Genomic DNA, 115,912 nt, shown 5'->3' on the forward strand with positions numbered 1-115,912 from the left:
TGGGAGGGAAGGGGGGCTAAGAGCATTGGTCGGTGAGCGGAAGTGACTTTTAAATGCTGTGCTCCCTCCCTTCACTTTGGAAAAGCAAATGTGCTTTTCTGTGCCCACAGACCAAGGTATAAGCAGTATAATGAGGATTTAGGATGGAATTATTTGAATGTTTTTTTTTATTAGAATCCAAATTATTTTAAATTGATCCTAATGCAGAGTTAATTTATAGTTTTAGCTTGGTGGTGTTCTTTTTAAATGACTGTGCTATATATAATGTCAAATAAAGCATATAATTGACACCTAAAACATTGCAGTCTTTGACAATTGTATTTGAATATCATCTTTACTGTTCATCAATGTTAAGTAAACCCAAGATGTCCGTGACAACCCCATCCCCAAAATGACCAGGGTAAAGAACTGACAATCCCATCCCTTTACTACAGTCCACAAATTCCCAGAATATCCTTGAGAATATTCAACAGTTCATTAGGATCCCCATGGACATCCATCTGTGATCTCCACAGTAGCTGCATCTGGGTGGGAGGGCAGAAGGGTCCACCAGTCCATGGAACCTCTGTCTCTGGCTGCATTATGAGCCCGGAGCAGATGAGGTTAACAGGCAAGAGTGGAGGTCCGAGGTGCTGATTTCTACGTTTACAAGTTTCTATTGGCGGCCATTTTAAGCCCCAGTTTCAAGGCACGTCTACAGGTAAACAGGGATGACAGACCAGGACAGATGCCAGGCCAGACCAGCCCAGGTCACTTAACCTCATTTCAACACCTTAATACTACACTGTAACACATTGAGAACAGGCTTCCTGTGGTGGTAGGATAACATCCATACACTGTAAAAAGTAACTACCTAAATCATAAAATCTCCAACAGTTAGCAGAACACAAATCATAATAAAAGTGGTACTAACTCAGATATCAATAAGATTTCTTTTGACTTAATGTTTTTGAATACTGTTAACAAATATTAGGTTATTGAGTAAGTATAACTTATCTATTTATGTTCTGCTAATCTAAAGGTGAGTTCTTACAAATTATGATTATTTAATATTTTAAAGTCATTATTTTAAAGTTAATATTTTAAAGTCAATTAAATAAGTTGTTTTTACTTATTTCTATTACGTTTTAAGTTGAAAATAATAACAGTAGCAGTCAGACATTGAATTTTGAGTAAAAAACACTTAATTTATCTGTCTTGTGCTGATATAGAATTATTAGGTTTTTGCAATTTGTGAATACTTAATAGTGCCACGTTGTTAAAGGATTGTGGGTAATTCAAAATGCTTAGACTTTAAGAGTCTTTTAAATGTTGTATGCATGTTTGAAGAAAGAAATGTTCATTTCTAAAATAGTTTTAAGCAGTTTGTTGTGCTATGAGATGTAATGACGTTAAATAATGAGACCAGCCATTCCCACCATCAACAAGATGGGGACCACTCTTAATGACAGAGGCAAATGCAGAATCCTGTCATGTTTACAGCTCTACTTCCAGTTACTGCTAGAGGAATGAGCACTGTGCTCAACAAAGCCTGATAAGGTGGGTTAAAATGACAAATGGTCAAATACACAAAACACGTTAGACACGGCCACTGAAAATGACTAATCAGAACTACTTACTACTTACACTTTAATATTTAAGTAGAAGGGACCCTAAATGTTCATGTTCAATACAACAAATATTCATGTTCAAGTAACTTTAATTGTTATAGCTCAGAATACATCATGCAATTTAGTGTCAAAAAGTTCATAAAACACAGTAATACAGTAAAGTATTTACAACTTAAAAACCATATGGGTGATGATGTCACTGTTTTACTCTAAGTATTGAACACGGCCTACTTTGAGTTGGGTTACTCGAATGGTTCTAGGCAACGGTTTTCCACCCCAAAAATCTTGTTAGCAGATCTAATTACTTTTTACCGTGCAGGTTGTTTGAAGCAAAGCAGAGCAAAGCTACTGATTGGAAATGCTAACACATCCATTTACTTCTTTCCATTCATTTTGAGTGGGTTGTGGATTTAGATGGTCTCAACACAGCGGAATCCACTGATAAGACACAGAGGAAGCACCGTACGCTGCATTCATCTCACTGGCACTGTGAGGTTCAGGGGAAGCACCTTTCACAAGCAGCTACTCTGAGAGGTTGAGCAGGAAGCAGACCTGGGCTGAGATGAGTGGCAACTGGCAGACCCATAATTAATCAGCTTCCAGTGTAATTAAGGTGTCCATCAACAAGCAAGGATACTGTGTCACAGTGCCTGTCCTGCAGCCCTTCTGCCCTGGAGCTGTAGCATCGTTTCAAACAGACCTGCCGGAATAATTAATTAACCTGTAACTGGCATGGTATTAAATTAACAGCCTATGCATGTTAACAACATGTAGTTAATTAATCCCTTTATCACAAATGACCAAGGCAGGTAGGTATGATTCGTTTTTTTAAATGGCATAGGTTTTAACTTCACTGTACAGCCCACTACTCTAATATTGTGAATCTCTGGGTTTTCCCCAAGAACAGCCTCAATTTGTTTGGGTATAGACTCTACAAGGTGTTGAAAGCATTCCACAGGGATGCTGGCCCATGCTGACTCCAATGCTTCCCACAGTTGTGTGAAGTTGGCTGGATGTCCTTCGGGTGGTGGACCATTCTTTTTTTTGCTTCTTTTTTTGTTGTTGAATTTTACCCCTTTTTCTTCCCAATTTTTGTGGTATCCAATTGTTAGTAGCTACTATCTTGTCTCATCGCTACAACTCCCGTACGGGCTCGAGGGGAGACGAAGGTTGAAAGTCATGCGTCCTCCGATACACAACCCAACCAAGCCGCACTGCTTCTTAACACAGTGCGCATCCAACCCGGAAGCCAGCCGCACCAATGTGTCGGAGGAAACACCGTGCACCTGGCAACCTTGTTTGGCGTGCACTGCGCCCGGCCCGCCACAGGAGTCGCTGGTGTGCGATGAGACAAGGAAATTCCTACCGGCCAAGCCCTCCCTAACCCGGACGACGCTAGGCCAATTGTGCGTCGCCCCACAGACCTCCCGGTCGCGGCCGGTGGACCATTCTTGATACACACGGGAAATTGTTAAGTGTGAAAAAACTCAGCAGAGTTGCAGTTCTTGTCACAAACCGGTGCGCCTGGCACCTACTACCATATCCCATTCAAAGGCACTTAAATATTTTGTCTTGCCCATTCACCCTCTGAATGGAGCACACACACAATACATGTCTCAATTGTCTCAAGGCTTCAAAATCCTCCTTTAACATGTCTTCTCCCCTTCATCTACACTGATTTTAGTGGATTTAACAGGTGACATCAATAAGGGATCATATCTTTCACCTGGATTCAACTGATCAGTTTATGTCATGGAAAAAGAAGGTGTTCTTAATGTTTTGTACACTCAGTGTATGTTGCAAGCAATACTTTTATCATTGAATGTGTCTTAGTATTTTGGAGAAAAGATCTCCGCACACACAGTCTCACTTGACGACACACGCAGAAGTAAATCTATTATTTCCTACTTTCTCCATAACGTTCAGCAATCTCATCACACAAACACAAACTCTCTCTCTCTCTCTCTCTCTCTCTCTCTCTCTCTCTCTCTCTCTCTCTCTCTCTCTCTCTCTCTCTCTCTCTCTCTCTCTCTCTCTCTCTGCGGACATTCCCTGGCAAGGATGCATGGTTCCCATAGCGGTGGATCAATGGTAAAAAGTGGAATTAGTCATTCTAAATCATGCAGCTGTGGTCGAAGAGAGCTCCTCCAAAAATCATTAAACAATCATGTATTCCCATTGATTTATTCTAAATACCTGAGCATGGACAAGATTAAAGCAGAGGAAGAGCAAGCTAATGCAGATGAAACTGCTGAAGGATGGGAGGTCCTCTGGGACCGCTTTTGTCCTAATCAGGGGGAAACAATACTGCTGCAATTACCAGCCTACGCAGGTCTATTAAGGCGCCTTTACTTGGCATATTTATGTATTTCAGATACAGCCGGGCACATTAAATGGAGTTTACTCAGGCACTTCTACATCTCTGTTGTAAACATCAGATAAGCACAGGGACAAGGTGAACAACCCTGCTGGCCTGGCTGAGATCAACATAAACCACAATGGATGAAAGTGATGTGTGTGGATCCTTTATAGGTAGACTACCAATGGAAGACGAATCAGTACGGTTTGAGAATTATTATTGTCCTAATTTGACATATGTCTTTATTGTGATTCACTTTTTCACCATACAGCCTATTGGAGACAAAGTCATATGAATTCACCATCAAACATTGCAATTCATCTACAATCTCTACAAATAATAGGGTTATTCATGAAGCTCTACTACCATGTTGGATTCAGCTTGGTCTTCCTGTTATATCAGAATTGTAATAGTTTCATATCAGAAAATGACCTAATAAAACATATATATTAATACAATTAATACAATTATCTGTTCCATCCAAACCAAGGCATGTACATGTACATGATGGGAAACCAGAAAAAATGGCAAAAGACTTAAATAAGTCCTCCAACATTTCTTATAACTGTGCCTGGGGTATAATAGCAGGGACTTTAAAGCCCTGTAACTCATTCCCTGGGAGGAAATATTCATCAAGACAGATTCCTCTTTTTGCACATTTGCTTAATGTCTCGAGGGAGCCGGAGGGGAGGGGGAACATATCTTGAGCTAGCACATCTATAACAAAGCTTTTACATCTTATAAACCGGAGCTGAAGTCATAAGGAGATGTTGCCATCTCAAAGGCTAAGCTACTCAAATCCTCCTGCAGCAGACAGACACTGATCACTCTTAGGATGTTGCGGAGGAAAATGCCATGGCAAAGGAGATGGTCTTTATCTCTTGTGGTTTAAGTAGAGATTAAAGTGAAGTTGCTTTTAAAAGTGAAGTTGTCTTTCTGGGAATAAAGAAATACATCCTCCGTTGTTGACTACGATTATTGAAAGTGGACATTTCTTTCAGCTCAGAAAAATTGCTTTGAAAAAGGAACAACTCTTCTTCTTTCTCTGTTATCTGGGTGTTTTTCATTTAGCTGCAGCTGTGGTCAAAGTTTATTGAGTTGTAACTTGACAGTTGTGCACAGCACTTGGAGACAGTGCGGGGCCTTTTCTCTTGAAACTAAGCAAAGAGTCATTGTAACACTCAGTGAGTCGAGGTGGCGTGGCCCTATCCAAACAGCTGTGGGTCAACACAGACTCTCCAGTATTTAACTATTGCCTGAAACACCAGCCAGCCTTTTCTTGACTTGGAAAAAGCATGTAAAACGCTCAATTCACTCTCTTTTGTCTGAGCAGGGTTGTTTTTTTAGAGCCCCTCCATTGGTCCATGTTTTAAAGGGCCCTGGGTTGAATGACGCGTATGGACCCTTCAGATGTACAGCTGGAGAATGTAATGTTGCTCTGCCTGCCGTCGGTCAGGAAAAACTAGCTCTGCCTGTGACTGCTGGCCATTCTACAGAATTGATTAACCCGAAGCTGTATTTTTTATCAAAGGCAGGGGCACTTATAGTAATAAGTATTTCAGATCAAATGAAATAGTTCATGTTCTCAAGAAAGTAAACAAGCATATTTCATTGTCAGTGGTAGATAATGTGATGTGGGGATATACTACGATGTCATAAGGTGCTGATGCTTACACATTCATGCAGAAATGCTTGTGTACAGCCAATCAGCTCCAGGGGATGCAAATGGGATTCTGTGATTGTGAGAAGAAAGATTCTTAGATGGTCGACAGCGTATGCCTCGGGATAGGGTTTCAGCCATGGGAATCTAGTTCATCATCGGGTCTCAGTTAAAACTTGTGTGTCCTGCCTCGCCATTTTTCAAGACCACATCACAAACAGGTCTCAACGGACAGCTGAAGCCTCACAAGCAGCGAGAAAAGAAAAAGTCAATTAAACTTTGATGAAAACTCAATTCACATAGGAATGTGTGGGTGTGCGTGTGCGTGTGTGTGCATTCATGTGTTGGAAAGAATGGCGATGCGGGTGCTAAAACAGTATTTGATATAGCACGGTTACACTGAAGACCGACTCGGCACAAACGTCTTGAGTCGAACCAATGGGCGGATCGATACTTCTTAAGCACAACCACACAAAATGAAAGCACTTTTAAGGGCTGAGGCGACTGCTCTGCCACTGCAATCTGCATCGAAGGCAAGATTGACTGTTCAAGAGGCTTCACTATGTGGGTAATCAATGGGGGTAGGGGTTGGGATGCAATGATTAACTCTATGCGGGGGTTCCTTAGGCTGCCCTGAGGATGTCTGGGACTCTGGTAATGCTATAGGAAGACACACAATCCTTAAACAAAAGGCGATGTGTAAGGGATTAGTACATACTATTGATATGTCTCCTCATTATATCTCTATAGCTCATTTATGGGCATAGGTACTGTAGCCCACACCTTGTGTACTTACCACAACATGATTAGTACACACATACACAGTGGTGCTGAAGCATGCTAAGTATAGTATGTACTAGGCTACATGGCAGTATTATGATGTTAATGGCCGGCCAGTTTCTAACCATGTAAATTGATGTTATGCATACGTAAGGCAATAGCTAAGAGTGTCTCTGAATCAGCTAATCCGACAATCAACAGGTATTCCTGGGTTTGTTTGTTCTCGGCCGCTCGGCAGATCATCTGCAGCATTCATTTGCTGCTGGCCTTCTGTTGACAAAAGCCAACGGATGACATTCAAAGAGACACAGCGCGCAGCCATGTTGGGAGAAACCCACTGTTGACCTTGGCCAGATGGGATTTGCCGCAACACTGGCTACCGGTAGTGGTAGACATGATGGATTATTGTAATGATCACCTCAACGGCCTCTTTGTCATGTTTAAATGGCAATACATTTTACCAGGAAGAGGGCAATTTAACAACTTGAGGCTGAAAAGGAAAAAGGATCCTGTTTGCGGTGCACATCAAACATGTGTCATTAAAGATGCACAGGTTAGAGTTCTGCTGACACGCAGCGAAGGGAAGGCGGATTCAAACAGACTCAGCTCCCTTTCAGGTAGCCCCTGTTCAGCTAGAGGTTTGTGGTAAACGCTAAGATACACCTTCTCAGACAACTGAACCGAATAAAGAGCTTCCTTCAGAGTTGCACCTATAACAATCGAAGGACTAGGGCTATGTTTAACCGTGTGTTTCTGGCCCTGTATATCTGTCTGTTGTAAAACGTTTAAACGGCATGTCAAACAATACACCCACCACGCCGACAAATGTTACTGAGAGAATTCCACTAGTCTACGGCCAGTTGCCCCTGTAGTTAGTGAGATATTCAGCCTTGTCCTAAGACTCTGATAAGGCTATCGTAATGGTGAGAAACACTGCAGTTGGTGTCAGTGGTAGTCAATATATCCAGCGTTCAACGCCACAGGTCGCCCATCTGCCTTATCTACTACCCTCCTAGTCTCTCTCTCACACACAAGTGATTCAGTGTCCAAATCTAATCCTGCCAGCCAGAGCAATCGTCATCGTCACATCTATCACATCTATCATGAGAAACTTTGCCAATGATGTCTGGTTCCCACGCAATCGGAACTGAAACGAGTGAAACATCTTTGGATTCCCATGATTCATCAGTTGAAGTACTCCGACACATTGCTATTCATATTCTTGAGAGAGAACTATTTGTGCATTAGTTAATTGCCTGATTTTCAAACCTATTGTGATGATCTAATATGATTACGGCAGAATACTTTCACCTTGGCGTCTCAACCCCATTACTGAGAACAACAACCAGGCGACAGATGCAAGAGGGTGGAGGGACAAGGAGTTTTGAAGACATTCTCTTTCCCCAGCAGGAAGACAGGATGACAAGGAAAGGGAGTGAGCAAGACAGGTTCATCTATTTGGAGACAGAGTCTATAACAACATGTAAATGAAGTAGCCTGTGCCAACACTCCACTACTTTCTCTCTATCATGAATAAATATTAGTGGTTCTCACTCTCCCTCCAGCTTGTGGGTGCTTGTTCTCCTCACAAAGCCATTTCTGGCATCACATTCCATGTTGCTACACTGAGCGTCTTTATTAAAACAGTGGAAAAGTAGAAACGGGAGGGCTGTCCTGTTATCAAAGAGCGGGTCGGATGGTAAACACAAAGTCATTAACCTCCGACCTCGCTCGATCACAGGCTGGGGGATGGTGATCTCCTCATCCCGCTGTTTGAAAAGGAGATTCCCAGGAGCTTTGGGAGGTTTCAGAAAGAAATGGGCTCATCAAATTGGCTTTACCTTCACAGTGATAATGACAGTTGTTAACCTGTATAAATCTCCATTCATGTTTGTAATGTGCTCGGGAGAGTCCACTCACCGCAAATACAATGTATTACCTATATCCACAGGGAAAAGAGCAGGAAATTAAATAAATTAAAAGGAAAACAATATATTTGGTTAATCATCATGACAGTTTCCCAATGACTATTGAGATAAAATGGAGAGAGAAGCCATGGGAGTCATGGTAATGTATCCCTCACATATGGTAAGACAAGGAAAATGAGGCGGGGGGCGACAACCTAATGAAACTCTGAGCACCGTGCGGTGCCATGGCTAAACAGGCTAGCAGCGTTTGAGGAGTTGATTTGAGCGGCGTCTCTGGTGACAGACTGCTGTCTCCTTGGCGGTGAGCTTTAAATGGTTTCTCTGTCAGGGGGAATGGAGGGGATAAACTGCACTCTCCAATCCCCAGACCCATTTAGGGAGCAGATGAAAAGACAGACGGACAGGCAATACATGTTCCTCCTCTTTTATTCAGCGCCAGCCAGCTGATAAACAAAACAGCAAATATCCAGTGCATTTCTGACAGCCACTTTTCACCTGCCACTCCACATAAAGAGACAAGCGGCCCCCAAATTCTCATGTCTTTTTTCTCTATCACTGTCACTCACACGTTAGCCTTCCAAACTCTCTTTCTCTCCCACTCTCTCTCTCTGCCTCTGCCTCTCCCTCTCTCTCTCCCTCTTTCTCTGCCTCTCCCTCTTCCTCTGCCTCTTCTTCTTTCTCTGCATCTCTCGCTCTCAACCTCTCTCTCTGTATTTGATGGCACAGTGACAGAGGATTAATTCAAGTCAACTGCTGAAAATAATGATTGTATTATGGGAACCGTAATCATTATTTGGAACATGATTAAATATGTCTGCGTCTATAGACTCAGGCCTGTGTGATTTATGTATTTGTTTAGTCAATAGTCTAATGGAAATGATGCCATTAATTATGGATGGTGGTGTCAGAGTGCTGCTGGGATAGAACGACAGAACAAGACCCTCTGGTTGACATGGCAGATAGATGTAAAACGACCAATCAGCGGTTTGGGGAATTCCTCAGTCCCAGAATCCAGCTCTCTCTCTCTATCTACTGTTCTTTATCACCCTTTTATTCTCTCACACACATACTCTCTCTCATTCTCTCTCTATCTTTTTCTCTCTCATCTCTGTACTGTACAATGTCTCTGGTCCCTGGTTCCTGGCTCTTGTTCCTCATTCATCCTATGTGACTGAAAGGTCTTGTTAAGCTGATAGAAACATGATACTCTGCTCTTGTTAAAATAATTAAATAAGTAATCTCTTGTTGAGCTGGTGAGCTTGGTGAAATATAACCGTTGTGGTGGCAAGGGAGAGCCCTTAGCATGAGAGAACTAAAAATAACTTGCGTCGGGTTTCATTGATTGATTGGTCTTAATCTCACCGATCTCAAACATGATTTACACTCTCTCACCTATCTTACCCCATCTCCATTCTCTCTCTCTCTCTCTCTCTGTCTCTCTGTCACTATTTCTCTGAGGGATGCACGGTCAGCCTGTGGTCTCACTGGGAGGTCAGGGGTGGTCCACAGTCCCTGGTCAAGCTTCCCAGAAGTAATTTCCATTTTAATGTCACACTTCTAATCTATCAAAGATGTGATGTACACGACACAAAGGGTTTAAGTGCTCTTCATAAATCACAGGGCCCCCTGCGCTTTCACCTGGTTAGTCATCAGAATTACCCCTCATATCTCACTATCTGTTGCCCCTTGTGTAGTAACACTATTGGCCAGGCCACAACTGACTGCCTCCGAGGCATTGGAAGTGTGTGAGGATACCTCACTGTCAAAACGCCATTCATTTACACCCCTGTGATAGAGGATACAGTATAAGACACACCCTCGTCCAGTTCCCCTCGCCTTATGCCCTTGTGGGAATCCCAGTCCCCATCTTGGACAAAAGGTCCAAACGATTAGCCAAACAAGGGAAGTTCGCAACGTAAGCCCATCGGCCCTCAGTTTTGATCGAGTTTGCGAGTGAACAATTATGTTCACTTCGGGAGCCTGAAACGCACTATTAATTCAATTTGCGATGATCGCTAAGAAAAATCTGCCGAAATGTAAAACCTCAACGTCAATATGTGTAACGGATGTGAAACGGCTAGCTTAGTTAGCGGTGTGCGCTAAATAGCATTTCAATCGGTTACGTCACTTGCTCTGAGATCTTGAAGTAGTAGTTCCCCTTGCCGGCTTTTGTGGAGCGATGGGTAACGATGCTTCGTGGGTGACTGTTGTTGATGTGTGCAGAAGGTCCCTGGTTCACGCCCGGGTATGGGCGAGGGGACGGTTTAAAATTATACTGTTACATATGGATAAGTCAACATACAAAGTAAAAACGAATGTAAAAAGGTTCTAAAGTGTGCTACTACTGCACAAATACATCTCGTAAAAGTAATTATGTTTTGCTTGGTTATCTTTTGGAAATTGTAGAAATAAAACACTTTCCTTCTTCAGAAGTTCCAGCTAGGCAGGCTAACGTTAGTTAGCTAATTCATTTGCTAGCGATCTTACAGTAGGCGTGTATTAATAATTATATAGTTAATATAAGTAGACATGCAATCCTAATTGACTGTAGCGCATATAAAGCACCCACAAGCTACCGATGGCTGAAAACACATTAATCGCGGGATGAACTAGTGACGAATTTCCGGGCAAGGACGGTACTTTTAAAAATCATTCCTTCCTCCCTCCCTCGCCCTTTTCCCTGAAAGTGTATACTGGTCAGACGTCATGTCATCAGAAGTGAAAGTGTATACTGGTCAGACGTCATGTCATCAGAAGTGAAAGTGTATACTGGTCAGACGTCATGTCATCAGAAGTGTCCACTTAATTTGAGCCCTGGGGATAGGGTGTGTCTTTTAAGTGTTTGGAATGCAACCAATGTCTATCTCTGGATTTACAGCCACGATGATTATTCATATGTTCCATAATGATGACAAACACATAATATTCTTGGGTTGGTGATGTCGATCTTAATATTATTTATACTATTTCTTTCAAGTTGAGATCTGTCACATGCGAAAGCAGCTTCACTGGCTGCCCCAGGAGCATTTGTTATTATTTTCATTTTTGAGGAAATTAGAATCCAGCATAGTGGTTAAAAAAATTATTCTGCTGCACTATTGCGTGAAAGGATTTTCGATGACGGCAGATGGGAAAAACAGTGCTTATTGTTTGAAGTAACATATCACAAACGACATGGCAGTTTGACCGCTATGGATTCCAGCTTTAAGCAAATAATTATTAGCTATTTTCTAGGGCAAATAATGATGATCTATTTAATGACTTTACATTGGGATTAAGACATCCCCAATCATGGGGATTCCATCCAGAGGTTGTTATGTGGGCTGAGTTTGTGTTCAGCTACGAGCCCATATGGACCGCTGTCTGGTTTAGGCTGCTGCGCACACCACACGCTGCACATGCAGCCAGTGTCTGGTGACCGGGTAAGTGGATGTCTGGTGCTCCACGTACCGTCATTTTTCCCTGTCATAGCGCCGCGAGAGAGCGAGAGAGGGGGCAGCAACCTTGGCGTGAAATGTTGATATTTCACAAACAAAATGATGTTTTCAACATTGTGAGAGATGGGTGGTGGTTCCAGTGGCTGCCCTTCCCTCATGCCTGACGCGGGTTATTAATGCGCTCCAGTAACTGTTAATTTCACTTTGGAGAAGTGATTTATGGCTAGACGGAGAGGAGAGGCATAATCTAATTGAGATCAGAATGGCTGTTTCTCACACAGTCACGCCTGCACCCTCCAGATGGGGCACCATGATTAATGCATAATGAGCAAATAATCCATGAAATTAATAAAAAAAACGATTATTCAATCACTCGCCTTTCTTCATGGTAGAAAATAATAAATACAAATAGAAATGAGTGTTTTTGTCATTTTTTTCTGAATAATACTTTCTCTCTTGTTTTTTTACACACTTCAAAGGAGATCTGCGGGACAATCAATGGAGAGGAACAGCATAATCAATCTGAGATTGGCTTGTCTGTCTCTACACTTGGTTTATATCACAATAAGGAGGTGCTGGACCATTAATGTCTTCATCTACATGTCTGCATCTCTCGAACCACAAGACAGAGAGAACTGTGTCAACGTGTGGAAATGCCAAGCACTATCACAAAGCACCCAAACAAGAACTCAACGTCAAATCAAATTCACAGGTGCTGAAACAACTTCATCCTCCGTGGCTTTGGTGGATGTTTTTCTCCTTGGCAGTGTGAAACAGGATGTCAAATACACACAGCAAAATCACTGATTCTCAAAGAATCGGACCAAAAAAGTGTTTTATGAGGCTGTGCGATCGATAAAATGGAATGAAGGAAGCAGAGAAGTGGATATGGACCAGACGACCTGACCCTCTGGATAGGGACTAGACCACCTGACCCTCTCCTCTCCCCTTAGTTCTTGCTCTCTCTCGATCCTTCCAGGGTAATGCCCTGGACAAAAGATTAGATGAAAGCAGAACGAGTGTTAACCTATGGGTTGAGGGGTTGAGGGGACAAAATGCAAAACGAAGCATAAAGCATATTACATTTACACAGATATCCTCAATTAGCCTTAAATGGACAGAGAATTCTGCCTCGGAAATCACCATTAGTCTATCCAGAGAATCGGACGTGACCTGTTTAAGTATACTTAAAAAGATGAATGCTCTGTGAAAAGGGACCATGCTAAAAGGAGTGGACCCTTCATCGATTGACAAAACCATAACGTTTTCATTTTAAAATAGCCACAGCTTATCTGTCAAAATGATCCATAATACTAAATGCTGACACCATTCTACAGAATATCCTGTATTGATTTTAGGATCCATCTTTCTGCATTATAACCCACCATAGACACACTAAAGTGCACCTTTTGAGCAGCATATTTACCATTATTTGATTGATGCCTCGTCATTGAAAGGGGCCATAGGGACATAAGAGTTCTTGTATGGGGTTAAACTTGTTTCATTGGTAATGAAGTGTGGGTTGAACCTGGAAGGGCTGAGAAAGTCTCTTTGTGTTATTACATCACACTGTTTATTTGCCTAGCAGGACTCTTTCCCATTCTGACCTGCATAGCTTACATTTCACACATAACCCATTTATACAGCTGCAGCAGAGTGCCTTGGAGGGCCACAGAGCTGGACACTCACTCCCAACAGCTGAGGGAGTTTGTGTACAGCTTTATATGGTTCAAACCCACACTTTACATCATGTGAGAAGTGGCTCATATACATCAAGTTGCGTTTTCTTGTATGGTCTAAATGCATGTTTAACAACAGAACTTGTGTCACATTAGCTATTGAGTATTATCTCAATTGTTCAATTGTGTTTTTTTTTTCACGAAAGACGATCAAACACAGCTCCTAAAATGACAATATTCACTTTTTTAATAATATAGAATAATTCAAATATTGGTAGAAATATACACATATTTAGATTTCCAGGCACTGAAGTGCATGATCTCAAGTCCTGGGGCTATTTTCAAGTCATTGGATTCAGTTGAAAAGATATCCCAAGGGGGAGGAAAGATTTCAATTTACTTAGAGAGCAGCTCTGTGCTTCCCTCTCAATAAATACCTAAGGATTGGATTGGACACACTTAAAGTCATTGGCTGTAAATGAGAGAGACTGTGAGGTCACCAGACTTTATAGACCCATTATAATCTGCCTGAGAGTGACCCGGTGAAGAAATTGCTTAGAACGTGTGAAGTATTGCTTTGTGGGTACTGTGGATGGCTTTGCTTTAACACTCCGGTCGTCGTTCCCCGCAAACATATACAGCAAACTGAATTATTTAAGGCCATTGTCACATTAATTATCACACTGTGGGTCCAATGTATTGAACCAGCCTAAACACCTCCTCTCTGGTCTGGGTAGCTCTGAATGACCAATTGATAGATTGATTGCTCCATCTATACAGCTCCTAACTATGCTGATGTTCTGCCGTGTTCTACATGTTGCTGATTGGCAGCTTTGAGTATTTCTGTGGTACAAAAACCAATGAAATGTCTCTGATTCTCATGAGTCAGCGTGTCACAGTTGCAGATCATTCCAGGAGATCCATGCTGTTTGCAACACGGTTTGAAGTTTTGGTCTGTCTATTGATCAATAAGTCAACAGCACCACTCCAATAACTCTGGAAAGCTCATTCTGCATTTCATTATTTAGTACTAATTGCTTTGTGTCCCACTGTGCCTTTATTATGGACCTACTGTATTTTAATAGAGAATAGAGGTAACTTAAAGTTAGATTGTGTGTGTGTGTGTGTGTGTGTGTGTGTGTGTGTGTGTGTGTGTGTGTGTGTGTGTGTGTGTGTGTGTGTGTGTGTGTGTGTGTGTGTGTGTGTGTGTGTGTGTGTGTGTGTGTGTGTGTGTGTGTGTGTGTGTGTGTGTGTGTGTGTGTGTGTGCGTGTGCGTGTGTGCGTGCGTGCGTGCGTTTTCCCTGAGTCTTGGGTCTTCTGGAAGGAATATGGATTGATCCTTAAGTATGTAATTCTATAATGGTTTACTTTAAGAATGTCTGGCTGGCCTGCTTCTGCTTCTCCCTATGCCATTATCATTATAATTTGTTTATCATTATATTATAAATTCCTTATCTGTCCTTAAGTTGGTATGGAAATCAAATGACCAATTCTATAAATAGAGCCCCTGCCTCATATACTTTCATTGCACTCCTTATTCCATGTGACGTATACTCTATTTCTTACTAAATTCAGGAATGAAGTAGAAAGCTATGAAGCAGCCCTCCATTAAACATAAATACATATAAAATGACCTGTCCATTGAAAGACGACACGGGCTGTAATTAAATACAGAAACATTCCACAGAGACCTCTTTCACTCGCAAGACCAACAGACCAATGTGCTGTGTTGTTTATTTATTTTTTCGCATTCTATATTTAGCTTATTTTGTAAAGATCTTAAGTTTATAAGACAATGTAACATTCATATTAAACTTACTTCGCCAGTACTCAACAAAAGTTGTGCCATACATAACCCTTCAGTGGGCTCCTCAGAGGAGGAAGGGGAGGACCATCTAACTCAGTGAATTTCATAAACATTTGAGTAGTGAAACATTTACAAAGCTATACTTTTTAGATAAAACCATACTAACTTATATTCACATCAAGAAATAACTGAATAAAACACACTGTTTTACAATGAAGGTCAACAGTAGCCTCACACCAGGGAGGCTCCTCAGAGGAGGAATGGTAGAATGTATGCACACGTGACTGTAAGTCGCTTTGGATAAAAGCGTCTGCTAAATGGCATATATTATAATGGTAGGATCATCATCCATTGTGAATTTTCAAAAAATACAAATAGTGAAACATTCCAAAAGTTAGCCTTTTTAGATGAAACGATAATAAATATATTCACGTCACCAAATAATTGATTAAAACACACTGTTTTTGAATGAAGGTCTACAGTAGCCTTAACAGCACTCTGTAGGGTAGCACCATGGTGTAGCCGGAGGACAGTTAGCTTCTGTCCTCCTCTGGGTACATTGACTTCAATACAAAACCTAGGAGGCTCATGGTTCTCACCCCCTTCCATAGACTTCCATAGTAATTATGACCATTCCTGGAGGACATCCTCCAACCTATTAGAGCTCTTGCAGCATGACGTTGTCCACCCAATCAAAGGATCATAAAATGTATCTAGTACTGAAAGCATAAGCTACAGCTAGCTAGCTAGAGAGCAGAGAGAGATAGGGAGAGCTATATTTCATCATATTTTATTCTTCTTAGTTTACCTTTCACTTACTTAGCTAGGTAATGCAGCTAATTTAGCCTACTCAACAACCTGACTCAAACAGTGAAGAATACAATTTATGTTAGCTAGCTGGCTAAGGCTATCCAACACTGAAACTCTTTCAAGTCAAAGTAAGCTTTCAGTTTTATTAAGGCATTGCCACCGGGGCCTGCTTGTGTAACTGTTAAACTGCTTACTGTACACTGTCCTGCGTGATTGTACACGGTTGCTATGACAATGAACTGTGTGTGCGAGTGATCAGATGCACGCAAGAGTGTTCAAGGCGATATTGAATGTGTCACTCTCTGTCACCTTGACTTCTCCAATTTGTCTCTTGACCTGTGGCTTGGTTGTAGCAACCTCATGATGGGGATAGAGCAAATTCTAGTTTAATATATAGTAGCCTAAACATATCAATGTTACATTGAGCTGGGTCAATGGAATATGAATGACAGTCATCCAATATGCTGTAATAGAAATAAGGCCATGCTCATAAAAAATGTTTTTTTGTCATCCCTAATCTTGAACGGCACCAACCGCCACTTTAACCCTTCCAATGACTTTCCCAGTATATATCTGTAGTAGGTGACAGTCAGCTAGGATCCCATGTTGAGTTTGTGAGATGGGGGCTGGTGATGGGCAGAGAGAGGAGTTATCAACCCCCTCTTTAACATCCTACAAAGCTGTGAGACAAATTGTGACAAATTGGTATTTTTCCTCTTTATAGGATTACAAAAGGGCCCCTAACGGGCGTCTCCATGGGCCAGAACCAGCAGACAGCAGCAGCAGCAGGGAGGGAGACACGGGCTGTTAATGAACAAAGAGGCTCAGGGAATTAGCTGCCAACTGCTGTCAGGGTCAGTCCCCTCCTTACCCTGCAGCCAGACCAGGCCATACGGCGACACCTCAGGACAACTGACAACCTCTGATCCTTGACAACCTGACGTGCAATGGTACATAAATGCTGGTAATGCTGTTACTGAGGTATACTCTTATGATATTGACTTGAGGAGTAAAAGTATTGCAGTGATGCCATAAAGATTTAGAGGACGTTGTTAAGTGATCATTTACATTTTTCACATGTTTTGACCTTTGGATATTTTGAGAATAAATAAATTTGATAAATGAACAGGCACCTGTGAATTTATATCTAGACATTGAGTCAAAAGTAGCAATTAAATCTATCCTCAGTAAGTCAGTAAGTGAGTAGGTCAACAGAGCAGGATTGAGATGGTGGCCTAGTTTCTGCCACAAGCTTGAGAGACCTGCAGGGCTGTGCATCCCTGAGAATAGACAGGAGCTATGTCTGTTTGCTTGTTCTTTGTGCTGGGAGAGAGGTGAGAGAGAGGCAAGATCCCGCAAGCCTGATGCATCACCTCACACACAGGAACAGGGCCTTACAGTATATGGACCTGATTCTGCCTGGGAAAGTTACTATATATGATAGACACGTGTCACTATTTCCCTATTTCTCTCTCAAACAGAGAACATCCTTCTGTAATGAAATCATACAGCATCCTGGAGGCTTATTTCTAGTTACAGCACAGAACATGTGACCACATCTAGCTGCAGATCATTTGTTAAGGTTTGCTGGTCAATGATACCGGAGATAGTGTAAAGACTAGTGAATGAATGTGATCATATGCCCCTATCCTCATTCCTCTCATACACGAGAAGGGAAAAGCTGCAGGGCCCATTAGCCTAGATACCTCAGAGAGTATACTAAAGACCACAGCCAAGCCCAGTGTTTTTTTCTCTTTCTGTATGTACAGAGGAACAATTGCTATTGGTCTTTATCAACAAAGTAATTTGGGCTTGCAGTTGATTTTCGAAAATGCAAAGCCGAATCAACTTCACGGATCTCTCTAGTGTCCTTCCCGCCCACACGTTGACACACAAACACAACACACCGTACGCCAAAAGGATATGCGTCAATGTTTCTGTAACTGCAAGAGAAGCACGACTTTCCCAACTTTCTCTCGCCTCTACCCTGGCACACGACTAGGGCCGCACATATCCATATTAGAATCGGATTGTTCTTTGTTGTCTGTTGAACCTTTCACTACAACCTCTTCTCTGACCTTGCCATCTCCACCAGAGGCCTGCGCAGCCCGGTCCAACCTGCACTCCGCCTTGTTTGGTTTATTGACTGACCACAGCACCTCCACTGGGTTAAATGGGTTTTCATTTTTTATTGGCAGGCCAATGACTGAGGAGTTTTGTTGAAGCTCTTACGAGTTTAACAGCTCGGGGCATCAATGTGTGTTTTATTGGCTCTCGTAAAAATAAAACGAAATGAAATAAAAATGTAAAGAACAACAGTCAGGAGCGGGACATGCCATGACGTCCACTGAGAACAAACAGACAGAGAGGACATGGGGCTTACACTAGGTGATGATTTACAACAGGAATACACAGCTGCTGTTGATATACTGTATATGCTGATGTATCTACAATTCATACCTTAATTAAACGACATGCGTAACAACTGAATATGCACTTTGTGTGAAAACATTGTGTTACAATGCCACCATTACCATCTTACGAAACCTATCATATTCTACACATTCTTCCGTTTTTACAAAAGGTACACTATACTGAGCACTTCAAGTGCCTAACAGAGGAGTGGCTTTACCTGGGCACCATTAACCATCTGACAACAAACCCCTTTCCATTACTGCTACTTGGTCTGAGAAAACTGTCCCCACCAAAATGACCACTCTGACCAGAGTGAGGGGTCATAGAAGCACAGTGTCAGATGAGGTCATCCCAAGTCCTCACAGAAAGAGCCTTTACTACGTCAGGTCAGGCCTGAACCAAGGTCCACAGCACCAGTGATCTCACTCTGACCTCTGAGTGAGAGGGCCACACAGAGAGAGTGAGAGTGGTTGGTTACCCAGGCAACTGGCACAGCTGAGAGTCCTCTGAGATACCTCCAGGGCTCCTGTAGTGTTTTCCCTATCAATCTGACAGGCAGCCTGACAATAAATAAGTATATGAAAGATGAGGAAGGAGGGAGAGCACAATAACCTGCTGAACTTGAGAGCCTCTTATCATTGATTATGGAAATGTCTCTCCCGATGAACTGGGGTATTATGAGTCTTAAGTATTGATTAAACACAACAGAGAAAATACTTTGGCAGTTAAATCAGAGTTTTATTCAATTAGCCTCTCCCCCTCAACGCACGAAATCACTACTGTTAAAAAGGATTTCATTTTTTGTGTATACACTATGTTGTCTTGAAAATGAAATGAAATGCCCAGCAATGTTAATGTCGGGTGACCTTGGGGCGGGTTGTTTGACCTTTGCCCTTTGACACTGGGGAGTGTCTGGAGCAGTAGTCATGAGGGTCGCAGGAAGGAGAGCCAGGTCAGGACCATGCACTTAAGTACCCCTCTCTCCTTGGTCCGGCCTGATTTGGCATAGACAGACATCCTATGATTTGGCATTCAGATCAATAGATTCTCCCAGATTGACTTCAAGTACGTCATAAGAAGCATTTTAGATATTAGCGCTTTACAAAGTGAGGCTGTCTGGAGTTCATGCTCCTGCCTCTCACTTAAGCTTTCACCAGAGCAATAAACTCTGAGAACATATGGGTGAATCGTCCACATTTACAATGAGTCGCCAAAAAATATAACATTACAACAATCGTCTCCACCCCAGGTTCAATGTTCAATAACATAGTGGAGGTGTTTAGAGGCAATGGTTTCAATTCCATTTTCATCCTGAAAATTCCATTACTTGCTGCAATGACTTGTTCACAGTAAAGGGATTTTAAAGACATTAGCCCAATAATACTTTTGGGACAGAGTGAATTTCAGGGGGAAAGTTTTAAAATCACTATTTTCAAATGCAGTTATTCATGCAGACGCGACAACCTTGGGACCACAGACAAATTACTAATCTGAGCAATCCTCTAAAACCAACCAAATGCATCTTGAATGAGACGTGAACCCCTTATTACCCCCAAAACATCACTGGTCACAGTAAAGCAACATCAGATGTGATCATAATATTACTGTGGCTACAGAGGATGTTCACCTTTTCATCATTTATCATACAGACCTAATATTTAATGCTGTTTCTCCCAAACGCACCAATAGTCAAAATGAAAACGCTGTCAATGGCCACATGTGTCACAGCGACACCGCGGTTGCTATTGAATGAGCCGTCTACAGCAATGGAGTGATGGGCATGAGCAGAGACACCCCTCGAAACACATTTGGGTAAAATGGGGGGGGGGGTCACTTCCCTGTTTATCACGTGATGCATTTGCCGGATGGGAAGGGGGGCCTACGACGACGGCCGTGGGAGGGACATTATGTACATATTTCCTATTTCCCAGGCTGCATTTGTCAAAACACAGGATGTGTATAGAAGCTAATGATCCACATGAAATTAATGACTCCATAAAAAAGAGAAATCCACCATTCACACAGCCATGACAGGATCTTGGGACTTTGATAAACCGTTAAATGACAGATAATCAGGGGGTGGGGCGTCTCATCATCAGGCCATATAAGTCAGAGAACACATGCTGTGAAGCTATTCTGGGGTTACATACAACGATCTTCTTAGAACACATGCTAAATCACTGAAACTCCATCACCAATTAGAGTACAGTTGGGCTGGGTCATGTCATTTGATAGGTTAACTGAGCCTCAATCATTATGAATATGAAACAGGAAAATAGCAGTCTTATGACAGCATGGTGTGAGCATTACAACAGACAGACAGAAGGTAAACGTTCCCGACCTGGACTCCTCCAACACGACTTAGCAACTACTGCTATAAAATAACACCTCCCATTAACAACACCAAACTGGGAACTCTACACGTAAGCTTTTGCCCATTATTCAACCAACACCAACCAGTGGACACTTTCCGTCCCTTCCTACCTTCTCTATACCTAGAGCCTATACACTCCATATCCCACAACACACTGCTGCTTTCATTTCATTAGGGGCATAAACACATTCTGAATGCACTTCATCACCTTTTTACTGCCTCCTTAATTCATTACCCTCAATATACTTTGTGCTGGCAATAACTCCACCTTGGTGAGTGAGGGCTATGCATCCTACGTCGGGGATCCAGACCCAAATGAATGTATAATCAGTCTTTGATTTCCAAGGCAGGCTAAGGCCTCCTCAGACAGCCAGGGCGCAATCTATTACTTCACCGCCATTTTCCTAAGTGTCTGCACCCCACCATGACCCTGCCACTTCGTCTGTTGGTTTTTATTTTCAGAGTGCATGCTGTCCATGTGTTACTGTAATAGTTGCTATAATTCTTGAGCAACAGGGCTCGTGTTTTATTGTTCCTGAGCAAAAAAAGAAGGGAGTATGCATTTTATTAAAACCCCTTTGCAATACATTAATGGGCTGACACTGATGTATTTGCATAGAGATGAATTATACTGGGCCGGCTTGACGTGACTTTTAAAATATGATTGAGGAGGTTATTATTGCTGCACTATGATACGTATTAACAGGTTATTTTAGCACGGCTAGTGCTAATAAAATTCAGAACAAAATACTTGGGTGATGAGGGCAGGTTTTTCCACAGCCAGAGTCTACTGAAGGTGCTCATTGTGTCATTACTTAGCCCAGTCTTACCCTTGCCCTCCTTCCCCTATTCCAAAGCAGGAGAAATGACACAGTCTTTCACCAAGCAGCGAGCATCTGCGCAGAGCCCTTTGAATAAGGCCATAACAAACTTTAGCCTCCTCATCAATCACAGCAGTTTGTGTCCCTTTTTTAATAAGAAACAACATTACAGCAATGGGAAGCTGTGCACAGACAGAACAAAGTGAGAATTTGTTATTACTAGTACACGTACACAATATCCCCTTAAGATAACCTTTTTGAGTTCCATATAGAACCCCCTGTGGAAAGGGTTCTACATGGAACCCGAAGGGGTTCTACCTGGAACCAAAAAGGGTTCTTCAGAGGGTTCTCCTATAGCACCTTTTTTTCTAAGTTTGAACAGTCACTGTGCTGGTGTCTCTGTGTAAGGATTAGGTTGAAGTGTGGTTATAATCATGTTTACACAAAACTCTATATTTGAGCATCTGTTCATAAGCCTGTGAAGGAGCGGTGGCATTGACCGAAGCACAGAGGAGAGACATCATTAGAGGAGATTATCTCAGAATAAATACTTGAGAGAACCTCCCACCCAGGGTGTCTTCCCCAAAAACAGAGTCAGGGGACAGTCGGGGAACATGGTGACAACACCACAAAGCCTAAAGACTGTAGATTTTATCTGACTGACCAAATACACACACACACACACACACTCACAACACCAGGTAAATTCTTCTAGATTCCAGAAGCACCTGACACCTGCATAAACCCTCATCCACTGTAGGATCAAGTTAATCATCAACATAAGTTGTCATTTATTTGCTCAAGCAGACAGAGCAATTAACATTGACTTTATTTCCAGGCCCTATGGACCACTGATTACTACGCTCACTGAGCAGTGTAACACTGCAAGAATGAATTAGTTACATTCTTATGGAATGAGGTGCAATCAGAGCTCTAGACCACACAACGTTTTTTATTCAAGCATAAATGGGAAGAAACAGGGGAGAAGTTACAACATAAAGAAGGGAATCAGTCTCTAATGTGAACACTGTGAAAAGCCCCTGTTCTGTTCCTCTCTGACAGTCAATTACTGTGTGGCCGGATAGGTTTTCATAATGGGGGCTCCCAAGGCGCTCCTTATCACAAGCCTCCAAACGGGAGAGGGGAGAGATAAGGCTGCAGGCAAATGTGAGCCACAATTCACAGTGTGGGATCTACAGTTCCCTTTGACACATGTCGTTGTGCGTAATCTCTTGTAGTACATGGTCAACTGAGAGCCCCATCAATGGGCTCTTTATAAAGATAGCCGGGTAAGGCTAACACATTAGTTGCACCACTAAATAGCTAATTATTTTGGCCGATTGGGAATTCAACAGGCAGGGATATGAAGACAGAGTTAAAACCTTCAACTGTATTGTATTTTTGAGGTATTAGGATGAATCCATTTGGGGGTTTTGTTGAACCTCAGCAACACTTTCCCAAAAACATGTTCATTTCAACACCATGCAGTTAGTCATCCTGCCATTACATTGCTCCAGGCTAAATGTTTTTGAAGACAAAATACCACAAATTCACTATGTGGCATAAGATTAACACTCTTGTATATAACAGTGTACATGAAGGGATGAGGCATAGCGAGACTGTGCAGGTGAGACAGTGCAAATGCCTTCTTTAGAAGCAGGGTGTTTATTTCTCTACTAATTAACCTCTCCTCCAGGATGTGTTTCATGTGGGAAGCTGGAGACTCCGTAGCATCTGGGTAGATGTAGCATAATAGCTGTGGTTGGCAGAATGGTGTAGGTGAGCGTTGTCAGCAAGCATGCTGGCTGGCAGTCTGGCAGAGCAGTTGGTCAACAGATGCTGCTGCCAGTCCCCGAGGAACACCACCCACATTCTCCACACCTAGAACTCACAGAACTAGTCTTCTCTGCACCTGGAACCCACAGAATCAAAGTACTCCGCACCTGGAAACCATCGAACCAGTGTTCTCCAGACCTGGGTTCAAAATGTTTTTGATTATTTGTTATTTACATACTTACTTTCTATGTATTTGAGTATCTTCAAATATGTCCCGAATCAACTACTTCTATTGAAGTATTTTCAAATAATTCCCTATAAATAACCAACCATTTGAAAGTATTTTCAAATACTTATTTCAAATACTATTTTCAAATACCTGGGTTAAATGCATGTGAGTGTACTTGCGTATATAAGTATTATTTTAAAGATTACATTCCAATATTCAACTAGGCCAACTTGTCTCTTCAAATAAAACATATCGAAATACTTTGAAAGTAATTGAAATACCCTAAATAATATAGGTCAAACAAATGAACCAGTGTTCACTAGGCCTACACCTGGAATCCACAGAACCAGTGTTATCTGGTGCATCAACAAATAGTATTTTCCCCCAAATAAAACAATCTGTGCTAAAAAAAAATCACATCTTATCAAAATCTCACAAGAATAAAATCACTAGTGTTAGAATAGTGTGACCTCATCCGTGACAACATGAAAACCATGTCCAGTGATAACCACTGTTGTTGTTGCTTTTCAGCATAACTCCATTTCTGTCGTCAAACATGCACTCTTTAGATCTCACCCAGAGTGAGTCTGTATTTAATTCCTCATTCAAAATCCATTTGAAGAGGTGGACGGGACAAAGCCCATGTTGAGTGCTTTTGGTGCTGACTGATATTATAGCACAGGCAGCAAATTGAAAAGCAGCCGCTAAGAATGACAAGTAGCACACAATGCAGTGGCTGCACTGACCCCTGTGGCAGTGTGAGATGCCAGTTATATGGAGAAGCTATCCCCAAACGCCATGACTTGACATCGCCATACCGCCCCCAATCTGAAATACTTCCATTGAGTGTGGCCACTGAAAAGGACCTAGCTACTCAATGTAATAATAATGGAGTAGGTAAACATCATATGGCCGTGTGGGAACACTAACTCTAACCCTATAAAGGTGTGAGATAATTGAACATTTTTTTATTTTTTTTAATTATTTATAGCTGGTATAAAATATACTGTCCTTATGTTTCCAAACCCTTATTGCATGCCATGCGTTTTAATGTATCGAACGAGTATCGGGGCTCTTAAACAAAACAACAAAACACCCCCGACCAGAAGATACTATGGTCATTAGGCGCTAAAGGTAGTGAGCGTCCATGAATGGATTAGGTTGGAGTTAGTTTCCCTTATTGGGATGGATGCCTTTAAGGAACTAATCCCAGTTTTGTGCTAGAGAGATTCATGTTCACTGCAAGTGTGAACAAAAGCAGCATGGGAGCAATAGGAGGAACCGAGTAAAAAGGCTACAAGTTAAATATAGCCTTTTTCATCAAACAAAAAAGTATAATATGGTAAGCATTTTACTCCAGTACACATAGAAAATGCATTCCAGTCATATTGGCATAGCCTACAAACATGATGCTCTGTATAGGACTATAGGATCGACAATAGCCTACAGTGGGCCTATTGCCCAAATATCTAACTTGAGCGGGCCCGATGTGTCATGTGTTCATGATCTTGTCATTTGACGATCACATAATTTCTGTGAAAATATAAAAACATGCTTACCTGTGCAGTTTTCATTCGACTTTTCCGCCACTGCGACCGGACAGCTATAAAAAAAAGTTTAAACCCTGAAGAGGCGCATGCGTTACGCTGTGCACTGTGCAACATGAAGGTCGGAACTATTACGTTCATGTTATGCCCTAGTGCGGTCTATAAAATGGCATCAAATATATCGCCTATAGGCTGAATTAGTAGGCTAAAAAATGCTAATGACGTTCGAAAATATGCCACAATAATATTTATAATGTGAGACATACAAATCCTCATTGTCAGCTGTTGTTCTACATCATTGCATACGTTCAACAATTAACTTCATGTTAAAAAATGTGGTGGCACTGCAGACTTGAGACAAAATGGCAGATCAAAATGTATTTATTGAAATCCTGCAGTTGTAGTTTGTGCTACATATTCAAAGAGAAAGTGGACAGAAAAAGTGGTCAACCAAAATACACTGCCACCACATTTTTAACATGATGTTCATTGTCGAAGTTACTGAGTAGGTTATAGCCTGATTCTCAAATGGTTATACAAATAGCAGCCTCTACTGGCACGCATTGGCCTACCTTTCAAGTCCATAAACTACATCCATAAGCTACAGGTCCTTCTGTCTGGTAGCAAATATTTCGTAACGGCTTACATCAGAGTAACTAACCATTTCTGCACTCGAAATCATATCTAACTGAGAGACATCGTTGCGTTCTTTCAGTTTCCTGAACTTACTTTTATTTCAAACTGTTCATTGTATCTATGTAGGTTGCTATTAAGACTACCATATTGCAAATGTACAATAAAATTGCCGATTAGATTTTTAAATGAGCATTTATCTCTAGACCTAGTCTATATAACTTAGACCAAATGTTGATGACACTATCACATACCCTTCTCAATAGGCTAAAGTCTTAAATCTAGCATTTACTAACAGTGAGTCTCTCCAAAATGACTTGGCAAATGCCTCAACTTACTTATATCCACATCTGATAAATTAAATATTTACTAGCGCTGTGAATCGGTTGAGTGATTTCCAATTTGAAAAGAACATGCTGATGTAATCATGCGAATCTGAAGACGCATAGACACTGCGGAGTGAATTTCTAGATTCTTCGACAGATAAATTAATTATGAACTTTTCAGGCCATGTTTTAACTGTCTGTGACTGTTGGAATATTCTGCCCATCGACTGTATCTTCACGCCATCGCACGATGAACAATTTCAGACAGATAGACAATTATAATTCATTAATATCGGCGTCAGACGATACTGTGAACGCAAGTCCATACTAGTTGTACCCTCTGGGGTCTAGGCTTACTTATTCGATTCGATATTCTAAAATCTATTCTATGATCCAGTGATCTAGGGAAAGAGTGCAAAATAATTTTTATAAAAGCACTGCAAAGTGAATACTGTTATTGATTTACTATAAATTATTATTATTATTATTATAGCGTTGTTATAGGCCTACGACAATATATGTGCTATATCATAGCAAGGAAACGTGGCATGACATCACGAGCAATAATAATAATAATAACAATAATAATGATTCATATATTCACTGTTTACATAAACAAATATACAACTTTACGCTGCCCTGCAAAGAGAGATTACCCCTACATTAAGATGAATAGTAACAGTGTCTCAAATCCTGTTTATATCTTCAAATGTCTTTCGTTAATGTACACAAATAGAAATGTAGGCCTATAGGTAGATAAAATCAAACTAAATTAAATAAATGCGTTGACCCTCCCCCTATGCTTTTACCATTATGTTCTCCATTAGCTTAATGCTGCCGAGAACAACATTTCATTGTTTCATGTCCAGAGTAAAGCAACGTTCATGCATTTTATCTTTTATTAAATAAAAGTGCATTACATATGAACCTGCGGTAACGTTAGGCCTACACATTTATGCAGGATTCAATCACTGTTACAAACTTAAAACATTATATAAATTAAGTAACATGTGGGGGAAAAAAAACATTTTACCATTAGGGAGACAAACAGTATTCATGTATATTACAAATGTACTTCAATTGTGTCACAACCAGTATTTTTTACACGTAAAATATGTGGCTAATTTCATTTCTTTTTTTTCTTCTTATACTCAGTATACAAAGGCAATAGGTTTAGGTAAGCTTGTTCTGATATTGTTTCGGAGTCCATAAAGGTTGAAAATTGGGTTCTATAAACAGGTGTATCTTATTACTTAACTATGAAATGTAATGTAAATTTCATATTTCAAAAACTAAAGGAAAACGAAGATGAGAATATACGCTACGCTTTTAACAATTGACAAAGCTATAACAATGTCAGACGTCAGAACTGAGCATAAGAGACTCAGCAGTGCTTGATACAAAAGAAAATGTTTTTTTTACACATAAATATTCACAGTAATATAATTTCTATTTAATACAACTCACGTTTCTATTTACATGTAAGTACCATCTTCTTAATGCTGAAACTTCTATAAATTGAAGAGTCCATGTTTTGGCCAATGATCCAGACTACAAAATTGCGGTCTATTCCTTTGATCTGGCATGCGTCCTCCGTCCTCGTGCAAATGTATTAATTTCAAAACTTGGACGAGAAAAGGGACAACCTGCACCAGTTCCACTTTGTAATGTTGCGTCAAAAGTCGTCCCCCCCCCCCTTGTCTGTCTACGAACTGTCGTTTTCTGACGTATGAATAAGGAGTGAGGAGTTTGGTTTGTGTTTTTTCAGTAGTTGTGTTATTTTCTCGTCGTCTGAGTTAGGGTCCAACGGCTTGTTATAATCATCATCATCATCTTCGTTCTCCGAAGCCCCTTTCAGCCTCTCGGTCTCAGAATCCTGCTTCTTCTTTGCCGAAGCCATCTCAGCCGCGTGCCGTTTTCTCCATTTAGTTCTTCGGTTTTGAAACCACACCTAAAAAGTTGATATTCATTGATTACATGCAAATAAAGAACCTCTTAATCTATTGCAAAGATATTTATTAACAACCATCAGACATAATTTGCATATCATTTATGTAGCCTGGGCCTACAAACGTTGCTGATATGCCAAATGAAAAGGGCATATGCCTAGGTCACGTGAAGTCGCCACATGTCCAAATAATAGTAGGTTATATTTAATTCTAATCGTTCGTTTCGAAAAATTGACAAAATATTTTTTCTAAAGAGATAATATAGGTTTAATTTGCGTCCATCCATGTTGTTTGCAAACATCTACATGCTGCTCTGCACTGCAAAACGTTGCTACCATTATTTACTCATTTGCATGACATAAATTAACGAAATGCTTCGTTAAATTGTAGTTTACTTTATTAATAATTTATTAAATATACATACTAATGTTTTAGAAATATTTATAGTTGTGCCTATAACAACAATTAGGCCTATTTGGCGATTCATTCATATGAAATGCAATAGACAGTCATTTCTATTTAGATTCGTTGACCGCTGTTATTCGACTGACAGTGTAGGCTATATCTTTATATTTAGGAATATTGAAACGAAAGACCAAACATTGTCTAAAATACACTAGGTACTTAAACTAACAGTGTAGGCTATATCTTTCTATTTAGGAATATTGAAACGAAAGACAAAACATTGTCTAAAATACACTAGGTACTTCAACTAACAGTGTAGGCTATATCTTTATATTTAGGAATATTGAAACGAAAGACCAAACATTGTCTACAATACACTAGGTACTTCAACTAACAGTGTAGGCTATATCTTTCTATTTAGGAATATTGAAACGAAAGACAAAACATTGAGGCACTGAGAAATGTTCACATTGAGAAATGTTCAAATTGAGTAGCAGAGTCTACAAGAGGAGAGACGTGTGCTCCCCTTTAGTTGCAGGCTAACTACAGGCTACTTATCAAACAATATTATTATGCATATTGTTGGATTTTATAAAGACTATTTCAGAATATGTCTTACCTTCACTTGGCTCTCTGTCATTCCCAACGAGTAGGCCAGTCGTGCTCGCTCTGGCCCAGCGAGGTATTTCGTTTGTTCAAAAGTCTTTTCCAGGGCAAATATTTGTTGTCCAGAGAAGGTGGGACGTGTATGTTTTCTTTTTCCATCTTTGTCGAGCAGTACAGAATTCTGATCTGAAAATGTAAAACATAAAGCATCTAGTCCATTAAACTAAATGTAGCCTATTGATAGAATATGCCAATAGTAGGCTATTTAATATGTATATGATATTAGAATAGGCCTAATGTTAGAATGTTCTCATATGATATCATAATCAATTGAATTTGAGCTGTTATAATATAAACTTTTGTTCGGGACATTATAATAATGCACATTGCAGCTAGACATTCAAGTCAGATCAGCTTCGGTTTTTAGGAATAAATACCATAGGCTACTGGGGAATTATTAGTAACCCCTGTAGCCTATACGTTAACTTTTTTTTTAAACAAGTTAAATTGAAGTTCAGATAGCTCAAAAACGTGGACTAGTTACTTACGGGGTGAACATGCGAATCTGGCGTCTCTCCAGTGTGGGCTTTGCATGACTCCTGGCCAGAATATCGGGGTCCTGCCTGGAAGGTCTGTCAACGGCTTGGGGTAGCGAGCCACTGCCACTGCTGCAGCGCTGGGGCTGAAGTAGAGCCCATGGGGTGGCGGGGGGCTCAAGCTACTGAAGCGGGGCATTCCGGACAAGATTCCGGCAGAAGAGGACGCAGCAACGGCAGCAGCAGCTCCTGGGGTAAGGATCGAGGGACGACTGAGGATGTCGTTTATTCCATGAGGTGTTCCTAGCGCGCTGCATTGATGGGGGGATCCGAGAGATGACATTCCGGAGGATGGTTTGATCCCCGGTGAGGACACCGGGATGCCACCGGGGTTTGGAGAGGTGGCAGTAGGTGAGGTAGAAGAGGCCGGCCCGGTGGAAGATAACGGGTAGGCTGGGTAGAGTGGGGTCTTCATCTCCGCCATGCTATGCAGAGCTGCTAAAGGTGGGGTGCTTAAGAGGAAAGCGCTCTGTCTGGACCCGTCCATCTGCCCCACGGCTAACATAACCGAGAATAGGTAAATGCGACGGTTTTGTCAACAACAAAAATACCCGCAATGCTCACGCTCTCAAGTGATAATGCAAAGTTTTTCTCATTAAACAGACAGAATAATACAAGTTTCCTTGGAGGTAGGCCTATATTAGCCCAACTTCAACATTTGCAAACTGAGCGCCTGAAAAATTGTCTCTAAAATGAAAATTTCGTGTTTTAAAACGAAACCATGCTAGACGAAATCCCAGATTAATTTAGCCGAGATCCAATACCCATTATTACAGGGATAACTCCGCTTCTTCAACCTTGCAAATCTTGAGAATAAAATCGTTCAAATAGGATGAATTTCCCACGTCGTCCTCGCTAACTTGAACAGACTGCTTTAGAGATGATATTACTGAATATTTGAAATCTATTGATAAAACGACACCATTTCTTTCCGATGCACAAGACGATCATTGAGATAATAAAACATTATCATCACTTTCCGCTGTCTTTTACGGCAAAAGTAAAAACTTTGAGAGTAGAAAACAGAAAGTAGACGGGGTGTTTCTGTTGCGATTGGGTAACCCAACGGTGACGTAGTCGGTGTGTCAAGCGTGAGCGCCAACAGGATTTAGGAGTGTGTCCTCATTGGCTCTCCATCATAGCTTTGATTTGCACATTAAAAGAGTTGCCACCCGACCCACTATTAGCCAAAACACAAAAGCAACAGAATCAATCCAGTCAATTCTAGATCTACTTTTTAGATAAAGGGACATCTGCATGTGCTCATCATGTGACATAGCCTAGTAGCCTAGGTAACTATATCCAAATGTAGTTTTTGTCTATCCATACCCATTCATATTGAAGAAGCTGTAGTTTAGGCTATTGACAGATACTTTCAGCCATGGACCTAAATATGACTCAAGACATATTTATTGTCCGTTCAACAAGATCAAATAGTAGGCTAGCCCTAACGTTTTCGTTTATGTTGGAGGGCCATCATGAAAATGAAGCCCAAACTAAATTTGGAATAAATATAGCCTTGAGTAGCCTAGCCGTTTGTATCCAGTTTTGTAGTCCACTTATTTAGGTTCAAAACTACTTTGAAACAATAGGTTATTTGATTGCTTCCTATTTGAGAAAACAGGGCACGAGTTTGTGTGCGTGTGTGTGTCTGTGATCAGCCTAATAAGATCAATTGAGTACAACACTTCCACTATTCGAATATGAATTCATACTAGGACTTTTTGCCAACATAATTGTAAAATTATCTATTGGGATATTGTTCAACAGGTATTGACTTGAAATCAATCATAGCCTATGCCCAGTCTTCCAGCCTATCAATCCAGAGTGGCCAAATCAAATGCACCAACAACTATTAAGTGAATTGTCTACTGACGATTTAAAAATCTTGAACAATGGATGTCAATAATATTATTCTGCATTGGAATACAAGTTAAATGGCTCATATATGGCTGATATGGATCAACGTTTGAGTAGGCCTCCCTATGCCACATTGCAAGCTGTTCCTAAAGAACGACTGAATGATTGCAAGACAGAGACTAGTGACACCCAGTGGTAGAATCTAATACTGCACTTAATGGGATTCTGCATTTCCCTAATATCAACTTGAAATTACATTACTTTTTCTCAAATCTGGACCTCTACCTCTACTGGTGATTGTAATTTCCCCCCCTCTAACCTGACACTGATTCAGAAATATAGGGCTCTGGGTGAGTGGGATGTCTGGCCAGTCAGTGACATTCATCTAACTTAACTACCAAGGAGAACAGAAAGCAGTAGGCTCCTCCAAAACTCCAGGCTCAGATTCGAGTAGGCTACCCCTGTATTTTTATTCATTTGTATTTACTAGGGATCCCAATTAGCCACATTAAGGCACTTACATCACACACAAAATAAAAGATAAAACAGTACATCATATAACAATCTTACACCACTATATATCTACAATACAAAATGTATAATACCACCATACAACAATATTACAATGTATGTGTAGAGTGTAGTGTGTGTGTGTGTGTACCTGTGTGTGTGTCTCTTCACAGTCCCCGCTGTTCCATAAGGTGTATTGTTATCTGTTTGTTAAAATGTGATTCTACTGCTTGCTGTCATGTTTTGTCTTAGATTGTCTTGTCATTTTGCTTTTCCCTCTGTTCGTTTTCCCCCTGCTGGTCTTTTTAGGTTCGTTCCCCTCTTTCTCTCTTCCTCCCTCTCTCTCTTCTCTCTATCGCTCCGTTCCTGCTCCCAGCTGTTCCTATTCCCCTAATCAATCATTTAGTCTTCCCACACCTGGTCCCTATCTTTCCCCCTGATTAGAGTCCCTATTTCTCCCCTTGTTTTCCGTTTCTGCCCTGTCGGATCCTTGTCTATTGTTCACCGTGCTGTGTCTGTGTATCGCCCTGCCGTGTCGTGTTTCCCTCAGATGCTGCGTGGAGAGCAGGTGTCTGAGTCTGCTACGTTCAAGTGCCTTCCCGAGGGTTCTCGTCATTACGAGTGGAATTATGTCTTATGTTTGTAGAATTACTTTACTGGATTAAAGACTCTGTTTTCGCCAAGTCGCTTTTGGGTCCTCATTCACTGCATGACAGAAGGATCCGACCAAAGAATGGACCCAGCGACTACAGACGCTCGTAACACTGCCGTCGAGATCCAAGGAGCCATGCTCGGCAGACACGAGCAGGAATTGTCTGCTGCTCGCCATGCCGTGGAGAACCTGGCCGCTCAGGTTTCCGACCTCTCTGGACAGTTCCAGAGTCTTCGTCTCGTGCCACCTGTTACTTCCTGGCCTGCCGAGCCTCCGGAACCTAGGGTTAATAACCCACCTTGCTACTCCGGGCAGCCCACGGAGTGCCGCTCCTTTCTCACCCAGTGTGATATTGTGTTCTCTCTCCAACCCAACACATACTCTAGCGAGAGAGCTCGGGTTGCTTACGTCATTTCACTCCTTACTGGCCGGGCTCGAGAGTGGGGCACAGCTATCTGGGAGGCAAGGGCTGATTGTTCAAACAATTACCAGAACTTTAAAGAGGAGATGATTCGGGTTTTTGACCGTTCAGTTTTTGGTAGGGAGGCTTCTAGGCCCTGGCTTCCCTATGCCAAGGTGATCGATCCATAACGGATTACTCTATAGAGTTTCGCACTCTTGCTGCCTCTAGTGACTGGAACGAGCCGGCGCTGCTCGCTCGTTTTCTGGAGGGACTCCACGCAGTGGTCAAAGATGAGATTCTCTCTCGGGAGGTTCCTTCCAGTGTGGACTCTTTGATTGCTCTCGCCATCCGCATAGAACGACGGGTAGATCTTCGTCACCAAGCTCGTGGAAGAGAGCTCGCGTCAACGGTGTTTCCCTGCTCCGCATCGCAACCATCTCCCTCCTCTGGCTCAGAGACTGAGCCCATGCAGCTGGGAGTTATTCGCATCTCGACTAAGGAGAGGGAACGGAGGATCACCAACCGCCTGTGCCTCTATTGCGGATTTGATGGACATTTTGTCAATTCATGTCCAGTAAAGGCCAGAGCTCATCAGTAAGCGGAGGGCTACTGGTGAGCGCTACTACTCAGGTCTCTTCATCTAGATCCTGTACTACTATGTCGGTCCATCTACGCTGGACCGGTTCGGGTGCTACATGCAGTGCCTTGATTGACTCGGGGGCTGAGGGTTGTTTCATGGGAAGCATGGGCTCGGAAACATGACATTCCTTTCAGACAGTTAGACAAGCCTACGCCCATGTTTGCCTTAGATGGTAGTCATCTTCCCAGTATCAGATTTGAGACACTACCTTTAACTCTCACAGTATCTGGTAACCACAGTGAGACTATTTCTTTTTTGATTTTTCGTTCACCTTTTACACCTGTTGTTTTGGGTCATCCCTGGCTAGTATGTCATAATCCTTCTATTAATTGGTCTAGTAATTCTATCCTATCCTGGAACGTTTCTTGTCATGTGAAGTGTTTAATGTCTGCCATCCCTCCCATTTCTTCTGTCCCCACTTCTCAGGAGGAACCTGGCGATTTGACAGGAGTGCCGGAGGAATATCATGATCTGCGCACGGTCTTCAGTCGGTCCCGAGCCAACTCCTTCCTCCTCACCGGTCGTATGATTGTAGTATTGATCTCCTTCCGGGGACCACTCCTCCTCGGGGTAGACTATACTCTCTGTCGGCTCCCGAACGTAAGGCACTCGAGGATTATTTATCTGTGTCTCTTGACGCCGGTACCATAGTGCCTTCTTCCTCTCCGGCCGGGGCGGGGTTCTTTTTGTTAAGAAAAAGGACGGTACTCTGCGCCCCTGCGTGGATTATCGAGGCTGAATGACATAACGGTTAAGAATCGTTATCCGCTTCCCCTTATGTCATCAGCCTTCGAGATTCTGCAGGGAGCCAGGTGCTTTACTAAGTTGGACCTTCGTAACGCTTACCATCTCGTGCGCATCAGAGAGGGGGACAGTGGAAAACGGCGTTTAACACTCCGTTAGGGCATTTTGAGTACCGGGTTCTGCCGTTTGGTCTCGCCAATGCGCCAGCTGTTTTTCAGACATTAGTTAATGATGTTCTGAGAGACATGCTGAACATCTTTGTTTTTGTCTATCTTGACGATATCCTGATTTTTTCACCGTCACTCGAGATTCATGTTCAGCACGTTCGACGTGTTCTACAGCGCCTTTTAGAGAATTGTCTCTACGTGAAGGCTGAGAAGTGCTCTTTTCATGTCTCCTCCGTTACTTTTCTCGGTTCCGTTATTTCCGCTGAAGGCATTCAGATGGATTCCGCTAAGGTCCAAGCTGTCAGTGATTGGCCCGTTCCAAGGTCACGTGTCGAGTTGCAGCGCTTTTTAGGTTTCGCTAATTTCTATCGGCGTTTCATTCGTAATTTCGGTCAAGTTGCTGCCCCTCTCACAGCTCTTACTTCTGTCAAGACGTGTTTTAAGTGGTCCGGTTCCGCCCAGGGAGCTTTTGATCTTCTAAAAGAACGTTTTACGTCCGCTCCTATCCTCGTTACTCCTGACATCACTAGACAATTCATTGTCGAGGTTGACGCTTCAGAGGTAGGCGTGGGAGCCATTCTATCCCAGCGCTTCCAGTCTGACGATAAGGTTCATCCTTGCGCTTATTTTCTCATCGCCTGTCGCCATCTGAACGCAACTATGATGTGGGTGAACTGCTCGCCATCCGCTAGCCCTAGGCGAATGGCGACAGTGGTTGGAGGGGCGACCGTTCCTTTTGTCGTTTGGACAGACCATAAGAACCTTGAGTACATCCGTTCTGCCAAACGACTTAATGCCCGTCAAGCTCGTTGGGCGTTGTTTTTCGCTCGTTTCGAGTTTGTGATTTCTTACCGTCCGGGTAGCAAAAACACCAAGCCTGATGCCTTATCCCGTCTGTTTAGTTCTTCTGTGGCTTCTACTGATCCCGAGGGGATTCTTCCTTATGGGCGTGTTGTCGGGTTGACAGTCTGGGGAATTGAAAGACAGGTTAAGCAAGCACTCACGCACACTGCGTCGCCGCGCGCTTGTCCTAGTAACCTCCTTTTCGTTCCTGTTTCCACTCGTCTGGCTGTTCTTCAGTGGGCTCACTCTGCCAAGTTAGCTGGTCATCCCGGTGTTCGAGGCACTCTTGCGTCTATTCGCCAGCGCTTTTGGTGGCCGACTCAGGAGCGTGACACGCGCCGTTTCGTGGCTGCTTGTTCGGACTGCGCGCAGACTAAGTCGGGTAACTCTCCTCCTGCCGGTCGTCTCAGACCGCTCCCCCATTCCTTCTCGACCATGGTCTCACATCGCCCTAGACTTCATTACCGGTCTGCCTTTGTCTGCGGGGAAGTGTCATGTTTTGTCATTAATTATCATGTCTTGTCCCTGTGCTTCCCCTTCTATTCGTTTCCCTCTGCTGGTCTTATTAGGTTCTTTCCCTCTTTCTATCCCTCTCTCTCCCCCTCCCTCTCTCACTCTCTCGCTCTCTCTTCTCTCTATCGTTCCGTTCCTGCTCCCAGCTGTTCCTATTCCCCTAATCAATCATTTAGTCTTCCCACACCTGTTCCCGATCCTTTTCCCTGATTAGAGTCCCTATTTCTCTCCTTGTTTTCCGTACCTGCCCTGTCGGATCCTTGTCTATATTCACCGTGCTGTGTCTATGTTTTGCCCTGTCGTGTCGTGTTTCCCTCAGATGCTGCGTGGTGAGCAGGTGTCTGAGTCTGCTAGGTTCAAGTGCCTTCCCGAGGCAACCTGCAGTTCTTGAGTCTCCAGTCTGTTCTCGTCTTTACGAGTAGTATTATGCCTTTTGTTTTGTTAAGTATCTTACTGGATTAAATACTCTGTTTTCGCCAAGTCGCTTTTGGGTCCTCATTCACCTGCATAACAGGAAGACTGTGATTCTTACGGTTGTCGATAGGTTCTCTAAGGCGGCACATTTCATTCCCCTCGCTAAACTTCCTTCCGCTAAGGAGACGGCACAAATCATCATCGAGAATGTGTTCAGAATTCATGGCCTCCCGTTAGACGCCGTTTCAGACAGAGGCCCGCAATTCACGTCACAGTTTTGGAGGAGTTCTGTCGTTTGATTGGTGCGTCCGTCAGTCTCTCTTCCGGGTTTCATCCCCAGTCTAACGGTCAAGCAGAGAGGGCCAATCAGACGATTGGTCGCATACTACGCAGCCTTTCTTTCAGAAACCCTGCGTCTTGGGCAGAACAGCTCCCCTGGGCAGAATACGCTCACAACTCGCTTCCTTCGTCTGCTACCGGGTTATCTCCGTTTCAGAGTAGTCTGGGTTACCAGCCTCCTCTGTTCTCATCCCAGCTTGCCGAGTCCAGCGTTCCCTCCGCTCAAGCGTTTGTCCAACGTTGGGAGCGCACCTGGAGGAGGGTGAGGTCTGCACTTTGCCGTTACAGGGCACAGACTGTGAGAGCCGCCAATAAACGTAGGATTAAGAGTCCAAGGTATTGTTGCGGCCAGAGAGTGTGGCTTTCCACTCGCAACCTTCCTCTTACGACAGCTTCTCGTAAGTTGACTCCCGGTTCATTGGTCCGTTCCGTGTCTCCCAGGTCGTCAATCCTGTCGCTGTGCGACTGCTTCTTCCGCGACATCTTCGTCGCGTCCATCCTGTCTTCCATGTCTCCTGTGTCAAGCCCTTTCTTCGCACCCCCGTTCGTCTTCCCTCCCCCTCCCGTCCTTGTCGAGAGCGCACCTATTTACAAGGTACGTAGGATCATGGACATGCGTTCTCGGGGACGGGGTCACCAATACTTAGTGGATTGGGAGGGTTACGGTCCTGAGGAGAGGAGTTGGGTTCCGTCTCGGGACGTGCTGGACCGTTCGCTTATTGATGATTTCCTCCGTTGCCGCCAGGATTCCTCCTCGAGTGCGCCAGGAGGCGCTCGGTGAGTGGGGGGGTACTGTCATGTTTTGTCTTAGATTGTCTTGTCATTTTGCTTTTCCCTCTGTTCGTTTTCCCCCTGCTGGTCTTTTTAGGTTCGTTCCCCTCTTTCTCTCTTCCTCCCTCTCTCTCTTCTCTCTATCGCTCCGTTCCTGCTCCCAGCTGTTCCTATTCCCCTAATCAATCATTTAGTCTTCCCACACCTGGTCCCTATCTTTCCCCCTGATTAGAGTCCCTATTTCTCCCCTTGTTTTCCGTTTCTGCCCTGTCGGATCCTTGTCTATTGTTCACCGTGCTGTGTCTGTGTATCGCCCTGCCGTGTCGTGTTTCCCTCAGATGCTGCGTGGAGAGCAGGTGTCTGAGTCTGCTACGTTCAAGTGCCTTCCCGAGGGTTAGGAGTGGAATTATGTCTTATGTTTGTAGAATTACTTTACTGGATTAAAGACTCTGTTTTCGCCAAGTCGCTTTTGGGTCCTCATTCACCTGCATGACACTTGCATCAGTTACCTGATGTGGGATAGAGTTCCATGTAGCCATGGCTCTATGTAGTACTGTACACCTCCCCTAGTCTGTTCTGGACTTGGGGATTGTGAAGAGACCTCTGGCCACATGTCTTGTGGGGTATGCATGGGGTGTCCATGCTGTGTGCTAGTAGTTTAAACAGACAGCTCTGTGCATTCAGCTTGTCAACACTTCCTTAAAAAAACAAGTAGTGATGAAGTCAATCTCTCCTCCACTTTGAGCCATGAGAGATTGACAAGCATACATAAATGTAGTTCTGTCTTTGAGCTGTTCTTGTCTATTGATGTTCTGTATTATTTCATTCTGTATTTTGTTTCATGTTTTGTGTGGTCCCCAGGAAGAGTAGCTGCTGCTTTTGCAACAGCTAATGGTGATCCTAATAAAATACCAAATACTATTATTTATTATTATTATATTATTTATTTACTACTATTACTATAATTACTATTGATCCTGGTTTTCTCAACTAACTCAATAGGTTCATGCTCTACAACAAATACGACCCTGCCTCACACAGGAAGCGCAGTCCTAATCCAGGCACTTGTCATCTCCCGTCTGGATTACTGCAATCCCTTACAACTCATCCAGACGAGCCCGACTAGTGTTCAACCTTCCCAAGTTCTCTCACGTGCTTCCAGTTAATTTTCCTAAGTCCCTACCTTCTGATCAGGCCCTACACCCAAATAAGGGCACTGCGTTCATCCACCTCTGGCCTGCTCGCCTCCCTACCACTGAGGAAGTACAACAGTAGCTCTGGCTCCCCAATGGTGGAACAAACTCCCTCTCAGGACAGCGGAGTTCACCACCTTCCGGAGACACCTGAAACCCCACCTCTTTAAGGAATACCTAGGATAGGATAAAGTAATCCTTCTCACCCCCTCCCCCCCCTTAAAATATTTAGATGCACTATTGTAAAGTGGTTGTTCCACTGGATGTCATAAGGTGAATGCACCAATTTGTAAGTCGCTCTGGATAAGAGCGTCTGCTAAATGACTTAAATGTAAATGTAAATGTAAGTACAGTTCCCGCTCAGCTCAGTCAAAACTGTTCGCTGCTCTGGCTCCCCAATGGTGGAACAAACTCCCTCACGACGCCAGGACAGCGGAGTCAATCACCACCTTCCGGAGACACCTGAAACCCCACCTCTTTAAGGAATACCTAGGATAGGATAAAGTAATCCTTCTTCCCCCCTTAAAATATTTAGATGCACTAAAGTGGTTGTTCCACTGGATGTCATAAGGTGAATGCACCAATTTGTAAGTCGCTCTGGATAAGAGCGTCTGCTAAATGACTTAAATGTAAAAAATGTAAATGTCTATTAAGGGTTTGCTCTCTATGTGTAAATTTAAGAGCCAGCCGTGCAGCCCTATTCTGAACAAATTGTAATTTTCCTAAGTCCCTCTTTATGGCACCTGACCACACGACTGAACAGTAGTCCTCCATGGCCTCTTTTAGTTGGCAGTCTTGACTAGGCAGTTTGTTACTAGCGTTCAATTACCCACAAGTTTTTAAATGTATTTATTTAACCTTTATTTAACTAGAAAAGTCAGTTAAGAACAAATTCTTATTTACAATGACGGCCTACCAAAATGCAAAAGGCCTCCTGCGGGGACTGGGGCTGGGATTAAAAACAAAATATAAATAAATACAATATAAATATAGGACAAAATATATATCACAACAAGAGAGACAACACAGCACTACATAAAGAGAGACCTAAAGACAACAACATAGCAAGTTAGCAACACATGACAACACAGCATGGTAGCAACACAACATAACAACAATATGGTAGCAACACAACATGGTAGCAGCACAAAACATGGTACAAACATTATTGGGCACAGAGAACAGCACAAAGGGCAAGAAGGTAGAGACAACAATACATCACACAAAGCAGCCACAACTGTCAGTAAGAGTGTCCATGATTGAGTCTTTGAATTAAGAGATTGAGATAAAACAGTCCGGTTTGAGTGTTTGTTGCAGCTTGTTCCAGTCGCTATCTGCAGCGAACTGAAAAGACGAGCGACCCAGGGATGTGTGTGCTTTGGGGACCTTTCACAGAATGTGACTGGCAGAACGGGTGTTGTATGTGAAGGATCAGGGCTGCTGTAAATATCTCAGATATAGGGGAGTGAGGCCTTAGAGGGTTTTATAAATGAGCATCAACCAGTGGGTCTTGCGACAGGTACAAAGAGATTACCAGTTTACAGAGGAGTATAGAGTGCAGTGATGTGTCCTATAACACCTAGCCGCTCGAGAGCACCCTTAACTTGCCGATCTATAAATTATGTCTCCATAATCTAGCATAGGTAGGATGGTCATCTGAATCAGGGTTAGTTTGGCAGCTGAGGTGAAAGAGGAGCGATTACAATAGGGGAAACCAAGTCTAGATTTAACTTTAGCCTGCAGCTTTATATGTGCTGAGAGGAGGACAGTGTAACGTCTAGCCATACTCCCATGTACTTGTATGAGGTGACTACCTCAAGCTCTAAACCCTCAGAGGTAGTAATAACACCTGTGAAACAAGGGGCATCATTCTTAGCAAACCACATGACCTTTGTTTTGGAGGTGATAAGCTCCTTTCCTGAGGACGGCTCACCTCTCACAGTTCTGGGCGACTTTAACCTCCCCACGTCTACCTTTGACTCATTCCTCTCTGCCTCCTTCTTTCCACTCCTCTCCTCTTTCGACCTCACCCTCTCACCTTCCCCCCCTACTCACAAGGCAGGCAATACGCTCGACCTCATCTTTACTAGATGCTCTTCTTCCACTAACCTCATTGCAACTCCCCTCCAAGTCTCCGACCACTACCTTGTATCCTTTTCCCTCTCGCTCTCATCCAACACTTCCCACACTGCCCCTACTCGGATGGTATCGCGCCGTCCCAACCTTCGCTCTCTCTCCCCGCTACTCTCTCCTCTTCCATCCTATCATCTCTTCCCTCTGCTCAAACCTTCTCCAACCTATCTCCTGATTCTGCCTCCTCAACCCTCCTCCCCTCCCTTTCTGCATCCTTTGACTCTCTATGCCCCCTATCCTCCAGGCCGGCTCGGTCCTCCCCTCCCGCTCCGTGGCTCGACGACTCATTGCGAGCTCACAGAACAGGGCTCCGGGCAGCCGAGCGGAAATGGAGGAAAACTCGCCTCCCTGCGGACCTGGCATCCTTTCGCTCCCTCCTCTCTACATTTTCCTCTTCTGTCTCTGCTGCTAAAGCCACTTTCTACCACTCTAAATTCCAAGCTTCTGCCTCTAACCCTAGGAAGCTCTTTGCCACCTTCTCCTCCCTCCTGAATCCCCCCCCCCTCCTCCCTCTCTGCAGATGACTTCGTCAACCATTTTGAAAAGAAGGTCGACGACATCCGATCCTCGTTTGCTAAGTCAAACGACACTGCTGGTTCTGCTCACACTGCCCTACCCTGTGCTCTGACCTCTTTCTCCCCTCTCTCTCCAGATGAAATCTTGCGTCTTGTGACGGCCGGCCGCCCAACAACCTGCCCGCTTGACCCTATCCCCTCCTCTCTTCTCCAGACCATTTCCGGAGACCTTCTCCCTTACCTCACCTCGCTCATCAACTCATCCCTGACCGCTGGCTACGTCCCTTCCGTCTTCAAGAGAGCGAGAGTTGCACCCCTTCTGAAAAAACCTACACTCGATCCCTCCGATGTCAACAACTACAGACCAGTATCCCTTCTTTATTTTCTCTCCAAAACTCTTGAACGTGCCGTCCTTGGCCAGCTCTCCCGCTATCTCTCTCAGAATGACCTTCTTGATCCAAATCAGTCAGGTTTCAAGACTAGTCATTCAACTGAGACTGCTCTTCTCTGTATCACGGAGGCGCTCCGCACTGCTAAAGCTAACTCTCTCTCCTCTGCTCTCATCCTTCTAGACCTATCGGCTGCCTTCGATACTGTGAACCATCAGATCCTCCTCTCCACCCTCTCCGAGTTGGGCATCTCCGGCGCGGCCCACGCTTGGATTGCGTCCTACCTGACAGGTCGCTCCTACCAGGTGGCGTGGCGAGAATCTGTCTCCTCACCACCCGCTCTCACCACTGGTGTCCCCCAGGGCTCTGTTCTAGGCCCTCTCCTATTCTCGCTATACACCAAGTCACTTGGCTCTGTCATAACCTCACATGGTCTCTCCTATCATTGCTATGCAGACGACACACAATTAATCTTCTCCTTTCCCCCTTCTGATGACCAGGTGGCGAATCGCATCTCTGTATGTCTGGCAGACATATCAGTGTGGATGACGGATCACCACCTCAAGCTGAACCTCGGCAAGACGGAGCTGTTCTTCCTCCCGGGGAAGGACTGCCCGTTCCATGATCTCGCCATCACGGTTGACAACTCCATTGTGTCCTCCTCCCAGAGCGCTAAGAACCTTGGCGTGATCCTGGACAACACCCTGTCGTTCTCAACTAACATCAAGGCGGTGGCCCGTTCCTGTAGGTTCATGCTCTACAACATCCGCAGAGTACGACCCTGCCTCACACAGGAAGCGGCGCAGGTCCTAATCCAGGCACTTGTCATCTCCCGTCTGGATTACTGCAACTCGCTGTTGGCTGGGCTCCCTGCCTGTGCCATTAAACCCCTACAACTCATCCAGAACGCCGCAGCCCGTCTGGTGTTCAACCTTCCCAAGTTCTCTCACGTCACCCCGCTCCTCCGCTCTCTCCACTGGCTTCCAGTTGAAGCTCGCATCCGCTACAAGACCATGGTGCTTGCCTACGGAGCTGTGAGGGGAACGGCACCTCAGTACCTCCAGGCTCTGATCAGGCCCTATACCCAATCAAGGGCACTGCGTTCATCCACCTCTGGCCTGCTCGCCTCCCTACCACTGAGGAAGTACAGTTCCCGCTCAGCCCAGTCAAAACTGTTCGCTGCTCTGGCCCCCCCAATGGTGGAACAAACTTCCTCACAACGCCAGGACAGCGGAGTCAATCACCACCTTCCGGAGACACCTGAAACCCCACCTCTTTAAGGAATACCTAGGATAGGATAAGTAATCCTTCTCACCCCCCCCCCCCCTTTAAGATTTAGATGCACTATTGTAAAGTGACTGTTCCACTGGATGTCATAAGGTGAATGCACCAATTTGTAAGTCGCTCTGGATAAGAGCGTCTGCTAAATGACTTAAATGTAATGTAAATGTAAATGTAACAAGGTTAAGGGCAGAGAAAGCTTGTTGGACACTAAGAAAGCTTTGTTGTAGAGCATTTAACACAAAATCCGGGGAGGGGCCAGCTGAGTATGAGGCTGTATCATCTGCATATAAATGGATGAGAGAGCTTCCTACTGCCTGAGCTATGTTGTTGATGGAAATTGAGAAGAGCGTGAGGCCTAGGATCGAGCCTTGGGTGTACTCCCTTGGTGATAGGCAGTGGCTGAGACAGCAGTTTTTCTGACTTTATATACTGCACTCTTTGAGAGAGGTTGTTAGCAAACCAGGCCAAAGACCCCTCAGAGACACCAATACTCCTTAGCCGGCCCACAAGAATGGAATGGTCTACCGTATCAAAAGCTTTGGCAAAGTCAATAAAAATAGCAGCACAATATTGCTTAGAATCGAGGGCAATGGTGGCATCACTGAGGACCTTTAAGGTTGCAGTGACACATTCCTGAGCGGAAACCAAATTGCATACCCAAGAGAATACTATAGACATCAAGAAAGCCAGTCAGTTGATTATTGACAAGTTTTCCAACACTTTTGATAAACAGGGCAAAATAGAAATAGGCTTATAACAATTAGGATCAGCTTGATCTCCCCCTTTAAATAAAGGAAAAACTGTGGCTGCCTTCCAAGCAATGGGAACCTCCCAAGTAAAGAGAGACAGGTTAAAAAGGTTGGAGATAGGCTTGGTAATGATATGAGCAGCAACCTTACGGGAGAAAGGGTCTAAACCATCTGACCCAGATGTTTTTCTGGGGTCAAGTTTAAGGAGCTCCTTTAGCACCTCGCTCAGTAACTGCCTGCAGGGAGAAACTTTGTAGTGGGACAGTGGAAAAAGAGGGAGAAGCATCGGGGATAGTCGCAATAGAAGGGGTGGGAGATGTGGAAATGTTGGACAGGCAAGGAGGCATGGCTGAGTCAAATAGTAATCCTGACTTAATGAAGTGGTGATTAAAGAGCTCAGCCATGTGCTTCTTGTCAGTAACAACCACATCATCAACATTAAGGAACATGGGCAGCTGTGAGGAGGGTTTATTCTCCTGGTCTTTAACCGTTTTCCTGAACGTCTTGGGGTTAGACCCACAGAGAGAGAACTGCTCCTAAAGTAACTCATTTTGGCCTTCCGGATAGCCTGAGTGCACTTATTTCTCATTTGTCTGAACTATAGCCAGTCAGCCTGAGTATGCGTGTGCCAAGCCTTTTGCCAAATGCAATTCTTGAGGTGGAGTAACTCTGCAAGATCACGACTGAACCTGTTTTTAATTCTCATTTTCCTTTAAAAAAAAGGTCTCAGCGCATTTGACAGAGCGGATCAAGCTGATTCTATACCATTTTACAGATGCCAGTTAACAGATAGACAGATTCATGAGAAGTTGAAAACTAATTGTAGACAAAATGCAGAAATGATTTAGACCTATTTACTCATGGGCAGATGTTACTCATGTGATGTGACTCTTTCAAGTGCCTTTATTCTCTGAATAAATAAAGGTAACCATTCTGCCATGATAAACCTGTATTGAAGCCTACATCCAGTGTAGGGATCAGAAATCTGGACATGGGCGCAACCAAGTTGAGATTTTATCCCAGTGTAGACCAACGATGTATATAAACGGAGAGGAAGAGGCGAAGCGAGAGGTTTCACTGCGCTTGTCGCCTGCCTTCTCAGACGTCTCCCATTGTTAGGGCAGAGACATGAGCATCTCGTCATCATATATAGATCTCTGATGTAAACCCTGGATTGCTGATGCTATAAGAGAGCAGGGAATGGAAGAAGTTCAACACTTTATTCAATTCATTTCAATACAGCACATGGATCCATCGTGGATTGAGCACAGGTCTCTCTGATTGAACTGGCGAATGGTAGCTGACAGTGTCGGCTAGAGATGACGTGCAGGAGCTTCCTGTAGGAATGTATAGTCTTGCTGAGGTCTTCTCTATTTCTAATAAGCATTTTGAATTTGAGAGTAAATTGAGGCAAATATATTGTTAAAACTCACCTTATCCAAGAGAGAATTACACAGCTATCAAAACATCTGTATTTACCCCCCAAAAATGAAATGCTAATTAGATGCTAATGTGGCTATCATAAAGATCTATAAATGTAATGATGATCTGGACTAGACTGCTAAATCGAGGCAAGTATAGGAATCTCTGGATTAACTATCTAATGTTAGCTACATTTAGTAATGAATAAATTGGCTTCATTTCTTTAAATTGACAATTCTGTGAACTGTCTTGTGCTAGTTTTAAATGACACAATACCTGTTATCAAAGGTGTCAGCTAGAGATTACATGCGAGTTTGCAGAGATTTGTAGTCTTGCATGATGTCTACTTTGATGCTAATTAGCATTTTAGAATCAGAGAAAATAGAGCCGAATATACTGAGTTACCTTGTCCGAGAGAGATTTACATGGTAATCAAAATGCAACTCCAGGGTAAGCCTACATGAAACACATACCTTATTTTGTGTTTCTAAAATTCCCTATGGGAAAAATGAATGGTGGAAAAACAATTGGAACCATTTCCCTGTTGGTTGACCGCTAGGTTTTATGGATATTATGACGCCTCCACAGTGGGGCTCTATTGACCAAAGAGGCTTTGACGCCACCTGTCAGCCTTATAGAGCTCTTCAGTTTGTAGTTCAAAAACCCAGAAATTAGTTACCTCTGGTTCGTGAATCCATCCCTATGGGAAAAAATGAATGGGGAAAGAATAGGGTTTGGAATAAATGCAGAAAATAAGATTGTTCTATAAGATAATAGCAGTCAGTTACAACCTTTATGAATTATGAAGCCTTTGTGCTTTTACATTTTTTTACATAAATGTCAGAATTCACAAAAAAAGTTGTTAGCAGATTAAGATTCTCGTAGATCAATGGTTCCTGAGGGATCTCCTCCCAGACCTGGACTAAAGCATCCGCCAACTCCTGGACAGTCTGTGGTGCAACGTGGCGTTGGTGGATAGAGCGAGACATGATGTCCCAGATGTGCTCAATTAGATTCAGGTCTGGAGAACAGGCGGGCCAGTCCATAGCATCAATGCCTTCCTCTTGCAGGAACTGCTGACACACTCCAGTCACATGAGGTCGAGCATTGTCTTGTATTAGGAGGAACCCAGGGCCAACCGCACCAGCATATGGTCTCACAAGAGGTCTGAGGATCTCATCTCAGTACCTAATGGCAGTCAGGCTACCTCTGGCGAGCACATGGAGGACTGTGCGGCCCCCCAAAGAAATGTCACCCCACACCATGACTGACCCACAGCCAAAACGGTCATGCTGGAAAATGTTGCAGGCAGCAGAACGTTCTCCACGGTGTCTCCAGACTCTGTAACTTCTGTCACATGTGCTCAGTGTGAACCTGCTTTCATCTGTGAAGAGCACAGGGCGCCAGTGGCGAATTTGCCAATCTTGGTGTTCTCAGGCACAACCCCCACCTGTGGACGTAGGTTCCTCATACCACCCTCATGGAGTCTGTTTCTGACCGTTTGAGGAGACACATGCACATTTGTGGCCTGCTGGAGGTCATTTTGCAGGGCTCTGGTAGTGCTCCTCCTGCTCCTCCTTGCACAAAGGCGGAGGTAGCGGTCCTGCTGCTGGGTTGTTGCCCTCCTATGGCCTCCTCCACGTCTCCTGATGTACTGGCCTGTCTCCTGGTAGCGCCTCCATGCGCTGGGACACAGCAAACATTCTTCACAGTTCGCATTGATGTTCCATCCTGGATGAGCTGCACTACCTGAGCCATTTGTGTGGGTTGTAGACTCCGTCTAATGCTACCACTAGAGTGAAAGCACCGCCTGCATTCAAAAGTGACCAAAACATCAGCCAGGAAGCATAGGAACTGAGAAGTGGTCTGTGGTTGCCACCTGCAGAACCACTACTTTATTGGGGGTGTCTTGCTAATTACCTATAATTTCACCTGTTGTCTATTCCATTTGCACAACAGCATGTGAAATGTATTGTAAATCAGTGTTGCTTCCTAAGTGGTCAGTTTGATTTCACAGAAGTGTGATTGACTTGGAGTTACATTGTGTTGTTTAAGTGTTCCCTTAATTTTTTGAGCAGTGTATATATAGCATTCGGAATGTACTCTGACCCCTTGACTTGTTCCAAATTCAGAGACTTGTCCGGAAGCCACTCCTGTGTTGTCTTGGCTGTGTGCTTAGGGTTGTTGTCCTGTTGGAAGGTGAACCTTCACCCCCAGTTGAAGGTCCTGAGCACTCTGGAGCAACTTTTTATCAAGGATCTCTCTGTACTTTGCTCCCTCCATCTTTCCCTCAATCCTGACTCGTCTCCCGGTCCCTGAAAAACATCCCCACAGCATGATGCAGCCACCACCAAATTCATTAGGCCCTGATCTATAGATTTCCCATGACAGGGCAGCCAATCAGAATACGTTTTCCCCCAAAAAAGGTTATTACGACAGAAATACTCCTTAGCACCCCCCTTCCCCCAACGACCCTGCAGGTGAAGCCGTATGTGGAGGTCCTGGGCTTAAGTGGTTACAAGTGGTCTGCGGTTGCAAAGCCGGTTGGATGTACTGCCAAATTCTCTAAAAGGACATTGGAGGCAGCTTATGGTAAATAAATTAACATTACATTCTCTGGCAACAGCTCCGTTGGACATTCCTGATATCGGCATGGCAATTGCACACTCCCTCAAAACTTGAGACATCTTTGGCAGTATTCCACTTTAGAGTGGCTTTTAATTGTCCCCAGCACAAGGTGCACTGTGTAATGATCATGCTGTTTAATCAGCTTCTTTATATGCCACACCTGTCAAGTGGATGGTTTATCTTGCAAAGGAGAAATACTCACTAACAAATGACAGAAATAAGCTTTGTGCATATGGAACATCCCTGGGATCTTTTGTTTCAGCTCATGAAAATGAGATCAACACTTTGTGTCGTTTATTTTTGTTCATTTAAATAAATCATTGGTGTAGACTAATTTCCAAATCAATGGATTAAAGGCCAATTCTGCCAATGACCTCAATCATCAACTCCAGCACCAAACCAGTATCTACGTGAACAGAGCTTTTCTATGATCTGTGGTTAAAAAGGATTAGGTCCTTCAACAATGCTTGTCTGACATCACAGGGTAGGATTAAAAGTACATTTTCATGCAACAACTTTAGACCAAGGGAGGGTATTTCCTCACACCCCACATCACCTTGAATCAGTATTTTAAAATCATTTCCCCCCTCAATTCTCACCTAAAATTACAAACCAAAATCGAACTGCCTGTAGCTCAGAACCTGAAGCAAGGATATGCATATTCTTGATAGCATTTGAAATGAAACACTTAAGTTTGTGGAAATATGAAATGAATGTAGGAGAACACACATTGGACCTGGTATAAGATAAAACAAAAAAACATGCATTTTCTATTTGTTGTTCCATCTTTGAAATGCAAATGCCAGGCACAATTTAGATTTTGGCCACTAGACGACAGCACTGTATTTGCAAAGTTTTAGACTAATCTAATGAACCATTACACTACTGTTCAAAATGTATCAAGTCTGCCCAAATGTGCCAAATTGGTCAATTGATACATTTAAGTACAAAACTTGAGAACATACAAATATGATAATACATTTAAGTTTATACTCTCAGTAATGTCATAAATGATGGATACTTAGCTGGGGGGCAGACACAGCATGGGTTGAAACTGTGGAACCCAGTTCCTACATTTTAATATAAAATGGATTTTATCAAACAAAACTGTGCTACATTTTATCTCTGGTACCCTCAGGATGACAAATCAGAGCAAGATGACTTGAGTACATTATTTACCTTCAGAGGCGAATGCATCAAACCAGTTGTCGTAATAAAAGTTGTGCACTCTCCACAAACAATAGCATGGTATTTTTTCACTGTACTAGCTACTGTAAATTGGACAGTGCAGTTGGACTAACAAGAATTTAAGCTTTCTGCCCATATAAGACCATCCAGCGGGGGGCGGCTGGAGATCACAGAGGTTCAAATGTTTAAACTTTTGACGGCGTTGAGTAGAAATGTTTAACACGTTTTTCCCCATTTAAAATAAACACCTTCCCACTGATGTTCTAGAAATAATGAAAATGAGGTTGAAATGTCATGTGCACTAATCTGAAATGTAATCCTCATAGCACATTGTGGCCTAACACTTCCATTTTTACATACATCCCTTTGCCCCTCATATGAAAGACAGCATTGGAGTCACAAGTGCCAACAGCTTGATTTTACAATGTCCATACTGATGTGAATAATAGATATCTTTAAGCCAGAATATGATTAGTTTGGCACGTGTCATTTCAGTAAGTAACCCAAATAACCTGTCTCACCTGCAACGTTTTAACAGCATTGCCCTTAGTCATGAATCATGTATCCTATCTATTTGGTTCGTATCAAACCCGGAGCCTTTAGATGGATTAAAGCCAACTTTACATGAGGTGTAGGGATTTCATAATACTTATGAAGAAGCATGAAAAGACAGAGACATTCCATTTTGGTAAGAATGGTTCCATTTAATTTACATTACTCCCGTGCCATGAGTTTCTGCTTCTTCAGCTTCTTCTGAGAAACCTGCAGGACAAAGAAATTGTATTAGGCCACCATACTGATTCTGATAATACCCTCATGGGGACTGAATGACGTAGAGGTGGTTGCTCAGCCCCATTCATATTTATTTTCATGGGTAATCCAAAGGTGTCCTAAGAAAGTCATCATTGCAACCATTTCAAACACACTTATGTGAAAGGTCTGATAAGATTTGACGAGTATTGCAGAAGGATAGTAAACTCTTTCGTTCCAGTCTACAGAGCTCTTATTCAAGAGTTTATACCTTCTAATCACACTGCTTTTACATTGGAAATATGGGGACGAGTGCATATTTTCAGGAAGATACCAAGCAGTCTTCTGCAAAATGCGTTGGCATGCGTACCTTTTTCTTAGTAGCGACTTCCTCCTCTGGTTTGGGAACGATCTGCTCCTTCTCTGTGAGGATCATCTCAATGTGGCAAGGTGAGCTCATGTATGGGTTGATACGACCGTGGGCACGGTATGTGCGTCTGCGCATCTTGGGGGCCTTGTTGACCTGGATGTGCTCGATCACCAGGGAGTCTACATCCAGACCCTGTCAGAATAGAGCACAGATTAAACTGGTTAGCAAGTCAAATAATCCACATACATGGCCAGTTGTCTGTGGGATACAGTACTTAACTTTGACACTTGTGGGAATTGGCCTATAAGTATAGAGCTAAATTACAATGTTTCTTACAAAATAAATACGAAAAGTACATGCAAAGTAAAGATTTGAGAATATTTGCATAAAATTATGTCGCCAATTAGATAGGAACCTAGCTTATGAAGTACTTTGAGCTATCCTAGCTGTGCCGTTGAACTAGAGCAGGCACACTTGTAGTGGTTTCTTTTAGAACACAACAACGGTCTATTTTAAGTCCCAATCTGGGTCAGGTGGGCATGATTTGAAAGCGTGTTCCATTGCCAACATGACTAGCTAAGTAATAAAATAACATTTTGGGTGTTAACCTTTCACAAGGTAATTCAGAGAAACATCGTAATTGGTGGGCATAAAGCGAATTTGGAAAGTATTGAGACCCCTTCACGAGTTCCAAATGTGTTACATTACAGCCGTATTCTAAAATTGATTCAATTGCACCCCCTCAATTGACACACAATACCCCATAATGACAAAGCAAAAACAGGTGGCATTTTTGCAAACAAATTAAAAATAAAACTGAAATATCACATTTAAATTAGTAGTCAGACCCTTCACTCAGTACTTTGCTGAAGTACCTTTGGCAGCAATTACAGCCTCGAGCCTTCTTGGGTATGACGCTACAAGAGTGGCACATATGTATTTGGGAGTTTCTCCCATTCTTCTCTCAAGCTGTCAGGTCGGATGTGGAGTGTTGCTGCACAGCTTTTTTCAGGTCTCTCCAGAGATGTTCGGTCAGGTTCAAGTCCGGTTTCTGGCTGGGCCACTCAAGGACCTCGAGAGACTTGTCCCGAAGCCATTCCTGCATTGTCTTGGCTGTGTGCTTAGGGGATTGTCCTGTTGGAAGGTGAACCTTTACCCCAGTCTGAGTGCTCTGGAGCAGGTTTTCATCAGGGATCTCTATGCACTTTGCTCCGTTCATCTTGCCCCACAATCCTGACTGGTCTCCAAGTCCTTGCCACTGAAAAACATCCCCACAACATGATGCTGTGACCATGCTTCACCGTAGAGATAGAACTGGCCGGGTGATGAGCGGCGCCTGGTTTCCTCCAGACGTGACGCTTGGCATTCAGGCCAAAGAGATCAATTTTGGTCTGGCCAGTCTACCATAAAGGTTTGATTGGTGGAGTGCTGCAGAAATGGTTGTCCTCCTGGAAGGTCCTCCCATCTCCACAGAGGAACTCTGGAGCTCTGTCAGTGACCATCGGGTTCTTGGTCAGCTCCCTTCCCCTCCGATTGGACAGCTCTAAGAAGAGTATTGGTGGTTACAAACTTCTTCCATTTACGAATGATGTAGGCCACTGTTCTTGGAGACCTTCAATGCTGCAGAAATATTTTGGTACCCTTCCCAAGATCTGTGCCTCGACACAATCCTCAACTGTGGGACCTTGTATAGACAGGTGTGCTTTTCCAAATCATGTCCAATCAACTGAATTTATCACAGGTGGACTCCAATCAAGTTGTAGAAACATCGAGAATGATCAATGGAAACAGGAATCACCAGAGCGCTAAAAACCTGTTTTCGCTTTGTCATTATGGGGTATTATGTGTAGATTCATGAGGGGGAAAAAAGGTCATCCATTTTAGAATAAGGGTTTTAACGTAAGAAAATGTGGAAAAGTGAAGGGGCCTGAATACTTCCCGAATGCACAGTAGAAAGGAGTCATGAGTGCATTCAGGTGTGTGTGCTGCAGCTAATTTTGTTCTCAATAAACAAGCTAATTCTGTTCAAAGACATGTTATCTTTGTAACTTTACAGCTAATAGTAATCATAAACATTGACACTATATGACATAAGTTTTATGATTTGGACATGTGAAGTGCACATCTGGACATCTGTTTGGCTTGAGACATCAAAGCGGTATTTATTATGATCCTCAACATCTCATCTTAATCCTCAATATGTAGTCATCTTAGTTTACAGCAATTCCCTCGTTCAAGCAAAATTTTCAAAAGTTCCTCAAACAGCGGGTGGGATGGAGCAACTTGTCATTCGTGGTGCTCAAGTTCAGAACGGCCATCAGTCAAAACCCATTCAGCGCTGTGAAGCGCAGAGCCAGGACTCTGGCATGTATCGCATGTCACTGTACAGCCACTACATTCCAATTTAGGGGCGTATCAACACACAAATCTAATTCTTTACACACAAGTGTTGAAAATGGCAAAGCTAGAATCCTTAATTACTACATCAATTTTAGGATTAATAATATGTACTTATTGATTTGGGAAGAAAATATTTTCTAAATGCCCCATGAGCTTAACTCAACTGCTGTACCTAAAGCCTCAAAACATGGTTGAAACCAATGCTTATATCATGGATGTCAGTCCATGCATTCAAAGCTCTCGCTTTGAATTTGAGAGGGTTAACATTTCAGGCCCATCCTGCAGCAAAACAATCTTCTCGATGAAGGATTCCAGCTTTAAATTATATTGTTCATACAAGCATCACGGTGGCTTAGATGTCCCTTTTCATGGTTAATACAAAGATGTCCCAAATGGTCATTGTTGCAATCATGAATTGTGCCCATTTCACAGTTTGAACCCCAACAAGTTTGGTAGCATCATACTTTTCACAAATCTCTCCACTACAGGCATGCCACAATAAGAGGCAGGCCCAACAAAAATACCAACATTACCTTAAGCTCCGCATTGCTCTCAGCGTTCTTCAGCATGTGGAGAAGGAACTCTGCACTCTTCTTGGGCCAGCGGCCCTGTGTCCAGTTAAACTGCTTGGCCTGCAGAGGAACAGTTGGGTCAGTTGTGTGCATACAACACTGGGCCAGAATAGGTGCCCTCATTTCTGGTCAACATCAGGGAAAATGTATGTAGACATAAGCGCAAATGTGTGGTTGCTCAGCCTCGTTCATATTTATTTTCATGGCTAATCCAAAGGTGTCCTAAGAAAGTCATCATTGCAACCATTTCATACAGACACGCATTAAAACCATAAGTGCAAGGTCTGATAAGCCAGGAAGATTTTAAGTCATTTTGTGCCCCTCTCCAAAGCCCATGTTGAACAAATGTATTATTATAATTTTTTGGGATCCCTTTCATATCTGCTAATCCCAATACCTTACATAGGAAATATAATAAAGCGTAAACATTGTCAGAAGATAACCAACCAAAGTCCCCTATACAGATTTAAATTGAGGCTAGAGTAAATGTCATTGGATTGGCGTTTACCTGGGCACACCTGCTGACACCCCCATTGTAGCGACGGAAGGGAACACACTGGTGCTTGATGGTAACATCCTTCAGGTACTTGGTGGCCTTGCGGATGTGCATGCCTTTGATGGTCTGAGCTGTCTCACGGGTGTTCTGATGGGAAACAAGAAGCATTACTGTAGTAACTAGCTATATCAATAACAGATTGTTATAACTGTCTTGATAGGCATGAATGCAAAATTGCTCAGTTATTTGTTAGATATTGTCACATTTGATTCCAAAGGTCTCCAATGTTGTCATCATAGCAAAGCATCATACCCTTCAGCCTGCACACATTTATGACTACCAATACATATCAACCAACAGCAACTAACTCCCACACGGATACAACTACAGTAGACAAAATGTCTGAAGGCAACTTCTCATGTGAATCAGAAAAGTGAACACCTTACCTTGAAGTGAACCCGGAGATTTGAGCCCCTTGACTTGCATGCTTCAGAAGAAAACACAGCAATGATCAGTAAGGTCACACGACAGAAATAACCTTACATGGTGAATAAACCATTTGTGTGGTTGCTCAGCCTCGTTCATATTTATTTTCATGGGTAATCTAAAGGTGTCCTAAGAAAGTCATCATTACAACCATGGTTAAGTCTGATAAGCTAGCCAATTTAGCTAGTTCACTTGCATTAGCGAGCTAGTGAATAAATCCAGGGCAACAATCACACCGGTACTCACACTTAGTCGGGTTCTCGGGGTCGAGCGAGTAGCGGACCATTTTCAGAGATCTGCAAAAGATAAACGGGTTGTTAACTAGCTAACGAAAACTAGTCGGAGAACGTGTTAGTGTGTTGCTTGACTGAGAAACAAGTCAGACACCTTGGAGGATGCGCTACGTGTTAGTTGATAGCTAGCAAACATTAAACCAACCCAAGACATCGAGCAAATCACATACGACTACATCACTGGGACTATGTATTTCATCAAGACTCAATCGTAGGGCCGGGGACGACATCATGGTCATGGTTTCGTTAGCAATGCCAAAAGTGGCTGGGGGCCAAGCATATCACAAATATGACTTTTGGTGAAAATAGCCACCAATACACGCTTAGACGCCGGCGTTTCTAAGTAGTGGTTCAAATACATGTAAATTGAACGTTTAAAAGTCGGGATGCCATAGATATTAAAGCGATTACATGGATTCTCGGCCGCAGATGTGTATCGACTCACTTACTTTCTAAGGCCGCGGAAGGGAAGAGGTAGAAAGAAGCATTCTGGGAGTGGAAATCGTAAATGTCGTCTCGCGAGATATTCAGAGATCTTTGAACGAGACTAGGTGTTCTTCTTTGGTGTAATTTCTGACAGGCATTTATTCCAATAGAAATAGTTTACCGCCACCTTTTGTATTACAAATATATTGCATTCTCATTTTGAACAACTGTGAAACGTTTATGAACTAGATGCACTGGCGGACATTTGTCAGAAGAGGCCTCACATCATCAAGGGTCCTCATGATCTGGGCATCAAAAAAAGGTCATGGGGCCCGTCTGAAGGTAAACCAATACCGGGCTGAAAAATGAATGGAATTGAATAGTTTCAACTGTTCTGTCTGCGGCTATGGAACCCTGACCTGTTCACTGGACGTGCTACCTGTCCCAGACCTGCTGTTTTCAACTCTCTGGAGATACTCTTAATGATCGGCTATGAAAAGCCAACTAACATTTACTCCTGAGGTGCTGACTTGCTGCACCCTCGACAACCACTGTGATTATTATTATTTGACCATGCTGGTCATTTATGAACATTTGAACATCTTGGCCATGTTCTGTTATAATCTCCACCCGGCACAGCCAGAAGAGGACAGGCCACCCCTCATAGCCTGGTTCGTCTCTGGGTTTCTTCCTAGGTTTTGGCCTTTCTAGGGAGTTTTTCCTAGCCACCATGCTACATTGTTTGGGGTTTTAGGCTGGGTTTCTGTACAGCACTTTGAGATATCAGCTGATGTAAGAAGGGCTATATAAATACATTTGATTTGATTTGATTTGAGTTGAATAGGGAATTTCCACGTCAAATCAAATCAAATGTTATTGGTCACATACACATGGTTAGCAGATGTTAATGCAAGTGTACGGAAATGCTTGTGCTTCTAGTTCTGACCATGCAGTAATAACTAACAAGTAATCAAACAATTGCACAACAACTACCTTTTACATACAAGTGTAAAGGAATGAATAAGAATATGTACATATAAATATGTGGATGAGCGATGGCTGAACAGCATAGGCAAGATGCAGTAGTTGGTATAGATTACAGTATATACATTTACTGGGGTGGCAGGGTAGCCTAGTGGTTAAAGCATTGGACTAGTAGCTGGAAGGTTGCAAGTTGAAACCCCTGAGCTGACAAGGTGCTAAGGGGTAAGGCCAAATGTTTCATAAAATATATATTTTTTTATATTTACAGGTAAATATATTGCTAAATTGCTAAATATAATATTGCTAAATTATCCTTGGTATGAAAATCTTAAAACAATTCCATATGTTACATGCCATGTTGTGTTGCTACCATGTTCTTGCCACGTGTTGCTGCAATGCTATGTTGTTGTCTTAGGTCTCTCTTTATGTAATATTGTGTTGTCTCTTGTCGTGCTTTGTCCTATATTTTTATTGAATTTCTAAAAGAATTTAATCCCAGACCCGTCCCCGCAGGAGGCCTTTTGCCTTTTAGTAGGCCGTCATTGTAAATAAGAATTTGTTCTTAACTGACTTTCCTAGTTAAATAAAGGTTAAATAAGATCAAATAAAATAGTAGAAAACCCAGACCTTGGCCCTTAGACTCTAGGGGGATACAATACGCATTGCTTTAGTAAAAAGACAGGTGCTGCTGATAATACTGCCATTGTCATCAAGGCAGAGGATGGCAGGGTAGCCTAGTGGTTAGAGTGTTGGACTAGTAACCAGAAGGTTGCAAGTTCAAATCCCTGATCTGACAAGGTACAAATCTGTCATTCTACCTACCCCTGAACAGGCAGTTAACCTACTGTTCCTAGGCCGTCATTGAAAGTCAATTTTTGTTCTTAACTGACTTGCCTAGTTAAATAAAGGTACAAATAAAAAATATGTGTAGCTACGTGATGTTGTCTGGCCAAAAAAATGTTATTTCATACTCTTTCTGGCCAGACAGCTTCAGATACATGGGCTACATACTGTATAGTAAGACAGAGGGGTGCTGCTACACTCGCTCGGATGCTTTCTCCAGTGAGAAAGTTTCCGTCACTTGCGAATTCAAGGAAAGTTGGCAAGTGCACAGTGCACTGTTTGGATGCTGAAATTATTTTGGATGAACGTGCAAGGGTAACTTACTTTTTTAAGTGATTTGTTTGACAATCAGATGAAAACATCATGACTGGTTCTGTTCATGGCACATTTAAAGGTAATACATTATTATAGTTAAATTACGTCTTTACTTTCAATCCTCTGCCTGAGCCCTCCAAATCACTAAGTCGCCCCCTGGCTAGATGGGCTCAAAGAGCAGGAAAATGATGTTCTCTGATTATTTCAAGTACAGTACCACCATCAACAGAGACATATTATTGTCTCCCACGATTAAATCGGGGAGGGGACTGTGCATCTGTCTCCGTCCGTTAGTGCGTTTGTACACTAGTCATACATGATATCTCAGACTGCACTGGCCAGATTTTGACGAAACTTGGGTGAATGATGGGTCTTGCCATAGAGATCCAGCATTTACTAAAATACACTGATTGGCCAGATGGTGGTACTATAACAAGATATTTAAAATGATTTGAAAGGTCACACCCCTCACCCCGTTTGACCTAAAGTCAATACATAGCCCCCTCTCCTCACAAGGAACAAATTTGCCTCAGTGAGCCATAAGGTCCGCCATGGTGGATTTTTATTTTGTAAAAAACACTTAAACGCTACTCTTCTGGCACGAAATAATCGATCTGCACTAAACTTGAATATGTGGCATCTATGGACAAAGATCTCTCAATGCAATATTTTACAGGCTAGTACCTAAAACAACATATTGACCAATAAACATTCCAGTTGCCGTGGTCAGGCACATAAATGCATATAAATCAGTCAAGGATATTCGTATTGTCAATAAAATTGGTACGCATCTTGTAAACACTGTCAAGACTCAGTACATGAAAGAACATTAATATCGACCACACAGTGGCGCTATAATGGGCACATGTTAATATCGCTTGATCTGTTTGACTCAGAATGCTGAAATTTGGCACACATTCTCAGGGATACAAGTCTAGCTATCCCATGTGATATATCAAACACCACTGGCCCGATTTTGATGACACTTGGGTGAATGATGCGTCTTGCCAAGGGGATCCATCACTTAGACAATTACTCTGATTGGCCCAAAGGGGGTGCTGCATCACTCGTGGGGGGACGACAGATTTACTGTTGCCTTTAAAAATATATATTTTGGTTTGTTTTTCAGTCAAAGCAGTTCAAAACCCCTGTCTAAATCAATATAAGCATAAAGGCCTGATGGGACCAATAGTCTAGTATTTTGATGGGATCATATACTGTAAGTAATTCAATGATTAACCCCCACAATGAAATTGGGGAGGTAACTGTGCATCTGTCTCCGTTCTTTAGTACGTTTGTATGTTAGTCACATGTGATAATGTGATATCTCAGACAGCACTAGCTGGATTTTGACGAAACTTGGGTGAATGATGCATCTTGCCATAGAGATCTGGCATTTACAAAATCCCACTGATTGGTACAAGGCGGGGCTATAAGGTGGGAGGCTGCATCATTCGTGGGGGACAACATGCCCTGTTTTTCATAAACCACACATTTCTCTAACTACCTTTATATGTATTTAATACAAGCTCATGTTCTTGTACTGGAGTTTTTTTTTCAGTGGTGTAAAGTACTTAAGTAAAACTACTTCAAAGTACTATTTTAGTAGTTTTTTGGGGGTGTCTGTACTTTACTTTACTATTTATATTTTTGAGAACTTTTACTTTTAATTCACTACATTCCTAAAGAAAATAGTACTTTTTACTCCATACATTTTCCCTGACACTCAAAAGTACTTGTTACATTTTGAATGCTAAGGTTCCTGAGTGGTGCAGTGGAGGTGCCACTACAGTTCCTGGTTCAAATCCAAGCTGTATCACATCTGGCTGTGATTGGGAGTCCCATAGGGTGGTGTACAATTGGCTCAGCATTGTTTGAGTTTGGCCGGGGTAGGCCGTCATTGTAAATAAGAATTTGTTCTTAACTGACTTGCCTAGTTAAATAAAGGTTAACATAAAAATGCTTAGCAGGAAAATGGTACAATTAATGCACTTATCAAGAGAACATGCCTCTGATCTGGTGGACTTGCTAAATACAAGTGCTTCCTGATTTTGGAGTGTGCCCCTGGATTTCTGTAAAAAAAAACTAGAACATTGTGCTGTCTGGTTTGCTTAATTTAAGGAATTTAAAATTATTTACTTTTATTAGTAGTATTTTACTGGGTGACTTCTACTCAAGTAATTTTCTATTAAAGAATCTTTACTTTTACTCAAGTATGACAATTGGGTACCTTTTCCACCACTGAGTTTTTGGGACCTCTCATCTCCACCTCAAATGATTAGGTGTGCTGCTGAGGTCTGTTTTATCACTAGAGGGGCTAATCATTCAATTTCTTGTAGGAGTCTCTGATTTTGTGGTGCTGCTACCTTGGCAAATAGTCAACATTGGACCAACTGTGACATAAGTAACTGATCTACAAGAGAGCTCCTTTTCATCAGAAAGTGCTGTGAACTAGTCTGTGAAATTCAGATTGTAAAATAGATGGTCTATGCAGCATGTTATATTTTTCCCCTTGATTCTAGTCTCGATCACCTATATGATTTCAGCGCATATGTTGTGTGGAATACCTCACCTTAGCAGCACAATATCCTGTATCTCACCCCCTCTTCTCTTGTTGCCCTGGCTCGAACATTATTGATCTCTGACCTGATCAGTCTGCAGTGGAGGTGCCCTCTCTAAGTAGATCTAATCTAGATTATAGATTAGGAGGTAAAAAAATGGCAGGTCATCTTTTTTTTTTACTCTAGTCTATCTAATCGGTGTAATATCCTTGCGTTCTGGCTTGGACTGGGAGTCCAGGTCAGGAACGTGACCTCAGCTATTTAAACTGGGAGTGTGTAGTTGGCGGAGATGAGAGTGGTCATTCAATAGAATATATGCCATTTAGTAGATGCTTTTATTCAAAGCGACGTAGTTGTGCTCATACACTTGAAAATATTGGGTCATCCTGGGAACTGAACCCACTATCACAGCGTTGCAACTAAGCGCCCTTGCTCTACTGCTAGAGCAGTTTTACTAAGAGAGAGCATACAGAGACTACACTCCTGACTTTTATCAAACGTGGTATTCAGTGCTGGGAGACAGTTTGCTGCCAGTCATAACTCTATGTAAAGTCATTTAAACACAGCGACCAATATCAAAGTATCTTTCCCATAAAGATGTATAATCAGTATTAGTGTGTAGAGAAAGACAAATGAAAAAGACAACGTGGTCATATTTAAACCAGTAGTTGGTTTATTTTGTATTTGGTGCTTTTTACGTTGTGCTGTGAGAAAGTTTGACCTGCTACTTATAAAAGTGTGCGGAGCCTACACTCTCACAATGGCTAAGTGAGGCCATGCACAACGTTGCACTGCAAATAATGTTGAAAGAGGGTGGTGACAACTTAAGTCAAGATACAAAAATAAAGATATTATATACAAAAGTTATAAACTTTTTTCTTGCATGTTTTAAACATATTGCAGTATCTCCCCCATACCAGTGAAGACCATCTTGGAATAGCGGAATTTATTTCAACACGACCAAAGAAGGTGCTGTGAAGACTTCAGACTCAATACCCACAGACATCTTTTTCTGTTTCCTTTAGAGGACATGATCATCTTTTATTTACATACAATGATCATTTTTGAACAAGTCTAAAGTGAAACCGAGTACTTTTCTTGCTAAAGCTGAAATGGCAAATCACAAATACATCACACCATCGTCAGGATATGCCACAAAGAAACAAGTACAGCTGAAGTGGGATTTCCTTGGCATAAACACAGTCCACTGACCTCACATAATATGTCCTTCCAGCATGTACTTCATATGATACATCTGCCCCTTTGCAAGCCAAAGCAAAGGTTAAGATCTGTACATGGGTAACGTGTGTTGTGTTCTTTAAGAGTAGGTGGTGTTCATGTGTTTGGCTATACAAGGCTGTATTTGGTTTACAGACATAGAAACAGACAGGCAGATAGACCCCACAACTGTCAGTCATAGATTGATATAGTAAGTAGGAGGTTCAGTCGGTTCTCTTTTCTATGTTCTTCAAATCACAGCCTTTACACGTGGACACGTGGAAAATGAGCATTAAAAATGAGCATTACGGGAAATTAGAATGGGGTAGCAGTCCAGCCAAGAGGTTTCCAACATTTCATGACGCCACTAAGTTGTAAAGAGAGAAATCCCTCCAACTCTTTGCCCACTCATCTCTCGATTGTTTAATTGATAGTTGATATGGTGGATTTCCTGTGTTTCATCCTGGTTAGGTTATAGGCAGAGGTTTGTCATAGATCTGGAGGGCAGCGTGGAGTAAGAGAGTTGGAAAAGACACTGCTTGCTGATGGGGTCTTAAAAAACGACCACGGTGAAGGTTTGCTTTCAGCCAAAGTCCTGTAATATGGCCTTTGTCATCATAGCGAGGCAGTGTAAGAACAGTTGGATAACCTGCAAATAGAAAAAATACAAAGAATATAACATACTCTTACTTTTATACTTTGTCATTTGTAGTACAGCTTCACTATCATCAATTTTATCAGGTATATTCAATTACAGGTTAGATGTCGATCCATTTACACAGTATATAGAAGCTTCTAAGCATCGAACCCTCTAGTTACCAACCTATGACCCTTTCTGGAGGATACTTACAGTTATCAGCTCTACTGCATCCAGCTGACGGTGCATATCTCTGTGACCTTGCATGGCTATGTGTCCAGTCTGGCTGCTGCCTGGGTGGGTTGAGGGGATTCAGAGGGAGAGCTGGGTTGTGGGGTTCAGACTCAGGTGTGCAGCAGGTGTTGGCTAGAGAGTCGGGCGTGAGGGTACAGTCAGACAGGACAGTAGATGCCAGGCCGCGTGGCTCATTTGAGACAGGGGCTGACCACAGTGGGCGTAGGTGGGTAAACCAGCGCCACGTCAACCCGCTCCAAACCATTCTTTGGGCAGATTATCTCAGTCAGCCCCTCAGGGCGCGGCTGGCTTAGAAGCTCACCTAAGAAAGAGCAAGACAGGGGGAGAGTTAGTTTAAAAATAATACTCAAATTATCCAACCAGCAGAGATTATTTATCCAATGATATCAGGATATAGTGGATTTTCTACAGGATCCAAAATCAATGTTTTGCCAAGATTTGAGCTGTAACAAAATTGTTCTCTATTTGTCCACTAGATGGCAATTTCACTGCATTACCACTGATTGCCAGAGCCTGCTACAGAGAAAAATAACTGCATGTTCATTTCCCTTGAGACCTCTGTGGAGTGGAGGGCTCCAACAGGCTTTGTTTAATAGCTGCAGATCCCCTCATATTCAAAGGGTGTGTCCTCGTCAGCAAAATCACAAGGTACTGGCAGTTTGCTGGGGAATGTGTGTTAGTGAGAGAAAGAGCTTGTGCGTGGATGCCTGCGTCTGTTTGAATATGCACGTGCATGTGAACGTGCATGGGTGTTTATCACCACATGTTCTGTAACCAAGGCCATTTCCTGACTATCAGCACAGAACAGGCTGTACGTCACATGTTATGGCCTTCTAATTATGGGGGAAACAAAAAACGCCCCATTTGCCTCACTAACAGGCCATCTGCAGGCCTTTTAACCACTGTGTTGTGTGATCGCGAATGTCCAGAAAAACATGCCTGAACTTCATTCTCTATCCAGGATAGTCGATTTACTCGTCATCTTCTAGAAAACTAAACCTTAATTATTACCCTTAAAGCCTTAGTTGGTTTGTGGAGGGATCTATGCAGAACATTTTTGAAAGACCTCTTCTTTCCATTTTCAGACACAATAGCAGGAAACAGAGCTGGTGCAGCACGAACAGAATCAGAAAGGCAGCTAAAAAGGGAAAAACAAACATCCCAAGTCTCCTTCATTCTCTGCTGCATCCTTAATGGTTCTAAAAGAAGTCCTGTGTGGCACAGCCAGGGTTCCTCCAAACACTGCCAGACAGTTCGCAACTGACAGGGCATGTTGGGATGCTGTGCCTAGGTCTGTTTGTGATGATGGCGGGGTATCAGTCCGATTGAGGCAGGCAGAAACAATGAGTTGTTACATCATCCGTCACGAAATAAGATTACGGTCATCCTGCCTGGCTGGCTGCCTCTGACAGTAATGCAGTGCAGCACGAGACTACACCCATCAGACAGTGAGTGGGTTTAGTACATGCTCTGTCTGTACACAGACAGCCTGACCACGCACTGCTACTATAGCCAACTGGATAATGTACTCACATAGTGCTTGGAAGTCCATGAGACAAACAGTGGTTAAATCCCATCAGTAATACTATGTCACTACATTCTCTATCATTAATGGTTTTATTATAAAATCTCTGTTGTGTGATATAAAGGCAACCCCAATCAATATGTTAGGGTAGGGGGAGATGTTGCATGCTAGTTTGACAGAATCATTTATACTCACTGACGTGTACCATGCTCAGAGCTCACATGATTTGAATGGTTTAGCTGTAAGAATGGATTAGGCCCGATGATCCTTTTCCTTGGTTAAATAATAATGCACCCCTCTTGTTTGTCTTTGTTAGACTGCCTAGATAGCTCACTAATATTGTACTGCCCCATCACCGGCAGGGTCTGATCTGGGCTTATCTGCTACAGAAAAAGATTGACCTGGTTTTACTATCTGCACCTCATATCGTCATGACCCGCTGGATCAACACTGTTCAGCTCCAGTATGGTCTCCGAGGCTGTGTCTGTGTGACCATGACTGTCACCATGCTGTAAAACTAAAACCTCCATAGCAACCTTATCCAAAAGGTAATGTTTTTTTGTTTGTTACCAAGGATATGGAAAATAATATATAGTTTGTTACCATGGTTGATATTTGCTCTGGTCTTTGGTATGTCTGATCATTTCAAGCACTGTTCATTTCTCAGCGTGTCTTAGTCCTGAAACAATTTAGTTCACACAGATTTTCTTCCCTACACTCCACACAATGTATAGGATTCATCTCAATGCCCCCTTCTTCCCTCTGGGTGTGTAAGGCAGTAGCCTATCTAATAGCCTGTCCTTAGCAGCACTTAACCCATTGATTTTCTCTTCTCACCAGGACAAAGCAGGGGGTCCAACTAGCATGCTGGAGTCGTTTAGCACTGGAAACAGACAGACTGGAATAAAAGGGTTAAGGTCATGGTATTTTTTGTCCTGGTTAAAAAGGTGTGATTTTTACACTATTGTGCTTGTAGTGCTGCAGTTCACTGCAATACAGTCGGAGTGTATAACATCACAGTGTTGCTATATGCAGGACGTCCTGACATGTGATGTATTAGTGGTTCATTCCTGAGAATGTTGCCGGCACCAGATCTCTCTGTGTGGAAACAGTGGGGAGTCTGTTACAGGAAGCATACGTGCTGAATCACACAGCCAGTTAGTCATCTCTGCCGCTCCCCTCATCTGGGTCAGAGAGTCAGACAGAGGACAGTAAAAGAAACGCTCACTCCAGTCTCACCTCCTTCACTGCTCACTGGGTGAAGGCTAGTTACACAGTGTGCAGATGGACAGAGGACAGTAAAAGAAACGCTCACTCCAGTCTCACCTCCTTCACTGCTCACTGGGTGAAGGCTAGTTACACAGTGTGCAGATGGACAGAGGACTCTGTTGGTCCTGACATCAAGGACTTGGAATGTGCCATCCACCTCCACTCCCCCCTCCTCACAATTGCATCAGCAAGCAGGTAGGATAATGAGCATGTACATTCCTGTGCTGCTGCCCTGCTCTGCAAGGCTTGATCTTCTGCCAGGCTGTCCATTTCTGCTCCTTTTCTCTCCACTGAACTCTACCACCATAAAAGGAAAACTGCTATTTCTTCAGGCTTGCTAGAAGAAAAGAAAAAATATATATTTATATATTTTCCTGTTTCCAAGAATGTCCCAGTAGGATGCTGGATGTGTTTGGAAAAACACAGGAGGAGTCTAGCTGAGAATGTCCACGTCTGGTCTTTTCACAATGGACTCAGTCCTTCGCTTCCACTTCCCCTTTTTCCCCAGCTTTGGGCATCATTGAAAAGAGAGGGAGAGGGGCGAAGAGGGGTTGGCGGGGTCGTAGAAGGGGGTTCATTTCAAAGAAGGCTATTGACAATGATCGATAACACACACACACACACACTCAGAGGGGTGGAGGAGGGGCATATGAACACATGAAAGGGCCTGGTTTCGGAGGGTGTCGGACTCAATTACTTTCTCGTTCATACATCTTTCTCTGTACACAATGTTTCTGTAGGAAAATCAGATGGGCCACTTGTAGTCAGCCCCCATCCCCCGCAAAGGGAATGACCCTCAGCATCCAATCAAGACTGATTTCACAGGCCTTGTCCCTCCTCCATTCTGTCACCACATCAACATTTCCCCAAGTTTCAATCATCGTCTTCTTACACACTAATTTCCTCTTACTCATCAGGTGACATCATTCATTATACAACAAAAAGGAGGGGTTCCTCCCTCTTTCCACATCTGCCACACTCCACACTGGTAGGTGAGAACTCACACTGGGGTTTGAGGAGATCGATAAAAAGCCAGAGTTTTTCACAGCTGTTCTAACAGAAACAAAGGCAACGCCCCCGAGAAGAGGCAACTTTCCCTGGCGGACTGAGTAACAGCCAATGCCGTGACCAAGCTTGCAGTGTGCCCAGGTCAGGCCTAAAGCAAACAGGGCGGGCCTTCTGCCCAGTATCCACACTCACCCTCAGGGGGTCGGTAGAAACTGGAAGCACCCAGTTCAGGGGGAAAGGAGAATAGAGGTGAAGCCTGAAAACCCGATGCATACGGGTTCTGACGACCTGGCTCGGGCATTTCTTTTACGCCTGCTACATTAGGTTACTCCATATTAATGAAGGGTCAAGAGGAGAACTACTCTTCCCTCATTGGCCTATTCAGAGCTAACACAACCGCCATGGAATGAATACCAAACAGAAGAACACACACAGGACAAACACTGCAAGCATGTCATAGCCATATTCATAATCACCTTTAGGGGTAAACAGGGCAGAGGGGGGATTGGACAAAGCACAAAAGATCATATTTGTTTTCAATACTAGAAATCAGCTTAGGTCACAGAAAAGGGGTTTTAGAAACCAATTCCACAGTTTAATCCCCAACCCCAAGGATGATGGTCCTCGTGATAGCATCTACACATGTCCCAGCCCCACCCGTCTACTACAGCATTACATTATTATGCTCTTGGAGCATATCCACACAAAGGGTAACAGAACAACACTACCAACCTCCTATCAGCCTACAGCCTGCCACTACCCGCCCCTTTCACAAAACAACATGCCCCACAGGTCTAGCCCTCGAGATGTATAACTAATGTCTGTGTGTGTGTGTGTTGTGCACACAAAGATACCGCTGAGACTGGATTGAAACAGTGAGGAAGCACCAGCCTCTCTGAGGCAGGGGGACAAAGGAGGGCAGTGGCTGTTTTCAAGCTTACACCCCTGCAGCTTTAGTCCTGTTGGGGTGGGGGTGGGGGGGCTGTGTGGACACAATGGCACTACAACTGGGAGGGGCTGTGTGTGAGAGTTCCTGGAACCCCCGCCGCTGTATCCACACTCACCATCATTAGCATGCACACACACCAGAGGAGGATTTCCAACAGCTCCCGTGCTCTAATTAGTCACACGGGACTGACTGCAGTTCTGTTGACACAGCCAGAATAATCGGACAGGGAATCGACCTACACACTGAATTCGCCACGTCACGTGTAACTTAAAAAACATATGGTTTATCTGAGAAAGGCGCTGGAGGAGATGGCTGCCATTTTACGCTCCCCTAACCAATTGTGAATGTTTTTTCACGTTATTTGTAACTTATTTTGTACATAATGTTTCTGCCACCGTCTCTAGATATCAGGACTGAGATTACTCATCCCAGACTGGAAGATATTTTTTTTTTCCTTCAACGAGTCTGACACGAAGGATTTACTCCAGACACCTGAAAAGGCCCTCATCCCCGTCATTCACAGGAGAAAGACAGAGATATCAGGGTCTGCGTTCCGTAAGGATCCGATGGCGAGAGGGTAATCTGCCTTTACCATCAATCCTATTAGTCAACATGAATAACATACAGCTGAATACGACATGAATAACATATAGCTGTTGGGTTGTACACTGTTTCGGCAGGATTGAACAGCCGCCTCTGGTATGACAAAGGAGTGGCAGTTTATGCATATTTGTAAACAACAGCTGGTGCATGAAATTTAAAGAAGTCTCGCGGTTTTGCTCGCCTGAGGTAGAGTATCTCATGATAAGCTGTAGACCACACTATTTACCAAGACGTTTTCATTATATTCTTCGTAGCTGTCTATTTACCACCACAAACCGATGCTGGCACTAAGACCGCACTCAATGAGTTGTATAAAGCCATAAGCAAACAAGAAAATGCTCATCCAGAGGGGGTGATCCTAGAGGCCGGGGACTTTAACCTCTTGAACCTCTGGGGGCAGTATTTGATTTTTGCATGAAAAATGTTCCCGTTTTAAACATGATATTTTGTCGCGAAAAGATGCTAGACTATGCGTATAAATTGTCAGCTTTGGAAAGAAAACACTGACGTTTCCAAAATGGCAAAGATATTATCTGTGAGTGCCACAGAACTGATGCTACAGGCGAAACCAATATTAAATTTAAAACAGGAAATGCCCCAGATTTTGGAGGCGCTGTGTTCCAATGTCTCCTTATATGGCTGTGAATGCGCAAGGAATGAGCATACACTTTCTGTCGTTTCCCCAAGGTGCCTGCAGCATTGTGACGTATTTGTAGGCATATCATTGGAAGATTGACCATAAGAGACTACATTTACCAGGTGTCTGCTTGGTGTCCTCAGTCGAAATTATTGCATAATCAGCTGCATGCATTTTTCCATTTGGTACAGTGGAGAAACCAAACTGCCACGAATGATTTATCATCGAATAGATATGTGAAAAACACCTTGAGGATTGATTCTAAACAACGTTTGCCATGTTTCTCTCGATATTATGGAGTTCATTTGGAAAAAAGTTCAGCATTGTAATGACTTTATTTTCGGGGGTTTTCTTAGCCAAACAAAACGGAGCGATTTCTCCTACACAAATAATATTTTTGGAAAAACTGAACATTTGTTATCTAACTGAGAGTCTCCTCATTGAAAACATACGAAGTTCTTCAAAGGTAAATGATTTTATTTGAATGCTTTTCTTGTTTTTGTGAAAATGTTGCCTGCTGAATGCTAGGCTTAATGCTATGCTAGATATCAATACTCTTACACAAATGCTTGTGTAGCTATGGTTGAAAAGCATATTTTGAAAATCTGAGATGACAGTGTTGTTAACAAAAGGCTAAGCTTGTGAGCCAATATATTTATTTCATTTCATTTGCGATTTTCATGAATAGTTAACGTTGCGTTATGGTAATGAGCTTGAGGCTATAATTATGCTCCCGGATACGGGCTTGCTCGTCGCAAGAGGTTAATGCAGGGAAACTTAAATCCGTTTCGCCTAATTTCTACCAGCATGGTACATGTGCAACCAGTCGGGAAAAACACCTTTACTCCACATAGAGACATGTACAAAGCTCTCTCTCGCCCTCCATTTGTAAAATCTGACCATAATTCTATCCTCCCAATTCCTGCTTACAAGCAAAAACTAAAGCAGGAAGCACCAGTGACTAGATCAATAAAAAAAGGATCAGATGAAGCAGATGCTAAGCTACAGGACTGTTTTGTTAGTACAGACTGGAATATGTTACGGGATTCTCCTGATGGCAATGGAGTACACTATACCAGTCATTGGCTTCAACAATAAGGGCATCGATGACGTCGTTCCCACAGTGACTGTACGTACATACTTCAATCAGAAGCCACGGATTACAGGCAACATCCACACTGAACTAAAAGGTAGAGCTGCCGTTTTAAAGGAGCGGGACTAACCCGGAAACTTAAGAAATCCCGCTATGCCCTCCGAAAAACCATCCAACAGGAAAAGCATCAATACAGGACTAAGATTGAATTGTACTACACTGGCTCCGATGCTTGTCGGATGTGGAAGGGCTTGCAAACTATTACAGACTACAAAGGGAAGCACAGCCACGAGCTGCCCAGTGACACGAGCCTACCAGAGGAGCTAAATTACTTCTACGCTCGCTTCAAGGCAAGTAACACAAACATGCATGAAAGCATCAGCTGTTCCAGACAACTGTGTAATCACGCTCTCTGTAGCCGGTGTGAATAAGACCTTTAAAACAGGTCAACATTCACAAGGCCACAGTGCCAGATGGATTACCAGAATGAGTACTCCGAGCATGCGCTCACCTACTACTGGCAAATATCTTCACTGACATTTTCAACCTCTCCCTGTCCGAGTCCATAATACCAACATGTTTCAAGCAGACCACCATAGTCCCTGTGCCCAAGAACACTAAGGTAACCTGCCGACCCATAGCACTCACATCTGTAGCCATGAAGTGCTTTGAAAGGCTGGTCATGGCTCATATCAACACCATTATCCCAGAAACCCTAGATCCACTCCAATTTGCATACCGCTCCAACAGATCCACAGTTGATGCAATATCGATTGCACTCCACACTGCCCTTTCCCACCTGGATAAAAGGAACACCTATGTGAGAATGCTATTAGTTGCTTAGCGTTCAACACCATAGTGCCCTCAAAACTCATCACTAAGCTAAAGACCCTGGGACTGAACACCTCCCCTTGCAACTGGATCCTAGACTTCCTGACGGGCCGCCCCCAGGTGGTAAGGGTAGGTAAAACAACCGCCACGCTGATCCTCAACACGGGGGCCCCTCATGGGTCTGTGCTCAGTCCCCTCCTGTACTCCTTGTTCACTCATGACTTCATGGCCAGGCAGGACTCCAACACCATCATTAAGTTTGCAGGTGACACAACAGTGGTACCGCAGTCTAGGTCCAAAAGGCTACACTTGATAACTTCTACCCCAAAGCCATGACTCCTGAACATCTAGTCTACACATGCTATTTGCATTGCCCCCTCCTTTTACACTGCTGCTACTCTGTTATTATCTATGCATAGTCACTTTAATAACTCTACCTACATGTACTGTACATATTACCTTAACCTCGACTAACCAGGGTAATTGATTTTATATGATTTTACAGAAATGAGTCAGACCTCCCAACACAATAACTGATGTGTTGTAAACCTACTGTATTTGAACTACGACCCACAAACACAAAGCTGAGATAATGGCAGAGCTACTCCTGTAATGTTTGTGTTGTAATAATATCCTATTATAACTATCCAGTCCTGACATACCATTACGTTTTCACCAGCGCATCCAAGCATAAACATGCTTCTGTCAAACTTTTTACAGTCAAATTTGGGTCAAGTATTTCCAGCTCTCCAGGTATGTACCTTAAGTGTTCATGGTACAAAAACAACTGTACCGTATGTGTGACTGGAATATAGTTGCTCAAACAATGTTCTTTTTTAAATTTTATTTATTTTACCTTTATTTTAGTAGGCAAGTCAGTTAAGAACAAATTCTTATTTTCAATGACGGCCTAGGAACAGTGCCTGTTCAGGGGCAGAACGACAGATTTGTACCTTGTCAGCTCGGGGATTCAAACTTGCAACCTTTCGGGTTACTAGTCCAACACTCTAACCACTAGGCTACCCTGCCGCCCCGTTCTATTTTCTGTCTAAATTCAGCTCACAGTTAGCCAACACTGATCATGAGGAGAGACATTTTTAGAGGCAATCTCCTCCATGCCCAAATAATTGTGGTATTTTCAGTGTGATTTATCATGACAGAAGACGAGCCTCTCAACAACCTCAAATTAGTTCAGAAGATTTCCTTTCTTCAGCTGGAGTGTCCTCTGTCCTACAGTTCAACTGGCACACAAAGAGTTCATTCCAGAAAATTATGTCATGGCTTTAGAAGCTTCTGTCAGGCTAATTGACATAATTTGAATCAATTGGTATCAATTGGTGGTATACCTGTGGATGTATTTCAAGGCCTACCTTCAAACTCAGTGCCTCTTTGCTTGACATCGGGGGAAAATCAAAATAAATCAGCCAAGAAGTTGTAGACCTCCAAAAGTCTGGTTCATCCTTGGGAGCAATTTCAAAACGCCTGAAGGTACTATGTTCATTTGTACAAACTGTAGTACGCAAATATAAACACCATGGGACCACACACCCGTCATACCGCTCAGGAAGGAGACGCGTTCTGTCTCCTAGAGATGAACGCACCTTGGTTTGAAAAGTGCAAATCAAGAAGCCACTGCTCTAAAACCGCCATAAAAAAGCCAGACTGCGGTTTGCAACTGCACATGGGGACAAAGATCGTACTTTTTGGAGAAATGTCCTTTGGTCTGATGAAACAAAAATAGTACTGTTTGGCCATAATGACCATCGTTAGGTTTGGAGGAAAAATGGAGAGGCTTGCAAGCTGAAGAACACCATCCCAACCTTGTGGGATGCTTTGCTGCAGGAGGGACTGGTGCACTTCACAAAATAGATAGAATCATGGGGTAAGAAAATATTGTGGACATATTGCAGCAACATCTCAAGACATCAGTCTTGAGCAAACAGCTGGAGGCAGGGCTTTCTCCTATAGAGCTCCATTTTTATGGAACGGTCTGCCTACCCATGTCAGAGACGCAAACTCGGTCTCAACCTTTAAGTCTTTACTGAAGACTCATCTCTTCAGTGGGTCATATGATTGAGTGTAGTCTGGCCCAGGAGTGGGAAGGTGAACGGAAAGGCTCTGGAGCAACGAACCGCCCTTGCTGTCTCTGCCTGGCCGGTTCCCCTTTTTCCACTGGGATTCTCTGCCTCTAGCCCTGTTACGGGGGCTGAGTCACTGGCTTGCTGGGGCTCTCTCGTGCCGTCCCTGGGGGGGTGCGTCACCTGGGTGGGTTGATACACTGTTGTGGTCGGCCTGTCTGGGTTCCCCCCTTGGGTTGTACCGTGTCGGAGATCTTTGTGGGCTATACTCGGCCTTGTCTCAGGATGGTAAGTTGGTGGTTGAAGATTTCCCTCTAGTGGTGTGGGGGCTGTGCTTTGGCAAAGTGGGTGGGGTTATATCCTTCCTGTTTGGCCCTGTCCGGGGTGTCCTCGGATGGGGCCACAGTGTCTCCTGACCCCTCCTGTCTCAGCCTCCAGTATTTATGCTGCAGTAGTTTATGTGTCGGGGGCTAGGGTCAGTTTGTTTATCTGGAGTACTTCTCCTGTCCTATTCGGTGTCCTGTGTAAATCTAAGTGTGCGTTCTCTAATTCTCTCCTTCTCTCTTTCTTTCTCTCTCTCGGAGGACCTGAGCCCTAGAACCATGCCCCAGGACTACCTGACATGATGACTCCTTGCTGTCCCCAGTCCACCTGGCCATGCTGCTGCTCCAGTTTCAACTGGCCTGGGCCCTAGGACCATGTCCCAGGACTACCTGACATGAGGACTCCTTGCTGTCCCCAGTCCACCTGGCCATGCTCCTGCTCCAGTTTCAACTGTTCTGCCTTACTATTATTCAACCATGCTGGTCATTTATGAACATTTGAACATCTTGGCCACGTTCTGTTATAATCTCCACCCGGCACAGCCGGAAGAGGACTGGCCACCCCACATATGCTCTCTCTAATTCTCTCTTTCTTTCTCTCTCTCGGAGGACCTGAGCCCTAGGGCCGTGCCCCAGGACTACCTGACATGATGGCTCCTTGCTGTCCCCAGTCCACCTGACTGTGCTGCTGCTCCAGTTTCAACTGTTCTGCCTTATTATTATTTGACCATGCTGGTCATTTATGAACATTTGAACATCTTGGTCATGTTCTGTTATAATCTCTACCCGGCACAGCCAGAAGAGGACTGGCCACCCCACATAGCCCGGTTCCTCTCTAGGTTTCTTCCTAGGTTTTGGCCTTTCTAGGGAGTTTTTCCTAGCCACCGTGCTTTTACACCTGCATTGTTTGCTGTTTGGGGTTTTAGGCTGGGTTTCTGTACAGCACTTTGAGATATCAGCTGACGTACGAAGGGCTATATAAATAAATTTGATTTGATTTGATTTTGATCAGTCAGGAAGTTCAAGTTTGGTCACAAATGGCTCTTCCATTGACCCCAAGCATACTTCCAAAGTTGTGGCAAAATGGCTTAAGGACATCAAAGTCAAGGTATTGGAGTGGCCATCAAAAAGCCCTGACCTCAATCCCATAGAAAATGTGTGGTCAGAACTGAAAAAGTGTGTGCGAGCAAGGAGGCCTACAAACCTGACTCAGTTACACCAGCTTTGTCAGGAGGAATGCGCCACAATTCACCCAACTTATTGTGGGAAGCTTGTGGAAGGCTACCTGAAACGTTTGACCCAAGTGAAACAATTTAAAGGCAATGCTACCAAATACTAATTGAGTGTATGTAAACATCTGACCCACTGGGAATGTGATGAAAGATAAAAGCTGAAATAAATAACTCTACTATCATTCTGACATTTCACATTCTTAAAGTAAAGTGGTGATCCTAACTAACCTAAGACAGGGACTTTTACTAGGATTAAATGCCAGGAATGTATGTAAACTTCCGACTTCAACTATATGTCCCTCATCAGCAGCCTACCATTTGACCCCTCACAGAGAACAGTGACGGAAATCTACACTAGCACAGGGAAAGAGAGCTCAGGTTGCCTGTACATAGTCCGATCAGTTCAGGTTCCTCCTGAGTAAAGACAGTGTGGCTCGTACAGTCAGGAACTCATGATGTTTGGATGCCAGAGTACTGGCATACTCTGACCTTTTGAGTTTCTAGTAAACAGATCAGACATCTTGGACAGTAGACACAGCGCTCCGGTTGCCACCTGTGCAGTGTCAGACCAAGCGGTAGTGCCCAGGGCAGGCAGAGAGAGAGCAGTGAGTCAGTGGTAGACATAGGGCAGAGGCAGCTGCTCTGAGTTCAGATCCAGAGGCCAACAGCTCAGTCAGAGGATTAGCACCACAGTGTGTTAAAACAACAGTCAGGCCAAGCACGTCACATGAAGCAGCTGGTCATGATCAACAAACATGGCCAGAGACAACTCACTCTGTCTCACTGACACAGGCCGACATATAGCAGTGCTAAATATACCCAAACAATTCAGTTTTCCATGATGACACCAAAACACACACAAGAGTCTAGCAGCCGTCTGGTGGTCAGATGCGTTTGAGTTAGGGCTGGGTGCGAATGAGATTTCCACATAGGCAGCTGTCTGCTCTGCCCAGTCTGTGCTGTACAGGTGAGAAGGCCCAGGATGAGGGCCAAACAGAACGCCATTTAAAATGTCCCAATGAAAACCACATTCTTTCCACTTTAACACACATTTTGATCACCAGGGTCAGTCATTAGCTTACACGTACTGCATAACAAGGGTTTTAAATCACTTAACATTCTGTTGTTACTAGCCTATGTCTGTGACGTCTGGTGTGGAGCATAAACTTTGGTCTTGGTAGCCTCGGCCAAGACCTGTCTCCACAACAACAAAAAAGCCTGCAATTTGATTGGCTTTGAGTGTTGAAGTGGCTTTCCTTGGCCAGCAAATGTAAGTGTTCCAGTTTAAGTTACTGCATCAATCTGGACCACCACCTCGATGAGATCATCATTTGTCTGATGAGGTAACTGACTGTTTATGAACATTGCACATTGCCAGAAAGTGGGGGGAGGATAATTACACATCAGAGTTTGCTGCTTGGCATTCTAGACTAGTTTTTACAAACTCCATAAATCCAAAAGGAGGGAAATATTGACCAAATCATAAAATAGTTGCTCCTATCAGTTATTTAAAAAACCGCAGTCCGCTATAGAACAAGATGTGGGGTAAATCAAACACTAGACACAAATGTAGAAACACTTTGCTGACTAGTCTGATAAGAGTCAGGGTTACACAGACAGTCATGTCTCCAATCTATCTCCCTCTATCTTAGAGGCAGCTTAACAAAGAGACAGGAAGATATCGTGACCAGTCTCTCAAACATGTTAAATTAGACTAATCCCTTTTGAACAGCAAGTGGCTCCTGCCTCCTGACACGGACAGGCCCACAGCCTGAGGAATGTGTGCCCTACTTCTCTGCCAGAGGAGATGGCACAAAAATAACCCATTCTGGCCATTCCACAGTGGGTTGCCTTGGAGACTGAGTTGGGCCTGCCTGGCAAACAGCAAGTAAGCCAGACGAGAATCTGGCAGTGTCAAAGGCAGCCTTCTGGGGTCCTTTAGGATGAAGAGGTGAAGACGGGAGAACCAGCCAGCAGCACTTGTGTGTTTAAGATGGCTGTGGTTAAAGTGGAGCTTAATCCTGGCAGGCAGAGAAGAGATTTTAATCACGGCGGCATTATCCTGCACATGAACACATCTGCACTAAAGAGAGAGGAGGCAGTAACATAAGAGCCTGTCTGCACTATCATAGCCAGGGTAGCAGCATAGTGCAGACAGGCTCCCATCATAGCCAGGGTAGCAGCATAGTGCAGACAGGCTCCCATCATAGCCAGGGTAGCAGCATAGTGCAGACAGGCTCCCATCATAGCCAGGGTAGCAGCATAGTGCAGACAGGCTCCCATCATAGCCAGGGTAGCAGCATAGTGCAGACAGGCTCCCATCATAGCCAGGGTAGCAGCATAGTGCATAGTGACAGGCTCCCATCATAGCCAGGGTAGCAGCATAGTGCAGACAGGCTCCCATCATAGCCAGGGTAGCAGCATAGTGCAGACAGGCTCCCATCATAGCCAGGGTAGCAGCATAGTGCAGACAGGCTCCCATCATAGCCAGGGTAGCAGCATAGTGCAGACAGGCTCCCATCATAGCCAGGGTAGCAGCATAGTGCAGACAGGCTCCCATCATAGCCAGGGTAGCAGCATAGTGCAGACAGGCTCCCATCATAGCCAGGGTAGCAGCATAGTGCAGACAGGCTCCCATCATAGCCAGGGTAGCAGCATCGTGCAGACAGGCTCTCATCATGGCCAGGGTAGCAGCATAGTGCAGACAGGCTCTTATAACCAGGGCAGGATATGGAATAACTACTAGCAGACCAGTATATTCTCCCCTGTATATTGTGCGCACAGAGACAGCTGCTGCTCATCTGTTCGGACAGTGGTGTGTGCATGCCCGAGTGAACGTGTGTGTGTGCGTGCTGCAGGGACAGATGTTAACATCTGGTGCATAATGAGATGATCACCCTGATGCAGCACAGCAGTCAAAAATAGCCCCGGCCTCACTGCCCTCCTCTTCCTTTGACAGTGAAGCTGTCCAATCACATTATCAGCCCACTCACACTGATGGGCCTGGCTGGTGAGGATTTAGGGCTAAGGCCCTAAATCACAATCATGTTCATTTTGAATGAGACAATCCTTGGGCTTAGCTAAAGGAACGCTAATATAGAGTAATGCATATTAAACGGATATCCGTTTTAAAACAGCGTGTGCTGTATATCGGGTTGTGTAGCAAGGTCATATACGCAAACAAGAAAATGACTAAATATGGGTTTAATGGTAACACCTGGCGACTGTATAGCGCAGGAAAATACACCATGTGATGTGACAGGCAAATATGCCTCAGTCTGCCCCAGGGAAATGGGAGAGAGCAGGAGAGACAGACAAAAAAATAATCATCCCTACAGCAAAATTCTTGCAATTATTGTCCACTCGAGCAAAATAACATTTTTTTCCTGCGTGTAAATGTCTTTCATAAAATCTGTCACATTCAAATGTAGCCCTTATCAAAACACTGAAAATGGACACATCCAGTATCCTCTTAAAAATCAGCTTGAGCATAGATACATTAAATTACACGGTAATATCACAACATGAGAGAACCAGATACAGTTGAAGTTGGAAGTTTACATAGGTTGGGGTTAGGTCCACAAATTTCTTGTTAACTAACTATAGTTTTGGTGGGTCGGTTAAGACATCTACTTTGTGCATGACACAGGTAATCTTTCCAACAATTGTTTACAGACAGATTATTTCACTTATAATTCACTGCATCACAATTCCAGTGGGTCAGAAGAAGTTTACATACACCAAGTTGACTGTGCCTTTACACAGCTTGGAAAATTAGGCTAATTGACATCATTTGAGTCAATTGGGACGTGTACCTGTGGATGTACCTTCAAACTCAGTGCCTCTTTGCTTGACATCATGGGAAAATCAAAAGAAAATCAGCCAAGACAAAAAAAATCAGCCAAAAAAATCAGCCAAGAAAAAATTTGTAGACCTCCACAAGTCTGGTTCATCCTTGGGAGCAATTTCCAAATGCCTGAAGGTACCACGTTCATCTGTACAAACAATAGTACGCAAGTATAAACACCATGGGACCACACAGCCATCATACCGCTCAGTAAGGACATGCGTTCTGTCTACCAAAGTTGTGGCAAAATGGCTTAAGGACGAAAAAGTCAAGGTATTGGAGTGGCCAACACAAAGCCCTGACCTCAAACCCATAGATAATTTGTGGGCAGAACTGAAAAAGCGTGTGCGAGCAAGGAGGCTTACAAACCTGACTCTGTTACACCAGCTCTGTCAGGAGGAATGGGCCAAAATTCACCCAACTTATTGTGGGAAGCTTGTGGAAGGCTACCCAAAACATTTGACACAAGTCAAACAATTTAAAGGCAATGCTACCAAATACTAATTGAGTGTATAAACTTCTGACCTACTGGGAATCCGATGAAAGAAATAGAAGCTGAAATAAAATCACTCTACTATTATTCTGACATTTCACATTCTTAAAATAAAGTGGGGATCCTAACTGAACTATGACAGGGAATTTTTTTACCAGGATTAAGTGTCAGGAATTGTGAAAAAATGAGTTGAAATGTATTTGGCTATGGTGTATGTAAACGTCTGACTTCAACTGTATATGTCCACCAATGGTGAAAATAAACCCAGAGTAGAACCAACAAGAGGGTCTCCTAAAATAGCTGCCCATTCCTTGGGGCAGGATGCTGCTGAACATTGTATTATTTAGCAGCTAACAGTAATAGCTAGGTTATCATGGTCATTAAAACAGACAGCCTGATCATCACATTTCCCCCCCATCATTCCTCAGGCGGAGCTGAGTAATTGGCAGCTGGCAAGGCAATCTGCCAGGAACTGAACTGATTTGAGGACAGGTTCATTCTCCGTGTTAGCATGGTTCAATTACCTACCAGGGGGCCCCTATTGGTTTTGTTAGCCTGACTTCGATATCATATTTAAAACTGCAAACATTTCTATCCACCCTACGGCAAAATGTGTAGAACTACAGGAAATGAGCTGTAAATCAAACATTTATCTACATCCCATGGCAAAATATGTGGAATTGCAAAAAACTCTAAAACAAACCCCAAAATATATGTGCTGTCAAGAGGGGGGGGGTCACTAAAATGTTTTGCTTGCAGTGGGGGGGGGGGGGGGGTCTGAATAGGCTAACCCGTGAGCAACTGCAGCCCCTCATCATCAGTTCAGATGTTTTTATGGCTCCCACCCCCATCAAAGTGGTCTATCCCTGGCCTAGAGGAGCATTGTGCTCATGCTTCATCCAGGACGTGACATGTCCGACGGTGACCAAAACAGCCCATTTCCACCATTGCTATGAGCTACTATGAGCTCTAGACCTCGGACCACATCAAAGGAGTGTGCGATGACCGGAAGAAAAGCCTGAAAGCCTGAATGTGAAGAACTATAAATGAGAGTGCCCTAATTTTACTTCCAGACACCATTTCCCTGTCAAGGCAGACAATGGCCTGCCAAATGGAGAAAATACACTTTTAAAAAACTCTGCTGCCTTCTAGGAAACTACAAGTTTGAGCCTTGCTGGCTTTGGTCAACACATTCAGGATTTTGACTGATGCTAGCAGGCAAAAAGGGGAAAGATATAGCTGAAAATTATGAATTATGAATGCAGCAACAAAACCTGAACAGCCGGTTGTTGGGGACTCGGTGGAGGCTAGGTGACCATTGACTCTGTGTTCCCACAGGATAGAAGCGATGAACCCATCCAAACCCGACAGCCACTGTCTGTCACATGTCTAAGAGATAATACAGTGGACAGGCTTACTGCACACAACTCCAGTTGGGCAGCCAACTGGTGACATAACAGGATTTGACGTCCTCTCTTAGAGATTACTAGGCTGCGTTGAGGACAGATTTCATACAGCACAATACACTTTTTTTAAAACAAGCTGGTGATATGGAAAACAACATTTAGAGCAGACCAAACCATTCAAAACACACAGCAACTCTGAAAAACGAATTTAGCTCACTGGTGTCTTATCCACCTAAGTGTAGTTATTGTGTGGTAGAGTGCACAGGTAGGTGTAGACAGGAGTAATTCCTCAGACTACAGCGAGAATTAGAATTCACAGGTAGAAAATAAAACTATGTCAGCGTGAGCTGTACAGGAAGACAATCATAGGTAGGCCTATTTAAATTTATGGTCAGGTCATCAGAGGGTCACATCTAATGTGAGATATCCAGAAGACAATTTCCCATGTGATGTCCACAGAGTTAAAAACAAAAACACCCTTAAGGCTAACCTTCTTTCAGGTCAACAGCTCATTCATGTCCCCAACACAGACACTCACGAACATACACAACCGAGAAGAACACTTTAGGCTAACTGTACTGAACAGACAGACAATTCAGAAGGCCACAGCAGCACATCAGTCAGAGGGGCAATATGAGCTCTATCACTTTCACTTCCAGCCTCGTCCCGGAGCCAGGAAGTGCAAGACAACTGAACCTCTCCATTATAACAGAACCAGCAGGTTTCCTGCCAAAATCACTAATATGATAACTCTCTCTCTGCATCAACAGTTGTGACTGGCCCACATCCACTAGATACAGCCACTCAGCAACAAGTCAGGCCCTTCAGCAGCTTACTAAGTTGGTATTAACCAATACACTGCATTTGTAGTTTAGCCTGTGTCTCTCAGATCTCCAGTCTCTGAACAGTACCTGAAAACAGCTCTACTTTGGCTGTTAGATTCGATCTCATTCCTCCAGAGTACCTTGTGCTTGGCTGTTACGGAGTTCAAATCAAATCAAATTTATTTATATAACCCTTCGTACATCAGCTGATATCTCAAAGTGCTGTACAGAAACCCAGCCTAAAACCCCAAACAGCAAACAATGCAGGTGTAAAAGCACGGTGGCTAGGAAAAACTCCCTAGAAAGGCCAAAACCTAGGAAGAAACCTAGAGAGGAACCAGGCTATGTGGGGTGGCCAGTCCTCTTCTGGCTGTGCCGGGTAGAGATTATAACAGAACATGACCAAGATGTTCAAATGTTCATAAATGACCAGCATGGTCAAATAATAATAAGGCAAAAAACTCACTGAGTTAACAATCATCACCAGCCTCAGAGTTTCCTCTTGACCCTGCTGTCAGTCCTTGGCCAAAGTGTCTAAGCTGCGTCATTTCCCAGCACTTCCACCAGTGGCATGTTTTAATGGGCAAAACACACACAGTCATAACCGGACAGAGAAGTTCCAGCCGAAGAGTTGCAAGAAACATCTTTTCAACTTTTTCCTCATTTAGACTTCATTGCCAATCCCTGTACTCAATTACTGGTAATGACAGCTCCATATTGCACAAGATTTCAAAAAGGTGGTTTGCTACATTTTTAAACAATGAAACTTAGCCGATACTAGCACATAGACATCTTCTCTGTGATTCCTGTGACAGGTATCAATGTAGTGGCTCGACTTACTTTCTCGTAAAGTTAGCCTTGGAGGCCTTTGGCTATATTTGGAGCACCCACCAGTTCTGTCTCTTGGGGTAAAGAGCAATAATTTAAGTTGGCCTAAGAATTTTCCAGATCTAAATAACATGTAAGGAGTCCAATTAAATTGACCTCCATGTGGTGAGAAAACAATACTTGATTGTACGACTGATCTATGCTCCTCCTTGATACAGTACATCCATGGCGTACTGGGACGAAAAGGATAGACTGCCTGGGCGACTATAATAACTAGCAAGCAGGGAGCCCTATGGGCACTTACGGCTCACCACTACTCATCCAATTCCTCGGCAAGCAGCTAGCAGCTCGTCCACAGTGAAAAGTCTGTTTTCTTATTCACTAAAAAGTCAGAATGAAATTAAAATAATGTGGGAACATGTCCCAACAAATGTTCCAGTGAACTGAAATGTCTTCATACCGTCATTGCTGGGCAGGCAGCCTAAAGTTGTGAGCTTTCAGTCATCTCATGTCTTTCATTTTTAGAATACAAAAGAACGATGCAATTATACAGCACAAACTGGGTAAAGTTCAATGTAACTACTATACCTCTAAAGGTATGGGTGGATGAGGCTGTGAGGAGCTTGAGGGTAAGTGAAATGATGAATGTGTTTGTTCGTGTGTCTGTGTGACTGTGTTTCTGTGATAATCGAACCAACTCAGCTTTGCCTTCTTGGCCAGTCCCCTGCATGACAATTATCACTAGCAGCCTGATCCGAGCAGATCCCCTAACTGGATTAGAGGGGTTTGCAGAGTCAAATTGGGCTTGAGGATCCACACAGAGAGGGAAAGTGCTGGAGGGCTCGCCTTCGACACTAAGAATCAAAGCCGGCTTTGGACACCACTCCCTAGATCTCTGTCCTTCAACAACAGATACTTTGTTTATTACAGCTCAGCCTTCCAACACCACAGTACCCTCCAAGCTCATCATTAAGTTCAGGCCCTGGGTTTAAACTGTGCCCTGTGAAACTGGGTCCTGGACTTTCTAACGGGCCTCCCCCAGGTGAAGGTAGGAAACAACACCTCCACTACGCTGATCCTCAACACTGAGACCCCGCAAGTGTGCGTGCTCAGCCCCCTCCTGTACTCCATTCACCCATGACTGTGTGGCCATGCACGCCTCAAACTCAAACATCAAGTTTGCAGACGACACAACAGTAGTAGATGTGATTACCAAAATATGACGAGACAGCCTACATGGAGGAGGTGAGGGCCCTGGTGGAGTGGTGCCAGGAAAATAACCTCTCCCTCAACGTCAACAAAAGAGCTGATCCTTGACTTCAGGAAACAGCAGAGGGAGCACGCCCCCATCCACTTGGACGGGACCACGGTGGAGAAGGTGAAAAGCTTCAAGTTCCTCATATACACATCACTGACAATCTGAAAATGGTCCACCCACACATACAGTGTGGTGAAGGCGCAATAGCGCCTCTTCAACATTAGGAGGCTGAAGTAATTCAGCTTGGACCCTCAAACTTTTACAGATGCACAAATCGAGAGCATCCTGTCGGGTTGTATCACTGCCTGGTATGGCAACTGCACGGCCCACAAGTGCAGAGCTCTCCAGAGGGTGGTGCGGTCTGCCCAACGCATCACCAGTGGCACACTGTCTGCCCTCCAAGACACATACAGCACCTGATGTCACAGGAAGGCCAAAAGGATCATCAAGGACATCAATTACCCAAGCCACGGCCTGTTCACCCCGCTAGCATCCAGAAGGCAAGGTCAGTACAGGTGCATCAAAGCTGGGACCGAGAGACTGAAAAACAGCTTCTATCTCAAGGTCATCGGACTGTTAAATAGCCATCACTAACCAGCCTCCACCCAGTATCCTGCCCTGAACTTAATCACTGTCACTAGCCGGCTACCACCCGGTTACTCAACCCTGCACCTTAGAGGCCGATGCCCTACGTACATAGACATGGAATCACTGGTCACATTAATGTTTACATTAACTGTTTTACTCATTTCATATGTATATACTGTATTCTAGGCAATGCCACTCCGACACTACGCGTCCTAATATTTATAAATTTCTTCATTCCATTGTTTTACTTGAGATGTATGTATTGTTGGGAATTGTTATATACTACTGCACTGTTGGAGTTAGGAAGACAAACATTTCGCTACATCCGCAATAACATGCGCTAAATATTTGGATCTGACCAATCAAATTTGATTTGAAAAGAGCAGATGTACACAAAATACTATCCTCTTCCTTTGAACTTGTATGATGGGCACGAATGATCTGTGAGATAAGGCATCTTAGTAAGCACCTGAAATATATCTATTGTACTTAGCAGCTTGGAATGTAAATTGCACCAAGCATGTTTAAAAGTTCACAGGTTGACAAACAGATATATAGGCCAGTAGGTTTATTTGTTGTGCTGTTACTGTACTACAATTCACAGGGTAGGCTTAAGCACTGGGCAGGGGTGAAGATTGCTACACGAGGTACAGCAAAGTACAGGCGAAGGGCAGATCCTGGTCGCCCAGCCAGAGATCATGCTCTGGTTTCTCACACATCTTCCACTCAGGGTCGACTGACGGCAGCTTGGATGTCTGCACAAACACACTTTGAGACGATTTTCAGGAACGTGTACTGTACCCCCGCAGAAAAAACTCAAGAGGTCAATAAGAGTTCCACCAAAATGAGCGCTATTTGAACAGTATTTTAAAACACCATTTGTGTGGTCAGGAGTGAGTGGGCACATCAATTTTAAGGATAACCCGTGAAGGATCACATTCAGCAGAAGGCAACAAACTAATCTGGATGTGTGTGGAAGAGGAAATAATTACCTGCACATTACTAATTACTCACTCACCACCCTCTGTCACTTTACACACACATTCAACACAAGCACAAACAGACTCTCACTTACACAAACACACACACACACAATACAAGGTTTGTGGGGTTGCATCGTGTAAGGGGGAAATTGGTCTGCATTGCTGAGATTTTGTCCAGTCATATATAAAGGCGGATCAGGTCATGAATAAAAAGGGGAGTGCATGCCTTTGTTTGATTCAGAGATGTCAGGCCGAAACAGATGCAAGGAAACGATTATTGCGATGGAGGTCGTCTCTCTAGATTCCACAGAAGAAAGATTATATTCAAGAGTCCTCCATGTTTAGTCTGCCCGGAAAGAGAGGAGCCCCAACACTGAGTCAACAAGCTGCAGCAGACAAAAACATGGCCATATTAGGACATATGAAAAGCTGTGCAGCTAAATGGAGGAGGAACACAGGTTGTGGAAAAGGTAGAACATTTTCATTTCCACAGAGACAAAGTAGGGGTAAAGGAACATTCTATAGGAGTTGAATCACCAATGTTTTTACAGGAGAGCAAACCTGTAGCGACCATTGAGTTGCTCCAGTGAACACAACAAGAGGGCACATTCCCATGGAAACAGGCAGGTGCAGCTGAACAAAAGTCACCTACCTGCAAAGTCACTACTTCAGCTATTGGCCAGTCTAAATTAAGAAGTGCACAGCTGGGGTTGGTCAGAAGAAGGCTACAGTGCACAGGGCTAAAGTTCCATTAATTGAATTACAAATCCCTAACCGACAACACATTACAACCCCCCCCCCACCCACCCACGCATACAAAACCATCTCCTCCCTTCCCTCCCACCCCATTCACTTTGTCAAAGTCTCCCAAGCATGATATCACATCCAGCCTTGCCTCAATAAATACCCAAGCAGAAAGACTAGCTTTGTGGTAGAGTAACTCTCTCACTCCTATCTAGCAGAAATTAGAACGACACTTGCAATGAAATGTGACACATTTACATAAGCACGTAGCAGTCACCATCTAGTTACTAGTCAGTTAAATAAACTGTTGGTGTCTACAGGACAACATTAATCGCTATATGTTGTGCCTTCTGAAACGTGGCAAACTACAGCAGTGCGTATGTTCCTCCTAGGTCTCTACTACAGTATATGACATCTAGTCTATCTGCCAGAGAAATGCCTTACTTCGATCTACCGGCCAGTTTATGTGGCTAGCTAAGCTCCAGTGTATTAGTATAGCAGGCGCTGGTCTGTGTCCCGGCTCCCGTGTCAGTCAGACAGACGGTTGCTCCGGAAGCCTAGCCATGCCAGTGAAACAGCTCTGAAAAAGCACGGTCTCACGCCTAATGATTCAAACCAGCATCGCCGCAGACGTGAACTAATCCACAAAAGACCGCCAAAGCCCTCCATGGGCCAGAGAGAGGGAGATGAGGGGATTGAAGCGTGAAAACAAGAGTGTGAGGAGCTGACACAGAGAGAAGAAAAGAGGGAGAAATAGAATTAGGGTAGGAGGGCCAGGGATTGGGGTAGCTACCCATCCAGCCAAGACCCAGCAACTCAGGACCACACCTAATTTACGATATCAACAATCCTGATTGGCGCATAGCTCCAGCACTACAGACTGCTTCAGCAGAAGATACAAACAAGATCTGCAGTATAAAAAGGCCCATTTAAAAGCACTATTTAAGAAAAGGGAAAGATATCAGTCTGGCAGATTTTCTGTCATTCATAGGATCAGGAAAATGAGTAGGCGCTCTACTCTCAATCAAAAGAGTGCACTCCAAGGAGGTAATACAATGACATCACAACAAAATCAATCTCATACTAGCAGCAGTAACGAGACAATGTACTGTAGGCCTACACTTCTTCCCAATGAATGCATGAATAGGGAGACCTTTACTGATTTGGCCATTTGAGCTTACACTGGTCTACTGATGTCTGGATGGCATTGTGCATCATAACAAAAGAGCTGAGATTGGGCTTGCTCATGCTGTATGATCCATCTACTATAGTCACATTCCAAGAAAATAAAAGGCACATTGTGTTGCCATGGCAACCCCCAGTCTACATCAAAACTTGTCCATGAACTCAGCCAGAGGCCGAGAACAGACAGCTCCGAGGCCAATTTGTGTATCAGAGGTGGGGCTTGGGCCCCACGGAGCTGTTCCTCCCTCCCTCTTTTAGCTGAGCTAATGTCACCTACAGCGGCACTGTAGCTTTTGTGTAGCCTCCATCCCCCACTGACTGACTGACCTTAAACCTAATGAGTCATCCTCACACAAACACAGCAATAAACCCCTATTTCGATTGACTATAGCACAAGAGCAGTGAATGAGTGTACAGAACGGCTTTCACTTTCTCACTCAAACCTCCAAAGATTGCTTGACTCATTCATAATAGGTCAGACCATATTACTGTTGGGTAATTCCACGGCGTGACGCTGTCTCAAATCTGTTGTTATTAGCAGTTCATTATTCTCTTTCATCCATTCAAATGAATCCCAGGAGAGGAGTATGTCATAAAAAAACACCTGTATCAGATGTCCCCTCCATGAGATATTTCCATAATGCCATGATGATCCTAAACCACTGGTAATTTTACACTTACAGTTGCTCTCACCACATATAACCCTCAATATTGTCATTAAAATAATGAAAATTAGGGTGGGGCAATGTAAACTACAAAGTCCTTTACACATCTTTGCTAAATTAGAAGTGTAACAATTAAAATGTGCCTACTTCTGGGAGGCTTGACAAGGAACTCGATAGAGAAAGAGAGGGATGTGATAGAGAAAGAGAGGGATGTGATAGAGAAAGAGAGGGATGTGAGAGAAAGAGACAGAGAATCAAAGAGTCAGAGAGAGAGGGGAAATCATATTTACCTGGGAAGGTGTGTGGGTTGGGTGACCCTCTTTTGAGGCACTTTGAACACAGAACATGAACATTGTAGTAGAGCCCGGGCCACTCCTGCAGAAGGACATTCAGCTCCTCAACCAGTGGTGTTATCGCTTGCCAAGCAGTCCAGATATTTGGCAGGGAGGCATGGCTGGCTATGGACAGTGTCTCGGACTGCAGTCTGCCCTGAGCCGGACGGTAGCTGACTACCACAGGCACTTTACCACGATAGGCAAATATCTGGTGCCGCCCATCTGATCTCTGAACCACATGGCTGTTAATCTGCACACTGTAGCGTGCAAACAGTCCAGGTGGGAAGAGAAAGGGGAAGCTGTATTCAATCTTCAGCTGCTCCACAGAGAAGAACGGACTAGCAGCCACTGAGCTTCCGTTCACCCAGGCCTCGGCATGGGGCTCCTCATTGCTGACATAGCTTGGGAACTTGTACCAGACGGTGGCCCCGTTCAAAGGCTTGCTGCGGGGCTTGTTGATGCAGTAGCAGACCCCCATCTTCTCCAGCAGCTCCATGATGAGGTGGAGGTCCTGCTGGGTTTGAATGAGAGGTCTCAGGAGCAGCCGGATGACGTTGGAAGGCAGGAGGCCGTGGCTGAGGAAGCCCTCCACATGGTGCTGTAGATGGGTAGCCCGGAGGTCCTCTTCCTTCTCCCCCTCCATAACCACACTGGCCCTCCTTTTGTCCCCCCTCTCCCCATCTGACAGTAGCCTCTCCAGCAGAGTGGACTCATCACTCTGGAAGAAGACATTGAGGATGGCGATGAAGCGTGGCAGGTTGTGGAAGACATACTCTTTTAGTGTCAGACTGTCCTCGAAATAGAGTAGCTTCCCGCTCTCGTGCAGGTAGGACAGGGCACTCTGCAGGCGGTCCTCTGTGAGTCCTGCCTGGAGGCCCAAGCGGGCCGAGTCCCACCACGAGAGCCACAGGTCCTGGGGCTTAAAGTGCAATTCCTCCAGCATCTGCCAGGACTTGGGCAGCACGCGGTGGAGGTTGGGGAAGATGTCCCTGTGGTCAGCCACTGACATGAGCTTCTCCCTCAGCCTCTGGATGTTCATCTGGCTCTCCGTGCAGCTGACACACAGGACAGGGGACAGGAGCTGCAGCCTGTGGTTCAGCATGTACTGCAGCTGGGCTTTCTTCCGCCTCAGGTTCTTGTCTGTGACGCCATAGAAGAGGATGTGAGGGCTGGAGGTGCGGATGTTGTAGCCCTGTTCCAGGGCCTGGTCCACCTGTTGGGCGAGGGTCCGCAGGCAATGGCTGTCCCACTTCTCCTGCAGGGCAATCTGTCTGTGAATATCCAGGCTCTTCTCCTCCACCTCCATGTCTCCGCACAGGTCTGTATGTGTGCCCACCATGCAGACCACAGCGTGGGGCACTTTGGCACTGAGGAGGTGGAGGAAGTACCCCACGTGGGCGTAAAAGCTCTTGGGTGAGTACGTTTTCAGATTCACAACAAGGATGTACAGAGCACCGGGTGAGAGAAAAAATGGTTTGACGAGGTCATAATTTGGCTTCCCTGACAGGTCATACACTAAAAATGTAAGACTGCGATCGGCGTCCGCTACCCAGTTAGTCACATCAATCCCTTTGTTCCCCTGTGCAGAGTTGGCATCCTGCTGCTCACTCACCACACTCTGTCTGAGCCGTGTTTTCCCAGCATTTTTCATTCCCATCAGGACCAGTTTTAATCTGGGCTTCACAGCGAGCTGGGAATGTGTGAGTTCCTTTTGATAGGCAGCGATGTAGGGGATTCCCTTCATACAGACCTCATAGGGAGGCTGGATGAGGGGGTTATCCTTCACCTTCCATATGTTTACCTTGGAGAGTTTTCCAAAGTTATCTGGAAGTATGGCTATTTGATTACCCTGTAAAACAAGCTCTTCCAATCTCTCTAGCTCCACAATGGAGTCAGGCAGATAAGTAATCTTATTATTGTCCAACCAGAGGTTTGCCAGCCTATGCAACTGGCCTATCTCTTCTGGGACAAAAGACAGTTGATTTCTGCTCAGGTAAAGCTCGTCTAGTCCTGTGATGTTCAGGATAACCTGGGGAAACTCCTCAAACTCATTAGATGAAAGATTGACCATTTTAAGTCTCTGAAGGTCGCCAAAGGAACGAGGCAGAGCCGAGAGGTTGTTACTGTCCAGCATCAGGCTCTCCAGGTTGTGCAGCTGACAGAAGGTGTCAGGTAATGAGGAGATGTGAATGCTGCTGAGCCACAGGATCTTGATGAACTGCAGCTTCATGATGTCCCCTGGTAGACACGCAAACGTATTCCCAGAGCAGTCGAGCTCCTCCAGGTCACCGAAGGCAAGAATCTCGGGGGGACACTGGTCCAGGTTGTTGTGGTCGGCATCCAGAGTACGGAGCCTCTTGAGCTGTGAGAAGGACCTGGGGAAATCACGTATGTCATTGAAGCTTATGTCCAGCTCCTCCAAGCACTGCAGTGCCCCAATCTGTGACGGCAGGTACTGGATCTTGTTGTGACTGATGCAGAGCTTTTTCAGCCCCTTCAGCAGGCCTATATCCTCAGAGAAGTGGCTCAAGCAGTTGTGGCTCATGTCCAGCTCCACAAGTTGACCTAGTTCAAACACCACAAAAGGAACTGTGACAAATTTGTTCCTGCGGAGGATAAGGATACGCAGGTTTGTGAGGGTAGCCCCCAATCCTTCTGGTAGCTCGTGCAGCGAGTTATTGCCCAGATTGAGCACCTCTATCTCGTTTATATTTTCAGGTAGAATTATCCTCTCCCTGTCTTTGGAGCAGATAGTGAGCTGACGCAGGTTACTTCGCAGCTTCCTAGAGCGGACAGCAGCATCTCTCCACAGCGTAGCCGTTTTGAGATTGTTCTCCTTGTCCTCCATGGCTTTGCAGACCGACCCCTCCTTGTTATCCTGGTCGCATGGTGGTCTAGGTGCTTGGTTCATCGTTTATTGTTCTTATCATCAACAATACAAACAACGGGGAAAACGACAGTAACTCCATTTCGAGTAGGAGCAAGAAACCATGCTTTTCAATCCTATCAAGACGATTGGACCTGGGCAGCAGCGCTTCACTCATCTTTTATCTACGGCCACGAACCACACAATGAAAAGGGAAACCTACCGCAATTTCATGTCTATTTTAAAACCCATGCGTTTCGGCTGGCCCCTCCAGCGCATTATCTGGTACCGTAGCATCCAATCGCGTCCCTTATTCAAACAAACAATGCATGAAATCAAACAACGGGAACGGTCACTCCTTATGTCTCGCTAGTTGCTAGTCTCTCTGTCCGTGTTCTCTCGTGAGCTGCAGTCCTTCCTGCTCAGGGACGTGTGGAAAGAACAACAACGCCTAGGACACACTGCGTCAGCCTTTGAGCACACCTTCTTGGTTAAGTTATTGATTCTATTGACCATGATGAGGGAAAGCTATTATTATTGCTAGCCAAGAAAAATAAAGGACTATGTATGTTTAATCCAGAGAAGGCAACTGTTTTCCATTTTATTTAGATGTATTTTCCCCACCAACTGATGAGTTGTAAAAGTTGAATTAATGATTCTATATTGAGCTCATTTTCCCCATATTCTGGTCGTAGATGGGATATAACATGCTTATAAGAAATACAGACCAAATTGTACCGAATTAAGTTTCTGGAATGTTATTTTGATCAAACACCATATTTAATGTCCCCTTTCCCAATGTATTTTTTAGTAGCAGACATTGAAACTTGCATGATGTAATGAGTTCAAGGCATCGTAAGGAATGGTTCGTATGCAAGTATTTCACTTTAAAGTCTACACCAGTTGTATTCGGCGCATGTTATATATAACATTTGATTTGATGTCTCATTGGGGGCAAATACAAAATACTGTACCACTTTCTCTTGGTATTCCTTGACGGGAAACTGCGTGTTCTTTGTACCGCGAGTTACATGTGATTTGTCTCCATCTAACGGAAATAATGTGAACGCACAGGATTTGGTCAAAACCATTACGTCACCATATCACATTGGATTATGTGTTGAAATTAGACATTTTTATTTTACCTTTATTTAACTCGGCAAGTCAGTTAAGAACACATTATTGCGCCTTAGACCGCTGCGCCACTCGGGACCCTAAAGTTGAAATTGGATTGGATTTGTACATAACATAAAAAGGGCATAATGCTTTTCTCGTGAACCCGTTACCATGAAGCACAGAAATGTTCGATGTTGTACCATTTGTAAATGATATTTTTTGAAAATGCGATGCTACTTTTCATTCTGAGTACATGAAGTTCAAACTGATTAAAAAACGCAGCACAAACAAAAACCGAGATAGACGATACATGTTAAGGACCAGTGGTGTAAAGTACTTAAGTGAAAATACTTTAAAGTACAGCATAAGTCGTTTTGGGGAGTATCTGTACTTTACTATTTATATTTTTGACTTCACTACATTCCTAAAGAAAATGATGCACTTTTTACTCAATACATTTTTCCCTGACACCCAAATGTACTCGTTACATTTTGAATGCTTGACAGGACAAGAAAATGGTCCAATTCACACACTTGTGAATGGTCATCCCTATTGCCTGATCTGGCGGACTCATTCAACACAAACGGTCGTTTTTAAAAGATGTCTGAGTGTCCTGCCTGGTCATTTCTCCACAACACAAATATTACATAGGGTTGGTATGCCCGACTATCCATAAATTAAAAAATGTATAGGTTCCATCTGGTTTGCTTAATATAAGACATTTGAAATGATTTATACTTTAACTACTTAAGTATATGTTAGCAATTACATCTACTTTTGATGCTTAAGTATATTTAAAGCGAAATACTTTCACTCAAGTAGTATTTTACTGGGTGACTGACTTGTCATTTTCTATTAAAAGGTATCTTTAGTTTTACTCAAGTATGACAATTGGGTATTTTTCCCACAAAAGCCATTTAAAATATACTGCCCCCCAGAAAATAAAGAAAGCAGGCTAAAACGAAGGAAATATTTATTAGTATTAAACTATAAATGGTTTAAGACAATAGCTCATACATTATAAGCCCACGAGTTTGTGCATTGCTTACACCAAACATATCCTCAATTTTCTTGGACCTGTTTTAGTGGACTCAAGTTCAATAAGTACACAGGCGTGCGCTGTAAAAAATAAAAACTGAAGCAAGGCCTCTAAAAGACACAGTTAAGTAAATTTGAGGGTCAGCAAGGTTGTTTTGTTTTCAGACAATATGAAAGACAAAAGCCCAGCGAAATAACAATTATTCTTTAAAGAAACTTGTAGCAAACCGTGTCTGAGTGCTAGTGTGGAAATCTACAGAACTTGTCAAAAGGCAGAAACAACATTTTTATTGTGGTAAGTGGCACTACTAATAAAATTAAAAAACTATCCACAGAGTCCCACAATTTGGGACAAAAAGTAGACTCAGATGGAGTGGGGGGAAAAAATGCAATGGGGCGGCAGCGTAGCCTAGTGGTTAGAGCATTGGACTAGTAACCGGTGGTTAGAGCGTTGGACTAGTAACCGGAAGGTTGCAAGTTCAAACCCCCGAACTGACAAGGTACAAATCTGTCGTTCTGCCCCTGAACAGGCAGTTAACCCACTGTTCCTAGGCAGTCATTGAAAATAAGAATTTGTTCTTAACTGACTTGCCTAGTTAAATAAAGGTAAAAATGAATTATTTTCAAGTCATGGGAGTAAAACAGACATTGGATGCCTGCTTGAAGGCCCCAATGTGGATGTCGAGGTGGAGGGCTAGACTCTGCTGCGAGGATTATGTGGGGGTGGGGCTCCTTCCACAGGGGCAGAGCTGGGCACAGTCCGCAGCTGTCCTTCATGCATGCGCTCGTTGATGCGCAGTTGGCAGCCATCCTGCAGCATGCGCAGCGCAATGCGAGCAATGTTGCGCGAGTCATCCAGGCCAGAGTGAGGGCGGCCCTCGTATTGAAGTCCCAGCTTCTCTAGCATGCTGCTCAGCTTGGTCTGGGTACGAGGGACCTATGAAAAAGAAAGTGATGATTCTAGTTCCATTGTTCTACCCAACAGATCGTGTCTAACATCTCTACATTTAGAGAGATATTTCTGATACTTTTATTATCACAACCTTATAGAAGTTTCCGTAGAATTTTTTTATGTTGATCCACTTCTTTGCAAACTGTGGATATCTGAGCCGACTTAAACGACACTGGGTGTTCATGAACTTGCTCATGTCCCAAGATCTGTGGAAATAACAAAAGCACATAGTTGTACTAATGAGAACATGTAATATCTTGCTAGTTATCATTAATACATAAAAGCAGTGTTCGTACCCTCTGACAACAAGTACGTACCCATCTGTAAGAATGGCATATTTGTATTTTGTGCCAAGCTCTTTCTCCTGAAGCCAAAGCACCACCCGCTTAAGAACGTCAGGGAACGTGTCTGCTTCATCCACCATTTTCTGGCCCAAAAAAAAAGCAGTTAGAAAACTCTTATATTAACAGTACAATGTGTGAAGTATTGTGGATCATAGTATTCTAGTCCTTCAAAATTGGTTTAGACAACAATCTGTCTGGTGTCTCACCTGTGTTATCCCTGTCAACTTTATGCAGAACTCTGACAGCTGTGTGTTGACTTCTGGCCTGACATATTCCTGAAAGCTGTCCTCCTACAATGAAATCAAGTGTCATGCATGATAACAAAACATGTGTATTATTTGCATCAACTACTAATGTGAACTCAAAAGGGCCATTCATCTGATAGTACACGCAAGCCTTACAATGCATTGATTCTAACAATGTACCCTCCTCACTTACAATGTCTAAAGTGTGGGTGTTGAACAGGACCATTGGAAACTCAATGATTTCATGCGTGAAGTCAAGGGGGTTGTCCTGTTCACACGTTGCCTCAAAGTCCACCACACAGATGAAGTCGTAGTAGGCATCAGTTGGTCCACCCTCTGTCACAGACTGCATCAAAGACAGCTTCTGCTTCTTGTAGTAGTTCTTCAACCGCTTCTTCATCACATCCTTCACACCTCTACACACAGTGAGAGAGAGAGACACACTTGGGATCATGTTCAGTGATACAGATCTTTTTCCAGTGACATGTCAAACAGCTCTGGGATTTCCTAACGTAGAAATCCTGATCTCCAATGGATTACGTTTGTAGCAATCTCCTGTTGAAACAAGTGTTCCTACATACCTTGTGTCAAGCTTACACTCTGCCAGTTTAGACCGAAGCTCATCCTTGTTCATGCGGTTGATATGTCCGTTTGCAAGAGCAATCTCCTTGTAAACAGGATCACTGAACTCGCCACGAGTAGAAGATGCTTGAGGGACAGGTTCGCTAATGTTGCTACACACCTTGCTGCGAGACTTGAAATTGAGAAAGGAATATAACGTTAGTCTCACAAGTAGGTAACTCGTTTAAAACATCACCTGGCTGCTATTCCTACTGTAGCAGAGGTAACGTTAGCTCTACAGTAAATTACTCACCTTGTCATCTTCCTCGGGTTCAGAAGACAATTTCACATTGTCACCCTTGTCTTGAATATTCTCCTTGTATTCCTCCATTATTGAGGGATAGGATTGTCTCAACCAACTAATCCAAGTATGTTGACTGGAAATAAAATGTTTTCGTGCTACTTGCTAGCTAACTGGTCTCTTGTAGCAAACAATCCTCCTGTCATGTCCTCTGTTTCCGCGCGTTCTTCCCGCGTGTCCGTGGTCAGCGATTTAAAAAAATATTTATCCGACGTTTGTCGCGGAACAAGGTTAACGTTACACGATATTAGACACTTCCCTTTATTCATATCTTTCCAACCTTATTCAGACAATACACATTTTACATAATACATATAAAATTGTGGGAAAATATAAACAATCAAACGTAATCTCCGGTTGCAGTTCCGGTTAAACTTGTAGCCTAAAATACATTAGCGACACCTAATGACAGGGAAGACCATTACATCAGTAAATCGACTACCAGGCTCCTCTTTTTAGTTGAATCTAAACAAGGAGGCACTAGAAAGTAACAATCAATCAATCTAATTTATGAAACAAAAATATAAACGCAAAATATAAAGTGTTGGTCCCATGTTTAATGAGCTGAAATAAAATATCCTAGACATTTTCCACAAGCACAAAAAGCTTATTTCTCTCAAATGTTGTAAACAAATTTGTTTACATCTCTTTGCCAAGATAATCCATCCACCTGACAGGTGTGGGATATCAAGAAGCTGACAGGATGATCGTTACACAGGTGCAGCTCTAAAATGTGCTGTTTTGTCACACAACACAGAGCTGTTACCAGAAAATTTCATGTTAATTTCTCTACCATACCATACCCAACATCATTTTAGAGAATTTGGCAGTACGTCCAACCGGCCTCACAACCGTAGACCACATGTATGGCATTGTGTGAGCCAGAGATTTTCTTTTGTCAACGTTGTGAACAAAGTGTCCCATGGTGGTTGTGGGATTATGCTATGGACAGGCATAAACTAGACAATGAACATAATTACATTTTACCGGTGACCATTTGAATGCACTGAGATACCGTGACAAGATCCTGAGACCCATTGTCGTGTCATTCATCTGCTGTCATCAACTCATGTTTCAGCATGATAATGCACAGCCCTGTCAGAAGGTTCTGTACACATTTTCTGGAAGCTGAAAATACCAGAGTTCTTCAATGGCCTGCATACTCACCAGACATGTCATCTATTGAGCATGTATGGGATGCTCTGGGTCAATGTGTACGACAGCATATTCCAGTTCCTGCCAATATCCAGTCATTTCGCACAGCAATTGAAGAGGAGTGGGACAACATTCCACAGGCCACAATCAACAGCCTGATCAACTCCAGGCGATGGAAATGTGTCGCAATGCATGAGGCAAATGGTGGTCACACCAGATATTGACTGGTTTTCTGATCCACACTCCTACCTCTTTTTTTGTTGGTATCTGTGACCAACAAATGCATATCTGTATTCCCAGTCATGTGAAATCCATAGATTAGGGTTTAATGAGTTTACTTCAATTGACTGATTTCCTTAAATTAACTGGAACTCAGTAAAATCTTTGAAATTGTTGTATGTTAAGTTGATATTGTCCTTCAGTATACAATAATGGTGAAGCTACAGTACATTAGTGGTCACAGCACAACTCATGCAGAAATACTGGTGCTTACACTGTGCATGGAAAGTTGATTTAACAGTGGGATGTGAATTATTCTCAAATTAAATGAATGACTAAACATAATTGTAAGGCTTTGTTCCACATACAGTACTAGTCAAAGGTTTGGACACAACTACTAATTCTTGTCATAATATGGACTTTTTTATATTTTACCATATAGGGCTATCTTCTGTATTCCACCCCAACCTTGTCACAACACAACTGATTGGCTCAAACACATTAAAAATGAACTTTTAACAAGGAACACCTGTTAATTGAAATGCATTCCAAGTGACTACCTCATGAAGAATCTCAAATATAAAATATATTTTGATTGTTTAACACTTTTTTGGTTACTACATGATTCCACGTGTTATTTCATAGTTTTGATGTCTTCACTATTATTCTACAATGTAGAAAACAGTAAAAAATATAAAAAATAACCCTTGAATGAGTAGGTGTGTCCAAACATTTGACTGGTACTGTACATAGTGTATTCGGAAAGTATTCAGACCCCTTGACCTTTTCCCACATTTTGTTACATTACAGCCTTATTCTAAAATTAATGAAATAGTTTTTTTCCTCCTCAATGTACACACAAAACACCCCATAATGACGAAGCAAAAACAGTTTTTTTAATGTTTGCAAATGTATACAAAATTAAAAACGGAAATATCACATTTACATACACTACCGTTCATATGTTTGGGGTCACTTAGAAATGTCCTTGTTTTTGAAAGAAAAGCAAATTGACGATATCGTGCAAAACTGTGTACGAGATCTGTGTACTACTCCCTTCACAGAACAACGTAAACTGGCGCTAACCAGAATAGAAAGAGGAGTGGGAGGCCCCAGTGCACAACTGAGCAATAGGACAAGTACACTAGAGTGTCTAGTTTGAGAAACAGACACCTCACAAGTCCTCACTGGCAGCTTCATTAAATAGTACCTGCAAAACACCAGTCTCAACATCAACAGTGAAGAAGCGACTCCGGGATGCAGTTGAGGACTTACGATAGTCGAGGCATCTGTTTCTCAAACTAGACACACTAATGTACTTGTCCTCTTGCTCAGTTGTGCACCAGGGACTCCCACTCCTCTTTCTATTCTGGTTAGGGCCAGTTTGCGCTGTTCTGTGAAGGGAGTAGTACACAGATCTCATACACAGCCTTAATTTCTCAGAACATGAATAGACTGACGAGTTTCAGAAGAAAGGTCCTTGTTTCTGGCCATTTTGAGCCTGTAATCAAACCCAGAAATGCTGATGCTCCAGATACTCAACTAGTCTAAAGGACCATTTTATTGCTTCTTGAATCAGGACAGTTTTCAGCTGTGCTAACATAATTGCAAAAGGGTTTTCTAATGATCAATTAGCCTTTCAAAATGCTCAACTTGGATTAGTTAACACAACGTGCCATTGGAACACAGGAGTGATGGTTGCTGATAATGGGCATCTGTACACCTACGTAGACATTCCATTAAAAATCAGCCAATCCCAGCTACAATAGAAATGTACAACATTAACAATATCTTCACTATTTCTGATCAATTTGATGCTATTTTAATGGACAAAAAAAAGCTTTTCTTACAAAAACAAGGACATTTCTAAGTGACCCCAAACTTTTTAACGATAGTGTAAGTATTCAGAACCTTTATCCAGTACTTTGTTTAAGCACCTTTGATTACAGCCTTTGTGGTATGATGCTATAAGCATGGCACACCTGTACTTGGGGAGTTTCTCCCATTCTTCTCTGCAGATCCTCTCAAGCTCCGTCAGTTTGGATGGGGAGCGTAGCTGCACAGCTATTTTCAGGTCTCTCCAGACATGTTCGTTCGGGTTCAAGTTTTAGAGAAATATAATCATTGAATATTGTAAGAGCCTTCATTGTCTGCTTATATGCCTCCTTTATCTATCCTACGGTTCTGACTTGGTGTACAGGGAGAACACTAACAATGGCCAATGTTCTGAATTTTGTCACTGTACATTTCAAGAGTGGTGGACAACTAGTTATGGCTACCTCCAACCTAGCTCGCTCATTGAGGTCTTAAAATTACGTATTTGCCTCTTTTCCGCTTGTCGTCCCCTTATGCCATAGTTTGTACATCTCAATTGTCAGTAGAAAACACATTTGTTTATGCAAGTCAGCCATGATTATTTTTGAAAGGCAGTAAATGAGGCTGAATGAACTGTTTTGCTTCCACACAAGGCTCCGCTGATTGCCAGGTGTGGCAGTGGTAAGGTGTTGGGACTGATGTTGGTACTCCGCAGTTGGGAAAGCTTTATGTAGGCCCTAACAGTTTGTGGGCACCGTTTTCAGTGGTAGATAAAGTACCCAATTGTCATACTTGAGTAAAAGTTGATACCTTAATAGAAAGTTACAAGTAGGTCACCCAGCAAAATACTACTTGAGTAAAAGTCTAAAAGTATTTGATTTTAAATATACTTAAGTATCAAAAGTAAATGTAATTGCTAAAATATACTTAAGTATCAAAAGTAGAAGGTAAATAAATAATTTCAAATTCCTTATATTTTCTGTTTGCCCCAAGATTTACATGCTAAAATTGTCAACTCTTATAAGACCCTTTATAAAAGACAGCAAATTGTTCTTAGTGACCAAGAAAGATTTCTTACCCCTCACTCAGTTCATTTTTGTTTTTAGTGTGTTTGATATTGTAGTGAACTCTACAGTAAACAGTCTTATCTGTTAATGCATGGCTTGGTGAATGGTGTCTAAGGGTCTTGCTGAATATAGTTCAGCCGGCAGACCTTTGTACAGGTTGCTATGCGTTGAACAGGCTTCATCAGTCACTTCTATAGACATCTGTTTGAGTATCATAGTTCATAGTGACGAGGTCATGGGATTGATAAGTCAAACAAACCTTTGGTTAGCTCTCCTATCATTTCACTGAATTGCCATCAAAATGTTTGTTTCATATCACCCACAGTAGTAATACCACCTCTGTGCTGGAGGTTTCAACGAGGAGTTTAAATAAACAAAACACGTAATATTCTTGCAAAACATATTTAATTCTGACATACAAAAATCCATCCTTCCTTCATACTTGTTCCTTTAAAAACATATCCAATGACTCATATTTACATAGAGCAGCATAGTGAACACGGTAAAATATTTTAAATCATCAACAGGAGCAGACAGAAATGTGTATTTCTAAGGTTCCAGTCCCAAGTAAATTCCTGCCATTCCCACCCCTTTAAAATCGAAGGATTTGAACTCAATACACCCACATACCAGAATGAGCTCAGTACAAACATGGTGCAAATCCTGAAGGGACTTAAAAATACCGGTCTATTCTGAAGTCATATCACTTAACATAAATCAACTTAAAGAACTCAGTACAAGAGATGTGATGTGAAAGTACAGACATTTTGATTCCAAATCTATTTGTTAAAAAATCATTGAAAGTTTCATCGTAAACATTGCTCTTCCAATTATTTCGACCTGCATCACACATAACAGTGTACATCGTTTTACCAGTTAGTGTAATGGCTTATCCCAACACATACAGTGGGGTCCAGAATGACTAGATCCCTTGACAAAGAGGGGCAAAATACACTGTATAAAATAAATACTGAGCTATATTGCATGAAATGTATATATTTTACACTAATACAATTGCTCAGAGAGAGATATATATATATATAATACTTGTTAAACAATCTCAAAAAGATAAGGGACAAAATGATTGGATCCTCTGCTTTCAATAGTCCAGCATCCCTGTGTTTGTCCATCCCCTTTAAGGATAACGACACAATTCAGAGTAGGGCTGAGGTATTTTCTGCATGCGCATTGTTCTTTCGAAGGTTAAACCCACCATTGGTGTGCGGGCCAAAGACTACTATTTTCATGTCTTCTGACAATAGCACTGGTTCCTATCCAAGTGCCATTGCCGTTTAGCAAACTTCAGGCGGTGCTATGGTCATACGACATGAAAATAGAGCTCTTTGACCACGCACACCAATGGTGTGTTTAGCCTTCAAAAGAACAACGCATATGCAGAAAATACCTAAACCCTACTGTAAAATATAGTGGTGCATCTTTGATGTTATGGGGCTAAAACATTTTGAAAAAGGCTCAATTGTCATTATCCTCGCAAAGGAAGGGTGATGGCATATTGGAAACATGGGATCCCTAAATTTTGACCTCATCTTTGAGATTTTTTTTTATTACTTGTTAAACAAAATCTTTGTCTGAGCAATTGTATTAGTACAAAATATAATTTATACATTTTTTGAGCATAGAATAGAGACCAGTTTGAATTTTTTGTTTTTTTACTAATCTTTATCAAGGGATCCAATAATTCCAGAACCCACTGTAGATCAAGTACAAAAGCTAGATATTAATTATGTTCTTCTCTTGGTTCAGTCAACATCTACATTGAGATATTCCTGTTAATTAAACCTGCTATGCAATCAGTAAATGTCACATCTGAATATTCTAGTTCTGATAATCCACAGAGTATACAACCCCCATCCCAAAACGTATTTCCTTTTCTTATTGCTTTTGTTCCCCCGAGCATGGCGAGACTGGCCTGGCCTGGGAAAAAAAAGAAAAAAAAAGAAAATCACTCATTTTCGGGAACATCCCTTTCTCTGAACAAAAAACACTTTACTCTAAGGATGACGGCTTTTCAGTAGTACGGTCTAATATCCTCATATCCTGCATAACTTGGCCACTCTGGGAACATCCCATGGGAGCATCTAGGACTTCCATAGAAGTCGAATTGAATTCCAAGATCAAACGAGTGTCTCTGCTGGTTATTGCTGAAGCTGCAATGGCCGTCCATCTTCAGAGCAGACCAGATGATCCTGTAGTTTCGGCCCTGGTTACCGTCCCAGTATGTCTGGCCATTGACTTTGTAGCAGATGGCAAACTCTATGTGCTTGTGTGGCCTCAGCTCAGCTGGAAGGGAAACCACAAAGGCGAAGGTGTCATAGTTCGAGCCTGTGTAGGTGTCCTTCAAGTACTGGCACTCAAAGTCTGTGTAGCTTTTCCAAGTGTCAAAGGTTACACGCACCTTGACAGACTTCTCAAAGGACAGGTTTTTGACTTTCACGGTTCCAGACAGTGCCTTCTCATTCAGCATGCAGTGCTCTAGGCAGACAAGCTCAGTCTCCAGACGCTGACGGAACAGCAGGTAATCAGAGGAGGGCTGGGTGAAGCCCATTATCAGTTTGTCCTCCTCATTTGGTAACTTGAGTGAAGAGCTGAACAGCTCTGTGATGTTGAGTGGGATGTTAATAGTGTCAAAATGAGAAAAGAACCTCACCTTGGTGAGGGCCAGGCCCTTGTGGTCGGCGAAGGACACTCGCCTTTTAGGCTTTCCATTCTTCTCATGAAGCAAATCTGGTTCAGTCTGCATAGGAGGGGCAGAGGGTTTGAACCGCATGCAGGGCTTCAGACAGGGTCGTAGTGGTTGTAGTGATTTCGGGGACCTCGTGTAGCAGAAGTCATCGTTTGACAGGTAGAGCGGCATGGCCAATTCAATCGGCATGGTGGACTTGTGAGGAAAGAGGCTGAATAGACTGAGGGGAAAAAAACAAAGATACCAGAACATTGTCATTCGTCCAGTTGCTTCAAACAATGTTTGACAGAATACACATTCTCTTGTGAAATGGATACAGTATCTTTATTGCTGAATTTGCATGTGAAACATTAAGCAACCGTAGGCTAAGTGCATGGCCAGAGCAAACATTGCATAAATTTCATCAGCTGATAGATCAACACCCAAGTTACTCATGTTCAGCCAACCATCACATGCATTTGATTGTCTGCCATATAATATCACGGTTTCAGTTGTCAAAAGGTCTTCTCTAACCTACTTGCCCAATGTGTATAATCATGGGTATGCCTCAGCATTTGTACAATCCCATCATGTAATCATTTGGAAAAGGGAAGGTGATCATGTATAGCCTTTTCCTGAAATGCTGTGGGGTGGGGTGGGGGTTCTTCTGAAATGCTAAATGAGTTTGAGGTCTCCATAATATCCACATTTCTTGTACTTGACCAATTTTATTGGATAGCCTTGAGGTGAGGCATAGGCACGCAACTGATATGACAGAAAGAGTTAAGGAAGTATGCTATTATCCACAAGTTCATCTGACTCTTGGGAAGTAGATAAAGGGCCTCATTGCCAAAATCCCAAAGTATCACTTTAAAGCCCATTCTTACAGCACTAAACGTGTCTCACTTTACTAACATGAACTTCAGAACTGAAACGCTACAGATCATTACTTACTCAGTGTTACACACATGCTGTCCTTTAATTTCTAATATGCCAAACAAGGGCAATTTTGCAGACAATTTTATCCAGTGCAACTTACAGTTGTGATTCCCTACATTTGCATACTGGACCCTCGTGGGATTCGAACACACAACCCTGGTGTTGCAACTGAGCAACACAGGACCCGTAATTGTCTCGCTTTCTGGTTTCAGTTTTTCTGACAGTTCATTGTGAAACAAAAAACACGGTACACTAACTAGCCAATAAACTATACCCAACATTACATGTTAAAGCTTGCGAATAGCCATTGATATGATGGTGCTGCTTAAGGATTTGCCTAATCAGCAAATGTTTTGCCATTCATTCACACTACTTAACGATACTTGATTAAATCTCGATTCAGAAGCCCGCATTGTCTTGTTCTAGTTGCAAGTAGAACCCCAATAATGAGGTAATATTCATCAGAAAGATATTAAAATCACTTTTTGCAGAGAGTGAGGAGACATTTTAGCTAGCAGACATTTCACGTTTCCAAATTCTTTCCATAAACTATCCAGTTTTTTTAAGTGACAATGCCGCGGCCACGCAACCCAAACAAAGATCTACACACATGCAAGACGCATCTCACTTAATACAAAAAGTGGATTTAAGATTTTCCTGGATATTTTCTTTTTTTGGCGTTCCACCTGCAACTGGAAACAGATGTTTATAATACACCGCAGCTTTCTGAATCAAGAACGAAGAAAGTACGGGCAAGTAAAGGTTAGTTGAATGTTGCATGACTGCATTGTCTATGGGCCATATTCAGAGACTATGTATTCTCGACCTCAGAGGCTGAGGTTTGAGTTCCTTGGCTATGAACTAACTCAATGTTATAGACTACCACTGCGAATTGGATTACAATCCTGCAAAAGTGATAATTGTATTTATCTAAGTGATAATTTTATTTATCTAACGTTAGTCATGAAACAAGCTTACCTTGTGCAAGTGGTTTGTAACATTTGCAATGAATTCGGGAAGGGTTGACATGATAGGCTACGTCTACTAGTCAGAAATCACCATCTCAGCGGTGAAAGCTCCTCTTCCTTGCCGTTTACATGTAGGCTATATTCAATTTTGCTGCAATGCTACTCTTCTATTGCTACAAATCAAAAGTAAATAGCAACTTCAAACTGTATCCAGATTCGGTCATTCCACCGTTTCAAACACCAGACTGGGTTCAAGTGAACATGTAGGCCTACCTGTAGCCAATCACAAGTGGGCGGTGGAGGAGCGCTCGGTGAATCGTCAACTTGGTGAAAGAATATCGAATGACCGCTCTAACGATGGAAATACATGTCCTCAAAGATAGAAGAAAGGCAAGATCAGGCGGGACCATTCTAGCAAATGAGAGGGCAGTTTTGCTCGTCAACAACTGGCACAACACCAATATAGTATATTTTTGTTGTAAATTGCCGGAATGCCACGTGCGTCTTATTAACAACCAAACCATTTGTATTTAATATGGATCCCCGGCAGCAGGTACTCTTCCTGGGGTCTAGCAAAATTAAGGCAGTTTATACAATTTAAAAAACATTACAATACATTCACATATTTCACAACACACTGTGTGCCCTCAGGCCCCTACTCCACCAAATACCACATTTATACAGTACTAAATCCATGTGTATGTGTAGTGCGTATGTTATCGTGTGTGTATGCATGTGTCTGTGCCAATGTTTGTGTTGCTTCGCAGTCCCCGCTGTCCCATATGGTGTTTTTGTAATCTAATTTTAATGCTGTCATGATTTACTTGATGTGGAATAGAGTTCTATGTAGTCACTCTTGTGGCATGTCTTGTGAGGTATGCACAGAACTTCTATTCGATCAAATAAGCCTCACGTAGCAAATTAGGAATTACATTTTTTGTTGACTAAATTCGACACTCATTGACTATCATAAATAATAATAATTTTAAACTGAGCAAACCCTCTCGCTTCTCATCTTACTTTCTGTCTAGGTCCTAAAGCTAAATCAAAGCTGGTGGATCAATGAAGATGTCCCACTCAGGCCGTTTACCATTACTTTTTTGTTGTCACAGTTCCATACTGCTTAAGCATTTTAAGGCAAGGATGCCCAATATTGGACTAAAGTAGCCTAACGTTACTCATCTTAGTCCAAGGATCTTACATGTTCTGTTTAAAGGATGAATTGGCTCTGGAAGCCAAAACAGACAAATTCACCATCTAAAGGTTTATCGATGTTCAATTGCGGAATGGTACTAGCAACATAAATCCCTCTACTTTCATATCACATCAATCATTTCACAAATGCAAAATACACATTTACTGTACTGTATACAGTTGCAGCCTACAGTATTTTTCAGGGACAACGGGTTTGTGGCGTCGGTCTTCCGTTTACACACAGGTGTTCGGTGACAAAGATGGCTACCTAGTACAGGTAGTCCATGGTCTTCTGTCTGTTTTCCGTAAACAAGCGCTGTAACATGGAAATATGGCCTTGTGAGAACCCTAGCCCTTTTAAAAGGTGTGTATCAACAACCTTCTGTTTTTTGAAAAGTATTTCTCTCTGATATTAAAGATACGGTCCTGGTGTTTCCAAAACCATACAACAAGCACTGCGTGTTAATATTCAGACCATGCATCACGGCTCTTAACAAATCTCATCCCCTACAGAAGACAATTTTATTTAATGATTTATGTGTAGTGTAATGGGATTAAGTGCTAGGGCAGAGATATCTGGATATACAGTGCATTCGGAAAGTATTCAGACCACTTGTCTTTTTCCACATTTTGTTACATTACAGCCATATTCTAAAATTTATTAAATTAATGTTTTCCCTCACCAATCTACACACAATACCCCCAAATGACAAAGCAAAAACAGGTTCTTAAACATTTTTGCAAATGTGTTTCAAATAATAAACAGAAATACCTTATTTACATAAGTATTCAGATCCTTTGTTATGACACTGGTAAATATAGCTCAGGTGCATCCCGTTTCCATTGATCATCTTTGAGATGTTTTCCAACTTGCTTGGAGTCCACCTGTGTTAAATTCAATTGATTGGACATGATTTGGACAGGCACAAATATAAGGTCCCACAGTTGACAGTGCATGTCAGAGCAGAAATCAAGCCATGAGGTCTAAGGAATTGTTGCAGCCTTGAAGGTCCCCAAGAACACAGTGGCCTCCATCATTCTTAAAAGGAAGAGGTTTGGAACCACCAAGAGTTCCCTAGAGCAAACTGGGCAATCAGGGGAGAAGAGCTTTGGACAGGGAGGTGACCAAGAACCCGATGGCCACTCTGACAGAGCTCCAGAGTTCCCCTGTAGAGATGGGAGAACCTTCCAGAAACACGACCATCTCTCCAGCACTCCACCAATCAGGCCTTTATGGCACTCCTCAGTAAAAGGCACATTACAGCCAACTTGGAGTTTTTCAATAGGCACCTAAAGGACTCTCAGTCAATGGGAAACAATATTCTCTGGTCTGATTAAACCAGGATTGAACTCTTGAGCCTGAATGCCAACCGTCATGTCTGGAGGAAACCTGGCACCGTCCCTACGGTGAAGCATGGTAGTAGCAGCATCCTGCTGTGGGGATCTTGTTCAGCGGCAGGGACTGGAAGACTAGTCAGGATTGAGGGGAAGATGAACGTAGCAAAGTACAGAGTGGTGAAAACCTGCTCCAGATCACTCAGGACCTCAGACTGGGGCAACGGTTCACCTTCCAACCGGACAACGACCCCAAGCACACAGCCAAGACAACACAGGAGTGGCTTCGGGACAAGTCTCTGAATGTCCTTGAGTGGCCCAGCCAGAGCCCGGACTTGAACCCGATCGAACATCTCTGGAGAGACCTGAAAATAGCTGTGCAGTGATGCTCCCCATCCAACTTGACAGAGCTTGAGAAGATCTGCAGAGCAGAATGGGAGAAACTCCCCGAATTCAGGTGTGCCAAGCTTATAGTGTCATACCCAAGAAAACTCAAGGCTGTAATCGCTGCCAAAGGTGCTTCAACAAGGTACTGAGTAAAGGGTCTGAATACTTATGTCAACATAGTATTTCATTTTTTATATACATTTGCAAAAATGTCTAAAAACCTGTTTTTGCTTTGTTATTATGGGATAATGTGTGTAGATTGATGTGGAAAAAGTGATTTAATCAATTTTAGAATAAGACAATAACGTAACAAAATGTGGAAAAATTCAAAGGATCTGAATACTTTTCAAATGCACTATATATACAGTGCCTTGCGAAAGTATTCGGCCCCCTTGAACTTTGTGACCTTTTGCCACATTTCAGGCTTCAAACATAAAGATATAAAACTGTATTTTTTTGTGAAGAATCAACAACAAGTGGGACACAATCATGAAGTGGAACGACATTTATTGGATATTTCAAACTTTTTTAACAAATCAAAAACTGAAAAATTGGGTGTGCAAAATTATTCAGCCCCCTTATTAAATTAATACTTTGTAGCGCCACCTTTTGCTGCGATTACAGCTGTAAGTCGCTTGGGGTATGTCTCTATCAGTTTTGCACATCGAGAGACTGACATTTTTTCCCATTCCTCCTTGCAAAACAGCTCGAGCTCAGTGAGGTTGGATGGAGAGCATTTGTGAACAGCAGTTTTCAGTTCTTTCCACAGATTCTCGATTGGATTCAGGTCTGGACTTTGACTTGGCCATTCTAACACCTGGATATGTTTATTTTTGAACCATTCCATTGTAAATTTTGCTTTATGTTTTGGATCATTGTCTTGTTGGAAGACAAATCTCCGTCCCAGTCTCAGGTCTTTTGCAGACTCCATCAGGTTTTCTTCCAGAATGGTCCTGTATTTGGCTCCATCCATCTTCCCATCAATTTTAACCATTGTCCCTGCTGAAGAAAAGCAGGCCCAAACCATGATGCTGCCACCACCATGTTTGACAGTGGGGATGGTGTGTTCAGGGTGATGAGCTGTGTTGCTTTTACGCCAAACATAACGTTTTGCATTGTTGCCAAAAAGATCCATTTTGGTTTCATCTGACCAGAGCACCTTCTTCCACATGTTTGGTGTGTCTCCCAGGTGGCTTGGGGCAAACTTTAAACAACACTTTTTATGGATATCTTTAAGAAATGGCTTTCTTCTTGCCACTCTTCCATAAAGGCCAGATTTGTGCAATATACAACTGAGTGTTGTCCTATGGACAGAGTCTCCCACCTCAGCTGTAGATCTCTGCAGTTCATCCAGAGTGATCATGGGCCTCTTGGCTGCATCTCTGATCAGTCTTCTCCTTGTATGAGCTGAAAGTTTAGAGGGACGGCCAAGTCTTGATAGATTTGCAGTGTCTGATACTCCTTCCATTTCAATATTATCGCTTGCACAGTGCTCCTTGGGATGTTTAAAGCTTGGGAAATCTTTTTGTATCCAAATCCGGCTTTAAACTTCTTCACAACAGTATCTCGGACCTGCCTGGTGTGTTCCTTGTTCTTCATGATGCTCTCTGCGCTTTTAACGGACCTCTGAGACTATCACAGTGCAGGTGCATTTATACGGAGGCTTGATTACACACAGGTGGATTGTATTTATCATCATTAGTCATTTAGGTCAACATTGGATCATTCAGAGATCCTCACTGAACTTCTGGAGAGAGTTTGCGGCACTGAAAGTAAAGGGGGCTGAATAATTTTGCACGCACAATTTTTCAGTTTTTGATTTGTTAAAAAAGTTTGAAATATCCAATAAATGTCGTTCCACTTCATGATTGTGTCCCACTTGTTGTTGATTCTTCACAAAAAATACAGTTTTATATCTTTATGTTTGAAGCCTGAAATGTGGCAAAAGGTTGCAAGGTTCAAGGGGGCCGAATACTTTCGCAAGGCACTGTATATAGTGGTCTATATACACTACCTGTCAAAAGTTTAGGAACACCCACTCATTCAAAGGTTTTTCTTTATTTCTACACTGTAGAATAACAGTGAAGACATCAAAACTATGAAATAACACATATGGAATAATGTAGTTACCAAAAAAGTGTTAAACCATCAATATATATAGTGGGGAGAACAAGTATTTGATAACCTGCAAAATCGGCAATGTTTCCTACTTACAAAACATGTAGAGGTCTGTAATTTTTTATCATAGGTACACTTCAACTGTAAGAGACTGAATCTGAAACAAAAATCCAGAAAATCACATTGTATGATTTTTAAATAATTCATTTGCATTTTATTGCATGACATAATGTCACATCTAATCAAGGTGGGTGGAATCAGGCGCAGAGAGCAGATAGCGACATAAAGTTTATTCTCCGGTGAACAAAATAAACACGGTCAACCCAAATACACACAGGGTGAAATTATCCAACACAGGATAACAGACTAACCGGAGAATAAGAAACACAAGAACAATGACTGACAAAATAAACAATCCCGCACAAAACAAGGGCGGGACAACCTACATTATATACAGACACTAATTAACTAAACAACACACAGGTGAAACCAATCAGACAAAACCAACAGATACACGAAAAGGGATCGGTAGTGGCTAGTAGGACGGTGACGACGACCGCCGAGCACCGCCTAAACGGGCAGGAGAGCCAACCTCGGCGGAAGTCGTGACACATAAGTATTTGATCACCTACCAACCAGTAAGAATTTCGGCTCTCACAGACCTGTTAGCTTTTCTTTAAGAAGCCCTCCTGTTCTCCACTCATTACCTGTATTAACTGCACCTGTTGGAACTCGTTACCTGTATAAAAGACACCTGTCCACACACTCAATGAAACAGACTCCAAGCTCTCCACAATGGCCAAGACCAGAGAGCTGTGTAAGGACATCAGGGTTCAAATTGTAGACCTGCACAAGGCTGGGATGGACTACAGGACAATGGGCAATCAGCTTGGTGAGAAGGCAACAACTGTTGGCGCAATTATTAGAAAATGGAAGAAGTTCAAGATGACGGTCAATCACCCTCAGTCTGGGACTCCATGCAAGATCTCACCTCGTGGGGCATCAATGATCATGAGGAAGGTGAGGGATCAGCCCAGAACTACATAACAGGACCTGGTCAATGACCTGAAGAGAGCTGGGACCACAGTCTCAAAGAAAACCATTAGTAACACACTACGCCGTCATGGATTAAATCCTACAGCGCACGCAAGGTCCCCCTGCTCAAGCCAGCGCATGTCCAGGTCCGTCTGAAGTTTGCCAATGACCATCTGGATGATCCATAGGAGGAATGGGAGAAGGTCATGTGGTCTGATGAGACAAAAATAGAGCTTTTTGGTCTAAACTCCACTCGCCGTGTTTGGAGGACGAAGAAGGATGAGTACAACCCCAAGAACACCAACCGTGAAGCATGGAGGTGGAAACATCATTCTCTGGCGATGCTTTTCTACAAAGGGGACAGGACAACTGCACCGTATTGGGGGGAGGATGGATGGGGCTATGTATTGCGAGATCTTGGCCAACAACCTCCTTCCCTCAGTAAGAGCATCGAAGATGGGTCGTGGCTGGGTCTTCCAGCATGACAACGACCGGAAAACACACAGCCAGGGCAACTAAGGACTGGCTCCGTAAGAAGCATCTCAAGGTCCTGGAGTGGCCTAGCCAGTCTCCAGACCTGAACCCAATAGAGAATCTTTGGAGGGAGTTGAAAGTCCGTGTTGCCCAGCAACAGCCCCAAAACATCACTGCTCTAGAGGAGATCTGCATGGAGGAATGGGCCAAAATACCAGCAACAGTGTGTGAAAACCTTGTGAAGACTTACAGAAAACGTTTGACCTCTGTCATTGCCAACAAAGGGTATATTTCAAAGTATTCAGATAAACTTTTGTTATTGACCAAATACTTATTTTCCACCATAATTTGCAAATAAATTCATTAAAAATCCTACAATGTGATTTTCTGTATATTTTTTTCCTCATTTTGTCTGTCATAGTTGAAGTGTACCTATGATGAAAATTACAGGCCTCTCTCATCTTTTTAAGTGGGAGAACTTGCACAATTGGTGGCTGACTAAATACTTTTTCCCCCCACTGTACATAGACATGGAATCACTGGCCACTTTAATAATGGAACACCAGTCCCTTTAATGTTTTCATACTGCTTTTCTCATCTCATATGTATATACTTTATTCTATACTACTGTATTTTAGTCAATGCCACTCCGACATTGCTCGTCCTAATGTTTATATATTTCCTAATTCTATTATTTTACTTTTAGATTTGTGTGTATTGTTGTGAATTGTTAGCTGGGGGGCAGGGTAGCCTAGTGGTTAGAGCGGTGGACTAGCAACTAGAAGGTTGCCATTTCAAACCCCCGAGCTGACAAGGTACAAATCTGTCGTTTTGCCACTGAACAGGCAGTTAACCCACTGTTCCTAGGCAGTCATTGAAGAATTTGTTCTTAACTGACTTGCCTAGTTAAATAAAGGTAAAATAAAAAAAAATGTTAGATACTACTGCACTGTTGGAGCTAGGAACACATGCATTTCGCTACACCCACAATAACATATGCTAAATATGTGTATGTGACCAATACAATTTGATTTGATAGAATAAAACGTGTAAGATCTCCTAAACCTGTGTTTACCACAGACCTTATTTTTGGCTTTTATCGAAAAACTCTATTCATTTTCCCCATAGGCTTTGCCCATGGTGGAGTTAGTACCTACAACAAGGCACAATTACTGTTGCTCTCTATGTGGGCAGCTGTCACGTTCTGACCTTTATTTCCTTTGTTTTGTCTTTATTTAGTATGGTCAGGGCGTGAGTTGGGGTGGGCAGTCTATGTGTGTTTTTCTATGTTGGGGCTTTGAGTTCAGCCTAGTATGGTTCTCAATCAGAGGCAGGTGTCGTTAGTTGTCTCTGATTGAGAATCATACTTAGGTAGCCTGGGTTTCACTTTTGAGTTGTGGGTGTTTGTTTTTCGTGTGTGTGTTTGTTGCCACACGGTACTGTTTCGGTTTCGTTCATGTTCACGTTTATTATTTTGTATTTTCATTGTGTTCAGTTTATATCTTAAAATAAACGTTATGGACACTTACCACACTGCGCACTGGTCCTCCGATCCTTCCTCCTCAGAAGAGGAGGAGGAATGCCGTTACAGAAACACTCACCAACAAAGGACCAAGCAGCGTGGTAAAGGGCAGCAGCGGCAAAGAACACAGGACTCCTGGACTTGGGAGGAGATTCTGGACGGCAAAGGACCCTGGACACATCCAGGAGAATATCGCCGCCCCAAAGCAGAGCTGGAAGCAGCGAAGGCAAAGAGGCGCTGGTATGAGGAGGCAGCACGGCAGCGCAGCTGGAGGCCCGGGAGGCAACCCCAAAAATGTCTTGGGGGTGGCACACGAGGAGTGTGGCGAAGCCAGGTAGGAGACCTGCGCCAACTTCCCGTGCTTACCGGAGAGAGAGAAGGACCGGGCAGGCACCTTGGAGCGCACAGTTTCCCCAGTGCTTGTGCATAGCCCAGTGCGGTACATTCCAGCTCCTCGTATTGGCCGGGCTGGAGTGGGCATCGAGCCAGGTGCCATGAAGCCGGCTCTACGCATCTGGTATCCAGTGAATCTCCTTGGTCCGGCATACATGGCACCAGCCTTACGTATGGTGTCCCCGGTTCGCCAGCACAGCCCAGTGCGGGCTATTCCACCTCGCCGCACTGGCCTGGCTACTCGGAGCATTCAACCAGGTAAGGTTGGGCAGGCTCGGTGCTCAAGAGCTCCAGTGCGCCTTCACGGTCCGGTCTACCCAGTGCCGCCTCCACGCACCAGCCCTTTGGTGGCAGCCCCCCGCACCAGGCTGTCTTTCCATCTTCTGCCTACAGGTGTTCCCGCCTGTCCAGCGCCGTGGGGCCTTCCTCCTCTCCAGCGCCGCCACAGTCTCCCGTCTGTCCCGAGCCGCCACAGTCTCCCGTCTGTCCCGAGCCGCCAGAGTGGAGGAGGAGGAAGAGGAGTAGAAGAGGAGGAGGAATGCCGTTACAGCAGCCTTCATGGGTCCAATGTTTTAACCCGCATTGAGCCCACATCATGCCAATATTGGGCTGCCCTCACCAGATATGGACTGCATTTACATTTTAGACATTTAGCAGGTGCTCTTATCCAGAGTGACTTACAGTTAATAGATTCATCTTAAGATAGCTAGGTGGGACAAACACACATCACAGACATAGTAAGTACATGTTTTCCACCTTGATAGCTACCTTGAGGAAAACAAAGTCAAGTGCGAGTGTTAGTTCACAAAATTATGTTTTTGTAGGGGGGTGGGTGCTGTGGGATTATTTAAGACTCTTTGAAGAGGTAGGGTTTCAGATGTTTTCAGAAGATGGCAGGGACTCTGCTGTCCTAGCTTCAGGGGGAAGCTGGTTCCACCATTGTTGTGCTGCCTTCCCGTAGGGGTGGGAGGGCCAAGAGACCATAGATGGCAGAATGGAGTGCTTGGGTTGGAGTGCAGATTTTGAGCACATCCTGAAGGTAGGGATGAGCAGTTCCTCCTGCTGCGCCGTAGGCAGGTACCATGGTCTTGTAGTGGATGCAAGCTTAGACTGAAAGACAGTGGAGTGTGCGGAGGAGCGGGGTGACATAGTATGTTGTCGAGCATGATCCTGCAGGAGCGAGTCACTGCTTTGATGTTTACAGAAAACGACAGAGTTGTGGAGTTGTCAACCATGATGGGAGGTCTTGGAGTGGGCAGGCCTTCCCCGGGAGGAATCTTGTTGAGCTTGAGGTGGTGGGCCAACATTCAAGCTGAGATATGTGCCTGGCACGCAGAGATGTGTGTCACCACCTGGGTGTCAGAAGGGGGGAAGGAGAGAAGTAGTTGAGTGTCATCTGCATAACAATGATAGGAGAGACCATGTGAGGATATGATGGAGCAGAGTGACTTGGTGTATAGAGAGAAGAGGAGAGGGCCTAAAACCGAGCACTGGGGGACACCAGTAGTGAGAGTGTATAGTGCAGACAAGATCCTCTCCCTGTCACCTGGTAGGAGCGGCCTGCCAGGTAGGATGCAATCCAAGAGTGTGCAGAGCCAGAGACGCCCAGCCCTGAGAGAGTGGAGATGAGGATCTGATGGTTCAGTGTAGAAGGAAGCATATAGATCTAGGAGGATGAGAACAGAGGAGAGAGAGTCAGCTTTGGCAGTGCGGAAAGCCTCCGTGACATAGAGAAAAGCAGTCTTGGTCGAGTGACAGGTCTTGAAGCCTGACAGGTTAGGGTCAAGACGATCTGAGAGAGCTTTGTCAGCGACAGCACGCTCAAATGTTTTGGAAAGAAAAGAAAGAAGGGATACCTGTCTGTAGTTTTTGACATCAGAGGAGTCGACTGTTGGTTTCTTGATGAGGGGAGCGACACGGGCAATTTTGATGTCAGAGGGGATGTGGTCAAGAATGAGGGATGTGAGGAACGGCAGAATGTCTCAAGAGATGGTCTGGAGAAGGGGAGGGGGATCACTCAGCCACAGAGCTGGAGGGGAGAGCCATTTGGGTAGAGGTTAAATGGCTAAGGTTGGAGGAAAGGGACACAGAAAAAGAAAGAAAGTAGTGATCAGAGACCTGAAGGGAGGTTGTAGTGAGGTTCGTAGACTAACACCCTCTAGTAAAGATGAGGTCAAGCGTATTACCTGCCAAACAAATTTGTTTACATCCCTTCTCGTGAGCATTTCTCATTTGCCAAGATAATCCATCCGTCTGACAAGTGTGGCATATCAAGAAGCTTACACAGCTGCACTTTGTGCTGGGGACAATAATAGGCGACTTTAAAATGTGCAGTTTCGTCACACAACACAATGTCACAGATGTCTCAAGTTTTGAGGGAGAATGATATTGACATGCTGACTGCAGGCATGTCCACCAGAGCTATTGCCAGGTAATTTAATGTTAATTTCTCTACCATAAGCCTCCTCCAACGTCGTTTTAGAGAATTTGGCAGTATGTCCAACCGGCCTCAGAACCGCAGACTAGTATGGCGTTGTGTGGGTGAGCAGTTGCTGATGTCAACGTTGTGAACAGAGTGCCCCATGGTGGCAGTGGGGTTTTGGTATGGGCAGGCATAATCTACGGAAAACGGGCACGATTGCATTGTATCGATGGCAATTTCAATGCACAGAGATACCGTGACGACATCCTGAGGCCCATTGTTGTGCAATTCATCCGCCGCCATCACCTCATGTTTGAAGCATGATAATGCAGGCCCCATGTCGCAAGGATCAGTACTCATGGAAGCTGAAAATGTCTCAGTTCTTCCATGGCCTGTCACTCATTGAGGATGTTTGGGATGCTCTGGATCGATGTGTACGACAATCAACTGCCTGATCAACTCTATGCGAAGGAGATGTGTCACGCAGCATGAGAAAAATAGTGGCCACACCAGATACTGACTTGTTTTCTGATACCCCCCAAAAAGTAGGGGTGTGTATCTGTGCCCAACACATGCATATCTGTATTCCCAGTCGTGAAATCCATAGATTAGGGCCTAATTTATTTATTTCAATTTACTGATTTCCTTATATGAACTATAAATCAGTAAAATCTTAGAAATTGTTGCATGTTATATTTTATATTCTTGTTCAGTATAATAGCAAATTGCTTCTCAAAGGTGAAGAGCACACCTCCCGGTACTAATTGCCATGAGAGGAGAAACCACCCCTCTCCAATATACCCTTTGATTACCAAAACAACAACAGCGCAAATTGCCCTGCCCCTTACTCCCAGGACGCAGTTCACATGCGCAGGTTTGAAAACGAGCTCTTTCTGGAGGAATTTTCTGGAGAAATCCAATCGGGTTAACTACATATATTTTATTCCCTTCTCCTTTAAGAGGAGGCGCACATCATGGTGCCTCCTCATGCCAGCCTGTGCTGCTGACATGGAGGCCCACACCCTTTAAAACCAAACACCAGTGAAAAGAGGGAAGGGGAAGTGTAAAAGGGGGCGGGGACAGGAAAAAAGGGGAGTGGGAAGGGAGAGAGGGTTGGGAGAAAGGGGGAGGGGTGTAGGCAACCGAAGCCTAGCTGTGCCTGCTAGCTTCTATGTTAACAGGGCCTACCAGCACCACGGAACACACAACAAACTATCTAGCGCAGCACCAATCTAATCTTATCGACAATGGGAAGGGACACTAGGAGGGGAATTTCAACTATCCACAAAGGGGAAAGACAAAAGCACAACACAAACCAAATAAAGGCTAGGAACGCCACACCAGCAGGTCAGGCTAAGCTACCCAGCTAGCAGGCCTGCCAGCCAAGAGGCCTCACAACAAAAACAAACAAAACACACAAACCAAAAGGAGGGACAAACTAGAGGTTAAAACTAGCGAAACTGAGATGGTTGGGGTAAAGGGGAATGAGGGGACAACAAAAACACTGACCAACAATACCTGCCAAACTTAAGGGATGAGAAAGCTAGCAAGCCTCACCAGCAGGCCAGGCTAGGCTAACCAGCTAGCTAGCAGGCCAGCCAGCAAAAAGGTCCCTCAGTTGACAACACAAAACAACAAGAAACTGAAACAATGGGCAATTAGTGGGATAAACTAAGGGTACAAGATGGGTGGGGTCAAAAGGGATAACGAAAGACTATCAAACAATGCCTGTCACGCCTAAAGGGCCAGGAGGCTAGCAGGCCAATCCAAGTTAAAGTTAGCAGGCCGGCAAGCCAGAAAGCCACCCCAGCTAGCAGACAACACAAAACTGAAGACAGTGGGAGGAGCTAAGGGAAGACTATAGGATACACGGGGGGAGGGGAGATGCAAAACAGGAGAAGCAAAAGGAAAATCAAAAATTGAATTAATAAAGAAAAAGGACAAGAGGGCCTTAACTTAACACCACCACCAAAACCACCCAGGACAAAAGAAAACAATGGTGAAACAGAACAAGAGTAGTACATTTAACAAAAATAACTTGGAACAGAATTTCCCGGGCACCCTCCGGCTTATGATCGTCTCTCTGATCAAATGCAGCAACTGTTAAATAAACTACACTTGATCTTAGCCAAAAGGCAGAGAAGCTAACTTACTTCATACTGGACACAGATTTCATCATTGGCAGTGTACAATATATCTTTTTTTAAACATTACACAACAGAACACTTAAACTGGAATGATACTCTTAGTAACGGTTGCACAAGAGGGAACGTGTGATCATAGAACTAC

The 115,912-nt window shown here is 43.3% G+C and overlaps 5 protein-coding genes and 3 non-coding genes across 11 annotated transcripts; all 8 read right to left on the minus strand.

Moving 5' to 3' along the window:
• Positions 1–27,896: 27,896 nt before the first annotated feature.
• nkx6.1 (NK6 homeobox 1) lies at positions 27,897–30,724 on the minus strand. Its single transcript, XM_046368149.1, has 3 exons — positions 29,700–30,724; positions 29,165–29,337; positions 27,897–28,142 (listed from the first exon to the last, which is right to left on the minus strand). Exons 1-3 carry the CDS (start codon positions 30,250–30,252, stop codon positions 27,897–27,899), a joined length of 972 nt encoding a protein of 323 aa, XP_046224105.1. The 5' UTR covers positions 30,253–30,724.
• Positions 30,725–49,787: 19,063 nt separating this feature from the next.
• On the minus strand, positions 49,788–54,983 carry LOC124048742 (60S ribosomal protein L17-like). 2 transcript variants are annotated; one of them, XM_046369791.1, is made up of 7 exons: positions 54,921–54,983; positions 54,425–54,474; positions 54,139–54,179; positions 53,705–53,839; positions 53,158–53,256; positions 50,225–50,416; positions 49,788–49,866 (listed from the first exon to the last, which is right to left on the minus strand). In XM_046369791.1, exons 2-7 carry the CDS (start codon positions 54,462–54,464, stop codon positions 49,819–49,821), a joined length of 555 nt encoding a protein of 184 aa, XP_046225747.1. In that variant the 5' UTR covers positions 54,465–54,474; positions 54,921–54,983; the 3' UTR covers positions 49,788–49,818. The 2 variants fall into 2 exon arrangements, with proteins under 2 accessions (XP_046225747.1, XP_046225748.1); XM_046369792.1 differs by having other exon boundaries at positions 54,883–54,935.
• On the minus strand, positions 49,946–50,015 carry LOC123989638. Its single transcript, XR_006830594.1, has one exon. It is a non-coding gene; the product is annotated as a small nucleolar RNA SNORD58 (small nucleolar RNA).
• LOC123989639 lies at positions 53,370–53,439 on the minus strand. The gene has a single exon (XR_006830595.1). It is a non-coding gene; the product is annotated as a small nucleolar RNA SNORD58 (small nucleolar RNA).
• LOC123989640 lies at positions 54,259–54,328 on the minus strand. Its single transcript, XR_006830596.1, has one exon. It is a non-coding gene; the product is annotated as a small nucleolar RNA SNORD58 (small nucleolar RNA).
• A 5,267-nt stretch (positions 54,984–60,250) lies between the features above and the next one.
• Positions 60,251–90,836, minus strand: LOC124048744 (malignant fibrous histiocytoma-amplified sequence 1 homolog). Its single transcript, XM_046369793.1, has 3 exons — positions 86,370–90,836; positions 61,669–62,011; positions 60,251–61,467 (listed from the first exon to the last, which is right to left on the minus strand). Exons 1-2 carry the CDS (start codon positions 89,323–89,325, stop codon positions 61,881–61,883), a joined length of 3,087 nt encoding a protein of 1,028 aa, XP_046225749.1. The 5' UTR covers positions 89,326–90,836; the 3' UTR covers positions 60,251–61,467; positions 61,669–61,880.
• Positions 90,837–91,352: 516 nt separating this feature from the next.
• LOC124048745 (3'-5' exoribonuclease 1-like) lies at positions 91,353–94,255 on the minus strand. Its single transcript, XM_046369794.1, has 7 exons — positions 93,850–94,255; positions 93,557–93,729; positions 93,169–93,391; positions 92,937–93,020; positions 92,704–92,813; positions 92,478–92,592; positions 91,353–92,371 (listed from the first exon to the last, which is right to left on the minus strand). The coding sequence occupies exons 1-7, from the start codon at positions 93,925–93,927 to the stop codon at positions 92,129–92,131; spliced, it is 1,026 nt and encodes a 341-aa protein (XP_046225750.1). The 5' UTR covers positions 93,928–94,255; the 3' UTR covers positions 91,353–92,128.
• A 4,286-nt stretch (positions 94,256–98,541) lies between these two features.
• LOC124048746 (protein phosphatase 1 regulatory subunit 3B-like) lies at positions 98,542–103,251 on the minus strand. Of its 3 annotated transcripts, XM_046369796.1 has the most exons (3): positions 103,017–103,251; positions 100,822–101,077; positions 98,542–100,674 (listed from the first exon to the last, which is right to left on the minus strand). In XM_046369796.1, exons 1-3 carry the CDS (start codon positions 103,151–103,153, stop codon positions 100,183–100,185), a joined length of 885 nt encoding a protein of 294 aa, XP_046225752.1. In that variant the 5' UTR covers positions 103,154–103,251; the 3' UTR covers positions 98,542–100,182. The 3 variants fall into 3 exon arrangements, with proteins under 3 accessions (XP_046225752.1, XP_046225751.1, XP_046225753.1); XM_046369795.1 differs by having other exon boundaries at positions 98,542–101,077; positions 103,017–103,243; XM_046369797.1 differs by lacking the exon at positions 103,017–103,251 and adding an exon at positions 102,754–103,009 and having other exon boundaries at positions 98,542–101,077.
• Positions 103,252–115,912: the final 12,661 nt, after the last annotated feature.

Source organism: Oncorhynchus gorbuscha, linkage group LG11 (assembly GCF_021184085.1).
Source record: "Oncorhynchus gorbuscha isolate QuinsamMale2020 ecotype Even-year linkage group LG11, OgorEven_v1.0, whole genome shotgun sequence".
Classification (NCBI taxonomy): domain Eukaryota; kingdom Metazoa; phylum Chordata; class Actinopteri; order Salmoniformes; family Salmonidae; genus Oncorhynchus; species Oncorhynchus gorbuscha.

What these genes read in the sequence shown, in the direction of transcription:
- nkx6.1 (XM_046368149.1), bottom strand. Translation starts at nt 30,252, where the DNA reads ATGTTAGCCGTGGGGCAGATGGACGGGTCCAGACAGAGCGCTTTCCTC. An exon ending in CAGATTCGCATGTTCACCCC is followed by an intron (nt 29,338 to 29,699) that starts GTAAGTAACTAG and finishes TTACATTTTCAG; the next exon opens with ATCAGAATTCTGTACTGCTC. An exon ending in TGACAGAGAGCCAAGTGAAG is followed by an intron (nt 28,143 to 29,164) that starts GTAAGACATATT and finishes TCAACTTTTTAG; the next exon opens with GTGTGGTTTCAAAACCGAAG.
- LOC124048742 (XM_046369791.1), bottom strand. Translation starts at nt 54,464, where the DNA reads ATGGTCCGCTACTCGCTCGACCCCGAGAACCCGACTAAGT. An exon ending in CCCCGAGAACCCGACTAAGT is followed by an intron (nt 54,180 to 54,424) that starts GTGAGTACCGGT and finishes TTTCTTCTGAAG; the next exon opens with CATGCAAGTCAAGGGGCTCA. An exon ending in GTGTCAGCAGGTGTGCCCAG is followed by an intron (nt 53,257 to 53,704) that starts GTAAACGCCAAT and finishes GTTCCTCTGCAG; the next exon opens with GCCAAGCAGTTTAACTGGAC.
- LOC124048744 (XM_046369793.1), bottom strand. Translation starts at nt 89,325, where the DNA reads ATGAACCAAGCACCTAGACCACCATGCGACCAGGATAACAAGGAGGGG. An exon ending in CAACCCACACACCTTCCCAG is followed by an intron (nt 62,012 to 86,369) that starts GTAAATATGATT and finishes GCTCTTTCTTAG; the next exon opens with GTGAGCTTCTAAGCCAGCCG.
- LOC124048745 (XM_046369794.1), bottom strand. Translation starts at nt 93,927, where the DNA reads ATGGAGGAATACAAGGAGAATATTCAAGACAAGGGTGACAATGTGAAA. An exon ending in AACCCGAGGAAGATGACAAG is followed by an intron (nt 93,730 to 93,849) that starts GTGAGTAATTTA and finishes CTCAATTTCAAG; the next exon opens with TCTCGCAGCAAGGTGTGTAG. An exon ending in TATGCCATTCTTACAGATGG is followed by an intron (nt 92,593 to 92,703) that starts GTACGTACTTGT and finishes TTATTTCCACAG; the next exon opens with ATCTTGGGACATGAGCAAGT.
- LOC124048746 (XM_046369795.1), bottom strand. Translation starts at nt 103,153, where the DNA reads ATGGTCCCGCCTGATCTTGCCTTTCTTCTATCTTTGAGGACATGTATT. An exon ending in CCACTTGTGATTGGCTACAG is followed by an intron (nt 101,078 to 103,016) that starts GTAGGCCTACAT and finishes TTTTCCCCTCAG; the next exon opens with TCTATTCAGCCTCTTTCCTC.